This window comes from Pieris brassicae, chromosome 1 (genome assembly GCF_905147105.1).
Source record: "Pieris brassicae chromosome 1, ilPieBrab1.1, whole genome shotgun sequence".
In the NCBI taxonomy this organism is placed as follows: domain Eukaryota; kingdom Metazoa; phylum Arthropoda; class Insecta; order Lepidoptera; family Pieridae; genus Pieris; species Pieris brassicae.
In genome coordinates, this window is record NC_059665.1 from 21,679,131 (window position 1) to 21,823,309 (window position 144,179).

Below are 144,179 nucleotides of genomic sequence, written 5' to 3' on the forward strand. Positions count from 1 at the left end.
AACGTCTCCATACCCTCTTTGTGCAAGGCGATCACAACAATCCTGTTTTCTTTAACACCCTATTTCATATTGTAATTTGATAATTAACACAAAAAAAAATATCTGAAATTAATTCTACTTAAAAGTATATACTAATTAAAAATAAATGAAAAGCTGAAAAAAAAGCATTTTAATTTGTATCAGACCTTATGGTAGGACTAGTTATGGAGAGTCAATAGTTAAGTTTACAAGTTGGGAAAGAGTCAAAAGAGCCTCGGACTTTTTCGTGTAACAAACGGCGCATTGCCAATTCCTAGTTTTTTACTTGCCGCGTATGTAGATAGACGAGTCCAAAAAGTTATTAATAAAATATGTATGTATTTAAAATTAGAACATTACATCATGGAGTAATATGATTAGTTGTATCGTTTTAAAATTAAATTGAGGTTAAATTAAACACTTAATTTTGTTTCCTTATGAAAAATCTTGTCTAGTTTACACAGATGCCGCTGGGTGTACGGCGTTTGCTGAGGATTTTACTGAAACACCTTTGAGATTGCGAAATAAAAAATATCCCAAAAGGCGATGTTTATGTTGAAACTATTAATAATTACGACTATGTTAAAATTGTATATTATTATATAATTATGTAAGCTAGGACTAGATCAATAGATATAATTAAAGGTTCCAAAGGTTCCAAAGACACTGTCCGCCAGCTCTGGGGATACTTTTCAACCTTCACATATAACGTTTCTTATATAACGTAATACTTTTCAAAAAGCAGATGTGAGTAAATTATTGTAAATTTCCATACGGTATTACGATTCTCAAGGTAAATGTCAGTTAAGTGAAACTTCTTTAATATACCATTAGCAAGAATGCGAATCTAAGTAACGAATGAAAATCAAAAAATGATTAATGTAAAATGTTTTTTGTTTTGTTTTATTTTTTTGTAACCGTTACATAAAATTGACAACAACTACGTCATACAGTACGCAAAAGAACTAATAATCAATACAAAATACCTCTCATAATTATTATGATACGTAAGTTTTGTAAGTGTATATGAAGAATTTGTTCCGACAAAAAAATACCAATTACAAAATCATATAAATCTAAAAGCTAAACAACTCCACAATTTACATAAATTAACATTTACTACATCGACTTTAGCCATATTTGGTATTGTTTCCATAATTATTTTTGATGAAATGTGTCATTCAGTCTTTTGAAACGAACCAATATCGCTTTAAAAATTGCGTATTTTGTTTTTAATGTAACAAGGGACAATCGGGCAGAAGGCTAATCTGATGTTAAGCGATACCGCCGCCCATGGACACATTGCCAAAAACCTCACAAGTGCGCTGCCGGTTTAAGAATTGGTACGTTCTTTTATTGAAGGACTTTGAGTGCAATTGCTTCGGAAATACTTCAGTGGGCAGTCGGTTCCATTGTAGTGTCCTTTAGAAACGCTCAGTTGTCGAACGACGGAGATCGAGGGTATTCCAGGTTGATCAGTCACATAGCTAACCAATTATTAAGCACATTAGGTAGTAAAATGGATTTGCAAAAGTACACCAGAATGGGATATGGAGACGGAGAAGCCCAATTTTATGTTACTTTTTTTAATTTTGGAAATACCTAAGTTTTATGTGAATAATTTAATTAATGTATAATAATGAATTTGGGCTTAAACCTGTTTAGGAACTGTATATTTATTTACAACAACGTAATCGCTGTATTTAAGAAGCTATTTACTTTAAGAGCGCAATTGTTTAAATAATTTAAATCAACTTACCGCGGCATATTTTTCCGTTTATTGTAAACTCTATACATGGCATGTCTGTTAGGATGTAGACTGTTAGCTCGACTGACATGCGCAAATAACGCTCGTGAAGACGTTAATTCGTTTTATTTTTATGCCTGTCGTTTTGGTGATTCTTTCAAACTAATAAATCGATATGAACATACTATTATAGATAACAAATCGCCGTTTGCATACAAATATGTTTAATTAAAAAGTATATACTAAAACATATTTAAAAGTTTCAGAAGAGACGATAATGAATATAATAAGGTGTATGTGTCTCTGACACCATGTTTTTTTAAACTAGTAATAATAGGGCCATTATTATTTAGTTACTTTTTTATATAAGTGGGTTATTTTTTCTTGACCGATGTTGCGTGACGTCAACCTCAGTAAAATGAATGAAGGATTACGGTAATTACACGCTTTTCAAGGGTATATACATGCCGAGTTGTTTTGTAACTTTAGAACATGTTGGAAATAATAATCATACTGATTAAATAATTACATAATCAAGAGGACGGTACAAAATTACTATTAAGAGCGGTCTATCACGGCTTTTAGTTCTTATAAAATATTTTGGATATTTATATAATAAAATTATCGGCATTATAATTGTTTTAATTTTTTTACAATATTCAGACTTAAGCTAATTTAAAACGCTACATTTAGCGAATCTTAAAGGTAGTTGAATCGATGTTTGAATTATTTTACAGAACAGGGGCAAACAGGCATGAGGCTTATCTGATATTAAGTGCAACCGTCGCCAATGGAATCTCAATGCCAGAGGGCTCGCGAAAGGGTTGCCGGCCTTTTAAGAATTTTCTTGAAGGGCCCTAAGTCCTACTGGTCCGGAAATACCTTGACGGGCAGTTGGTTTCACATAGCTCAGATGTCGCTGCCATCATGCGCATAGCAATAAATGTTGCTAAGTTGCAGCATGTCATTGATATGTAGAAGAAAAGGGTCGGGAATAGAAGACAGCTTTGTGTCCCACAAGGTCGAAACATTCTCCCTCAAAGGCAACCTTGATGCATCGATCAGCTTGATACAGCTGATTAATTTTTCGGGTACCCTATAGACTGGAAGCATCGAGAGAAGCGCTCTGTGCCGCACCCGATCGAATGCTTTCGCATTATCCGAACTAACTGCCAGCATCTGCCCCTTGGACTCAATTGCCTCTGTCCATCTATGTGTAAGGTATACAAGAAAGACCACGATGAATCACTAATTAGCTGGTGGCCAAGGAGGTTTAGACATTGAGCGATAGATTTCAAGCAGACAACATCTGAACGTGCTCAATAAGTGGATTAGTTTCGGCATTTCCGCTATAGAACCTGCTCCTGCTCCTCCTACCTAAAGGGACCTTGACCAGTCTAATAACTGACTTGCCCGCTCCAATGGCTAAGGTCGAGATGCTGTAAATATCTGTTCATCGGCCGGAAGAACTACATTAGCGCGTTTCAGGGTATGTCATCGCAGTGATGTAGCGACACATGCATCGTGTCATCATCAGTCCACGGGCAGGCAGGAGGATAGATACGTTACCTTTAGAAGTCCCGAGGCGGCGACACAAATATATATATATAGGCCTTCCTCACGCACTCAAAGGAGTGTTCCAATTTGTACCCCAAACAGAAAGTAGTTGGGGATTATTATTATTAATCTAGATACCAGAGTCTTTTTAAGGAATAAAGTCGGGTCCGCATTTTCTAGATTGATGCACCGCGTTGATGTTACAATTGAGCCCCCACACATTGTTAGTCCAAATTGAGAGTGCCTTTAGAAAATAAACTTAATATCGAATCCTATAATTCTTTAAGTTTTTAAGCGCTCCGGGAGTTACAAGAACATAATAATATGAACTATTGCATCACTTCACACTGGTTCTCTGTGAGACAGTAGTATTGTCCCGGTCTTGGCTGGCTGAAGCCAGAGTGGGAAGACTCCCACCAATTTATAATGGTACAGTGAAAAAAATAATTATTCAAACACAATTTTTATTATAAACCACAACATTATTATTCTACATAATATCATCTGATATTTGGTCACTTGGGAGGCACTTAAGGCACTAATTTTATACAAGTAATGCTAGAGTCAACGATCCATTTTAAAATTGTTTTACTTGAAAATAATAAAAGGCGTATCAAAAGATTAAGTCCTAAATTTTAACTAATTAATTCTAGTTTTACTTACTATAAGCAATACAATAGAAGCATTAACCTAGATGTACAAAAATTAACTACTTTTATGTTACTACACAAGGCAAATTCATGTTTGTTTGAAAATATTGAAATAAACAAATCGGTACTTACAAATGCATATAAAGCAATCAAAAACAATCTAATATTGAGGTACAATGTAACTTTATATATCATGAAGTAAACTTTCAACATACTTAACACTCGACTTAACGTCCTCGCTGTCAGCCTCCATGGACTGCAATTTGTCCTGAAGATTGATTAGTACATCAGACGTGAAGACACCCTTCTTTAGGGCCGTCATACAAAAGTTTGACAAAGCCCTAAAGCACTGCTTCCTTTGAACATTGTGTGGCTGATTGTCCCACACCGGGGTGGCCCTGACATAGCTCCACGCTAAAAAGACATATTGAAGAACAGATTCCCAATGCTGGGACTCTATCAACGTTTTCCCCTGGTCGACCAAACACTTTTTGAACGCGGCAAGATGCGTTGCGACCCTAGAAAACGCTGGTGAATCAGTTTTAGAAGTCAGTCTCGATGTTGGGAGACTCTTAAATATGTTTGATTTCAAATAGTTCAGTCTTTCTTCTAACGGCGAGAGATCGGGAAGCGGCATCTCACTCCGAATCTCCTCGTCGAGCTCGGGATGTTTGTGGGCAATTTTTTTGATAATGTTAATCAATTGGGTGGGACTGAGGCCTTTAAGGGGTGTATCAATCGGACCTTTGTAATCGGGATCGAGAAGTTTCTCAAGACGGCAGCGTTTTATTGGTGGAGTAGATTTGACTGGGGAGGTGATTTTGAACTTTTGCGGCGTACTTAGGTCACTGAAGTCTATTTTCTCGGGAGTTATAGGAACGCGTTCTTCGTCCAGTAATAAACGCTTACGAGGGGTTGAACGTAATGTCACACCGAGTTTCGGGGGAGAACTGCGACTGGAGCCCTCTCTTGGAGGCGTACGAACCGCTGAATGAAAAGTGGAGTTGCGCTTTGTGTCAATGTCGGGGGACCAGTTTACTGGAGCACGCTTTCTACCTGAAATTAAAGTTTATAGCGTGTTAAAAATTGCTGTTGGTCATATTGTGAAGTATGAGAAATAACACATTTCTGAATCTCTTATATTGTTAATCAGTGAATCTTTTTGTTTTATTTTTTTACTTTTATTGTATAGAGATGTATCGGTTTTGTTTCCTAAATCAATAAATAAATAAATCTTCATAATAACCATGGTGTGCAGGATTTTGACACTTGTATAATGTAAAAACAAGCCAGATTGCAAATATCTAAAAGTAATTTATTTTAGAATAGATAGTCAAGTAATAAACATTTAGATAAATCAAATAAACATGTCTCTTGTTGCTTTCGATAAGCTAAACTGATTTTGATCAATGGCAATAAAGAAAAACCTAGTCTATTTACCTGAAGCAGACTAAATTCAGGGTCTGAGAAACATAAAATATTTCTTAGAGTCAATATAGTAGGCAAGAAATTGTAGATTTTCTAGTATTCTTTTATTTAAAACATAATAAATGCTTAAGTTTATGTGTAAAAGTAGATAATCTTTCTCATATTTTAAGGAAATAAATAGACACAGGCTTGATTTTTATTAAACATATTAATCAGATTGTTGTGTACTTGTTAATTAATGAAAATACATCGTGTTTAAAATGTTCTACTAGCCAATAAACACCTCTTAACTACAAGAGATGTATTAAATAATATTGAAATTTTTCAGTGCTAAACCAAGAGATTTCTTCAATTTTGACATTTTTAAAAATTCATCTCAACACACTGTACTGTAAAACTACAGAACTACATGATAGCAAATATTTTTGATAAGCTGTGTATTGTTTATTTTCACTTTAATTATTTGAATAATTTCAATATATGATTAAAAACTGCAACCACTTCGTCCGAGTTTAATTTTGAGACAAAATTTTGATAGAGAAGTTGGTTTTTGTCAGCCAAGAAGTAAATGTATTTTAAGCTATAAATGTTTTATTCATACCCAGTTTTTTTTTAAAGAAAAATAATTTCAGAAATCAATTAAGCTGACAATCTTTGACACAACAGTAAATATCTTACCTCTTTGTTGTATGAGTTGTTCATCAGGAGATGGTGCTGGACTCAAGTACCCCGTAGGTAGGCCAGGTGACACCTCCCTGGTGTTTACAGTGATGGCTTGAAGAGGAGTCATCCGAAGACGATCCATGCGAGCAGGGATTTCAGCGAGAGCAGCACGCGTCCGACGAGGAATGTCGGGGGTGGCCCCCTCCATGACTTTACTGTATTAGTCGAAATTTATTTTATTTAAGTATATGAATAATACCACGTTTAGTGAATCTGTTGCGCTTTTATTATAAGTATAAATAATGAGAGTAATGAAAGCTACTTGAACAGATCAACTTCATTACGCGTATTGATGCAAAACATCACACATTACAACTATTGCATTATAGCGTAAAAGGATCCGTAGAATTTGGTAATATAGAATTAATCTAACTATTGTGGTTATTTATAAAGATTCTGTTGTGTTTAAACTGCAATAAAATAGGTCTAACAAAGATGCTCACAAAAGTTCGTCGTAACGGTTTTTAAATACATGATAATGGTAACTTATTGCAAAGGACGAATATAAATATAATAGTCAAAGAACTTACGAAAGTGAGAACTCAAAGTATCGTGGAATAATATTATTTTACGATTTCACAAAACTTAATTTTATGTGTATTCAAAGGTAGATAACTAAAACACAGAATTTAGCGCGAAAAATTGACAGAATAGTAAAAAAACAAAACTCAAAACTGACGTTCTTATACTTATATCTGAACCAATCAGAATCCATGATCATAGATATAAATTATGAAAAAGTTACGTGCTTTCCACAGATTGTAACGTTTTAATTTATTCTGCTTAACCCTTGTAAACCACGATCATAAATTTTATTATAAATAACATTTATAGACTTCTATAAAATAAACGAAACTTTTACTTTGCACTAAGATTTTATAATATCCCGTGATGCAGTCAACTAAATCAACACCAAACATATATTGATTGTATTCAGAAACTGGGCTGATAATTGTTGAGGTATATTTTATTAATTTTGTCATAACATCGAACCTTATTATCTTGCCAAACAACATTTGATATTTCATTACCCGCAAAATCAGTCACGAATTCCATTAAAAAATTATCTCACCTTTTTTACTACAAATCGTCCCAGGACTAAAGATTAACTCTTTAGCATTAAGGCGCATTAGTGGCAAAGTCGTAATGTAGTTAACAAAAAAGAGCTTTCAATTTTGATTCTTGGGTATAATGTGCCATCCTCGGGTTATCCAGTGAGTGACAATATTTCCAGCTCCAGTTTCTACTTCGATTTTATAAGCAAACGCACTGGTTCCACTTATGACATATATTACTTCATGCTTTCGTTGTGTAAAATTTGTCTACGAAAAAAATAACGCTCCTTGGGATTTTTAACTTTACTAAATAATTTATTAAATTCATTAACCATGAGTCGTATTTTGAATAGTCTATAAAAAATTGCCTTATTTTTTTAGATCGAATGTATGAATTATTATTAATTATCCAATGATGACATTTATTTATAATTATTTCAAGTATATTTTTTTAAATGCCGGAATTTAATTTCAATTAGTTACCAATTAATTGAAATTAAATTCCGAATTAGTATCAGGTATAGATAAAAAACGAAATGGCCGATTGTGTATTTTTCTTATTTCATTATTTTTTTAAATATATGCATGAATCAATTTTAATTTCAATTTTTTGGAAAACAAGGCGGTATGGTAATTGTAATTAAGTAAACTACAGATTTGAGGTTGTGTTCTTAGTCTATATAACATAGTTCTTAGTCGTCAGTTGTCAAATCTGAAAATTCTAGTCTAGAATGACTATAAAGTATGACATTAATTATTTTTTAGGAAATAAATTTTAATTGTAAATTTTATTTGTTCCAAAATAATAAAGATTGGTGTCCTTTTCGTGTTTGTAACTTTTGTTAATCGTATTGTATTTCGGATGTCTAATTAATAATTATGTTTCATTACAGTATTAATTTTATTTAATAGTATAACTAGTTTTTATATTGAATATGTTGCAAGACATCGATTTTGATACTGTATATGTTATGGTTAATTTTCTATAATATAAAAGTAAACTGGATGAGCTGATTAAATTATTTTAGAAAATATATAAGTAAGCCGTTTTGTGAAAGGAGACAAGTAGGACAGTAAGCTGTAAACAAACAAGGCCGGGTATCGTATGTTCTAGATGTAGTGAACTATGCGATCATGATATTTTTATGTTGAACCATTGTAACATGGAACGATTATCACATGACTTAAATCTGGCGTTAGAGGAAAGTAACTGCGGTAGGCAAGAACGTAGAAAGCTGGGATTTCGGCGGAGAACCAGATCTGCAGGAAACTTGCGTGAGTTTGTTTATGTTTTTATCACATATCTATGTTGACCTTGGGCTACTAATTAATTTATCACTATAACTAAATTTGTAATTTACATAAATTATGAACCAAAATAGTTTCCGACCTGAAACTATAATGTGAATAATTTTATTTAGATTAGTAGTACATATAAATCTTAATTTACTAAATAGTAAAGTTACAGTGCTAATAAAATTAATGGCTCTTGAGGTAGAATGGGGAGAAGTATTCTTAAAAATCCCCTTATTTTCATTGTGGAACAACTTAATTTTTCTCTAAACACACAATGAACTATAATATACCTCATTATTATCATGCTAATTATAAAAATCTTTTATTATTTATTTTGGATAAATTTTGCTACTAAAGCTTATAATGTACTTCTGTTAAATATTTTTTTTAACACAGCTTACTTCTATTACAGCTGCCGCAGTAACTGTAAGCTTAGTTGATGATGGCAGTTCTAGTAGTCCACCTCAGGCACCTGTTATCACACAACCTCTTTCTGACTCTGATGACGCCCATGTTAATATACATACTTCAATTAAATCCCGTCATTACTGCCAAATTGGCAATTTCGAGTCTGACTCATTTAATGAGAACTTCTCTCCAAGTCGACCAGCAAATACAAGACGGAAGCGTAAACTGAAAAAGATGCCAGTGGACTATGTAGATGGTAAACATTCACCACCCATTGAAATACTGAGCATCTTAGCAGAGGTAAGATGAAGGAAAATGCATTATGTTTTAGTAATTATGAATGTTAAAAGCCTGCATCTGTTAAGGTTTTTTCTTTGTATAGTAAAATAAATTTGATGTAAAAACATAATTAAAATTTAGTCAATTTTTTATTTATTTAATAAAGTGGAATGTTTTCATTTTCAGCCAAGTATATTAGTACCTTCAGCTATAAATCATAAAACAGCAGGGCTTTCACCACTTACCCATGTTTCAAAATATAAACCGGAGAGGTTAGTTCATAATGCAAACAACCATATAAGTTAACAAAACACACTAAAAACACACTTTAATACATACCTATTTTATGTAACTGTCAATGAATTTTTAAAGATATAATAACATTTTTTTTTAACCTTTACTAACATAATAATTGATTTTATATCTTTACAGAAATGCTTTTTGTGGTAAAAGAAAATGGTCTCATAGAGATAAAGGTGATGCTTGTGAAATGCGTGAGAGATCATTCAGTGGGGGATGTTCATCAAAGTCTATTTATTTCAAAAATGATATCAAATCAAAAAAGCATGATTTGGAGAAAAAGAGGAAAGAGTCAGTGCTGCAACCAGGAAAGATAATTCTCAAACCGCAGACATCTAATGATTCAACACCATCTCCCTTTACAAACACATCTTTATCACCTGGCAGTTCAAGTTTTAACTTTGTCTACAAAAATTCATCCAAAAATGGTACACCTACGCTAACAAAAATGACTGGATATACCATAGCAACAGACTTACCTCCTTTCTTTAGTCCGTCATATTCCAACAACAATATGAATGAAAAATATAACAGGAAAATGAAACTGTTAAGCAAATATTCTCCTAATTCTTTTCGTAAGCCCTTGCAATTCGAAGACATTGGTGGAATGGATTGTGGAAATGAAAGTAGCTCTCTAAGCAGCAGTGATTCTGACGGAGCAGGTAATGGAGACAGTGATGGAGAAGGTGATGATGAACTGACAGATTGGCCTGGGATAGAAGAACTCAAAGTTTTTAATAAAAGTCTGACATTTAAATCTTCAAAATCAGTTAATAATAACTGCACAAAATCTATTAGCAACATGCCACCTCCCAAACGTTTAAAAAAAGAAAACTCACAAACGAAAAGCCTATGGACCTCAAAGAACAGATGTAAAAAGAAGAGGGCAAAGGTTGACTCTGGTAATGATGAAGATGCTCTGATGTCAGACACTAAAACAATTGTGGATGTAAATGAAGAGGATGATAAAGATAACGTCGTACTGCAATCATCGTTTGCAACATTTAGTGATATCAAAAATGCTGGTCCTTCGGGACAGAATGCTGATAAGACGTTTTTTCAGTCCTTTCAAACGTATCAGAAAAAAATTGACGGAAAGGAAGAATTTGTTACGACGCCGCGCACAAATTTTACATTACAGAAAACGTCGTCGAGCGATCTTAACTTGAGCGAAAAATCGCCTCAAAGTGATCACTACTGTAGTGAGAATTCCCTAAACTTAGGTATAAATGAAGTGAGGGAAATAAGGGCTGGCTGTAGGCGAATACGCGAAGAAAGGCCTGGCCTCTTGATATTGAGTGCGGCAAATGAGCAGTTATCAAGATTCTTACAAGACTCCTGTCAGGCCGAGTTGAAACTTCCAAATTTGCAAGATCCAGGAGAAAAGGAAAAGCTAGAGTCACTGGCAAAGCTTTATTCGTTGGAGCTGCAAGTGGAGTTGGGGAGACCCGTACTAAGGAAAACCAGGTAAATCAATTATAATAATGGCTTTTATTGCTGTGCAGTAATATGAAGTAATGATGAACATTAATAATTAATCGGCAAGGTTGATTTCTGTTTTACAGCTTATCCTTGGATATAGGTCTTCTGTTAGAGCTTCTACTCTTCTCTGTGTCTTGCTTTACTTAGCCACATAGGGCCAGCTCCTTTTGTATCATCTTTTTATTTGTCTTCCTTTTCTTTTGTCATAGCGAGGAAGCCATTCCATCGCTTTTCGTCCATTTAACTTTGTCTTCTCTCAGAATGAGTCCAGACCATTTCCATTTCAATATTTTACTAGAAGTAACATCATTTCTAAACTTTGCCAAGTTTCTTCTAAGTCAATGCTCTCTTTCAGACCTAGAGCACAGTTTGACATACTCTTAGTTTGTTTTCTTGTTTATCATTTCTAAGGCACGGTAATGTACAGGCAACAAAGAGTTCTTGTAAAACATTTTCAAGTTTCTGTTTTTCATCGCTTCTGAATCAATACTGTAGAAATTTTTAACTCTTGACCTCAAAATAAAGAACAAAAAACAGTTACCAATTTCTGAAAAATATAGTTAAATTTGTATTTATCATACTGTTACGAGCCAGGGGATCGGATAGAAGATAGGTTTATTTCTTGAAAAATCAATGAGGAATTTATTGGCACAAATTAATTGCAGAGATGCACTAATTGCACACAAAAACACAGTCACTTATGCACACTTCACACAGTACTTTATCACTTGTAATCACTTTATTCGCACTTTATCGCTTCGGTGTTTCTCTTTTGTTATCGCATTCAAAACTAAGGGTGACTAGTCGCGTTTCGGCTCGCTTATATATCCCTGGGAATAATTCTAAACAATATTCTTTCTTTTGAAGAGAACTTGAGAATTTTCTAGGTGGGCTTGCTACTGAGTAGCGATTGCACAATTCTAGAACGTCCGCACTCTTTGTCTCTTTCGCACGTTGCTCCGTCCTTGTTGTACGGCGTTCTAGAGTGCTCAGTCTAGTTTCGAGAAAGTTCTGATCTTCTCTCTCTCTCTCTCTCGTATCATTTCGTCCTTGTCTCACACCTAGAAAGTTTGGTCTAGAATATTCCTTCATCAAAGGGGTATACCTAGGCCTGAAAACGGGCCACTGCACCACTCTACTACACATGTTCTGAAACCGACTGAAAAAGGTTTCAGCTTCCTGAAAACTAGGGTAACATTATGGAAATTACAATTTTCTAATATGTGATTGACCCTCTCCTGAAACGGTCAGAAATCATATTACAGCCTGCTGAAAAGTTCTCTAACTAGTGGAAAAATCTAGAAACATTGTAGTCGACCCGTTTTCGTAACAATACTATTAAACTTAAACCTTATCTAATTTATACATTTTTCTTTTCTCACAGTGGCCAGTTGCCCTCCTTTTAATTTATATATATTCAATTTTTATATTGTAATGCAACGTAGTGTTAATATATAGAAAACGACGCTATTATTGACGGCCGACAGTGGAATAATTAAAATAATTTTCAGTAACACAATGCAAGCCGTACGAGTGGAGCATTCCTACCACAACTTCCCTTCGGACCACAAACGCCGTTGCTATGGTGACGACGTGGACTCGAGCGATCACTCCGCCAACTCCAACGATCTCGGAGACACGAAACCTAAAGAAGATACGAGCGAAATAACACAGATAAGTGACGCCTTCAGCGATACCCTGATTGACAAGAATCTGTTGCGTCATCCAGGGGATTTGGATTAATGAGGGGGTTTATAGTTAACACAGGTTGTAAAACTATGTGTTAATTTACTTGCCTGTATTGAAATCGACTGGATAGTGATTGGTCTTGGATATTACCTCAACGTGGAAGAAATAAAACTGGGCAACGATTTAACCACAGTTGATACTAAGGGTTACATAATTTTCAGTTTTTTTTGTATGAACGTAACGTGAGCTGTGAACTTAAGCGTGAACCTTGACTCACTTGTGTCAAAATCTAATATGCGATTGATTGGAAGTCATACTTAACTATGAAATCAGGTGTCAAAAAGATTTGATAAAGTATATATGAAATCTATAGATAAGAAAAATAGTTTAGAACTAAATGGATATGTCAGAACGTCATTATTTCTCAGAGAAGTGTATACAATGCGCAAGAGTCGTGTGAAATTAAGAATTTTATATCGTTATTTAATAAGATCTTCAACTATATTCTTGTAATATATGTTATTTACTAACAATAAAAGTATCCGTAAATTGTGTGAAAGGTATGAAAAATTTTGTCTCGTTTTCGGGTTCTATTATCTATGTTTTTGTATGCAAGGTACTTACTGATGGTAATTCGTATGTCGAAATTTCTAAGAAAAAAATCCTGTTTTATATTGGTTGAAAAACATTGTTATACATTTAAAATTGTTTTAATCTATATTAAATTAGACCCGAGCCATCAGCGAATATCTAATTTATAATTAAAAGGTAACTTTCATATAGAACCCGGAGGCTTGAAAGGAAATCGTGTTTTAATATCCACTACAAGATAATAAAGAATAATTTTAGAGACTGGCAAACAATAAGCGGTTTTAGATTAAGAAGTTAAATAGTAAAAGTATCTTTATATAGTGTTATAATGAAGACATTTTTTTTATAACCCCATTTTATTATGAACAGATATCCATTTGTTATTAATATAAGTTCTACTATTGGCATCATAAAAACGTGATCTCATTAAAAATTGAAGATTATCTCGCTCGGTTTTAGTTCGGGGACCAAGATGATTTAGGATTTTCCTTTTTCATACTTTACAGCTAAAGGAATTAACGAGCCGAAGTAGGTATTGATATTTTAATTGGTTATGTCCCCACACATTAAGGAGTCAAAAATAATCTACATTTATATAGTTGGCGGAGTTTCTTTGCTTGTTTGTAAGTGCTGATATCTGGTTGAAATTAAAACTTAATTTGTTTTGTTGGTTACTCCAATATTGAGGGGTCAATTTTTATGAAACAGTTTCAAAATCAATACTTCATATCTAAATATTCATAAATTAGATTTCTATCTGTATTTAACTTATAGCAGTATAATAAACATATTTTAAGTTTCGAAACCTAAAGTTTATAGTCCATTCTCTTTATTTTTGAGTTATTTATAAACATTTCCTCAAAAAATCGAGATTTTGACAACGAAGTACGCGAAATATTGTTAAAAACGTAAATTATCACATGTCATTAACTTAGAAATGGTCCATCCCTTAGTTCCCTATGTATTTAAAAAATCAATTTACTTTCCAGTGTTTAAAAACGTCCACTTTATATAAGCAAGGTTCATTACGTATGCAATGATATAACGAAGTCATGGATCCATTGATTATGATTGATCAATCGCACGGTCGTCATCGTTTATCGATATTTTAAATCCCGTTAGTCATTGTCTATGACCTTTTTATAAAACATAAAAATCTGTTAAAAGGCCACAAATGTTTAGAAAACTTTGTATAAAATTTATGTTCCTGAATTGTTATGTATCCAAAACTGCCATAATGTTTAGTTTATTCCTCTTGTAAATAGTGTTAAGTACCTGTGGTCAATGAAATACAATCAGATTTTTTTTCTGAGAGTCATTGACATATACTTAATGTTGTTTATATTTCAAAACTAGAAATGTTTAGGATCATTTTTCGTTTATATAGTTTTATATTATGATATTAAATATGTAAAATAATTAAATATAATTTTCTAAATCTAGGGATTTGTTTTATTCATAATCTGGTCGTACGAATTTTCCCAAAAAAAAAAATATGTTCGTGATACTAATTTTATAAATATACGGTGTTTGTTTTTCTAAACACATTAATCTCGAATCGAATTATTTTTGGCATGAGGATTGCTTAAGGCACTATACGATCGCGTTAGCACGGACTAAGAATAGCGCAGTACTCATATAGTGGTATATTAAAATAGTGTAAATTGCCTGGCACATGCCTGAAATCACTACATATGTACTAATATTAAAAATAAGTAAAGTTTGTTGGGGGGTAATCTTTGAATCTACTGAACCGATTTTGGAAATTCTTGTAATAATGGAATCCCACGTAATTTTTGTACAGTTAAGCGAGTCTTATTAGGATATTAACCCGAGGCCTACAAAATAGTGACAACATGTCTATTTTTTATCTTTATATAGGTTTATATAATATGTATTCACTGAACTCCTCTTAAGCAGATGGACCGATTTGAATGATTTTTTTGTCTGCGTATTGGTGGCCCCTGGATGATATATAGATAAATCTTCTGTGCATGTGTTCGTAATTAAACTTAACTAAACAGCTGGACAGATTATTATTTTTTTTCTGTTCCAGTCGAGTCTCGAATGATATTAGATATTTATTTTGTATATAAGAAGTGTGTACAGGACGTCTTTCGGATCCGTTAGTATTATATAATAACAAGTACTCAGTCGTGTGTATCTGTCTGTGTGTTCGCGATTAACTAAAAAACTATTGCTTTACTCTAATAATTGAATATTTGTTAATGTATATTATTTTTCAAGGTTTACCGGTACCGGTTGGTTATGGAACGCCGAGGCGGTTCACTAATATGATTTATATTTAAGGCTAGTTATTAAAATGCCCGCGACTAGCTTTAACTTGCAACAATTCCAACAGTCGCGAAAACTTAACTAATAACTTAGTCCTTATCTGGACTTGTACATCCTCATATTCCGCAGGCTTCCCCAGGGCGGCGTACTGTCTCCACCTCTTAAGGAATTCACTCAACGCCTATATGTGCCAAGCTCTTCTTCTAGAAGGCTCTATCTTCCTTTAAATTATAGATTTATCCCGAACTTACGTACTAACTGATCTGAAATTCTCGTGATTCATGTGCACTATTTATTTTTCATGTGTCTTTTTTTATTCTTGTCATTACCACTGTTTGAATATGTATTAATTGCTTTATTTTGTTATATATCTAATTTAATATTTTTTTCTCACCGTGGTTGCCTGGAAGAGATTGCTCGAAAGCCATAAGGCCGCATGTTGCCTTCCGCGACTAAGTGTTAATAAATTGATATGCATTGCGTCATTTCAATACAATATTCTTTAAATATTTACAGACTAGAGGTAGTAGGTTCACTGTCCATAGACCATATGAGGTCTGTAGAAGTGGTGACATGAAACAATGTGTCAAAATTGATCAGTTTTTTACATAAAAACGCAACTGGAGGTGATGGATGAGCTGTTAATACGTTTCAACAATCTAATTTTAAAAAATTGGGACCGAAAAATATAAATTGTGAATTCTACTAAGGAAATAAAATTTGCTCAAAAACTGTTTTTCTTTGAAATCAACTAAACAATTAAAGTTGCCCAATAAGAACTAGGAAAAGATAGGTAATTTAATATTCCACTATTTAAGTGTATATAATATATATATATTAGGTTCTAACATATGAAATTGACATTGACCTCAAATATCGAATTAGAAATTCCGAAGTATTTATTGTATTATGTATTACTTACAGCTATTTACTCGTGCATTTGTTTTTCGAAAACCATGATTCAGTTAATTTTCCCGTTTTATTTTGTTTTCTTTGCGTCACTGTATGAAATGAAAAACATGAAATATCGCGTTCTATACGAGTATGAGTTCCACCTTGGCACCAGTTCTAGAAATTTCGACCACTAGAACAGGCCTACTTTTTGTCCTGCCATACAAAACGCCCATGTACCTAATATAATAATTCTTTAATAGCTTGTATGTACTACGCGTAATAGTATTATATAGTATAAGAAAAAGAAAAAATAAATAATGCATACATTTATTAATAAAATTGCAAAAAAATAACAATGAGCACCAGTCGAAACCGAATCGTTTTACGATGAAACAGTTATTTTAATTGTCTTTTGTTAAATTCTTGGAATAATTTTGTGCAAGACATAAGTCAATAAGATTATGACAATGATTAATATAAATTAATAAACATTCTTGTAAATTAATTTTATAACAAACACACGCAACGATAACAAACAACTTTTAACTTGTATAAAAAAAAGGTTATCTAAAAAAAATATGAATAAATACATTGTGATGCTACAAAGAAACGTATTTTTTATAAAACATACACTTCAATCACACTTTGAGTACATCAATAGATTAAAAATAAAAAACAAATTGTAAATTGTTAAAATTCGCGCCTAAAATATCTACTACAGTCTATGGCTCCACAGATTCAATACGTAGAGCAATATCCATCTATGAAAATTAACACAGATTTTGCTTATTTGACTTATTTAACAAACGTATTTAAATACGATTAAGTATTCTATCACATCAAAGTTAACATTACTTAGTTAAATTATAATTGAAGATTTCATGACACATCCATATTTTGTACTCTGTTAATTTGCCTACAGTACAAGTAATGTATAGAGAATAGAATTTCGCTGTTTCTTTCCAACAGCTAACGCAAGAAAGAGACGGATTTTATTACAAATTCTTACCTATTTCAATAATAACTCTTTATTTCAAGACCCTTAAGACACCGTTCTTTATTCCTCAATAGTGCAGATAAGATCGTCGCCTTCAAGTTTCTGTCCATTCGTAATGGCAACACTTTTGATGATACCAGCTTGCGGTGCCTGAACAATCATTTCCATTTTCATAGCTGAGAGGACAGCGATCGCTTGACCCTTGTCTACTTTGTCGCCCTCTTTAACTTTAATAGCTGGAAAAAAAATTAAAGTTAGTTTCAGCTTTTCTAAAAGATAATCGATTAAGGGCGATTGGTTTTTAAGTATATTCACATAGTATTGTCTTTCGTTAACATAGCTTTACACATTCAAAGAAAACATTTTTAACCGGATTTAAGCTATGTATTATTACAAACTTATAATTATTTCACATAATTTTAAATTTTTCCGACGTTTCGCGTGCTTTACGGCGTGCGTGGTCACGGTGACTGAAGACAAACGTGTTGAATGTCAAAAAGTATCACAGCTGCAGAGAAAGTTGTAGTAGCACGCGAAACGTCGGAAAAATTTGAAATTATGTAAAATAATTATAAGTTTATAATAACACATAGCTTCAATCCGGTAAAAAAGTGTTTTCTTTCAAGTATATTCACTTTACAAAAACCGCAAACAACAGATTTGTTTAGTCTATAATTGAGACAAATACAGTCGACTTTCTATAATTTCAATTTAAATTTCAATCGAGTTAATTTGAACCCCTATAAATTGAATAAAATCACTGTTAATTGCTCCCCTCGGTAATTTAAAGTTAAAGAAATAGTATCCTAGTTTTTTATTTATTTATTAACACTTCGTTACACTACATTATACAAAAAAATGAACATAAAACAAAAGGAGGCTTATCTATGCAACTGGCGGCCTTATCGCTTTCGAGCGATCTCTTCCAGGCAACCGCTGTGAGTAAAGAAAAAAATAAAATAAAAATGTATTAAGATTACATAAGATAGTAACATAGAACTACAGAACAGAAACGTGCAAAAATACATGTTATACACAGTTAAACTAAACTAAAAAGGTTACATTTAAAAGTAGAAAGTAAAAATATATATAAATCACGATAATTTAAGATAAGTCTCGAGTCAGTTAGTAGTTAGTAAGAAAGTTAGGGATACGATGTGGACATCATGCAATTATCTTGCGATAATTTGCAGTACGAACTTCGCTACTCTTTATATTTTGAAGTGTTTATCATGCAGCGGTTTGTATTGTGTTTAAAATTGTTTGGATAGTTATAGTCTGAACTGGACTAGGTTTACTTCTTTTCGTAATAAATATTTGTGAATAATTTTATTTAAGTTATTTATAGTATAGAAATAATGATGATCGATCAAATTCTTATTTACTTGACTACCGAGGGGATTTATTTGAGTAAGATTGCAAAAATTAATCATTGTATTGACTATTTCCTGTCATTTGAATGAGCGATCGAGCCGCCATCTTGTCGAGGCGCCAAATTGTCTTTACCACTCTCTGCTCCAGGTCATTTCTGATTTATTCCAATTTGTATCGTGGTAGGAAGCAGACATATCACTTCCAAGTTAAACAGTGTATATATTTCTTTATTACGGATACTGTGTGTATAATTTTCGTGCCCTAACAAGAATTACAACAGACTCGTGGTTTTTTAAACACTTGTTATTTTGATGTCTTGGTAATTTATGTCTGGTCCTTTGAGTTTTAAATTATCGACGTCGACCGTATATAGATTATTATATAATGACCATATCACAAAATAACCAATGTAAATAGTTCTATACTGAGAAGACCAGAAAATTCTGCACTACTACTGCACTGCACAAGTTATGAAATAAACCAGCCTTACCTAAATTCGATAAAAAGTATGAAAATGTAAATTAAAAACAAAACAATCTAGATCTTATAACTCACTTAGAACAGTTCCAGGCATGGGAGCTCCGACTTGGCTCTTGTCACCTTTCACGGCTTTTGGATGTATCTTCATTTCCTGTTAATAACAAAACATATGTTAAGAGAACTCTATAGCGCCACTTAAGGGACGCATTTTCTGGAGTTATCTTTGCACGTTAGTATTAAGTGCTAAGCAGTGGTAAGTAGAAAAAAACAGCACAGAAGATCAGACTGTCTTCTCTTTAATAGACTAACAGTCTAAATTCTGGTATAAAAGAAAATGCATTTTTTTAAATGAATCAAAGAAATATTCAAAGAAAACAATTTTTAACCGGATTTAAGCTATTTGTTTTATTATAAATTTATAATTATTTACATAGATTTAAATTTAAATTTTTCCGACGTTTCGCGTGCTTTACAGCGTGCGTGGTCACGGTGACTGAAGACAAAAGGTGTTGAATGTCAAAAAGTATCATAGCTGTAGAGAAAGTTGTGTTATCTGTATTGATTTCCCCGGAGTTGGTATCGACTAAAAGATGACGGATTTTTGTAAAAATGTTTATGCAAATAATTATAAGTTTATAATAATACGAATAGCTTAAATCCGGTTAAAAAATTGTTTTCTTCCAATGTGTAAAAGCTATGTTAACCAAAGACAATACTAATGTTATTAAATACATATTTATTAAAGTCTCAGCAAACATTAATCTGTTTGGTTACGAATCTATGGATTGTTGACGTCTGTGACTACTGTCTGTGAAAATTTAACTATTCGTAATATTGATATAAAATTCGCGAACCCCGAAAGGCTAGTGGCATTGTCTATCTAAGTTTATTGGCTTTATGGTCCTACTTCACCAAACACTGGTACCCTTTTGGACCCTGAATGGCTTCGCATTGCCATCGCCTAGGAGCGCTCATATGTACTCCACATAAGTGTCCCTGTGAATGAGATGTCTTTGATCCCTTGGAGGATGGGACGGGCTTTGGTATGGGATGAAACTTGTGTGGACACCATAGCCTTTTGTCAGACAGACAAAATAAACGGCTCAAATATAGGAGCCTTTCCGCCAACTTCAATTTTGTTCCCTTTGGAGTATAGACTCTTGGGCCGTGGGGTTCAAGGGCACAGGCGCTAATAAAAGAATGAAGTTGGTGCCTGGTAGAGAGGACTGGTGACTCCAGAGCGGGCGCTTTCCTCGATCAACGAATAAGTATCGCAAATGTTGCCAGCGCAAAAGTTACACTGCCACAGGGACAAATTTTTCAAAATTTGGTAAAATTTTATTACTTTGTATAAAAAAAAAAACATCTAAATGTCTAGTAGTATTATTAGTTAATCAGCTCCACATTTACCTGGCTAGCCTTCTCGTCCCGTATGAAAACGGACCGTAGCTGTCCATTGAGTTCGAAGAACACCTCCCTCTCTCCAGCCGCTGTCATCTCATCGGACACAGCCAGTGTCTTGATGTCCAACGTCTTTCCGCGTTCGATCTTCACTTCGATGGTTTCTCCCACCTTTTGAGTGAAAATTAACTTATAGTATATGTGAAGGCTGTCTTCAAATCTTATTTTAATTTTTTATAAAAACAATTAGAAACTAAAAATAATAATTGGTAATGATACAGATATTGTAATTATTATAAAGCATAACACTTAGACAATATACAAAGCCAAAACAAATGAAATATAGACTAAAAACACAATTACATTAATAGACAAAAAAAAATAAAATAAAACTGAACTTTAACATTAAATATACCAAAAGTTAGTCCAGCTTCTTCAAATATTTCCTCACATCCTCTTGGGTGAGGTGATAAACATCATCATACTTAGCAAAAACCCGAAACATTGGCGAATTACGCAAATAATTCGTCATAAGTCTTGTCGATTTTTTTGTTGACTTTACCAGATCGAAAAATGTTATCATTTATAAAAATTGAAGGTACTTTGCGGTTTTCAATAAATGATTAATTCATTATGGTTACCAAAGCAAGATAATATTTGGCCTCTTGGCCTTAAAAGATACTTACATCGGGTCCAACGAGGAACGTCTTAGTATCGAGATGTTTGACAGGTCCGTACTTGTCGCGTATACGGAAGTAGTCGTTGGCGACTTGCGGGTACATGGCGGCGGACATCACGTCCTGATCGCTGACATCCGAGTACGTCTCTTGTATATCCTTCTTCAATTTGCCGAAGTCCAGTGAAGGCAACTCTTGGCCCGGGCGACCTTCGATCCTTGGCATGTCTTTGAGGATTTTAGATCTGTACAAAACGTAAAATTGATAAGCTCCTCCATAAGGTTTTCGTCGGTTAAAATTGAAAAAAGTAGCTACATATTTTCTCCTATATGAGTAATCATAGATAATTTCAAAGGATAAACATATAATAATAAAAATGACGTATGTCATATTTAGAATCTTTGAAAATATAGAAAATTAAAGGATCTTAGTAATCGTTCAATGAACAGTCTTAGGCTTTAAACTAATCAGCGCTGTTTAACTAACGGCCTGAAATTTGTTACAACATTTAATAAACTGAATGTAGAATGACCTTGTGGCAGAAATACGAAAGATGAAACATCTTAAGTAAATTAAATTTAAATTAACAGGCAAGTAATAGAACGTCATCGATGCAAATCGTTAGCCTAGCTGTTTGATCAACTCGCTGAATATCGTTCAGGCCACTAGTTAAACAACGCTGTTTAGTTAAAAGGCTAGGCTGTTAATTATAAGGCTAGGCTGTTAATTATAAGGCTAATTAAGCTAGTTGAGGCTGCGACAAATATATATTAAATTGATATTGTACTCACCTCAAGGGTTCAGGGAATCCACCATATGGTATGCCAATGGCTCCTTGGAAGAACTCCACCACAGACTTGGGGAACGAGAGGTCCTCGGCTCTTGAGAGGATGTCATCGGCCGTCAGTTTATTTTGGACCATGAATTGGGCGAAGTCTCCCACCACTTTGGACGATGGCGTCACTTTTATTATGTCTCCGAGGAGCAGATTTGCCTCTCTGAAAATTAAGAAGTAATTACGCTGCTATGAATTTAAGTAACTCTTTAGTTACGGTCTTCGTTATCGTCTTTACGATACAACCATTCCTCTTCCAGGTAACCTTAGTAAGGGAAAACGCAAAAAAAATGTTTTGTATATATTTTTTAATTGTGCTTAGTACTGTTTTTAACCCATCAGCTAAGAGGATTAAACGCGAGCCTTGCCACCAGACATCGCTATCCAATGACAGAAAAATATTAGTGGAAAAAAAGAGAGGATGCCCACCAGAAACTTGGGAAGATGGGATAAAAGGGATATCGGGGCAGAATTAGAAAATTGTCGCGAGTAATAGAGACAAGTGGAAGTATTTGGAGGCCTTCACTCCTTCGGAGGTCATGTACTAATGTTAAACATAATGACATGGACTTAAGGACTTATTCATTTAGGAAACAAAACAGATACATCTCTAAAAGTAAAAAAAAACATAAAATTAACACAAAAAGTTTCACTGATATAAAATATGATACAAAGCAAAACAATACATGACAGTAGAATGTTATTTAAGTACAATCCAACACAAAATGTATAAATCAGGTGAACGACAAACACACTAGTAGCTTTAATAAAGAAGAACGATACAAGGCTTGGGACATTAATAGTTGTTTTAACCTATTATTAAATAAAGCAGTAGTGGAGTGCAAAAAAATTTTGAATGAGGGCTCCTTTTAATTTTTTAAATTATTTTTATTTAACCAAGAATTCATTACAGTTCTTAAACTGAATCTTTAATATTTAAATACCATGTAAGGCAATATAAAAAAAAGTATTTTTATTATAGTATTGTCTTTGGTTAACATAGCTTTTACACATTGAAAGAAAACAATTTTTTAACCGGATTAAAGCTATTTGTATTATTATAATATATTATAGTCGATACCAACTCCGGGTAAATAAATACAGATAACACAACTTTCTCTACAGCTGTGATACTTTTGACATTTAACACCTTTTGTCTTCAGTCACCGTGACCACGCACGCTGTAAAGCACGCGAAACGTCGGAATTTTTTTTTAATTATGTAAAATAATTATAAGTTTACAATAATACAAATAGCTTAAGTTTACAATAATACAAATAGCTTTAATCCGGTTAAAAAAATTGTTTTCTTTAAATATTTTTTATTATTATTTATTAAAAAAAACAACTTTATGGACGATGGAACACAAATTGGTCACAAACAATTTAATGAAATGAAATCTTTAATTACCTGTAAGCTTTCTTAACTTCTTCAAACTGACTTCCCAATCCGAGAGAAAAGGCTTGGAACTGGAGATTAGTGTACTGTCCTCCGGGGATCTCGTTGAGGTATACGTCAGCGTTCCCTGACTTCATAGTAGCCGTACATTCGAACGGGCCGTACAGCGTACGCGCTTGTTCCCAGTACGCTGAGTATTCAGATACAGTTTGTAGGGGGATACCTAGAATTATGAAGATTAAAGAATGAAAACTTATTTATTATTGTCTGCTTTTACACATTAAGAAAAACACTTTTTGAACGGATTAAAGCTATGTATTATTATTAAAAACTTATAATTATTTACATAATTCTAAATTTTTTTCGACGTTACGCGTGCTTTTCCGCGTGCATGATCACGGTGACAAGCAATAAATTAAATAATTATAAGTTTTTAATAATAATACATAGCTTTAATCCGTTCAAAAAGTGTTTTTCTTAACTTATTTATTTTGATGCCAGCAATTGACAGGAGGACATGGAGCGCTGGAATTTTATCATTTCGGAGGCCAAGACACTTTTTGGGTTGCAGAGCCAGTTGAGTATTTATTTTTAACAGATTCGTGTCTTAATAGGTGACCATAAATCAACAAGAAAGAGGTAGGAGGCTCACCTGATGTTAAGTGATACCGCCGCCCATGGACACTCCCAATGCCAGAGGGCTCACGAGTGCGTTGCCGGCTTTTTAACGTTTAAAGGCCTGCAGCCGGTCTCCCTCGCCTTCCTTCATTTTATATTATTATTATGTTTTACATATTTGTATGTATGACATTTCTGTATGTCTATTATATTCTTGCTCCAGGTCGCACCAGGTATAAGAATCGAACAATAATATACCGATTGGGATTTTTAGGGAGTTTAGTGAAAAGACGAAAAACGTATGGAAATTTCCGAGATTCAGGTATGAAATAAAACGCATTATCTATCCTATTAGGATGGTTTCTGAAACTCACCAGTGTCCAATTTAGTGGATTGCAGGGAAGCCACCAACGCTCCCATGCTGGGCTGGCTCGTGAGTCCAGACATGGAATCGACGGCCACGTCCACCACATCAGCGCCGGCCTCCGCGCAGGCCAACATGGCGGCCACTCCGGCTCCGGCCGTGTCGTGTGTGTGCACGTGGATCGGGACGGACGGGTGACGTTCGCGGATCGCCGATATAAGGAGTCTGGAATTATATTATTGTAATGTTTTTTTAATGTAACTTAAATAAGTGTTAATGTATTATTGGGTGTCAGCAATAAATTAATAATAATAATGTTTCCGAAGTTCATGGCGTTTAGGCCCTTGCAGTTCACCAATAGAATTCTTTCAATGTATACAAAGAATCTTAGTCCAAGTAATCATATATATATTTTATTATTTTAGGCTGTTAGGAGTAAAAAAATCTTGAGTTATATTTTTTATAAGAGAAGGTAAATTTCAATGCTAGTCAAGTAACTCAATACCGAGATACACAGTCAAACATGATAACAATAGAATCAGCTATAACCACTTACTTAGCAGCCTGAGGCTTCAACAATCCAGCCATATCTTTGATTCCCAGGACGTGTGTTCCAGCTTTCACCAGTTCGTCGGCCAAGTTGACGTAGTACTTGAGGTCATATTTGGATTTCTCGGGATTGGATACGTCCCCCGTGTAAGAAATAGCTGCTTCGACCACTCCACCGGCTTTCCCAGCCGCTTCCATACCAAGAATGAGATTCGGAAGGTAATTGAGGGAGTCAAAGACTCGGAAAATGTCCATACCTGTTTTTACCTGAAAACGAAATGTTTATAAATAAAACGTCAAGGGTTTGAATCATAGTTTTCGTTTAAACGGTTATGCTCTGTAACTTCACCATTGTCACTTGGCAATGGGAAACCAGACCTTTACTTTGTCAAAAGTTTTACCATAAACAACAAGTTAGATAGACTTTCGGTTGACCTCAATGTTTTTCATTTAACTTTACATTTCGGTCAAGCAAATGGATTAAAAACACAAACCCTTTCAAAGTAAATTACTTTAATTGAGGACAAATTTTATTCGAATATATTGCCGTCTCAAAAAAATAGATACATTAGATATCTTTACCAAGAGAGACTCTCTTGTCAGAAGTGTGGAAATTGAGTCCAAAAACATACATACATATCTTTGTACTCATACTAATACTTATACTCATACTAAGTCAATACAAAAATTTCGGAAAAAATACAAGAGTTGAATTTGGTGGCGATTGTTGCGTCTGATGAAACGAAACAAATAAATGAAACTATGTTTTAAACTGTTTTGTAGTTGTCAATTGGTTTTAATACTTGCGTTAGTGAACAAACAACTATCCTGGTTCATTTAAGGTTTCTTTAATCTAAGTGACACTTATGTTACCTATAAAGAAAACGAGAACGTTATATAACAATTTATGAGTGTGGAAAAACTAAAGGCCTCATTATGGCTTCATGAGTGCGATAATTGCTAACATTGGGTTTGTGCTTCTAATTATTAACTTAAATATAAATTAACTAATGTAAGGTTACATAACACTGGTCAGAACTAAAAATGCCGATACTATCAGCCCGACATCTGCCTCTAACGGAGGCAGTTTGTATACGTAGGCCTATAGATTTCTACAAAAGCGTGACCGCCGAAAAAATCTGAAACGCATTTTAATTGATGCACATCCTACTGTAAAGGGTGCGTGGTTATGGGGAAGTACCTCGTAATAAAAATAATTAATTCATCAATGGCGCTACAACCTTTTTAGGTCTGGGCCTCAAAGTCTGTATCTATTTCATGATCATTTGTTAATCTAATTGGCAAGTAGGTGATCAGCCTTCTGTGCCACACACGCCGTCGACTTTTTGGGTCTAAGGCAAGCCGGTTTCCTCACGATGTTTTCCTTCACCGTTCGAGCTAATGTTAAATGCGCACTCAGAAAGAAAATCCATTGGGTGCACAGCCGGGGATAGAACCTACGACCTCGGGGATGAGCGTCGCACGCTGAAGCCACTAGGCCAACACTGCTCTATAAAAATAAACCAACCAAAAAACAAACGACGGGAAATTCCCCATTCCGTTTGATAAATCGCACATTGGTTGATTGACCAATCTTATAATTGGATATTTTAAAATTTCAGATATCATTTTGTTTAATATTGTTTTTAGTAGGGACTGCGGGCCCTTTGAATTCACGGGACCCTGGGCTTCAGCTCAAAAAGCCAGAGCCTGAGACCCCAGGGGCGGACTACTAAAGGTTAGGCAACCTAGTATTATTCTTCCTCATCTTGGGTCATTTCTTGTAATCACAATTTTTTTAACATAGGGCCTATAATCTATCAGACAGACCTGAGGACGAGAGGTTGCCTCCCTAAAAAGGGTCTTTATTTACTTAAACTAGGTCTGGTGGGATTGACGTCTCCCGCCGGATCCGGAATCACTTGTCAGGTACGACAACCACTTCGGAAATATTCTCAAGGTATTTATGGGCGAGACGGAGCCCTTTGAGACCCGCGTTATCAATTCGATTACTGTCGAACTATAATGACGTAACAGTGTTGTCAACATTAAAAAAGGTTACCTCAAATCCGCACAGACTATGACTTTTGATAAGAACAGAAGGGAAAGACCAAAGCATAATGACAAATTATAAAATAATAAAGTTTTAAAAATTACTCACAGCCATATCACAGAATTCAAACACCACATTGTCCGGGTAATTGGTGTATCCGACCGCGTTGGCTCCCCTTAATAACATTTGGAAGGGAATGTTGGGTATTTGACGACGCATGTCTTCTAAACGCTCCCAGGGACATTCGTGGAGGAACCTGGATTTAGTATTGTCTTTGGTTAACATAGCTTTTACACATTAAAAGAAAACAATTTTTTTACCAGATTAAAGCTATTTGTATTATTTTACAAACTTATAATTATTTACATAATTTAAAATTTTCTGACGTTTCGCGTGCTTTACAGCGTGCGTGGTCACGGTGACTGAAGACAAAATTGGAACCTGTATTGTTAATTTAATAATAAAATTTTGAGAATCAAAATTTTAAAGTTAAATTTTGGAAAAAACACATTGTGCTGTTTAAATATGATATATAATGTTGATTCAATCGATCAATTATATTAACGTACAAATAGAATTTGTGTAATAATTACACTGTCAACTTTTACAATCTTCCATACATGTATATGTGATACACTTGGTTAAGCATACATTTTTCCGATCCTGCGCATCATTAAAAAGCAATAATCAAAGACAACATAGCCAGTTAAGTAAAACTTGAAATGATTACATATCTTACCTCAAAGCAACGTCGAAAGTGGCTCCACCCCAGTTCTCCAAAGAATACAACCCGCTGAAGTTGTGCGCTACGTACGGAGACACGGCCAGCAAGTCGTGCGAACGTACACGCGTCGCTAGCAACGATTGGTGCGCGTCACGGAACGTCGTATCCATCAACAATAGACCTTTGTGATTGCGTACAGCCTTTGCGAACGCGTCAGGACCGCCCTCTTGGAGAATTTGTTTGAAACCCTTTGGTGGTTTCACAGCTGGAAATTTGACATTAAGTGTTAGAACGGAGCTGTGAACCTTGTACTTAGGCGTGCAAGTCTCAATTGATTATGCTGATTTTTTTCTATGTGTGCCACTAGCGCCTCAGGCTAAGAATACGGCATAAGACTCAAAACTTACTTGTCAGGCACAAAATCTTACCCTAAGTAGTATATATATATAGTATACAAGATACATAGGTCTATAGTTTTGAAGTTCTTCGTTTGTTTATAGCAATTATAAATATTTCAATGATTTTATTAGTTTTACAATGCATTAAACGGTTTTGTTAAATTGTATTAGGGACACGACAACACATATAATAGAATTTCCCATTAAATATAGGCATGCCTTTAGACGTTATAAATGAGAACGGTGATTTATCAAAAAAATACAAAAGATGTCGTTACTACTGCGTACTAACTGTTGCTAGTTAATTAAAATTCTGAAATAACAATGCTTCTGAGGAACCAATCCTATGAAAAAAAACGTGTGCGTGTACACACGAAAGAAGTGAAATTTCTTTATGACCTTATTTTTAGAAAAATGATCTACTATATGCAACTTTACAGAAATTGGTTAAATAAAGTTAAATTAGATAAAGTTTAACAAAAAGCTTTTATTAACATAGACATGAATTCAATTATTTCATTTTACCTTATTACTACTAAGATTATTACAGAATTTCATTAATTGTAATGGAATTATTACTATCATTGTTATGGTTATTATATATTTTTGTTATTAATGGCTTCGAATCTCTTCTAATCAACCGTGGTAGGGACAAGAAAAATATGGCGCGTAACGAAAAAATGTGACGCGTAACCGAAAAATGTGTCGGTAATTTTTTTTTCAAACGCTGATAAAGAAGTTTCTCTTGAAAAATATCTTTAATAATCTTTAATTTTACACGCTTTACCAGGATAATAAACAAATAAATCAGTGGCGCTATAACCTTTTAAGGTCTGGGCCTCAGATTACTGTATCTGTTTCACGATCATGTTTTAATTCTGTGCCTGCCACTGGTTTCCTAACCACGTTTTCCATCACAGTTCGAGCGAATGTTAAATGCGCACATAAAGTCCATTGGTGCACAGTTGGGAATCGAACCTACAACCTCAGGGCCTCAGATATACTGCCACGGAGACCAAACTTTTTAAATAAGTTTTAGGTTAGGAAATATTAAATGCGTACAATTTTTTAATATAAATCTCATGAAAGTTACGTATAGCCTATATTTTTAATAAATCACCGTATAACAATAGAAACATCACTTACCTGTATTTTCGCCAGTCAGTTCCTGATTTCTAATTGCCTCTGGCGAAAGGTCTGAAGTAGGAAAAAAATAAAAAAAAAAACAATAACAGTGCAATGCTCGTGTTGTGCACTTAAAACTTAAACCATGATATTAAGAATTGTTAAAAGATAAATTTAGTGGACAAACACAACCCGAGTTAACAAAAGTTATAGAAATTATGATTTGCCATGACATTTAAACGGAAAATCTATATTAGTTTCTAGAACTTTCAGTTATTAAGAAAAATAATTAACTTTTGGAATATTTTTGAATGATTCTTTCTTATTTTAGGCCATAATAGGCGCTAAGGCTGACTGACGTACGTTAAAAATTTATTGAATTTTTGACATACGGGAGTCATAGTTAGCTAAGTTAGATTCCGAATCTGTGGATGTTTTAAAGAATAAAATTTATATTCTAGATTCAAACGACGCTGTCAGAATACATTAAATTATAAACCACCGTTAGTGTTAACATACTCCTAAAGCAGATAAAAAATAATAAACTAAAAGATTGACGTGTGAATATTGTAAAGCATTAATCTGTGGCAAATGCACAAAATTCAAAAATTAAAAACTATAGAGGCGGTTAAAAATCCTTTAGACATATGACATTTCGTAAGCGTGAGTTCATAGTAAATATAATGTATTAGATTGACATCAAAATCAGAAAATACTTTTTCAGTAGAAGATTACTTATTTTAAACGACGTATATTTTTATAAAACGGGGCAAATTGGCAGGAGGCACAACTGATGTTAATCAATACCGCCCTTGGACCGCAACACCAGAGGGATATCGACCGCGTTGTTGGCCTATTAAGAATTGGAACTCTCTTTTCTTGAGGTCGAATTGGTTCGGAAGTACGTCAGAGGCTAGTTGATTCCACATATTGATGATAAACTAATGTTAACACAGGTATTCTCACAGTGCTAGTGTTTTTGGAAAGACAATTTACTATAATTTACATAACATAGAAGGGTGTCTATATGACCACGGGGCCAAAAGGAATGACACACTAATACTAGTATAATTTATGATAATGTCAGGCCAAACATCGTCTAAGGCTTTATAAAACAGTCATGTCTTTGAATTTTCTTGTCTCTACAGTCATGTCTTTGAATTTTCTTGTCTCTACAGTCTTGTCTTTGATTTTTCTTGTCTCTACAGTCTTGTCTTTGATTTTTTTTGTCTCTACCGTTTTGTCTTTGAATTTTCTTGTCTCTACAGTCTTGTCTTTGAATTGTTTTTTTCTCTACAGTCTTGTCTTTGAATTGTCTTGTCTCTACAGTCTTGTCTTTGAATTTTCTTGTCTCTACAGTCTTGTCTTTGAATTTTCTTGTCTCTACAGTCTTGTCTTTGAATTTTTTTGTCTCTACCGTTTTGTCTTTGAATTGTCTTGTCTCTACAGTCTTGAATTTGAATTTTATTGTCTCTACAGTCTTGAATTTGAATTTTCTTGTCTCTACGGTCTTGTCTTTGAATTTTCTTGTCTCTACAGTCTTGTCTTTGATTTTTTTTGTCTCTACCGTTTTGTCTTTGAATTTTCTTGTCTCTACAGTCTTGTCTTTGAATTGTTTTTTTCTCTACAGTCTTGTCTTTGAATTGTCTTGTCTCTACAGTCTTGTCTTTGAATTTTCTTGTCTCTACAGTCTTGTCTTTGAATTTTTTTGTCTCTACCGTTTTGTCTTTGAATTGTCTTGTCTCTACAGTCTTGAATTTGAATTTTATTGTCTCTACAGTCTTGAATTTGAATTTTCTTGTCTCTACGGTCTTGTCTTTGAATTTTCTTGTCTCTACAGTCTTGTCTTTGAATTTTTTTGTCTCTACCGTTTTGTCTTTGAATTGTCTTGTCTAGACAGTTTCGTTGCTTACAAAACAGGTTGTTTGAAATATAATATTAAACGATGGCAATATGAATGTCATATGTTTATTTCGATAACGCGGATTTTATCTGTGTTAGCGCTTACGAAAAAGCCACTTGTCTAGAATCGTTTAGGAAGCTTTAAGCGACATTAAGAATAATAATTGACCTACCGTGCCCGGTGCCGACTGGAAAGTTAACTTAATCATATTAATATTTGGATAACTATATTAAAAAAAAAACAGTAATTTCAATGTAAATTTTCTATATAGAGCTTTTAAATCTTTCTCACGTAAAAATATTGAATAGTAAAAAAAAATTCAACAACATACCCAACGGAACTGGTGGTATGTAAGGCTTGGCATTGGATGGTGGTATTTGGGTGGCCAGGGGCGTGGCCGGTCCGTTAACCAACACGTAACCGAGGTAGTTAAGTATCTTTTGCGCTCTGTTTTGTGATGCCTTGAACATGAACAATTGCGGATTCTCGTCTATGAAGTATGTGTCTACTGCGCCTGTAAAAAAAATATATAAATATTTTTATATTTAATATCTAAAAACCTAGAGTACCTTTAGTCTCTATCCTTTGGAGTACTCTTGGGCCGTGTGGTTCAAGGGCACAGGCGCTAATAAAAGATTGAAGTTGGCGCCTGGTAGAGAGGACTGGTGACCCCAGAGCTGGAGCTTTCCTAGCTCAACGAATAAGTATCCCAATATAGTGAGGAAATGCTTAGTTACTTTGTTTTAATAGTCTATGTATCAATATTAAATTATTATTATTACTATGTATGTTAGGAATATAGTAATTACTGTATGAGTGTTGGAAATATTTTTTTTAATAGATTTGCTCAAAAAGTGGCGTATTGCAGGGACGTAAAGCGTTCGGCATGTGGGCTATTACACACTCAAGCTTTTTTTACCTTTTCCGCTCTCGTGCGTTCTCTTTCCTAACTGTCAATGTCTATTAAAAAGAAAAAACCAACCACGAAGTTTTTACTAAAAAAAAAATCATGCAAATATTTCTAAAAAGACGCTACTAATTTGTTTCAATAACAGATTTAATGATTTGATTCAACGAGTTTAGTTGTTTGTTGCACAAAATGAGTAATTTCGACGATATTTTATATCAATCAACACCACCCGAACTCAGTATCACAAAATTAATATTTTACCGGAAAAGTAAAAATGTCGCTATATACATACGACGAATGTATTGCGCGGAGAGACGAGAAAAAAGCAAATAGTTTTATTAAATTGCAACATTTCGCAACTGTATTAAAAATAGTTGTTCAGTACACGTGCGGAAACGTCATTGCATCTTATTCCAACTGACATTTGTCGGAACTCTTTGCAATGACAGGCTTTCCACACTCGTCATGAAATATACTACATCGAACTCGTAAAATACATCGCAAATTTTATCTAAATTTTATATTATTAATTTCTAGGGTCTGGCACATTTATTTAATACATATAAAAAAAAATTTAAGCCGTCACGGGACGCCTGGCAGATGTGAAACATAGACATTATTTTGTAAAAGTAATATGCAGAAAAGAACATATTGTGATAGGAACTAAATATGTCATAATGATAAAATAAAATATTACGATTTTTTTCCAGATATCGATGACTATTTATTGAATAAACATTTATTTTCATAAAATACCAAAATTTACGAATTTATTTCAAATCGTGACTACTTAATTCGTTTAATCACTGCAAACTATATATAAATTCCCTTGTTAAATTGTTTTTTTTTTTTTTTTTGGAAATAGTTACAATTAGTTTATTGAACCCCTTTAAGTTAATTTGTTTTTGTTTTCTTAAAGTGTGTGACTATATTTTCTGTTCACTAATATTAGCGATTGAGTGTGAACACAGGATCATTTTTGTACATAAATTAAAAATTTATATACTTAGTAGACTTATACATAAATATTATTGGCTAACACATGAATCACGATAGTGAAGCTCTTGAATTTGCATCGGTCTCTTCGTCGGATTTCGAATCATTCCATAGCGCTGAGATATCTCCCCCTCCCTTGCATAGTATCCTCACAGCTTTATTTAAAGACCAATCGCGACACTTGAATGTCATCCATATTAATGCTCAAAGCGTTCCTGCTCACCATTTGGACTTGTTGACAACATTTGTATCCAACGAAATTCACGCTATCCTTATATCAGAATCTTGGCTGTGTCCAACCCTGTCCTCCCTCAGCTATTCTATCCCCGGCTTCAACCTAATAAGAAATGATCGAGTTGGAATGCGTGGAGGTGGCGTCGCTATTTACCTACGATCGCACATCCCTTACACTATTATCAATATGTGTCCTCAACCACCACCACCTAATGAATGCGAGCATCTTCTGGTCGAGGTCATGCTCAGTAAGACTAAAATTCTCCTTGGAGTGTTTTACTCTCCTTCTCTTTTAGTCGATTATTTCGCAGGCTTTGATAACACTCTTGAAAAATTTTCGCCTCTCTATAAAAACATAATAGTTATGGGTGATTTCAATACCTGCTTAATCAAAGACGACTGCCGATCGAAAAAGTTGCTCTCCATCACCGAATCTTATAATCTTCATAACCTGCCACTTAATGCCACACACAAAGTCCCAGGCTCCACTCCTTCCTTATTGGACCTTATATTTACCTCTTCTCCTGACCTAGTTACCAACCATGGCCAACTTCCTGCTGTTGCTTTTTCTCATCACGACCTCATTTATTTGTCTCTCAATCTTAAACCTCCTAAACTAAAACCCACCGTAGTCCTTAGGCGTAATTTTGCTGCGATCGACACCGAGCGTCTGCTTATAGATGCGGCCAGAATTGACTTTAGCACGATTTACGAGTGTCCCACCCTCAATAGTAAAGTTGATTTACTAAATGCCTCCATCACTAATCTTTATGATATACATGCTCCTTTGAGGCCCGTTAAACTCAAGCATTTACCTGCTCCTTGGCTCAACGATGAAATCAAATCTTTGATTAAACAAAAAAACCGTGCTAAGGCCAAGATGAGAACAGCCAAAACGGATAAGGAACATGTATTTTACAAAACCTTGCGCAACCGTTGCAACACGCGTTGTCGCGATGCGCAGAGACGACACATTCACGACTCAGTGTCTAATGGGGATCCCTCAAAAATATGGAAATTTTTAAAATCTCTGGGTATCGGTAAGCCACCACGTACTGCCATGACTCCCGATATCGACGTAAACAGCCTAAACGCCCATTTTACCTCTCACTCCACTTCAAGTAATATCGATCTGGACTTAACACTTGAGTATATATCATCTCTCCCTCGTCCTAGTTTTCCATCTTTCTCTTTCGATGAATTCTCTAGTCAGAAAGTTGAATCGAGTATTTCTTCTATTCATTCCAACGCTGTTGGTTCTGACCTGATTAGTCGTGCTATGATCATACCTATTCTCTCTCTTATACTTCCTGTAATCACACATATTTTTAATTTTTCCATTTCTATAGGTGAATTTCCTTCTTGCTGGAAGGATGGACTTATCATCCCTATCCCCAAAAAGGCTAATCCTAGTACTTTTTCTGATTTTCGACCCATCTCGATTCTGCCATTTCTATCCAAGGTACTTGAACGCCTCATACATGAGCAATTAAATAATTTCCTAAACAAAAATTCCATACTGAATCCACTTCAGTCTGGGTTTCGACCTGGACATAGCACTACTACTGCTCTGGTCAGAGTAGCCGATGATATTCGCGAAGGCATGGACCACAAACAACTCACAATTCTCACACTGCTAGATTTCAGCAACGCTTTTAATACTATTAATTTTAAAATTCTAATGGGGTTGCTTAGATCTATTAATATTTCTTCTCATGCTGTTAACTGGTTCTCTAACTATCTTAATGGGCGCCGCCAGTGTATTAAGACAAGCGATTGCATATCTCAGTGGAGTTTGATTGAATCTGGCGTTCCGCAAGGTGGCGTACTTTCTCCTCTTCTTTTTGCTATATATATTAACTCCTTAACTTTCCGACTTTCAACTAATTTTCATTTATACGCTGATGATCTTCAAATCTACGTACAATCAAGTCTCGATGATCTCCCGCAAGCCATACAATCTACCAACAATGAGCTGGCAAAGATAGTTGACTGGAGTAAAAAATTTGGTCTTCTAATCAATCCCAAAAAGAGTAAGGTATTAATTATTGGCAACCCCTATTTCACGACGAGAATTGATTGGGCCAGGATATCCCCTATCCATATCGATGGTGTAATTTTAAATTTTAGCCGTACAGTAAAAAATTTGGGGGTTTTATTTGATCAAAATTTATCCTGGGAGCAGCATGTTAAAGAAGTTAGCCGAAAATTATACGGTGCCTCCAGTATCCTTCGACGTCTTAGTAATTTTCTTCCCTTTAGTACCAAAACCTCACTGGCGCAATCTCTCCTCCTGCCTTTACTGGACTACGCCGATTCCTGCTCCTCCGATCTTAACGAGGAATTGCTAAATAGACTGGATCGTCTCCAAAATTTCTGTATCAGATTTATATTCGGTCTAAGAAAGTACGATCATATCTCTGCGTTCCGTAAGCGGCTAGGCTGGTTGCCAATTCGTCAGCGACGCGATGCTCATGTTCTTCATCTCCTATATTCCATCTTGTTCAACCCTAAAACTCCTTCCTATCTCAAAAATGATTTCAATTTTTTGGGAGCCCATAACTATAGCTTACGCTCTTCCGAAAATTATACCCTTGAAATCCCATCTCATAACTCCTCCTTTCTTGGCGATTCCTTTAAGGTCTCCGCCGTTAGGCTATGGAATTCACTTCCCGTCCCAATTCGCTTAGCTCCTTCTTTATCTTCCTTTAAATTTCTTCTGTACAAACATTACCTGTCCACATCGTATCCCGAACTTTCTTACTAACTACTAACTGACGTGAGACTTATCTTAAATTATCGTGATTTATGTGTCTTTTTACTCTTTAATGTATCTTTAATATTTTATTCCTGTTTAGTTTTGTTTAATAACTGTGTATTACATGTATTTTGCACTACTTGCCTATCTTATTTAATACATTTATTTTTTTCTTTACTCACAGTGGTTGCCTGGAAGAGATCGCTCGTAAGCGATAAGGCCGCCAGTTGCCCTCCTTTTCATTTAATTATGTTAATTTTTATTTTTATTTTGTAGTGTAACGAAGTGTAAATAAATAAATAAATAAACTTCGGTAATAGTTATATTCGATGTTGCCTCTGAGGACGGTATTACTGTAATTGGTCGATGGTAACTGATGTATGTTACAAAAGTATTGGACATAACATTATCAAGATATCTAATAAATACAGCATCTATTGTTGCTCCGCGCTCTAGAATGGAATTTAAATCTTTCAAACATTTTGCGTGATTCATATTTCAAGGACAAGACAAGCTTGTGTTTATTGTTTGTCTGTCAACTCGAAACCATTGTTTGTAGAAGGAAGTGAACTCAAAACGTCCAGATGCCATCACTGAGTTACTGAAGCGCTCACACCCTAAATGTGTCTTTTGATCTATATTTTAAATTAGTATGCAAAGTATCTGCTCCAGATGGCCTAGTGGCTTTAGCGTGCAACTCTCATTCCTAAGGTCGAAAGTACGAATCCCCGGCTGTGCACCAATGGACTTTCTCTCGAAGGAAAACATCGCGAGGAAACAAAAGAAGTCTTCGTGTGTCAGACACAGGAGTATCACCTGCTTGTCTATGACATTGACAATTGATCTTAAAACAGATTCAGCAATCTGAGGCCCAGAACTAAATGGGTTGTAGCGTGATTTATTTTGTATTAGTATCAAACACTATAGTATGACTTATATCTTACCATTTAAGAATTTCTGGTTCTCAAGCACGTTTAGTAAAAACGGAATATTCGTCTTCACGCCTCTGATGCGGAACTCGCGCAGGGCGCGGCTCATTTTGGCAGCCGAGGCTGACAGGTTTTGAGCATGGGATATTACCTAAAATACATTTATAATATATAAATCTAAATGTATGTACAGAATAATGTACAACTGATTTTGAATGCCATGAACATGAATCTTTAAATGAATGTGTACGTATGTACGTATACGTACGTGTTTGCGTATGCCTGAGAGAGGTTCCTGTAGGAGGCCTTTGTTTTTTTCAATCATTATATTGTACACAAAGATGCATTCTGATTAGCATCTCAAGTCATAGTCTCGTCTTGAGCGCTGTTAAATATGTGACAAGTTGAAACTAGACAAAAGTTTATTATCGCCCTCAGCCGATACAAGAAGTCAATTTTGATGCGGTTCTTAGATCTTTTGAAGATCAGTTCGTTCGTTCGTTCAGATAGCGTTCCAAGCAAATGTTGGAAGGTCGTGATGTTGTCCACTTATACTTGTCTATGATGCACTGCATTTGAATCTTTGTTCTTTTACTTTTGATGTGCGGTGTTATTATAAATTATATTTTCTCATATACAAGTAAACACAATGTTTTCAAGTATTATTTACGTTGATTAATTGCTATAGCCGCTAGCAAAAACAGCAAAAGCTATAAGTAGGAATTTTCTAGTTTACCTTTACGAGTAACGAGTCGTAGTATGGCGATATAATAGCCCCGGCGTAGGTCGAGGCTGAATCCAGACGAATTCCCATACCCTCGCCAGATCTAGAACATACCAAAGAGTTAATGTATAGAGAAATTATAACCTCAATTTATATAATTATATATAAACGGTTAACGGGAAGGAGGCCTGACGTTAAGCGATACCGCTACCCATCGACATTTACAATTGCCAGAAGGCTCGCAAGTGCGTTGCCGGCCTGTTTAGAATTGGTACGCTCTTTTCTAAGTCCTAAGTCGAATTGGTTCGGAAGTACTTTTTTTTACAAAAATATTGAAAAAAATATTAAAATTCAAGCTTGTGCACATGTCATTTTAAGGGCCGGCAGCGCACCCAATAAAAATGGGTGTCCATGGGCTGCGATAACTGCCTTATGTAAGCATCCCTCAGACTCCTTTCCCCCCTATTATATAATTTTTGAGATATAAAACAATTATTATTTAATGGCAAACGGACATATTTATTAAAATTCAAGCTTGTGCGCATGTCATTTTAAGGGCCGGCAGCGCACCCAATAAAAATGGGTGTCCATGTCCATAAACTTACATGACACTTTCTTTATCCGCAGTTGGCTAAACAGCGTTAATGTTTATTATACACATATATATGGTAGCGCCACAGTTATTTTTTCATAGTAGTGAAAAGTGAAAAAAATAAATGTCTATGGCCTACCAAAACTCATTAGCAAAGGAGCCAGATTAAGAGAAGAAAGGAGAAAGGCAAAGAAATGATGCCTTGGAGATGTATTGCTGGAGGCAAATGTAAAGATTAACGTGAACTTCGAAACGCACCAATCAACTTGACCCAACTTCGCATACGACCTCGCCTGTCTACCATATGCTTACAACGAATAATCTCATATTTCGGCTATACAATGCGCAGGCGATGAGAACCTGGAGGTCGGTAACACAGAAGGCAAAAGATCACATGATCACCAACCAGATGGACCAATCCGAAAGACGTCATCGTCCTCAAAACACTAAACCGTTGGGACAGAAACCGGAGGAAACAGATAGTCTTCTCTGCTGCTTCCTGGTTGATCACGACGCTCAGATAAGTACTACCGACCCAAGATAATAATAGCAAAAAAAACTTACCTAAACACCTCAATCCTGCCCGTACTAGGTTGGAAGTTATTCGCCGGGTCCTCAGTGGTCACTCGGCATTGTATCGCATATCCGTCCGCCCTTATTTTATCCTGTGTGAGACCCATTTCTGGCAACGTCATGCCTTCGGCCACGCGAATTTGAGATTGCACTAGATCGATGCCTGTTACTTCTTCAGTCACTGTGTGTTCGACTTGTAATCTGTAATTAATATAATTATTTGTTTGGTTTAGTAATATTGATGTTATATGAATTAATAGATTCAACAATATGGGTGCGAAATGTTGTCTGATAGAGAAAGACTTGCGAAGTGTCAAGGTCAAGTTACAAATGATATTAAAAGAGATGGGACCAGAAAATCAGGGGTGCTCAAAAACACGATGGCAAGATCAGCCTGACCTTGGGGCCATAGACTGCCAATGATAGAACTTATTAGAGACCTGGGGCATCCTATGCTAAAAGACACACCGTGTACGGTTCCTGGGTATTTAAATAATAGAGGATATTATGATTACTCAATAGAATATTGTTACGAAGACGGGTCGACTGCAATGTTTCTAGATTTTTCCACTAGTTAGAGAACTTTTCAGCAGGCTGTAATATGATTTGTGACCGTTTCAGGAGAGGGTCAATCACATATTAGAAAATTGTAATTTCCATAATGTTACCCTAGTTTTCAGGAAGCTGAAACATTTTTCAGTCGGTTTCAGAACATGTGTAGTAGAGTGGTGCAGTTTTCAGGGGACCCGTTTTCAGGCGTTTTACAGGCCTAGGTATACCCCTTTGATGAAGGAATATTCTAGACCAAACTTTCTAGGTGTGAGACAAGGACGAAATGATACGAGAGAGAGAGAAAGAAAATCAGAACTTTCTCGAAACTAGACTGAGCACTCTAGAACGCCGTACGACAAGGACGGAGCAACGTGCGAAAGAGACAAAGAGTGCGGACGTTCTAGAATTGTGCAATCGCTACTCAGTAGCAAGCCCGCCTAAAAAGTTCTCGAATATTGTTTAGAATTATTCCCAGGGATATATAAGCGAGCCGAAACGCGACTAGTCGCCTTTAGTTTGGAATGCGATAACAAGAGAGAAACACCGAAGCGATAAAGTGATTACAAGTGATAAAGTACTGTGTGAAGTGTGCATAAGTGAAGTAATTAGTGACTGTGTTTTTGTGTTATAAGTGCATCTCTGCGATTAATTTGTGTTCATAAATTCCTCATTGATTTTTCAAGAAATAAACCCTTGAATAAATATACGGCATTTTCTATCCAATCCCCTAGCTCGTAACAATATAAGCGAAATGCTATGAAACGAATGAATGCAATGTTAAAGAGTGCCTACGTCTAACTATACTCTTGGGGCGTAACTATTTAGGTAATGGCCACTTTTATAAAATTAAGAAAGCCTGAGTGAGCAAAATATACAGCCATAGCACGTAAAATATACGTACGTACGTACCAAATTATTTTTGGTCTATGATTTCAAATAGTCTCAGAACATGATTTAACTAATTGTGGCTTATGTTAATAGATAAGCGTTATCGATAAATTTCAAAAATATTGTATGTCTAATCTCCAGACATGTTGTAATTATTAAATAAATAGCAAACATTATTTTATTTGATAAAAATAGTAAGACATTTTGTTTTTATCAAATTTCTTAATTAATTTAATTACTCTGTCAATACTATAACCAATACTGATCTGAAAAATTATCAGAATTCAATTTGATAAAGTACGTTAATATATACGCTGTTTATAGACATATTTAAATTTTTGATGTAAATTTCTTATGCAAATTGTCTATTATGATTATTATATGTCTAACCTATGATTTGGTACGTATCTGTGTCATCAGCTTAATGTAAAACACATCAATCCAGAGTTAGTAATACCATTTATTATGTTCAGTATCATTTTAATATCCAAAAGAGCCCATCAAAAACATGGGAAGACAAAATAAAAGAGATAGCAGAGATTGGGAAATAGTAGCGAAGATGACAGACATATGGATGAATTTGGGAGAGGTCGTGTACAAATATTAAATATAAAAAAAAACATTAACTTAATGTAGGCCTTATAGAACTCGAAAACCGGATTTTTTATTTTCTTTTAATGTAAATATTGCATTAATAGTGTTTACTTATTTGAACTATGACCAAACGGAAAATCTGCTAAATGTATTAAAATAATTTGGGTGTGCCTGACATACGAACACACCCTTTTCACACTCACTCACACATGCGTACATACCCTCACGCACTATCACACACACCCATACACCTTTATATCTACTTACTGCTAAGTTGACTGCTTTGTTTTGTTTTACTTTCCTTATTTAAAACGTTAAGTTTACCTACCCATATATACCACTCAATATGACTTTGCTGTGAATGAAAGCCTGGTTATCCATATCACAGGTTACCTAGTTTGGAAACCAGTCTCCCAATACCTCCTCAACTGTAATCCTATTTATTGTTGCAAATGTTATATTACCTAGCATTAACTTCAATGAAATAAAAGTTCCCTTTATCGTCCAACAAGAACTCAACAGTTCCCGCATTTTCGTATTTGACGTGACGAGCCAAATGGACAGCACAATCCAGCATACGTTGACGAGTCTGAAAACAATATTATTTACTTCAAATCGTAGACGTCGTTAGATGACGTTGACAAGCCGATGAATGACTTCGGCCAGTCCTATCTTCCAAGGGATCTGGTATGGAATGTATGGTCCTTCGGACAAGACAAAAAAGATCAGAGCAGGCGGAAAATTGCTCAAATATGAGAGTCTTTCCTCCAACTTTGTAGATCTTGGAGTAGAGACTTGGGATGTGAGGTTCAAGTGCCCAGACGCTAATTAAAAATTTAAGAGCTAGGCTCGCCCAACGAATAAGTATCGCAATACAGCGAGAAAATGCTGGCGGTGTTAAAGGTATACTGCAATAGGGTCCAAATTTGGTTTCATTTTCTTTTTATTAATTTTTAATTGTCTTTTGTTAACATAGCTTTTACTGAAAGAATTAATGTTAAATAATTATTATGTTATAAGTTTGTAATAATACATAGCTTCAATCCGGTACAAAAGTGTTTTATTTTAATTTTTAAATTTACTATGTTTATTATAAAAATTGTAAATATTGTATATTTGATTGTTATGTTAAGTTGCATGAATAAATTTTACTTTAAATACTATTTTATTGACGATTTTATTTTATTTTATCATCACGCCTTTTTCCCGAGGGGATATAGACAGACCACGTATTCGAACTTGCTACAGTCCTGACATACCGTTTTTTACATGCTCATCATCAGCTCACCAAAAGACAGTTACAGACTTTTTATGAAAAGATGCTTTTTCCGGAAAGACCCCAAAAGAGATTGGTTTGAACTTTTACAGGCAGAATTTTTTTAGCACAATTTCCTAATCAGCAATTTATTTTCTTGCTAATCAGTATGTATGGAGAACGGATGGGGCACTGTTCCTCCAAACTAAAGAAAATATTCTCGAGTAATCACTGGCCAGCTCGAAGGCCCCAGTGGATATATATATATATATATATATATATATATTCTTAAGGGTAGGTATAGATTCGTTAGCACCTTTTTGGGTATGACGTCATCGCTGTGATTTGTAAGCACAGATTGTAGATGTATACGTAGACATAATTTTTGGAAAAATCACAGAATTTTCCGTCATGTTTATAGTTTCAAATTTTAATATTTTATACATATTAAGGTCTTACTTCAGGGTCGAGTCTGGGAGCTGGAGCGATTTCTACAACTTTCTGATGACGCCTCTGTACGGAACAATCACGCTCATATAAATGTACGACATTGCCTGCTTTGTCACCTGAAAAAGAGGAATATATTAAAATTAATTAATAATTGTAAACGAATGAATGAATATTTTTGGAGTTTACTCCTTAAGAAACGGTTTGAGTTATAAGGCCCGGTACGGAAATTTTGTGAGGAGTAAAATCGAGTGTAAGACGAAAAGTTGAGGCGTTACGTAGAAAGAGACAAACATATATATCTGTAGGATTGAACTCATTCTCTCTCTAAAATTGGATTTGTATTAATTGAACACAATTATAATTGTTATTATTATTATTTATATTGTTTTGTAACATACTTTATGTAATACGCTTTATTGAAGTAATATAAATAATCCGAATAATTACAGATATATGTTTGTTTCTCTTATCATTTTAGCAGATGCGTTCATTTACCTTTTTTTTCTATTCGATATATATATCATAATTATCGTTCGTAAGGAGTAAACTCCAATCGTGCGTCGTAGCTGACACACACACACACACATTGTATACAATTGAAAAACACGATACAACGTGTAAAATAGGAATAATATGATTGTGTAATCTGTGGACTTTTTGACAAATGACAGCACTTGTCAAACTGACAACTGTCATTGTTGAAATCACAGACCATAACTTACCTAATAGCTGAACCTCAATATGTCTTGGTCGTTCGATGAATCTCTCAATGAACATGGAGCCATTTCCAAAAGCTCCTAGCGCTTCAGAAGAGGCTCGCTCGAAGGCAGACGTTACTTCACTCATCTCACGGACTACTCTCATACCGCGACCCCCACCACCGTAGGCCGCCTAAAATATAGATAATAAACACTTATATATTCTATGGCTTAACGCGAGTACTACACATTTAAATAATCTTTTTTAATATCATATAAATTATTGGGTGTGTTTAAAAGCAATAGATTTTTGTAAAACTTCAGATATAATAGATAATATGGCAACATTTCAATAGGGAATGTTGTAATAGTAACTTCACTCATTATTATTGATGTCGGGGCAATTGTGTTAGTCAGCAGCTATTGTATTTATAATTTAATAACATCAAAGTAAAATAAGTCAAAACCGTTAAGTGGTTTATTTGATTTGTCAATGTTGCTAGATCTATAAATTAACGACTATTCACTGGTCGATAATAATAATGACTTCGTAGTCATTATTATTATTATTTAAAGTAATTTATCAGAAATTTAAACATTTGAAACTTAATTTTAAAGTAATCTTTGTCAGTCGTTCTTATGACTGCCGTTTGACTCTGTAGTCGATTCGAACCTACGACCTCAGGGACGAGAGTCGCATGCTGAAGCCTAGGCCATCACTGTCAAGAAGCTAAGACGCTCCTATAAGAAGCATATGACGGCGCGGTTTTAAATTTTACCTTGAATATAACAGGTAGTCCATGTTGTTTGCAGAACTCCAGTGCTTCCTCTTTTGTCGTGACCGGTCCATCAGTACCAGGGACGATTGGTACCTCTGAAAATTTGATTTCATGTTATAGATATTCAGATATGGGTTATTGCCCTATTGAGACTGAGCAAGCGGGTGTTGCACGAGTATGCGCCGATGCAGATGCAAATGCAACATATTTTATTTACAAGGAGAATGTATGCTATTATCATTATTTATTGAACATCGTATGTTTCACTTATTGAAAAATTTCTACGAAAACTATATAGATTTAGATATTTACATTTGGTTTAATTTCAGTTAAATAATATTTTCTCTTATTTTAGAGACATGATATAGACGCATTATAAATATGAAATTTAAAAAAAAACTTTCGAAACCGAACCCAACCAAAGCCTCGACCTGCATCCTTCTCCTCGACTCCTCCAGAGTAGCTAAGTGATAGCCAAATCTTAGGTCAAACATTTGTTTAAAAAGCAAAAGTAACAAAAAATGGTTGGCCTAACTAAAACCTCAAAATAATCCAAAAATCTCCATTAAGTCAGTTTTATAAAAATCGTTTAGGAGATCCGATGTGATTACACACACATACATACAAGTCACGTTAAAGTTTATCTTTGCTTGGGTGTAAACACTTTTAATACTTCAGAGTATGCAATATTTCTTACTGGCTTCAATAGCAGCTATCCTGGCAGCAACCTTGTCTCCCATTTGCTGAACCACTTTGGGTGAAGGACCGATGAATCGGATTCCAGCGCTGATGATTGCTTGGGCGAAGTCTGACCTAAATTGTTACAATAATCAGCCTAGAGAGGGTACTTTAAAAAAATACAATAAATAGCGGGTACAAATGAATCGTCTCACTATGCAGTAGGTAAAAAAAATAGCATTGTTAATTGCCTATACCTTAAAGGGAGCATTCAAGTATTACGTCACGCAATTTATGGAAATTCTTAAACCCCCCCATGAAACGTACCGTAACGTTTCCTGTATCCAATAGTAAAACGTTTCCTTAGTAGACACTTAACAGTATAGTAGTAAAATCTAAAACTGGAAGTGTTTTATGTAATTTTATTATTTTGTAACACTAATGTTTCCATAATAGTCATGTACTATATATAACTTGTAACATATACTGTAAATATAGCATTGTGTATGATGTGGTGAACTTGAATAAATATCCCAAAATGAGCAGTGTTGGCCTAGTGGCTTCAGCGAGCAACTTTCATTCGTGGACGATTCCCGACTGTACCATAACAACAACAACATATATATATATGAGCTTTTAACACTCGCACCCGAAGTAAAACATCCTGAGAAAACTAGCATTAGATCCGATGTCGACGGTGTGTGTAAGGCACAGATTTGATCACCTACTTGCCTTTTAGAAATCACGGAACTGATAGAGAAATTTGAGGCCCAGGCCTAAAAGCGTAGCGCCATTGGTATATAAATATATAATTTACCAAAACAACTACGTGACTTTAGTATTGTCCTTTGTTAACATAGCTTTTACACATTAAGAAAACACTTTTTAAACCGATGGAAGCTTTGTTTTATTATTATAAACTTATAATTATTTACATAATTTTATATACATAGCTTCAATCCGTTTAAAAAGTTGTTTTTTTCGTGACATTAGACAAAATTACTATATTATTATTTATTTTCGTGGTGATATGTATTTTGTAGTATCTTACCGTTCAGAAAGAAGTCCATAACCTGGATGAATAGCGTCAACGTTGTTTTCCTTCGCCACTCGAATGATTTCAGGAATACTTAAGTACGCTTCCACTGGTGGAAGGCCTTTTCCAACTAAGTACGATTCGTCGGCTTTTTGTCTAAAAATAAAATCGTCAACGATAACATTTAACTAGAAGATTTGAAATAAATTGAAGTGTTAGTAATACCGTATTTTTTTTATTAACACAACGTTGAGGCAAAGGGCTGTTTTATCGGTAGCAAGCGATCTCTTCAAACTCTAATATGTAATTTTTTTTTTTTTTTATAAAACATGGGGCAAACGGACAGGAGGCTCACCTGATGTTAAGTGATACCGCCGCCCATGGACACTCACAGTGACGGATGGCTTGCGAGTGCTTTGCCAGCATTGTAAGAAATGCAACGCTCTTTTCTTGAAGGATCCTCGAAGTCGAATTGGTTCGGAAATACTTCAGTGGGCAGCTGGTTCCACATAGCGGTGGTGCGCGGCAAACATTGCCTTGAAAAACGCTCAGTCGTGGAACGGCGGACGTCGAGGTGATACGGGTGGAATTTTGTATTCTGCCTCGACGTCCGATGATGAAACTCAGCTGCAGGTATTAATCCGAACAACTCCTCTGAACACTCTCCATGGTAAATGCGGTAGAAGATGCAGAGTGACCCCACATCTCTACGCAACGCCAAAGGATCGAGCCGCTCGGAGAGGGATTGGTCATCGACGATTCGAACCGCTCTTCGTTGGATACGGTCAAGTGGAAGGAGCTGGTACTGGGGAGCCCCCGCCCAGAGGTGAGAACAGTATTCCATGTGGGGCCGTATTTGCGCTTTATAGAGTTGCAAGCGGTGGCCCGGAGTGAAGTACCGTCTCGCCTTACTGAGCACACCAAGCTTTTTGGAGGCTAATTTAGCCTTTCCCTCCAAATGACCGCGAAACTGAACGTCGTTCGATATGGGATAAAAGTACATAGAAAAATTGAAAAATAACACAGGTAACAATGTATACATATAAAATATAAAAAAAGTAAAAGCCTATTCAATAATTTTGTAAGGAAAAGGAACTTATTCGTGAATTTTGTGTATACTCGCGTAATCCAAAGATAGTTTGAATATACAGTTGTCTTGGAGATATCCTTATTACCTATTGATTATAATTACGAAATAATTTAAAGTTATGGTATACAATAAATATAGTATCCAAAATAATGAATGACCACTACCGATTACCACCGTTTACAAGCAAGCCCACTGAAGTATTTCCGTACCAATTCTACGTCAAGGCAATGAGTGTTCATGTGTATCACTTATCATCAGGTGAGCCTGCAGTTCGATTGCCGCATTACCACACAATTCGAACATACCTGTGCATTTGAAGTTTATCCTGCTCACTATAGATGGCGACAGAGCGGATCCCCAACTCCGTACATGCCCTAAACACACGGATGGCAATTTCACCTCTATTAGCTACCAGTACGCTTCTTATTGGCTTGTATTCTACATTTTTCACGTCCTGAAATAAATTTATTATCGTTTATAAACGCTTATAAATCACATTTTTGCTGTTAAGTACATAAAAATGTGAAGGACTGTAAACACTAATTAATCGTTAATTTCTGTTTTACAGCTTGTCCTTTGACATAGAGCTTCCAGCTCTTGTTTTATTTCTTCCGATCAGTTAATTGTCTTCCTCGTTTTCTTTTGTAATAGCGAAGAAGTCATTAAGTGAGTCAGTAAGACCACTTAAATTATATTGAAATGTATCGTTTATAATTGAATAATGTATATTAATATATACAGTCAAAACCGTTTACGTTTTACGACTACATCGTTTAGAACAACATACCGGTTATATTGACCAAAATCAAAGGTCTGAATTCTATTGTATTAGGTACTTAGTAACGTCATTGGCTGTCACGACTGTCGGTTTTAACGACCAAATATGTCAATATGTCCCTTTGATAAAAAAGATTTTGACTGTAATAAAATGAAATTAAAATACTAGTAAGTTTTTGTTTATCGTTCAGTAAAAACAGTGAAACATTGCTATAGATACTTCACGGTAAACAAGAAACATCTTTTATTCATTATCTTTTATCGGCTGTGGAATGCTTGGAGATGCTTATGCAATTGCTTAGAAGAGCATTTTTGGCAGATTAAAACATTCTCAAAACCTGTCAATTAGACACAAATATCTTAATCGCGTAAATAATACATATTAATGCAACATTGGAGTCAATGAACCCAGCCTTGAAATTTTTTAAACAGCGTTTTACAGGCAATCGAGGACTTACCAAAAAGCAGAAATCAATAACGGTACTTCACAAACGTTCATTCAGTCTTTACAATATTAAAGAAAGAAGTCTCAAACGGGTATAATCCAGATTTTTTGTTCTCTCACTCTCTAGGCACATTGCATTGATAAAACAAACTCTAATATAGGAATGAGCAGTGTACTGTGATTCAGTGTGTTCTATATGATCCTAAGTTCTATCTATCTACGTTTAACAATCACTCGAACGGTGAAACGAAACATCGAGAGGAAACCGACTTGCCTTAGTGGGTCTAATAGGTGGTCTAATAAGTCGACGGTAATTAAGTAGGTACAGGTAAAAATCAAATAATCATGAAACAGATACAAAAATGTGAGGCCCAGATCTAAAAAGGTTGTAGCGCCACTCATTTATTTTAATTTAGGCATAAACGCTTGCATAAGACCAATCAACTATTATCAATTAATTAAATGAATCAGAAGCAATTAAAGATATAACCACAGAGTAACCGTCTACTTCAACCACAAGAAGCACTGTTCTCTTTCATCACAGTATAAACACATTTATTATATAACAGGCGGCAAACATGCAGGAGACTGATGATAAGTGATACCCATGTACACTCACATAGCCGCAAGGGGGCCGATAGCTGGCCATGCGTGATACTCGTGAACGGGTGCTACCTGTGGTGACTGTGGTGAATGGTGTGATGATTGCAGCTCCTTACAAACGTTGTATAATACAAAAAAGATATTGGCGATTAAAAAGAGTGGCGGAGAGTTTATTGCCAGTTCTTCTCTTTCGTTCTGCACCCTTGATTTGAGAACTGGCAGTAAAATTAGAAGCATTTAATGTATATTTCTTTTTTCGACGTTCATAAGTGTATATTGTGTTACCTATATGAATAAATGATTTTTGACTTCGTCTCTGCGATGCCGATCTTTAATACTTGGTAAGGTCTTTTCACATAAGGTCTTGCAGACCCTAAGTCGAATAGGTCTCGAAATATTTCAGTGTTTTAATGACTTGACGTCTGATGATGAAACTCAGTTGCAGGTGCAAAAAGCAATTGAGACAAAGTGACCAATACGTATTGTGTAACTTATACTCACTGAAGTTGCAGTCCGATGCTTTGAAGAACTCCACGCTTGGAACTGTGAGGCCGAGGCTCTCAGAGCGAATCTTGCTTTGAGAATCTGCATTTTGCTTAATATAAACTCGGTACAGGCTTAAGTATATATTTCTTATTTAATAATATACTTGAATTATTTCATTTTTAAGAATGTCTAATTGACTAGAATATCGTTTCGTAGTGGCTCGTTCGAATATCTAAAACAAGGAAATTGAAATTAATATATTTTAAATATATTCATGCATATCGTTTTCTGTGCAAACAAAACAATTGTTGTGCAAAACAAATCGCTTTTTAATCCAAGAGTTAAGCGTGGACTTTGAAGCTAAACAATTACAGATAACATCAATCTTGTTCTCTTGTATCGGAAATAGATTCATACCAGCCGCGTAAAATTATTCTGATAAATATTGATTTTTATCGAATTAATTTCGAAATACTTTGTTTTTACGCCTTGTCTTATCATTAACACGGTACCCTCCCTGATGATTGCGTATACCGTAGGACCAAAGTCCAATACTGACGGAGTCGCTTTGTTTTGATAACCAATATACTGATTTGCCTATAAAAATATATAACTAAAAGTGCTTATCTTCCGAACAACAGCATCAAAGTAAATATATTTTTTGTGCTCAATTTTGTCAAGATATTTATGACATATATATATGGCACGGGATGAGAAGTGAAATGAAATACGAAACTATTGTACGTTCCGTTTAATTCTGATTGGTCGAAATTATACGTTCTATTACGACCGTTTGACTCTCACATGGAACTCTCTGGTTACATACATTTGTTTCTTTAAATTAACGAATATGATTGTGTGAATGGGGCATAGAAATGAGACCTTCAATATATTGACAAATTATTGACAATTATACTGACAAATTATTGACAATAATATTGACAAATTATTGACAATTATATTGACATAGTATATATTTAATTCATTGTTAAAAACAATATAACACAACGATCGAAACGCTAAACCGACGTCAAGAAATATCTCTAGAGATCTCAATAAGCTGCAGAGTCAAATCTACGTTTTTTTTCATGAAATATAAATAAATCGTAATATTACAGCTCGATTATACACAGATAAGCATATATTTTGTCCATGAATGATAATGCAAGAAAAATAAAAACAAAGAACAACGCAATTTGCGTCTTATTGAGCTTGTTAGCCACTGAAGAGCTTGAATGCAATACAATTTATTCTTGTCAATTACAATAAATTACAGACACTTACGTAATTTGCTTGTGGCTTTATTGTTTGTCGCTGGATGTTTTCGAGGTATCTCTTTAAATGGTTTAAAACGGTGTTCCCAACGTGGGGTCCATGCCCCGGCAATTTGATTGTTAAGCAAAACCGAAAGTTTATTAAAATTATTTAGAATTTGAATTTCGGTTTTTTCATTATATGTTTTGAACACTTACTGTGTGTCGTTAACAATTTCTTCCTATTTGAGTTTCTTAAGTGAACAATTAATTTTTTTGTATTAAAAGTTATGTGAGGCCTAAAGAATATTGGAAAGTCTATCATGAGGCATGGCACAAATAGGTTAGGACGAAAACATATGAAGATTATTATGTGTAGCAACCATTGTCAAAGTCAAAAATCATTTATTCATATAGGTAACACGATGTACACTTATGAACGTCAAAAAACAAAATATGCATTAAATGCTTCTAATTTTACATTTACTGCCAGAAGAACGAGCAATAAACTCTCCGCCAATCTTTTTAATCGTAATTTTTGTTTTACACAATCTTTGTAAGGAGCTACCATTACAACCAATCAGCTACTAACAATATTGTATTCGATTTGGTTGTTACGGGATAATTATTATATTTATTGCCAGTTCCTCTCTTCCGTTCTACGCACTTGATTTGAGAACTGGCAGTAAATGTAAAATTAAAAGCATTATGTATTTCTTAATTGACGTTCATAATTTTACATTGTGTTACCTATATGAATAATTTTGACTTTTGGTAATGGCTCAAGGCGGATTAAACCGTATTTTAGAATAAAACATATCCTTGACAGTTTTAGCTTTTGCTTGCGAAATAGTTTGATATAGTTCCCACAATAATGAAAATAGTATCTTATATTAAAAGTAATGTTATAGCGTATGTTGTTGTGGTTTTAGCTGACCGGTTGGTTATGCAATGTGGCCATTTGTGTTACTTCACAATGTACCATAAAAACGACGGTTTTTGTGATTATATTGCTGCAGTTATAACCTAAAATACAATTCATATCACTAAAGACCTTTATATTTAAAGTCAGATGCGATTTAGGCAGAATTAACAAAATCATTTAATCAAGGGCAAACGGAGGCTTATCTAATGTTAAGTGATACCGTTTTTAACTTACTGGTGGAATTTCGTATATTGTCTTGACGACAGATGATGACAGTCAGCTTCCATATTTATCATGATAACTACTATTTTTATAACAAAAAAAAGAGGTTATATAAATGTGAAGCATACGCATTTTCGTATAGAGTAACATCGAGTAGCAATAGGAGAGATATATCGGACAATTTCGGGAAAAGGAGTTCCTTAGTACTTAGAAACAGTTAACATAGTATTGTCTTTTATTAACATAACTTTTACACATTTAAAGAAAACACTTTTGTTACCGGATTGAAGCTATGTTATTATAGACTTATAATTAATTTACATAATTTTATAATTAATAATGTGTGGTCACGGTGACCAAAAATAATTATAAGCTTATAATAATACATAGCTTCAATCCGGTAAAGTGTTTTCTTTAAACAGTTAATAAATTGAATAAAAACAAGTTTCTTTACACTTTAAACACTGTCGGTTAAATAATGTATAGTTTCATGTAGTCATTTGGGAAACCTTGGGTTTCTAATCAATTGTTATTTTGATTACTTCATTCAATTTAATTTAATTCATGACAATAAATATCTCCAAACTGGTTCCTTATGGCCATAAAACGTCTCTTCACCTCTTCTTCAATTAACATAGTAAACATCGCGTGTGTCGTCGATCGTAATCTGAAAGTTTGATAAGGCTTCCCACATTTTCTTCAACTCAAGTCGGTAAAAAAAGCTATATTTTTACTGCATGTTGGATTTGTTCCACTATTTTTATATTTCAGTTGCAATACACGGTTATTTTGAGACTTAAAAATTTCTTTATAAACATTTTTCATACGCTACTAATAAATTTCAAAGTTCATCAAATTTTCTGTTTTTTTAGATAGCCCGAATTGGTATAAAGAAGTAAGGTATTAAAAATATGTTACGTTAGATATATAAGTATTTATTCTATTTTTTGTTTTGTATATCTTATAGGTTGTAAAGCTGGTGTAATCTCAGAAATATGTATATGTACAAAATTATATATGAACATATATATACATATCGAGGTCGGTTTTATTTTATTTATTGCATGAACTTTAATGGAAAAAAGACGTATTTGAAAAAAAGTAAACTTAGTTTTACTACATAGCTTTTATTCCGGAAAAGCGAACAGTCTCAATGCATAGCAAAATATTCCATGTAGCTACTAAAAAGGTATAGTAAGTAAAAAAATATATTCACGCGAAACGAAGTTCGCGGTGGTAGATAGTTAAAGATAAAAATACTTCCCCAAAGATGTGATTTAACGAAACAGCTTTTCATTCTTATCATTGCATCATAAAAATTATTACATACATTTATATTGCGTAAAAATCTGAATCATTGTTGTTCGAAATCTGTCAACAATATTTCCTCATGAATTGCCCGAGCGTATAGGTCATTGAACTATTAACAAATTCATTGTCACTTTTAAAAAATTTCTGAAGTGATAATATTCATTGCGCGTTAACTTAGCAGTTGTGTGTGGGATTCCAGACTCAGTACTCAGTTGAACGTTTCAACGTACGGGTTATATGCGCAATTAACATCTGCTCGTCTGATGAAACAAGTGATGAACAATCGTGAAGAAGACCGTGGTATACTTAAAATAAAATGAAACATTTGAGTTAGTCCAAAATTACTGTTACGAGATATCTTGATTTGTTCTGTGATAGTATTAAAATATTTCAGCAAACAAAAAATTACATACTTAATCAAGATATACTTTGTATATCTAACGGCCGGTTATATAAAAATGTCCAACAAATATGTCCCATTCTGGTGACAACTGTATAATTATGTTGGAGGCTTCTTAGGTAACAAACCGAAGCCAATGGGTGTTTTAGGCGGGATGTAAAAGTAGGCGTGTTTACAAAAATACAATCCAATAATATTTTTTGTTTTAGTATTACTATTGTTTTTTTAAATATAGAAAATTTAAGCAAAACAAATTACAAGTGAAAATTTTTAATTGAATTTTATATTCTCCGTAATATGAATTTTACCATGTCCAATCATAATTAGCCAGAAGAAATCACAAACTGGTTTTAAGATAATTTTGTTAATTACTTAGAAGTAAAAATCTTATTTCATTTTGTGGTTCGGTGGACTCAAGTGTAGGTACATTTGTTTGATACACTTTAATTAGGAGAGTAATATAGATTTATATTTTTAATTATATTTGTGTAATATTTAATTGTAAATGTTGGGACTAATACTGGCAACAGTGTCTCTGAAGTTTTCGTTTGAGTTCAGATGAAACAAATTTAGAATCAATGTAAAATTGTCTTTTCTCTACGCAAGTAGACATTCAAAAAGCCTTCCATTGCCGAAAGAGATCGAAAAGTAAATCAATCAAGTAATTGTTTAATATGATGAGAAAATCAAGGTACAAAAAGTAGTGATTTATTTGTGAATTTAACACTTAACTCCTAAACAATTACAACATATCTACTAAATGATTAGATAAATGTAGTATTGACTGATAACATTCTGCTTACTCATAAACAAACTTCAGGAGGCATGCGATACATTATACATTGAGATCCAAAATTAGGCTACATACAATTATTGTAGAAATATAAAACGTATAGTAAACGTACGTAGAAATATAGTTTTTTTAAATACACAAACCAGTGATAATAATATTAGTATACGATTTTTATGTGTACATAAAACGTTGAATCTAGTTTTTTGTAGTTCAATGCAGATATCAACATTTCGGGGGTCAAATGTATGCGACTCGTTTAATTTAACCGTTATGTATGTCACTAATCAGTACAGTGATGGCATCACTTGGGGGGGTTTTCCCCCGAATTTAGGGGGATTCAACATGTCTTGTGGGGTTGTTAGGAGGTACATTGATTATGTGGAATATTTAGAGGGTACTTCATAAAAGATTTTTAAATAATTTATATTGATCCTAGAACTCGGCCAACAAACTAAAACAAATATATACGTGGCTATAACTATAATATTACACCAACATCGAAATTTGATTACTAAAATGTATTTTTGACGCAAATTTGAAATTACTTCTCAACCTAAGTGTAGTTAGTAGTAGTTTAGGGTTATTCATCCATATTCTGTAGGAGTTAGCATCACTGAATCAGTATGCGTAGCACGAAGTAACCTTTAGGAAAAGGTACTCGACATAAAGTCAGCTCGCAGCATCTTGATGCGTGCGCGGAGACAGGATCTGCGATTATTTATCAGTATCAACGCGATAAATATGAACAACTATCGAATGAATTAACTGAAATAAAAGATTGTATTAGAGGTCGCAGGTTTTTGTCCAAAATCGACTTCCACTCAGGCCAAACCTATAGCGTACAGCGGAATAGAATTGGGAAATGATGTCGAGGATGAGAGACAGGATTTGGACATGGACATAATGTAATCCTGATTATGTAGTACTCTAATCAAGGCTATTTTTATTTATACGATAACAATTTTAACGGCTTGGTATCTTCTGTCATTGCGCTATACAACACTATCATAACATAAATAAATAGATCTTAAGAGTTTTTGAACATAATAGATGCCCATTGTATAGGAATAACGTAGCTTAACTTAATAAAACACTAATTAAACCCAGAATTTCAATTCTAAAACAAATTTATTTCACAAGAGGAAGTATTTAAGTCGAAATTGTATAAAAATATCGAAATAAATAAATGAAAGGAAATTAAATTTTTAAATGCAGAAAAAGCATGAGTTTTCTTTTATTAATTACTCAATTAAAGTCATTTAAATAAAGTAATTAAAAGCAGTGACGCCAGTCTCCCATAGTTTAAACGTTAAAATAATTTATTCTATGCAAACATGAACGTATCAAAACATTAAAATGTCTTGAATAGGAGAATTCTACATTTATCCTTCCCTATTTGTTTACGAAGACAATACTATAAAGACGAATTAATTACCGAATTTGAAATTACCCTTTAAAATAGTATAGATATAATAAAGTTAAAACCGCCCGCTCTGTCCCGGCGTATTCCATTTCGTTACCATTAAATAAAATACAGAATTACAAAAAAATTATCAATGTTAATCTTAATTAGTAACAGTTATTTATTTAATTTAAATCTTATCCAAAGTTTGTGACTGTTTATATTTGATATATTTTACCTTATTTTAATTCTCTGAGCATATTTCTATAACAGTATCGGTATCGTATCGGCAAAAAAGCGTATCGATGCATCCCTAGTTAAAACCAAGGTAACTAAAAGGGCGTTAGACATAGAGGTCACACGATATTCTCGTTTTATTTAGCTCAAGATTAACTTAATCAAGGTGCCCTTGATATCAGTCAAATATAATTACGTATTTTACAATAATTGTTTCATATATCATACATTCAATTGTATTTTAGTTCGTAAAATTTTATAAACAGTTCCACTCTCTATACAAGTAAAAAAATAACACATTTTTAGAGCAATAATTATAAATATGTAATATTAATTTAACAATCTGAAGATATCAAATTGTAGCACATTTATATTGTATAAGCTATTATCAAACCCATAACAATATGGTGTTATATATAATTAGCTTATCATAATAAAACTAGATATTGCAGTTGAACTCAGACGCAATAAGAATTATGAGTTTCTATTATATTCACACTACATCCATTTAATGCCCATATTCATTACCTATGAATTAACAGTCTTGATAACAGCAAGATCAGTTTGACTTCTGAACAAAGGTCATAGAAACGTAAATTTACATTATTTACCTTTGAAATCACACACACAACTGCACGCAACCACTACCAACAAGAAACTGACGTAAATTAGTGTACAAAGCATGTCATAATGACCTCTAAGTAAGCTTATCAACAACTTACGCTTGGTTGTTACTTGTTTCACATTACCCAGAATTATCAATGAAAACTTTTCATGATATTTTGTTTATTATATATAAAATTGACAGGCGTCAATGTGAAGGAACAAGTATGAACTATAAAACAAGTAATATCTGGCTAGATTTGGAAGAAATGATTTTTTCTATCTATGTTGTGTGTTAATTATAATCTAAAACTTTCATTTTTTGACTAAAACAACTTTCATAAATAGTAAATAAAGTAAACCATTACACCAAATGCCTGTAACCAATATAGGTAAGTTAGGTTTAGTATAAAGAACCCGTACAGTCAAATATTGACATAAATAAGGTTATCCCAAGGCAGGGTCACTCTTTACATAAATGTATCTATAAATCAGAATCTATTTTATGATTGTTCATTGAACAGATCTAAATTATTTAAAATTAATAAATTGCACTACTATTCAAAATTTTGTTACATTTTGACTATTCTTTAATGGCGGTAAATATTAATTTGAATAAGCTTTGTACATAATTTTACACATCTATAGAACTCAAGTTTTAAGTAATGGAGGAATGGCTCATTATATATCCTGAGATCCTCTTCAAATATTTTAATTGCTGTAAGGTACATTGATAGGTTAGTGTTACTTATTAGATTATTTTCATATGATAGGTAACTTAATCATATAACAACAACAATTATAACACATCACACAATATAATTCCAATGTTTTAAATAAAACAATTTTAATACTTAACTTAAGACAATACATTATATATTAGCATGTAGAAAAGTAGAGGTAAGATTCTGATAAGAATCATAGAGAGCAAAAGTAAAATTACTGTTTAAGAATAAGAAATAAATTAATAAAAGCAAAACCAAATCTCAAGCAATAAAAATTTAATTAATATACAGACATTAAGTACTCTTCGTAGTTACAAATAATAACATTGTAACAAATTCAAGGTGAATAAAATAATATAGCACACTTACGTAATATTTTTATCCTAAATATCAATAATTATGACCTATATTCACTTGTTTTTTTAACAAAATTTAGATAATATAAACGTATTTTAGTTTTATTTTCAGAAATCTTGCAAATAATTATATTTAAAACAACATTATAATATAATAACTTAACCTAAGAATACTTACCAAAATTAATAATTTTGGTTCTAATAAAACTCGATGCAATTTTTGTAACGTAAGTGAAGAAACAAAACAAATACGTTTGAAATTAGGCAAAAAGTTAACTTCAAAGTTCAAGCTGTCTTCAGCAAATCAAGGAAAACTAAAAAATGTTAACCACAGACAATAAATAAAAGACAATACCAAAAAAAATCGCACTGGCAGTGCCATTTTTTAATTAAACTATTTAGATTTTTAATCGCGTATGACAAAATTTTAAATTACAAGTAATTTTGTAATATTAGCATAAAATAGTTTATATACGTATTAATAATTGCATATATATTTGCAGTGGTACATTTAAACGATACCTAGTGATAATAATTATTTTTCTTGTAACTTTTATTGCCTTTTGATTCAGTATTGAGTATTCACCGTCCACATAACCCATACACATAATCAATATATCACAGTTAAAAATAAGTAAAGATTTATCAATGTTTTTTAAGAATTAAAAATACAAATTATAATGAACAAAAGTGTTTCTTCTTAAAACCAAAATTAGACTGAGTAAATTATAAAATAACAGAGACGACATAAATCCTTATTCATTTCTCTTTAATATATTTATTTTCGTAGCAATTATTATATTATCAGATTTTAAATATTATGGCAATAGTTTTGACTTTATGCCAGTTTCAAGTTGTGCTAAGTGTTTTATTATTCACAAAGTGATCCGTAGTTATTCTGTGCAGTGTGTAGTATGTTCAAGCTTCAACAATCAACAATAACAGCAACATATAATCATCAACTTGATATGTAACCAACGATGCAGTGATATATTTTTATCATTAAATAAACTCTATTAGTTAATATCTAATACTCGTTGTTAAAAGTTATTATAAAAGTTTGTCATATAAAAAGTTATTATATAGTTATTATAAAAAACAAACAAGTTTTAAAGTTATAACCTTAAACCCATTTAATTTATATTTTATATAGGTTCTGAATGAATTTAATGAATGTTAACGTTTTCCTCTTGAGGAATTCGGAAGGAATTGTCTTAAATGGAAAACAATTTGGTAACACCAAATAATTACGTTGATTGCTGTCGTACGTGCTTAAAAAGAAATCCTGACAATATGTTGGATATATTTGAAGAACAGGATTTGGTCAATATATTGACCTCATGCACTTCTATACAAGTAAATTACTTTATTGCTTGGTCATTTTATAAAGCAGTTTTTAGTGATAATATTAGTATTTTTGTTTATTAAGTTTAAAATAATTAAGTAAAATATTATTTATTTCCAGGTCCAAAAAGTAGATTTATTACCCAAGAAAATATGTAAATCTTGCTATGAGTGTCTAGTAACTTTTTATAAATTCAAAGAACTTGCCGAAGACATAGATCACCAGTTCAAAAATATGGCTTTTAATAAACACTTAAGTGTACAAGAAAGGCCAGAATCAAATCTTAAACAAGTATTTCCAGATAGTGTTGCTGAAAATATTTGCATACATACAACTCCAGTAAAATGTGATGTTTGTAATAAAGAATATAAGGGCAAATCTAATTTAGAACAACATATAAAGGAGCATTCACCAGCGGCCTGTAATATCAATGAGACAAAATTGTATAATAATCCAATCAGACAAAGGATTGACCAAAATCTACTATGTAGTGTATGTAAAATCTCATTTAAATCTATAAACTCACTATCAGCACATAAACGTAAGCATACAGAGAGAGGGCGTATTTTGTCTTGTTACAAATGTGGTAAAGTTTTTAAAAAAGTAAGTCATTTGAAACGTCATGAACTAATACATAATGACAACCACCCTTATAAGTGTTTTCTATGCTCCAAAACATTTCCCTTAGAAAGTCGCTATATGGAACATATAAATGAACATAATGGAATTAAAACTCACACATGTGTGATATGTGCAAAGGCATTCACACATTTGTCAACATTAAGAACTCATTTAAATAACCATATGAAGAAGACACAGAATCTATGCCCAACATGTGGAAAGACCTTTGTTAGTAGTACTAATTTGAGCCAGCATATGAAACGGCATAATGGGTTGAAGACTTTTGTATGTACCTTGTGTGCTAAGCAGTTTGTTACTAATGGTGTGTATTATAAATGTTTATTTATTTATTTTATTTATTTACACTACAAAATAAAAATTAACATAATTATATCAAAAGGAGGGCAACTGGCGGCCTTATCGCTTACAAGCGATCTCTTCCAGGCAACCACTGTGAGTAAAGAAAAAAAAAATGTATTAAATAAGATAGGCAAGTAGTGCTAAATACATGTAATACACAGTTATTAAAACAAAAACTAAACAGGAATAAAATATTAAAGATACATTAAAGATAGAAAGTAAAAAGACACATAAATCACGATAATTTAAGAGAATGTGTTAGTACATTATATTAAAAAAAAATCTTATTAGATATTACAACAATACAATATTATTAATGTATTTTGAACAAAGCTTTGCTAATCTTATCCTGTCTATTTTGATAATTTTGAAAATATGTAGTTCTATGTGGTTCAAACCAAAATATGCCTAGAGGCTAGCCTTAAAACATTCGAAGCTTTTGTCTTTTTTGTTTATAAAACCATAGATATTAATTCTCTAACTTAATAAAATATGGTGATAAGTAGAATATAATAATATATAAATCCGTCGCGCTAATACCTTTTTAGGTCTGGGCCTCAGATTTCTGTATCTGTTTTATGAACATTTGACAATCTAATAGGCAATTAGGTGGTGATCAGTCTTCTGAGCCTGACACACGCCGTCGACTTTTTGGGTCTAAGGCAAGTCGGTTTCCTCTCGATGTTTTTCTTCACCATTCGCGCGAATGTGAAATACGCACATGAAAAGAAAGTCCATTGGTGCACAGCCGGGAATCGAACCTACGACCTCAGGGAAGGGAAGGTCTCACGCTGCAGTTACTTGGCCAACGATACTTCTCTCTTTCTTCTGTCTCTAATTTACTCTTCATAGATGAGCTTCTGTTTTTCTCCACTCTGGTAGACAGTATTAATAAGTTAGTAAAAAATCATAAACATAATTGTTTCAGGCGAACTAAAATCCCATCTTAAAACACATTCAGGAGAACCCGAGTGTGCTTGCGATCAATGTGGAGTCACATTTACTAAGAGGAGTTCATTAAACAAACATAAACTCCGACATCTTGGTATAAGACCCTATGAGTGTGAAACATGTCCAAAGAAGTGAGTTGAAGTCTATGTTATATTGAGCAAATTGCATGTTAAAGCTCATATTCTAGTTGTGGTTAGACAATTTTTTTTAAAACCTGCAATGTTTTGTTTGTCTCCTAGTCTTCTAGGGTCAAAGTGTCTAACCAAGATATGCCATCTTTAAGCATTATTTACAATCAGCCCTGTCGAACAGGGTTCAACAAGCATTTTAAAACAGAGTGTACTCCTTCAGAAGCCTCCAATGCATCTTACAAAATTGGTGTTCATGGGCTGCGGTTGTCGCTTATGGCTGTCTCATTGGCTTCTTTCCCCTTTGTCTTATTAAAAGATCCCCCAAGGTGCCATGTTCATGATAGCTGAGTATTAATACCACTGGCAACGATATTCCATTAGGAATAGGATAGTGATAGTATTTAGGGCAATATTTGAGCAGTCTTGGTCAAGTGGCCGCAGTGTGTGACTCTCATTTCAGAGATCCTAGGTTTAATCCCCGGTTCTGATCCAAGGGACTTTCTTTCTATGTACTCATTTAACATTCGCTCGAACGATGAATAAAATACCGTGAGGGTACCGGCTTCCCATAGAAATATCGACGGCGTGTGTGCGGTATAGAAGGCTGATCACCCACTTGCCTATTAGAATGACAAATTATTATTACACAGATACCGAATTCTGTGGCCCATACCTAAAAAGGTTTTAGCGTTTATTTTTTTACTAAGAAAGCTACAAGAGCAATTTGTTATGTTAACAACACGTGGGTAACACTGAAAATGTTTAGAACGGGCCAGTTAGAAACATTGCTAATGAAAACTTTTTTTGATTCCAATTGTAGAACTCTTTGTATGTGGGTCCCACTAGAGTTTACAATCTAAAGTGATACCGAAGAACACGCCCTTATAAACAATGCCTAACTACTCATTTTAATTTGAGCAAAACCAAATTTACCTTTTTTGTTGCATTACAGGTTTACAAGTAAAGGAGGTCTTAAGCGACACATCCGAATACATACAGGCGAAAAACCATACAGATGTGAAATTTGTAATAAAGCATATACACAGAGCAATGATCTCGTAAAACATACAAGAGCCCATCTTGGAGAGAAATTGTATAAGTAAGTTTTGGTTTTTTTTGATACATTTTTGTATAGAAAACTAGGGACCGGTTCATGGACGTATTTGGCAATAAACGGAAGTACTTAACATTGTTCGATAGAATACGTAGTACTGACATCGTAAAGAAAGTCACTGTCAAGCTGTCAATTGACGTATGCCGTATACCTTTTAAAACAATTGTCTATGGCTATAAATGTAAACTAAGATATTGTTACGAAGACGGGTCGACTGCAATGTTTCTAGATTTTTCCACTAGTTAGAGGACTTTTCAGCAGGCTGTAATATGATTTCTGACCGTTTCAGGAGAGGGTCAATCACATATTAGAAAATTGTAATTTCCATAATGTTACCCTAGTTTTCAGGAAGCTGAAACCTTTTTTCAGTCGGTTTCAGAACATGTGTAGTAGAGTTGTGCAGTTTTCAGGAGACCCGTTTTCAGGCGTTTTCAGGCCTAGGTATACCCATTTGATGAAGGAATATTCTAGACCGAACTTTCTAGGTGTGGGACAAGGACGAAATGATACGAGAGAGAGAGAGAGAAGATCAGAACTTTCTCGAAACCAGACTGAGCACTCTAGAACGCCGTACGACAAGAAGCAACGGAGCAACGTGCGAAAGAGACAAAGAGTGCGAACGTTCTAGAATTGTGCAATCGCTATTCAGTAGCAAGCCCGCCTAGAAAGTTCTCGAATATTGTTTAGAATTATTCCCAGGGATATATAAGCGAGCCGAAACGCGACTAGTCGCCTTTAGTTTTGAATGCGATAACACGAGAAGAACACCGAAGCGATAAAGTGCGAATAAAATGAATACAAGTGATAAAGTACAGTGTGAAGTGTGCATAAGTGAAGTAATTAGTGATTGTTTTGTGTGTGTAATTAGTGCATCTCTGCAATTAATTTGTGCCCATAAATTCCTCATTTGATTTACCAATAAATAAACCCTTGAAGAAATCCACGGCATTTTCTATCCGATCCCCTAGCTCGTAACAATATCATTAGCCTATGGTGCTGTAGTTTCGTCATGTTGGCCAAACTACAGCAACTGCAGCACTTGAATATATAGAACTGTTTGATTATCGTTTACCTATTTTAACATGGAGAATGTTCAGAGGAGTTATTTGGATTAATACCTGTAGTTGAGTTTCATCATCGGACGTCGAAGCAGTGTACGAAATTCCTGTATCATCTCATCGTCCGTCGTCACACAACTACGTGGAACCAGATATCCACTGATTATATTTTTCGAGGGTCCTTCAAGAAAAGAGCGTACCAATTGTTATTCTTTGGCTTTGAGTAGCGGCGGTATCCCTTAACAGATGAGTCTCCTGCCCTTTTGTGTCCTCTTCTATTAAACAATGATAGATACAATTCCTTTTTTTGCAGATGTTCGCACTGTCCAGAAATTTTTCGCCTACAAACCGAACTACGGCGTCACACATCTCAACATTTAAATCAGATTCAAGCGAACTATTTATACAAAGACATGGAAGAGCGTTTAATCAATGAAATAAATAAAAATGTAGATACAAGTATAGAAAGTTGAAATATTTAACATATATCTAATCATACAAATTACTTTAAATTGTTATGTTTAATAAATTTTATTTGTCAAAATATGCATCATTTCTATAAGTAATATATGAAATCTTTAACACAGATAATACCCAAATTATTTTGTACCTTAACCTATCTAAAACTCTTATGACCCCGAACCCAACATGAATTTTTAGTATTAAAATGTTTGTTCACTTATGAAATTCAAGTAGGTTTTAGGAAGAAATTGTTAACGAAACACAGTAAGTAAATTTTAAAAACATTGAAATACTGCAATTCAATTTCCAAATTATTTTAATAAATTTTCGTTTAGACCAGCCCACCCAGCCCCAATTGAACCCTGTGGGGCGTGGATCCCACGGTAGGAAACACTGTTTAGACGTAAGGACGGAAGGACCAGATGTAGAAAACGGCAGATACACGGCAGAGAATGGCACAGTGCAGGCTGGATTTGGAGGAGGAATTTGCCTAAATTATATGATAGAAATATACATGTATTTAATTGTATAGTATCTGAAATAAAATATTTTATTATTATTATATGACCGCAAGAGAATATTTTATATACTATTAAATTCAATAATATTATGATATTCTATACGTTGTGTAAAAGCTAAGACAAAATCACAGATTTTCTTGCGTAGATAATATATAAATGATGCTGTAAAAGTAACGTGAGTGAGTAAAAACTTACCTTATTAAAATACCTTTCGATAAAGTGTCAAAATCATTTGTACTTATATTTCAATGAGATTCATAGTAAAATATAAGAAATAAGCGTTAGTCCCGAAACACCTTAATTTACCATTTTAAGGCAAGTTTCTTTGTTAAACCAACTCTCCCGGTACAAATGTGCGTACACCACTACAGCACATACTCGTATATCAGTTTAATTGAATTTTGAGTAAACAAGCGTATCCATACTAAGACGGTTATAGGTAAAAATCGTCTTTCGACACTTTGTTACCAACGTATCTTGAGTTGGCCATGTGATCCGTGATCTAGAAAGTTTAGAAGAAACTCTTCTTGACTGGCAGAGTGGAGCGCACCAGACCTGGAGGTCGATCCCCTTCTCGCTGGACCAATCAAGTAAAGGCCCTTACGGGTCTTTGTATCAACCAGTCGCAGAGGCTTGCCGAAATCAGGGAACAGTGGAAAAAGTTGTGCCTTCAGAAATGAAGTGATTTAAGACGATCAGTTAAATAATAGAACTCCCAATACTAAGACAAAAAGGGAATTTACTATATTTGAACCACATTGAATTACAATATTAGACGACAAGAAACTCATATAAAACTTTTTCTAAGGAAAGCGTCTAGATTCGTATTAAATTTAATTTGTCACGACAGTAAAAAGTCCAAATGGACATGCAATCTTTGGTCTTTTTGCTACCAATTTTATGAACCTTTCTAATGTTATGTAACTGCTTTGTATTGTATGAATTGTTTAGGCGCTCAGTAATTTATTCTGAATTTTTAGATAGAAAATTGACCTACAAATTTTAAGCTTCTATTGTCTTTGTGCACTATATTATCTCATCTGTAGTACACTAAACAGTTATTTTTATATGTCTATGGTCTCGTGATAATACAAAATGACAATTCAAATTGATGTTTTAAACTTTTCAAAAATACAAAAAAAAACGTGTCACTAGAGATTAGAGTTATCTGATATAAATCTAAATATTGAAAGCTCCCTCAACAAAAATCTGTCAATTCCTTCTCGTTTGAAAGGAAAATATTTTATACAAAACCAACCATATTTTACCATAAATTGGAGTTTTTAATAAAGTATATATCCAATAAAAAATATTAGATCGTTTTTTTTTACAAAAGTTGTATATAATACAAGTTGTATATATGTTCAGTAGTCATGGATATATAACTAAAAAGGAACATAACTCAGTATGAGATTATAGAACGCAAATAGCTTAATATTTTCAACTAAGAAAAATATTTCTCAGAACGATGTTTAAGTAAATATTGTCCTTCTAACGCTTACGCGGTTCAAGGGAAATCTTTGAACTTACATGGAAACCGACACGACATTTAAAATATGTATATGTATATAAAAAATATTTTTTTGGCAATGCGATGAAATTCTGTTACATTTTATTTTCTTAGATGAATTAGTCGTAAGTGCTGTCCAAGAGGTCAAATGTTGGGCTCAATCAATCTTGTGGCTGGTTCGAAACGTCTGGATTTTTCATTCTATAAGCAGTTCGATCCCTGGTTGTGCACCAATGGTCTTTTGGTCTATGTTCAACACTCGCTCGTACGATGAAGGAAAAAATTGTGAGAAAACCGGCATTCTTTAAACCCATAGCAGTCGATGTCACGTGTAAGGCGCAGAAGGCTGATCATCTACTTCTATTTTAACAAAAATAAATGGTCACGAAACGGATACAGCAATCTGAAGCCATCAAAATTGTACTGCCACGGTTTTTGTATATTATATATTAAATAAATAAGGCGATTTAAACTGTAAGAATGACGTCTCTATTAATGGGTACTTTAAGAGTCAAATCTAGCCAATTATTTATTTAATCTGATTTTATAGAGGATTGCTTAGCAATAGTAGAAATGTGATATGTGTTCTGATACTTTCTTAATGCATAGTAAAATATAGACCAACATACTTGAACATATATATTAACTTCGTGGTTAAACATAATTAACTACGTAGACAGGCTATTTAAGCTCCTAATTGAGGAACGAAAGTCACCTTCACTTTTGTGTCGTTAGTAAAGACATCAATCACTTATTATCACCGTATATGCTCGCGTTCTTTGTCAAAAATAATAGATAAGTAGTAAGGAAGCTCACTATAACGAGTCTTAGAAAGAGTTTAAAGGTTATGTTTTGATATATCTGTATATATTTTTAGCCAACGCCTACGAATCTAAGGGATTTAAAAAAAAACCAATCTATGTAAGACAAGATGGACGCACATGACAATTAATTTCGCGCGTAAAAGTATTTTGTTCCCTAAATGATTTCTATTTCTAACAGCAAATTTACAAAGGAAACATACATTTAAAAGAAAATACGTATCTAATGATCTAATTTTGTGATAAAACTTAATAATTATAATTTTATACCATTTAAGTGTATGACAGTATTTTTTTTTAACTATAGACTATACTATTTTGTGCAATTTGTTATGTTAATTAAAAAATACATCTTGAACTTAGTAGGTTGTTTACGAAATAAAAACAAAATCAAGTTTGTAATAGAAATATGGAGACGAGAAATTACATAATTTTGCGCTTGTATAAGACTTATAAGGTCAAGTCTATGCGTTGTTTCGTATAGACACGATTATTGAACGATGGTAGGGAAGGAAGTGGTAGGGTTGTTAGTTTCGGTAGAGCGCGGTATGCGCACGCGCGGGTCAAATTAAATTCGATTTTTTATTGTGTTTGGATTGATTTATGTGTAAGTTTTATTTATTTTATTCTGCAAAACTTTGTGTTTTAACACTATTAATTGAATCACTATCACATAAGTGACGCTTGCTAGAATTTGATATAACAATAAATAATACATCTAAATATATAAAGAAAATAAAGAATGTGCATAATTAATTATTTAATAACTAAATACAATTGTCTATAAATGTGTATGGGCTTTATTGACTAATTATATTTTAATAATTTCCAAACACTTACAGTTAGGTAAAAGACAATAAAACTGCAGTGATAAAAACTCCGTTGCAATAATAACCTAGATTACTTAAAAAGCTGTTAAAGTTTCGTAAGAGTTTCCGATAAAGTGAATTTACCAACTTAGTGGACGTTAAAAAGTACTCTTAAACTACATTAAAACTTTGTATGTCCATTAAGATTTAAACCATATTTATTTAAAATATTTACATTTACATTAAAAACATAAAGTTATAAGCTCCATTCGATAACTTTAGGTTTCAATAATATTGGAGCTAGATTTTTTAAAGGATATTTTTGGCTAATTCAGACAAATAAACTAACCTTTTTTTGTCTTAATTTTAAGCCTATCTGGTAACGCGTGTGCAGGTAACGTATGTGCTAAGGATCTGTGATCTGTAAGAATTTTGCGTCACCTAGGATGTGAAACATCTCTGATAGATATTTTTGTAGTTCCAGCTGTTTCACCCCCCAGGTAGCTTTCATGCCATACTTCTAACGTCTTTTGCCTTATGTGACGTTTAATATATGACATGCGGAGGATTTCGGCCAGTTATCGAGTATATCGAAGCTATATTAAATCACGTTAAGTCCGGATTACAGAAGTGAAACCCGTAATAATTATATTTATTCATCATCTTTGGTTTGTTAAGGGTTTTGTCACATCAAGTTTTAAATGAGGTAGACGTTTTCTGTGTAATTTTAGAAAAATTACTATGCTTTACTATAAAAAAAAATACATTCCTTTTTATTTACACTCCGCTGAATTCTGCGACCCGAAAAGGGCCTTCGAAAGGAGTAACTATGAAAAAAAATCCTTTTAATTTATTTTTATTCATACAAATTATAGACTACTGGACTATAAGCCATATGCGTCAACCACTAAGCAAGAAAGACACCTTAAATAAAGGGAGCGTAATTTTTCTGTGTAACAAATTAGGTTTGCACATTAGTTAGGGTTGCCAGGAAGCGATTGCTTAATAGCAATTTATAATTCAGTTCTTGTGAATAAATAAATAATATAGAAATTTTGAGCTATAATCATTCGTTCCGATAAAGGCTTAGGAAAGAATTTCCAGAGAAACTCGTGGCGATGAAAAATGAATTTCTTATCCCATTATAATGTAATAAGAAAATTTGCAATCGGCAAACTAAAGGTTAGCTAATAAGCAATGAGCCAATTGAGACCTTTCATAATCTAGACTCGCAAGAAAACTTAGTGTCAATGATTACTTTTGAACGTACCTAATATTTTCTGCATTGTTATTGTGATAAATTGCTAAATCGTAACTGGCTGTTTTCATGTTTAACTATTTAGCTATTTAAATTAACAGATTTTTTCATTGTTATTGTCTGAATTTTTACACTTTCTAGATATGTTTTGCTATGATTAAATTAATAAAAAAATTGTTTTGCAGATGAAACGTTTAGATTGATTTTCATTATACTATTATTTAAAAAAATATGTCTTAGTTAAAAAAGTTGAGTTATTAAAAATAAAATATGTTTATTATGGAACATAAGATACAAGTATCACTTATTCCACGTCATTAAATTTAAATAAGTTGTCATCACTACTCATCGGCAAAGAAGACAGAGAATGTAGGCCGAGAGAAAAAGCCGGCGTAAAAAAATTGTCGGTATTATTTGAAAATCATCAAATAACACTTATTTTAAAACAAATATCGCAAATTAATTAGAAGTAGCCTGTGTTTCATCAGAAATGGTACCAATTATTATTATATTAGACAAAAAAGAGTTTAAGACAAGGTCGCGAACATAAAATTTGACAGAAAATTAAAAATAAATTTTGGATTACGTTCTAAGAAAACACCTTTTAAACGGATTGAAGCTATGTATTATTATTATAAACTTATAATTATTTACATAATTTTAAATTTATTTTTTCCGACGTTTCGCGTGCTTTACAGCGTGCGTGGTCACGGTGACATTGATTCAATCTGCTTAAAAAGTGTTTTCTTGATGATGAATGATATTGCATTTTGCAAGAGAGCAGTGTTGGCAAAGTGGCTTCAGCGTAAGTCTCTCTGCGGTCGTAGGTACGATCCCCGGCCGAGCACCAATGAACTTCCTGTCTATGACCGCATTTATCATTAGCTCGAACGGTGAAGGAAAACATCGTGAGGAACCCAGCTTGCCTTAGATCTTAAAAGTTGGCTTGGGTCAGTTACAGACGGCTGATCACCTTCTTGCCTTTTAGACAAATGATCATGAATCAGTTACAGAAATCTGTACTGCAATTGCACATTAGTATGAATATTGCACATTAGTATGACACCTTCAAACATAGCATAATTCGTCTCTAGAACCTTGAGTAATTGTACTTATTAGTTTCTTCCGATTTAATTTAGCCGTTATATTATGTGGCGTATAGACTGATTGCTAGGTATGTTAAAAGATATTATATTACATTGTACAGGTAACTTATCATATTAGTTATTCCTAAATTCACACTATACTAGTATATATTGTTTTATTAAGACATTTAAATAAATTATTAAGTTAGCCTTCTTGACTTCAAACTATTCCCCTTATATTGAGTAATTTTTATTTACTGGCAATACTATACATGACAGCGACGCTCTTACCGGCCAAGAAAAGTATGTGACACTGTAGTTCACTCAACATCCGTAGCGCTCACGCGACCTTGGGATCGCGCGGAAGTAATTATTGGAATCGGGCTATTGGAAGTTACAGTTAAGGGTCCAGTTTACAGTGACGGATATATATATATTTACAAGGTATACGCTGTGAGGTTAGCCTCTACAATCGAATATGTATATATAATAATTTTTAGGGTTGATTTTTTAGGGGACAAAATTATACACAAACTATTCAGTTTGCAGTCTCCACGATGGAGTGGGACGGAAATACATTATCTGCAAATACGATCTTTTCACTTATACAAAGTGTGAGCGTCGATTACTGGTTGTTGGGCGCACTAGCTGTTTTACTCTACAGTAAGGAAATTTACTACTCCGAATGTACAATATCCAGTGAGACGGGAAATTTCGGCAAAATTTGTTGCAGACAACAGTTCTATCTGTATCAAAAAACCGTCATGCAGAAATCTTTGTGATTTAATTTTTTTTTATATATGCAAACGGGCAGGAGACTCACCTGATGTTAAGAGATACCGCCGCCCATGGACACTCTCAATGCCAGATGGCTCGCGAGTGCGTTGCCGGCCTTTTAAGAAAAATATCTATGAAGTAGCAAGAAAAATTCGGTTCCCAAATGCCGCCCCAAAAATCTGCCGCCCTAGGCTACAGCCTATTCACGCTGCTGGTAAATCCGTCTGAAAAACAAATGCCTAACCTAATAAATATTAAGTTTATCAAAATATATATATATCATATAACGAAAGATTTAAATAACGTATTGCATTTTACTTTAAATTTTATTAATTAACCTGCGATTGGAAACCTGTATGAAATATTAACTGAGTCATATAGTGCATTTCCTGATAGTTAGTCGTAAGTTAAGTATTGTCTTTATAAGACTTCCTCGTTAAAGTAAAAGTTTGTGCATCGTTGCCGCCGTTTTACTATGATAGCGCAAGATAAAATTAATTACTCGAAGGAAGTAACAAATTATAATATGAAAGAAGCTTTCAAATGTTGATTAATAAATAATGTTTAATTTGCAAAATAGCTAGAAAATAAAAAATAATATGTTGTAATGCAATTAATGCTTGCCAAGGCTTCACTCGCGATAATTCATTCAAAGTGTGTGTAGGTCCTTACATATGAAATTGACGCTTTGTACTTTGACCTCAAATATATCCTCTTTGGTTAGGAATTCCAAATTCAATTTTTTACAGCTATTTACTCGTGCATTTGTTTTTCGAAAACCACGATTCATTTCATTTTCCCGTTTTTTTTCTTTGCGTCACTCTATGAAATGAAAAACATGGTAACTCAGCTACCTCGGCTCGAAGGATTAGTGATGTGTGTGGCGGCGGTGTTGCAAACTAAAACACAGTGTGCTTTTGGGTTCAACGTTTTCGTTCTGGAAATTTCGACGTGCAGAACATACCCCGTGGTAAAATCAAATACATTATCAAAGACATATTACAGTCCCGCGCAATTACGCTCGTTTGCCGCGTTGAATAATAATTGGTTCGGTATTTGGCACGTCTTAACTCATTACATAGATTAGGCATCAGCCTATAACAAATTAACTATAAGAAACGGAGAGCTTATTTTCTAATGCGTGGGGCAACTCAATAAAATATTTTCCGCTTTAAATTAGATTCGTGACTTGGGTTTATTTATATTAATGATAGACAATTGCTGAGCGCCTATCACCTGGTCACCTAATCTGCATTGGATAAGGCGAATATTTTTTTTTAAATAGGAAATTACGAATAATATGGTTGAAAGTGAAAATTTTTTGTTCTCCGTAATTGTCATGTAGATTAAGAACTTACACTGTAGAAAATGCATTTATTTTTTAAAGTTCACCACAATGCTATATCTGCAGTATGTTACAAGCTGTTCTTTCTATATATGACAATTTTAGTAAACATACATTAAAAAAAAACTTAACTTGATCATCCCACTACCGACTATATCCAAATCCAGATAAGAACTGTTTAATCCGTTATATTGGCGAAGAATTCGAATGAGAGGTTCCTGAAGGTTGGTTTTTGCAGACGGAATTTTGAATTTGAGAAATTCTGCTGATTTTAAAACTTGGGAATGAATAAGGGTCGACAATGTTAATGTTCTGTTCTGTATTTGACCGTTCAGTAATTTGTATAAGATGTGCATTATATTATGTGGTGTAAAATTAAAGCTTCATAAGCCTAGTGGGTGTAATAAAACAACAAAGTATCGGAACGCGCGCATGATTATCGGCGTCTCTTGATCAATTAAGCGACTCGATTTGTCGTTTTCTAACCGTGCATACTAAGATCACTGATATTGAAGTAATTGTTACGACTAGGAAGGTAAAGGAGACGCGGTATTGCATAATCTCGTTCTAGTACCCTAAGAAAAAGTAGGAAATCGATGTTTGTGCGCAAACTGGTTATATGATTACGTATTATTTACACATAACATAGTATTGGGGTTTCTGTAGAACTATGATAAACTTCAATGATATCATCGAGATATTAAAATGAACGTTTATCGGTCGAATTGGGGATTTCAGTAGAGCGGTGATTTCGCAAGTTGATTTCAAATTAAGAATCTTTTATATTTTTTCTTTTACATTTTATGTGCCAGTGTTTCCTGTTAACATTTTTCCAGTGTGTGTTAATAGTGTTCGTACTAGCTAAAATAGATAACGAAACTTTTTCGTATTTATATTATGAACAAATACAATCGGCAATCTCACGTTAAAAATTAACAAGTCTGGTAAAAAATCCATTTGAAAAAGGATTTTATATGAATTTTATAATGAAGTCTTATATTAATTACCTAAAAAAATTCGCAAGGATGGGACCTGGAGATAAAAACGTTTATGGTAATTTGAGTTGAGTTCAGGGCAGGATTTAGGGCAGGGCGACTAGGGCAGCTCCGGGGTCTCCATAAAAGAGGTCCACATGAAAGAAACTTCTTTTTTTTAATTCCGGCTAATGAACTAGTAAACAACTTTTCTTGTAATATATTGTTCGATTAATACTAACAGAATCTACTTTGTTTCACTATAACCCAAAACCTAAACCCAAAATAAGCCAGGGGCCTCCACTCCTTTGTTGCCCCGAAACCTCCAGACCTCTAAAGCCGGCCCTGGTTGAATTTGTCAGTAAATTGATGTTAAATCTTTCTTATTTTATTTGGATTTAATATTCAATTGGCAAATAAATGTGAAACTTGATTACAATTTTTGTGTAATTTTTCTTACAAGCCACCTGAAATAGCGTTTTATTATTATTTAACTTGTCTATGTATCTATAAATAATTATAACCTGTGGTATTATAACTTCTCTCGACTCAGACTTCTTCTTTCGTGATAAATTTCTTCCTCCACGTAGGTGATCAGCCTTCTGACACATGTCGATTTTACCCGTAAGACCATTACGGTTTCATCCCAATCATTCCATAGTACGAGCGAGTGTTCATTGTATTCATACAAAAAATCATTTTGGTGCTTTGAATTGAACTCAAAACTTAGATACTTTTAGAGGGTTGCCTTAGTAATAAAGTGTTAGTAGCTAAATAAATTACAAATAAATAGCTTCTTACAACAGAACTTTCGTAAAACAAGATTTTAAATATAATTAATTCTATAATTATATATTTACTAACAAGAACGAGATCTAGTCATTATAGATATTTCCAAATTGGTTTACGAAAGATATTAGGATATTTCATAAGCTGCTACATACAGTTTTGGTAAAACTTGGTACACCAGCTTCCCACTGTACTATTTCCGATAAGTCCGTCAAGAAAAGAGCGTAACAATTTTTAAAAGGCCGACAACGCATTCGAGTGCCCTCTGACATTGAGTGTCCATGCAGAAATTTCACTGAACATCCTGCCCGTTTGAACTCTGTTCTATAAAATAAAAATACATTCGTAACGATAAAAAAGTGTTTCATAAATAGTGATGAATTCACTTAAAGTAATTGGATTTGTCTTCAACAAGTTATCTGCACCGATGTTCTAGTAACACTACCAAGTATGAGAGGATTAAACCTCTCTCTGGCGCATAATATTGTCGTTATTATTGGCGCTTTTATGAGAATAGTTGCGTAAATCGTTTGTGCGAATTTTCCTTGAGATTGCAGGAGCAACGCGTGTTTTTGCTCGTTTTGAGATTTAATCTTTGCGCAACTTTACATACATATGTCATATTTATAAAATCAGTGGCGTAATTTTTAGGTATGGGCCTTAGTTTTCTGTATTTGTTTCATTATCATATGTCAATCTAATAGGCAAGTTGGTAATCCTTCTGTGCCGGACACACAACGTCGACTTTTTGGGGCTAAGGAAGGCCGGTTTTCTTGGCGAATGTTGAATGCGCACATAGAAAGAAAGGCTATTGGTGCACAGCCGAGAGTCGAAACTACGACCTTGGGGACGGGAGTCGCACGCTGAAGCCACTAAACCCACACTGCTCATGCAACTTTTCAAATGTATACCCGATAATTTAGTTTTACTGACAATATTTTTCTTATAAAGAACATGAAACCTGTTTATATTGAGGTTGTTTCTTTTTAAATTCTAGAACTTTATTAATATCTACGGTCTATACGTAGTGTGTTATCTATAGACATAGTTATAACTATGTCTATAGATAATAGTAATTTAAAAGATTTTACAGAGAGTAGTAAACAAAGTAACGTGAACTTGAAATCCGAACTTTTTCTTTAAGATATTTATGTTATATGTATCCTGTGGGTAACTTCGCAACGTACTAAAATTACCTCATACATTCACGTGGTGTATGAATATGAATACGTAACAGAAAGGTGTGTCAGTGTGTCGACGTTACGAGTTTGTTTACGATCGCGACCTTTCACAATTTTGACGAGTCATTTACTTAATCTTACCCCAGATTATTAATTACCAGTTATATGATATAGAGCACAGTTAGCGTAGTGGTTAGGCGTTTGCTACTCAAACATATAGTCGAGCTTCGAACTCCGGGGACTAATCATTTTGAGTGCGCAATTAACACATTGTTGTACGGTAATAGAAAACATTCGTGAAAACCGGCTTTAAGGCAGTCGAAGATAGGGCTAAGACACGTCTATGTAGACGTGTCTACGGTTATGTAACCGTATGCAGAAATATTACTTGTCAAACTTCGCGTCTGGATTATATTGTTTTTGGTATTACATAAAACTTTCTTGCTAATCTGTGGAACCAGAAAAAAGGTAATTGCAAAAACTTATTTGAGCATAATAATGTCGTATTATCTTTGGTTAACATAGCTTTTACACATTCAAAGCAATCAATTTTTCAACCGGATTAAAGCTATTTGCATTATTATAAACTAATAATTAATTTACATAATTTTAAATTAAAATTTTCCGACGTTTCTTATAAGATTATAAGTTTATAATAATACAAATAGCTTTAATCCGGTTGAAAAATTGTTTTCTTTCATAATAATGTCATCTGAACTACATGAAACGTCAATTAAACAGTGATGGACTGTTAAAAGAAATTAATTTCTAGTTTAGTTAGACTAAACTATACCTTAAAAAAATAGAAGCCCCAAATTGTAATAAACGACGTAATAATGTCAAACATTAGATAATTCATGATTACCTGTGTTTTATTTATATGTATGTTTGGTGACACCAGATTCGCAGTTTAACCTCATTTTCCATCATGTGCTATACTGGCCAAAAATAAAACAGATACAAAACCCGTCTTAGACCTATTTAAATTAACATTAACGTACCTAGCTACACTGTGTACATTGCTCGCACGCAAAAACAATAATTCATTAAAAGATGCTGCAATATTGTTGAAGTGTCATAATTGTATGACGAAAAAAGTTTATACCAGTTGTTAAGCATTTACACAGTGATCTTTATTAATTCAGTCAAAGATGAAGAAACTGATAAATCTCATGTAGTTTGCTTAATCGATGTTGCAATCCTGATGTATTTCGCAGGTCATAATCCATATCATAGTGTATTGAATATGTAGTGTTAATGTTTTAACTCTTTTATAAAGACGTTCTAGTAGATTCAATGCGCAATATAATGTTTAGGTATAAAAAGTATATGGAAATAAAATATAATTCTTTTGAAAATATTTAAAAAGCCAAAATTAATTGTAACTCCAAACCCACAAACATAGGTACGAATCTTAGAATAGTAGTCGATGAAGACTATGGTTACAGTAATCCAAACCAGTTGTTTTCTAATGTCTAACATATCATGATTTAGATTATATTATACTGTAAACAAAAGTAATATAAAAGTAAATTAATTTGACCGAATTAACTAAAAAACTCGGTAACGAAAACAATGTAAAATAAAATGGACTTATTTATCATGATAAAGGATTTAATATTAGTTTTATAATAGCTTTTTTAAAGTGTTTAAATCGAGTAATGTATTTATTTATAAACCAAAAGTAATTAAAAATGGTTCGTAAAATGTTTAATATTTAACTTTTGTAAATATATAAACAACGGAAAGTTTTGTGCCATGAGAGCTACCACCTCCTTTAATTAATTGTAATAGGTTTTTTAGTAATTATAAAAACCAGGATAAACGGCTTGTTGGTAGATGGAAGGAAATCATGCCTTCGCAACGTTAGGGTGAGGACGGGTAATGCGACTGCGGAAAAGTTTCTGCATCTGGCACAAGACACGCTTCAAGTGATTGACGGCATCTACATTAAAAAATTCATTAGTTCTTCAAAGAAGATCGATTATAGACAAACAAAAATTGTACAGGCACAGACTACATAATTTACATATTTGTTTTTTAGAGTATTGGGACAGTTTTAGACAGATTAAACATCCTGGTCAGTTATAGAATACTGACGGAAAATTACAATAAAAATAAAGAACCACTGCGTAAATACACGTTTTTTTGTATACAATGCAGTAATTGCTTGCATAAGTAGCTCAGGGTTGCTATAAAGGGACTTGTTAATTTAATAAAATTCATTCACGTATGTAAAAAGCCAATAAAAGTTACCTTGTGTATAATTTTAATAAAATGTCATTAAGAATTGTGTTGCCAGACCATGTAAGAGTATATATATACATGAGAATTTGGATTGTTATATCAAAAAATAAAATATGTATAGGCATAACAAAAAAAGGGCGTCTAATTAAAACATTTAAATATAGTATCGGTTATCAAAAATAAACTGTCTGAAAATTTTAAATTTAAAGTAAATCCTAAAATAAATAATCGTAAATTAGTCGGATTTAACTAGAAAGCGTCTGTATTAATTCGTTATTCATGTTGGCGCCAAAACTCTGTCGAAATTTTCAACGATGCAAAACGTCAAACTGTCACTTTCACTATATTATTTTTTTTTGCAGACGTCAGCCGAGGAAGTACAGCGGACAGTGTTATCTGTGTTGTGAATTAAGTGTTTAGTGATTTTAGTGCTTTGTGTTGGATATTAAAAATGGTGAGTTAGTTTTTTACGTTTTATGCGAATATTATTAAGTGCCGTAATTAATAAGTAACGTAATTGAAATTTCGTAAATTAAAAATAAGAACAAAAAAAATATTTAATATAATATTTATATTATTGTTTTATATTTAAATATAATATTAAAACAAGGAAAAGGTTTTACATTACACTAAAATTCATACAGATTAAATTGTGTCTTATATACCAAAGCTAAATTTTAATAATGTATAGTTTTAGTAAATTTAATGATTGATTAAACCATTTACGACGACATTCTTTACAACAACATACCAAATATTGACTAAAATCAAAGGTCCCGGCTGATTTCTGTTGTATTAGGCACTTAATAAAAACGACATCGGCTGTTACAACTATCGGTATATATATATATCATATACTATGAAATAATAATAAATTGAAATAATAGATTGACTGTATACTATGAAATAAGCGGATCTTGTATAACGAGAAAAATACATATAAAATACACCGCAATATGCTCTAAAGACCTTGTGGCTTTTTCGCTTGTGGGCGAAAAATAAGTAATAATAAAAATACAGTAAGTAAATTAAAAAAAAAATTCGACTACTTAGGAAAGCAGAGGATAGAAAATTAATTAAATGCCCACAATTTTCCTGCATTTAACATAACATTTATCTTTTGACAGTTAAGGAAAACGCTTTTATTCGTCAAAATCTTCACGTTTTCCTTAACGAAATATAAAATGACATTCTGTTTAAGTTGTAAAGTACCCATTGTAGTTTACTATGGATTTAATGAGCAATTGAGCAATTAATGTTAAGGAAATCGTTATTTGATATTGTTCTTTGTCAAGGATAGTACTTTGACACCGGTGTTTTTTATTGTTTACCGTCGATATCCTCCTTTGGTATCGCTGTACGAGCAAAACTGTGTATACGCAAGGAAATTTCCATATTTATTTATTAAAATTCATCACAATATATAATGCATTTTCTACAGTATATAATCTATCTATTCTCAAATACATAACAATTAACACACACAAATTTTAAATTTTAGTAGTAATTTCCTATTTCAAAATTCTTATTCTTTGATACAAATTCGCTAGGCCCTTAAGAACAGTTTTTTAACACTATTGAACACGGTCAGTGATAGACAAGAGCAGTCGAGAGCCTAGTGGCCTGAGCGTTCGATTCTCATTTCTGAGGTTCGAATCCCGGCGTTCCACTAATGGACATTTTCATAATATTAACACTCGCTCGTACGGTGAATAAACATTGTGAATTTAACATGCCTGCCATCTGCATGCCTTAGATGTAAAAGTCGATTGCGTCAGGCACAGAAGGCTGATCACCTACTAGCCTATTAGCCCTTAATAAAGACACTTACTGAATGCATTTTTGTATCGAATAGGTTGTGTAATTCCCGATGTAGGTTTAGCTGTATAATTTATTATGAGTTTACATAAATTCACTAAGATATAATGATAATAGTTGAAAAGGTCGTACAAACCGCACGTGGCAACACGTAACAAGGACGCTAGAAAACATCAAACTAAATGTAAAATTATAATAATAATAAATTAAAAATAAATATTCTATTACGTAAGAATGTTTAGTTTTTATTATGTCTAATTTAAATAATGTATAAATAAATAAAATTACATAACACTAGTTTTGATACAGAATGAAAAGATATTCTTGTACCTCACGCAATAATAGCATTTACTGACCTAATAATAAAGTGTTTTTTCCCATGTTTTTTCCAATAAGCGAAAGTGTATCTTGTAATTACTCTCACTATCTAGACTGCTATGCTCGAGATTGGAACAATGTCTTATATTATTGTTCTTACTACACGCATTTATATATATCTTGAGGTTGGTTTTGAAAAAAACACATTATTCACATTTTTATATTACTATGACCCGGTAAACTTGGTATCACCTACATATTGTATTACAAATTCAACATTTAAAAACAGACCAAAGATATTCGACCTCATACTACAGCTATGAAAAACAAATTTTTGAGGGCATCATAAAGCAAAGCTAGTCAATTTTTATTGGAAATTTCATTTGTAGTTTTTAGTATTTTTCGTTACTATTATTATTATTATTCCATTTTTGAAACCTTCCCTGAACTTCCACAAACATATCAAAATCATAATTAGCGTAATCGGTCCAGCTATTCTCGAGTTTTAGCGACTCACGAACAGCATTTCATTTTATATAGTATATACAAGTACTACTAATAAGAGGCTTATTCTCTAGTATTATTCTTTAATGGATGACTTTGAGTATGTCATTTCTCACCGTATATTAAATTATGGGCAAAATATTAACATAACTTAAATAATTTTGTTTAAAATTAAAAATTTCTTTTCGTACATGTGAAGTTTACATAAAAATTGTTTGACTACACAACAGTGATTTTATAAGTCTGTAATTTATAACATTTTTCTCGTATTCTTTGTAGATTTGTTTTATTTTATTGCCGAATCAGAAAATATAATTTTATTTCTATGTACGGTAATCAACTAACTAATATGTTTCATTATCGTTAGTAAGTCAATATTAAATGCAACTTTTAGCATTAAAAAAGGACCAGACGCGCCACAACCTCCTCCTCCAGAGAGTCCTCTAGCTACTGATAATTTTAAGAATTACAGGTTTAAACATTTGGTATTGTAACCATATAGGACTAACCTTGTGTACCATAAAATTATGTAAATGAAAATGACACATTTTAATGCTTTATAATTATATACAGAATATAAAGGTAATTAAATTGTATATTTATTTGTAATAAATACACTGAAATCGTTGACCCAATTTTTATGAAATTTACAATATAGTTTCTTGTTTCGATGATATTTAGCTATGAGATTTTGTCTATGAAAGTAAAGGATGTTATTTCACCCGATTGATAGGAGATCACCATATCAGTGGAGATTCTCTTATTATCTTAACCTACCTAGTAGTAATTTTTCTCTTTAATCGGCAGCTCATGTCCCATCGCCGTGGTCAGCAACAAAACATCTAGATATCTGCTATCATCTACTATCTGTTTCCACCGGTTTCTGACGAGCGTCTCTCTTATGACAGTGTACAGTTTTGTGGACGATGAGTATTTCACTTGATCGGTCCATCTGGTTGGTGAACGGCCATCTTTTGCCTTCTGTGTTACCAACCACAATCAGTTTATCCAAGTTCTCATCGCTTCTGCGCATAGTATATGTTTAGTATTAATACAAACAGCTAAAAATTCACAAAAGTAACATAAAAACAAATTTAAAAAGTTTGGTCCCTGTGTAACTTTAACGCTGGAAGCATTTACTTACTGTATTACGATACTTATACGTTGAGCGAGGAAAGCACAAGCTCTGGGGTTACAGGTACTATGTACCATATATCGCCTATACACTTGAACGCCACGACCCAAGAGTCTTTACTCCAAAGGGAATAAAATCAGAGTTGGAGCAAAGACTCTTATTTGAACCGTTGATTATTTTCCACCTGCTCTGCGGCCACCGCAGATTTCTGATTTAATATCTTTCTTAAACATATATTTAGGTATATCATTATATATTGATTCCTTTGTAGCAAAGACTGTTGCTAAAAATAATATTGTTAAAATATGAATGTAACGTATATACAATTTGGAAAAAAACGATTTCAAAGTCGGTAGGAAGTAGTGATTTCCTGAAATTTAAATGAATTAAATTGAAGGCGTTTGACTTTTTACGATTAAAGTTCAAATGTGAATGACATAAATGTTATTGTAATGTCATAGCAAAAATTCTCATTGTGTGTTAATACAATCTTTAAACTCTAATCGGAAATGTAAATACAACATAAGGTGATAATTAAACAACATATTATATTTTGACATATGGGAGACACGCGTTTCTGAATACCACCTTAGGGCAATTGTCCGATTTCTGGCATCTATGGATGACGCGACCATATCAACGTATACGGATGTATAGAATATGATATAACTGTAAGTAAAATAAACAACTGCTGATTTGTATGTGATATTTCTTACGCAGACTTTAGCACAAAAGTGTACAAGTTATTCTATTTACATTCTTACCTATGAAAGTTTTATCAGTTTTCTCGCTTCACTGAGACATCATGAAACATCGTTATCTAGCCTTTTTTTTTTTTTTTTTTTTTATAAAATAGGGGGCAAACGGGCAGGAGGCTCACCTGATGTTAAGTGATACCGCCGCCCATGGACACTCTCAATGCCAGAGGGCTCGCGAGTGCGTTGCCGGCCTTTTAAGAATTTGTACGCTCTTTTCTTGAAGGACCCTAAGTCGAATTGGTTCGGAAATACTTCAGTGGGCAGCTGGTTCCACATAGCGGTGGTGCGCGGCAAAAATTGCCTTGAGAAACGCTCAGTCGTGGAACGTCGGACGTCGAGGTGATACGGGTGGAATTTTGTATTTTGCCTCGACGTCCGATGCTGAAACTCAGCTGCAGGTATTAATCCGAACAACTCCTCTGAACACTCTCCATGGTAAATGCGGTAGAAGATGCAGAGTGACCCCACATCTCTACGCAACGCCAAAGGATCGAGCCGCTCGGAGAGGGATTGGTCATCGACGATTCGAACCGCTCTTCGTTGGATACGGTCAAGTGGAAGGAGCTGGTACTGGGGAGCCCCCGCCCAGAGGTGAGAACAGTATTCCATGTGGGGCCGTATTTGCGCTTTATAGAGTTGCAAGCGGTGGCCCGGAGTGAAGTACCGTCTCGCCTTGCTGAGCACACCAAGCTTTTTGGAGGCTAATTTAGCCTTTCCCTCCAAATGACCGCGAAACTGAACGTCGTTCGATATGTCAACGCCAAGTATTCCGATGCTGGCTGTGGCTTCAAGAAGAGTGTTTTCGAAAAGAGGAGTAGCGACAAAGGGTATTTTTTTCGCGGAAAACGCGCAAACTTGTGTCTTCTTGGGGTTAAATTGGACTAGGTTTAGTCTACCCCAGTCCGAGACTCCACGTAAAAGAGTTTCGACTTCAGACACAAGTTTGTTCCGGTACTCATCGACAACTGCCCGAGAAATACCTGCCCGGCCAGTGTAAAGAGTATCCCCAGTGCTGTCGTCCGCATAGCCATGAATGTTGCTAAGTTGCAACATGTCATTGATATGCAGAAGAAACAGGATCGGGGACAGAACACAGCCTTGTGGGACCCCAGCATTCACGGGTTTAAGGTCGGAACATGCTCCGTCGACGACGACCTTGATGCTCCGATCGGCTAGAAAGCTGGAGATCCAGTCGCATAATTTCTCAGGAAGCCCGTAGGCTGGTAGCTTCGAGAGCAGTGCTTTGTGCCACACCCGATCGAAGGCTTTCGCTATGTCCAAACTAACCGCTAGTGCCTCCCCCTTGGACTCAATTGCCTCTGCCCATCTATGAGTAAGGTATACTAGAAGGTCACCAGCTGAACGACCACGACGAAAGCCGTACTGATAATCGCTAATCAGCTGGTGGCCCTCTAGATAACTCAAGAGCTGGCCATTAATAATGGATTCCATTATTTTGGAGAACAAGGAGGTTATTGCGATTGGGCGATAGTTGGATGGATCAGTGCGATCGCCTTTTTTAGGGATCGGATGTATCGAAGCGGTCTTCCAGCACTTCGGGACAGTGCCGAGCGAGTACAGGTACCGGAAAAGGCGCATCAGGACCGGAGCCAACTCAGGAGCACATGTACGCAGCACAATTGGAGGGATACCATCCGGCCCGCTCGACTTATGAATGTCCAAGGAAGATAGTGCTCTGCGAACAGCACGTTGCTGGAATGTGATTTCCGGCATTGAGTTATCACACCGCGAAATCGCCGGTGGTGATCTCCCCCGGTCATCCAAAGTCGAGTTGGACGCAAAGAGACAGCCCAAGAGGTCGGCCTTCTCCTTCGCAGTGTGGGCGAGCGAGTCATCCTCTCTGTGCAGCGGTGGTATCGATGGCTGACAAAAATTCCCTTGTACAGCTTTGGCGAGAGACCAGAAGGCTCGGGTCCCAGAAGGGAGTTGGGCCAATCTCTCGCCAATTCTGGCGATGTGCTCTGACTTTTCCTTAGCGATTTCCCGTTTGAAGGACCTGGAGGCTGAGTTATATGCTTTTTTATGTTCGCTGGTATTGGCATCACGAGATATCGCCGCTTCCGCCCATGCATTAAAGCATTCTCGCTTTCGACGCGATGCCGCCTTGCAAGAACGCTTAAACCAGGGCTGTGACCTGCCACCGATCGGCACCGCAGAGAATGGAATAAAAAGTTCCATGCCCTGCAGAACCACTTCGGCGACAGAGGCAGCGACGGAATCTGGAGCTTCCGACGAAAAGCACATAGGCCCCCAAGGGTAGGACGCAAAGAAAGACCGCATCCCATCCCAATCTGCTGACCGATAGTGCCAAATACGACGACAACCCGAAAAACGGGGCCGAGGAGGGCGCGTAGTAGGCACAGTACTCCGGACCACACAATGATCCGATGAACCCAATGGCGGGTCAACAGAGACTTGATAGGTCTCCGGATGTGAGGTCAGCAGAAGGTCCAACAAAGAGGGTTTATGACCATCCACATCTGGTATTCGCGTAATCGCAGGGACCATTTGTGACAGGTCGTAAGCTAAAGCAAAGTCGTGAAAGGATCTTCCCGCGTGATCGGTGGTTTCCGAACCGAGCCAATCGGCATGGTGAGCGTTAAAATCGCCAAGTATCACGATTTCAGCGGTAGGAACCCCTTCGAGCAGGGAATCTGTAGCCATTTGGATGTGCTCAATGAGTCGCTCAGTTTCGGTATTTCCGCTATGGGACCTATACAGGCATGCGTAGAATCGCGGATGGTCATCGCAGTCTACGCGCAGCCAGAGGCTAGATAGGTCCCTTCCTTCAAGCGACCCGAGGCGACGAGAACAGATATCCTCTCTGACGTACACGCAAACTCCCGCCCGCGGCACAAATGAATGTTCCAATTTGTACCCCGGGTAGGAGAGGTAGGAAGTATCAGCCGGGAAGGATATCTGAGTCTCAGTAAGGAAGAATAAGGCCGGCTTCGCAGTTTCGAGGTGAAAGTGAACCGCGTTAAGATTAGAGTTGAGCCCCCTAACATTGGTAAAGTCCACTGAGAGCGTGGAAGGGGATGCCTTCGGTAAATTCTTCCGTTTGCCCCGAGATCGAAACTTATAGTTTTTTGAGCAGTTTTTGCCCACCCCAGAATACGAAGGGCAGCCTGTGTTACTTACCAGCCTAACTTTAGACTAATAAGTAATTTAAGTCTGACCTTACTAAGAAGGATATTTAGCATAAGAAAGTGTTCAATAAAACTATATTCTTTATCAAGGGGAAAACACTGTTCTTGTGTAGTATTTATTTTCACCTACAGTGGTAGGTGAAAATTTAGCACTTAACTAACGTGGACTAACACTAATTCAATCTTCTCGCTAAGCCCATGGTGTCAAGAAGTTGAATAGCTTTGAGAATCGAGAATTCACGTGATGGTTTCCAAAGACAAAGTTATTTCATTTTTTATATCTATGCATCCATATCCATATGATAAAAAATAAAAAAAGTAAAAAATCAATGGCACTACAACCTTTTAGGTCTGGGCCTCTGATTTCTGTTTTTGTTTCATGATCGTTTGTGAATTGTACACTGGCAAGTAGGTGATCAGCCTTCTGTGCCTGGCACACACCGTCGACTTTTTGGGTCTAAGGCAAACCGATTTCCTCACGATATTTTCCTTCACCGTTCGAGCTAATGTTAAATGCGCACATAGAAAGAAAATCCATTGGTGCACAGACGGGTATCGAAGCTACGATCTCAGGGATGAGAGTCGCACGCTGAAGCCACTAGGCTAACACTGCCCTGATCCATATCATAAGGCAGATATAAACACCTTCCAGCCTATACCTCTCCATAAAATTAAGTCATTCTATTTAAAAAAAGTGTAAGAGTCTTTGACATGATAATACCTCTAAGTAAAAAAATAACAATTTGAAAGACTTTATTTGAGCTTATGTACACCAAAAATCATAGTAAATATTAACTACGTACACAAAAATCGGAATTCCCGGCAATGTTGTTCAGCGAGTAACCGGTTGGAGGTTTACGACAGTCAGTGTTTGGACTTATAACCTTAATTTTATCTGTGCGTTTCAAGTGACAGTTGGCAGCGTCAAGTTTATTGTTTGGTGGCTTCTAATTGTCAATAAACCTTAAAATAATACTCAAAATACAATTCGAATATTTAAAATAGGAATGTGATTCAAAATTAAATTTAACTAAATATAATAAAGTCTTTCATAATTGATATTTTATCCTGATATTGGTATATTTACCAAAAAACTTGTACAACTCAAAACACCCAAATAGCGATAAAATATGAAATATTTTACAAATTCATATTGATATATGAAATTTGACCAGATCTGGGAAATGTTTTTCGACCTCTTACATTTAAAAAAGTTATTTCTTGTGAATTTATGTATGCTTAAATGTGTTGGAGAAAAATTCGTAATTTATAGTAAATTTGTAAAGAAATCGCGAAGTCGTGTAACTTGTAACGGTGACGGAAAAGAAAGGTAAACACATCGCTACGCCATATGTTATCTTTTCCTAATAACAATTGCGTTATATAACATAACGTAACACATTATGCTATGCTTTTATAGTTGATTACGAAAACAAAAATGATATACCGCTTCTAGGGTTACCGAAGAAGTTAATTGTTTTAATTATTAAACACGATCTTCGATGTTTTTGACGTAAAAATGTGATAACGTTACTATTACAGTCAAACTCTGTTTTAACGACATCGAAGGGACTACTAATATTTGGTCGTAAAAACCGATAGTCGTAACAGCCGAAGACGTTGTTATTAAGTACCTAACACTTTTACCCGCCGGGAGCTTTGATTTTGGTCAATATCACCGGTATGTTCTAAACGATGTCGTCATAAACGGTTTTGACTGTATTAGTGCAAAATTTTCATTCGTTATAAATGAAAAGTAAAAAACATATTTTTTATTTAACAACGTTTTTTTGTATTTATCGCGCATTTTCACCTGTGGTCCGTTCTTGATGGTTAATGATTCAACGTTCGGCTCATCCGAAACGTCTAATTGACAGTTTTGAAATCAATTTTTCAGGATATTAGTTAAATGTCTAAAGGCCTTGAACTCACGCCACCACAGTGCAGTTAAACATTATTATTTTATCAAACTTACACGAGAGTAGAAAGCACAACATTCAAATACTATTATACAATAACTATAAACATCTAATATACGTATGTTCAAATTAATAAAATTAATGTTCATTTTCTTGGATTACACTAGAAGCAGTGCTAGACTACACGAGGCGTTTGAAAGTGCTTCTTTTAATAGAAATTTGACAATTGATAAAGGTGACCAACAACAATAACGTTTTTTTTTAAGAATATGGGGGCAAACAAGCCTACAGGATGCCCAATAAGGGCAGTTATCGTCTATAGACACCCATTTATAGTTGGTGAGTTGCCGGCCGTTATATAAAACTATAGCTAATATAAAGATATCATATTATAAATATATTCCAACAGTCTGTGAATAGGTTAATTTAATTTCTGGTGTCTGCCATCACAAAAGCATATCTTAGAAATTCCAACCTATTATAATATTCAAATGATATCAAAACAACGATTTAAATCAAAATGCCTAAAATAATAAAGCTATGAAATCAAATCCCGATTTCAGCTGATAAAATATTGTATATAAACGGATTACACAAATGAAATTCTTATTATTAAAGAATTCCCTACGATATTCTGATTAAAGGTTTTGTTATTGTTGACTTACATGTTGGCGTCAGTTTTTATAAATAACCTTGATAATGTGTTTAAAAATAAACGTAGTAGTGTACTGCATCGGTGACTTATTAATATATTTAATTAAATATTTAGTTCTTGATTAATTCCCGGTATTCGTTTTGAGTAGGTAATGACTGGGTAAAGGTTGGTCATGAAATTCTAAATCTTTAAAAGTAGAATAATTGCAGAATTACTTTGCCATAGATTACGCATAAAACATGAGCAAAAATTTGTGTCAGTGTTGTGTTTAAAATAATATACTTTTACAGTCTGAGCGCGTATATACACTTCCAGGCATAATTGCATCCGACTTGAAGGACCAAAATGTTCGGTTGACCCAGGCAATTATGATGGTTGGGATTCTTTAAATAATAGAGGATATAATTTTTACTATTCATTAATTAGTCACTCGTAGTATAAATACATATAATTAAATGCTAATTTCTATGAAACGAATGCTAAATTAATGTAATGTAATGTTGAAGAGAGTGCCTGCGTATATAAGTATAGTCAGCTATACTGTCGGTGCGTAACTCCGATTTAGGAAATCGTCACGCGTATAAAACTAAGAAAACCTGAGAGTCTTGGCTCGTACAATACTAATATTAAAACGTAGAAACAAACGAACGTTACTATTCTCTACTAGACCTTTCAAAGTCAAAATCATTTATTAATATAGGTAACAAAATGTACACTTATGAACGTCAAAAAAGAAAAACATGAATATTTTCTTCTTTATATTTTTACTTTATGTTATTTCCTTGGAGGCCTCCGACTAGCTTTTATTGAGTTAAAAGTCAAGTTACACATCTTCCTGATTGCGTGATTGTGAGTATACCTGTTCTATGAAACAACTTTAACGGACTTCATTGCAATTAATTAGATAATAATTAGTATTTAAAATCAGTACAGTAACATTTACTTAACCATTTGATTTTAACTTGTATATATCTTTACTTTAATACCGCACTCAATACAATGATGTTGAACTCAACTCCGCATACGGACTCGCCTGTCTACACCATGCAGTCAACGAATTATATCATAATCAGGCCATATAATGCGCAAAAAAGATGAGAACTTGGTGACACTGATCGTGGTTGGTAACACAGAAGGCAAAAGATCGCGTAGCTCTTCACCAACCAAATGGACTGATCAAGTTAAACACTCATAGTCCTCAAAACTGTGATAAGAGCGGCGCTGGACAGAAACCTGTGGTAACAGTGTCCGCTCTAGATGTTTCATTGCGGTCACGACGCTCAGACAACAGTGAAGACAGAGGGAGAGACATTAATATAGTTTTTTTCAGTGATTTGACTTAGTGATAACGAATTATACCAATCTGCACTATGTACGAATTTGGAGCTTCATGGATGCCCCTACTTATGGTAAAAATCAAAAATCCCTCTGGAGACTGAGTGAAAAAATTATTTTGTTAATTTTCTTGATATTTGCGCTTTATATTTTTTTGCATATAGATACAGTCAAACAATTTAAAAAATAGTTTTTGTGTTCTTTTACTCTTTGTTTTCTTATCGCTTTCGTTCGTTTTTGATAATTTCATACAGACGCGAATTCTGGTCCTTATTACATGCATTCTTGTAAAAAAATATTCAATTCCTGGACCAATTGGACGCGCAGAGTTTTCCTCAAGATTTTTATTACATATTATTGAGTCTCGTGTTTCATTGTATGGATTTACACGTGACGAATTTAGCGGTGGTCGTCCCAACATGGCGATAATGTCCTCTATTGTATTGTATCACGCGCATCTATTCTTATGCTAATCTGTGTTTACAAACAATAAATAGTTGTATCACAAGTATTTCTATATGTGCAACGCAGAAGTTCCCGTTTGTGTGTAAGAATGTACATATTCTTATATGTATACTTATATTCTTAACAAAATAGCGATCGATATATTGTATGTACAGCATTTTGTTTAATCTATGGATTGCGCTTGGTCACGTGACACTTCTAAAATTATTTGTAGCCTGAAATGTTTTGTCTAGTAACCCTGATAGTAAATATTTATTTTTCTTACTTAGTGATTACGATTAATGTATGGGGGTAGATATTGTCATCTAGAATTAAAGTATATATTCACAGCAAAGTTGTCAAATAGGTTATCGTGTGTATTATCTGTTTTAATTGCGTTTATGAAACTCATTTTCCTACAAGGCCATATAGTGAATGTTATCAAAAATAATTGTACAAAAACAATTTGCGGTTTTGTTGGTTTGTAGATAATACTGGTATTATAAAATGTAAAAGACACTGTTGAAAACAACTGAGTCATATGACAGGAATTAAGGACATTTATTTCTTTACGACAAATATCGACGACATTTCGCAATAAAAAACAATCGAACATATATAATATATAATAACTGACAAATATAATAAATATTAAACAGGAGAAAAATTAAAATAGAAGAAGACAAAGAATGTAAAGAAGCTGTTTCTGGGTTGTATATCATAAAGAATAAAAAACCACAATTTATGAACATCTATTCAAGTGATTCAAGGTGATTTTCAGGACAGTCGTTGTTGGCTTAGTAAAAATCACAACATTATATTATTTTATAAAATACCAGTCTTCAGCCTTTTCGTAAAGACCTTCAACTACACAATGTCTTCGGGGTTGCAATGTTCCCAAAATGTTTCCGTATGTTTCCTTTCTCGGGGTTAACAACTTTCTGAGACCTTGATAGCACTCGGAATTAATTTGGGGTCATTTAACAAGATTGTTAATTTCAAATAACGTACGGTTGTATCATGTATATAAAATATGTATCATTTATTTTATTACTTATAGTACATAATATAAAGCTAACATAACATTACATTTTCATTTTATAACCCCGCTATAATTAAAATTCACGAATAAAATTTTAGATTCATATTAAATCTTTAAAAGCGTGGTATATTTTATGAAAATTTTGTTAGTATTCGTAAAAACATTAAATACAATGACCCTTTCCCACGGCACTGAATAAACTTGACCGTTTGTTGTCATCATACAGATATTTCTTATTTTATTACTAAAAAATATGTGAAATGTGTGTACTAGGTTTTTGTTAGTAAGTACTGCCGTAAATTTGTTATATAACCACAATGATTTACAAAATTTCTTTTAAAATTTTGGAACACACACTATTAGCTGTAAATAATATTTAAAGTTAAAAATCTCGTACAGTGATATCTCTATATATAAAATTATCGTGTCACAATGTTAGTTCCCATACTCCGAAACGGTTCGACCAATTCCTATGAAATTGTTTATGCATATTCAGTAAGTCGTAGTAGTGAGAATCGGCTACTATTTATATTTCAAAACCCTAAGTGATAAGGGGTGTACACACCAAAAATTTGGAGTGGATTTTTTCATGTGGCATTAAAAAATAAATAAATCAATGGCGCTACAACCTTTTTAGGTCTGGGCCTCAGATTTCTGTATCTGTTTCATGATCATTTGTTAATCGAATGGGCAAGTGGGTGATCAGCCTCCTGTGCCAGACGCACGCCGTCAACTTTTTGGGTCGACGGCAAGCCCGATTCCTCGCGATGTTTTCCTTCACCGTTGGAGCTAATGTTAAATGCGCACATAGAAAGAAAGTCCATTGGTGCACAGCCGGGGGTCGAAACTACGACCTCAGGGATGAGAGGCGCACGCTGAAGCCACTAGGCCAACACTGCTCGTTGTTAAAAAATACATACAACCCTAAATTTTCACTCTACTATCACCATTTTTTTTCTACAATAGAAATTCTCTAGAAATTATTTACATGGCAAAAAAAACGTTTGCCGGGTCAGCTTGTATACGTATAATAATTATTCAGATGATTAGAACACTGGCCTTTTATCTACAGCAAATACTGTAATCTTATCTTACCCCCTAGCACAGATAGAATATTTGACGCCTAATTGTCTTAGGTCAAAATATTGGCGGAGTAGAAATCTTTTTAACGCCGGCAGAGGTCACCAATAAAACCCTTAACATAAATCTGAAGATTCATTTGTTGATGAACATTTTTTTAAATGTAATAGGAGCCAAACGGGCAGGAGGCTCACCTAATGTTAAGTGCCCATGGATACTCACATACCTGAAAGCTTGTCTTTTTTTATGAATGGAATCTCGCTGTTGGCCTTAAGAGCCTTTACAGCTCAGCTCGGGCTGTTTTGGCGAGCGTAGCTCGGCCAGAATGGCGTTTTATCCCGCGGCTAGCGCAAGGGCGTCTCCTGTGAGACTCGAACCTCGGCTTGGGCCGTCGCGGGGCGGTCAATCGCCTGAAGGGCAGGACGGAAGCTCACTGGAGTGAGCGAAGTGCGAAGTAAAGGTCCTCGCCTTCCCCGGTGAAGGCGGTTTTTACCCTAATCTGTGATTGGAAAGCTTGTCAGGGCGTTGCCTGCCTTTTAAGTATTGGTACGCTCATTCTTGAAGGACCCTAAGTCGAATTGGTTCGGAAATATTTCAGTGGTGAACGATGGACTCAGCTGCTGGTATTAATCTGAACAACTTTCCAAGTACGATGTGCAGAGTGAGCCCACATGTTACATTTGTTGTGGGTACAAAGTACAATTTCCTTTAGTTAATAAACGTGATTAAGTTTTAAGCAACAACTTCTATTACAGACGCTAGCTTTAACAAATCTACGTGTGTTCTGTTGATTTCCAAACTGTTTTAAAATTGTAAAAACCAAAAAGCTAACCTCCATACATATAATGTCAGTTATGTATTATATTCTTACTTCGTACATTCATCATTTATCGCTAACTTATCGTGATAAATATTGACAATCGACAACTTATTAAGCAACACCACTGCATGAATCGAACTAGAAACATTTCATTTGTGTTTTGTTTATTAAGTAAAGTTACCAAAATTCCGTAATTGCATTTTAGTTACTAGATCCACAAAGAAGTTATAATTTGTAATTAAAAGAAATAAATCTAGTAATATACTTTATTATACATTAGCAATACCCGGGGTTCCACTCGTGTAGATACCGACCTCGTAGTGGAAAGTCTTTTAAGATTCAGTTTTTTTCTGGATAATTTTTTCACACCCTGGGTTATATTATTGCATTTTTGTTTGGGATCCCTTTTTAAATGTATATAACCTATATAAATGTCAGTCAGTGAAGATGCAGCTTTCTAATGCTGAAAGATTTTTTGAAATCTGTCCAGTAGTTTTTGTGTGAAAACTTTACTAACATTTCTACATAATTCATTTTAAACTATTGTTGATTCCAATAGTTCCATTTCAGTATAGGTTTAGAAACTAGATAACTAAGAGAGAAATCTTTAACCAGACCACATTCTGGAATTTTGTTAACATTTCAACACATTTTTTGCTGAATTACCTACGTTTGTCAGAGAGTTGTAACGACAAATATAAGGCGACAATATTTGTTTCAGGGGACGCGATGGCCAATTCTCTGTCTGCCGATTTTACTTGCTGCGTCAGCGTGTGGAAGCGATATATTAATGATCACAATGGGAGGAACAAAGTCACATAAAATACCGTTTTGGGAACTCGCCAGAGGGCTTATTAGAAGGTGATTTATTCTTAAATACCTAACATTCAAGCAATTCAGAACTATGTAACTGAATCCAGGTATATTTCACCCACAGGCATAAGTTTGACGTGTTTGTGGCATCTAACCGTATAGACCGGCGATATTTTGTAAGTCAAGATAGCAAGTTCTGGTATTTCAAGATATTTTGTTAGTTCACACATGATGTGTAACAGCAGTATTAGGAGTAACGTAAAGCATTTGATTTTATGGAATTATCCTTGTTGTAATTCAGATTCTAGCGTTAGATAAAAATAATTCAGTTGAATTAAAAGGTAATCGCACAACCGTGTTTTAAACATCGAAAACTTTCTTGCAAAGATATTGATAAAATAATATATAATTTTCTAATGAAGCAAGAAACATTGTCTATCTACGCAATTACCATAAAATAGAATTTATTACATTAATTAACGCAAGACTTGCTGAGTAAAGCATTCTATACATCGAGATTTTCGAATTTAGTTTACAAATTAGAAAATTTTTTTTCAGAGGTCACAACATAACCTTGATTAGTGCGTTCCAACCAGACTTCCACCTCAAAGGCTTAGAAGAGATAGCCCCCGAAGGTTTGGCTTCCTTTATCAGAAGTTATATGTCTTTGGACCTAGTGGGAGCCAGGTTGAGGGGTGAGGAACCACTGCCGTATAAGGATATTGTGAGATTTGGATATGAGGTAGGTATTTTTATAGATTAACAATTATTAATAAATAAATAAACCAATGACGCTGCAACCTTTTCAGGTCTGGGCCTCCGATTTCTGTATCTGTTTCATGATCATTTGTTAATCAAATAGGCAAGTAGGTGATCAGCCTTCTGTGCCTGATGCACACCGTCGACTTTTTGGGTCCATTGGTGCACAGCCGGGGTTCGAACTTACGACCTCAGGGATGAAAGTCGCACGTTGAAGCCACTAGGCTAACACTGCTCAGTTATTAATAACTACTCCTAAAATCACCAATGTGTCACGTCCATCTGTAGACATATCCATAGACATAAAATTTATTACTAACAAAACAAACACACACACAAAATCACAATAATAAAAAATGGAATTCTTTTAAACAACAAGGTATGTTTTAAGTGTAATGCGTGTGTGCTATGGTTGTTAATTGGCCCTGGCTCAGCATCATGCTGACGAGCAGACTGTTCCACATGTAATGTAATGGACCTTGTATTGTTTGCTTTATTTAGAATTATCCTGCCTAATCGAACAATTCTATTTTTTTTCAGGCATGCGACGCGTTTCTCAATGATTATGAAACCAGATCTTTCCTTCGATCAGGAAGGACATACGATCTAATCATTCTCGATGGCGCTTACCCTGAATGTGCCTTAGGTATTGTGTATCGGCAAAAAGTACCATTCATGTATATCAACACTGTTGGATTCTATTCCGGACCTACCAGTATATCTGGATCTCCAGCTCCATACTCCGTTACTCCAATATTTGCAAAATCGTTTACGGATAATCTGAATTTTATAGACCGTGTCAGGAATACCTTCTGGCACGTTGGTGCTCTCGTAGGACATGCAGTGAGTGTTACAATACTCCAAGGTGTTTTGAGGAGACATTTTGGACAGCAAATCCCTCATGTGTACGATATGGGAAAGAATGTTAGCTTCATACTTCAGAATGGCCATTATTCCGTGTCCTATCCACGGCCGTATCTGCCGAACGTTGCTGAAGTTGCGTGTATACATTGTAAAGAACCGAAGAACTTAAATGCGGTAAGGTAATCTATATCAAATGTGTTCAAAAAAAATCAAATTTCACAATCATTTATGCAACACAATGAAGATTTATGAACTTCAATAAAGAAATACATATTAAATGCTTCTAACATTTACTGCCAGTTCTCAAATCAAGAGAAGAACGGACGGGGAGAACCGTTTTTTTGTTTTACAAAATGTTCGTAAGGAGCTGAAACTATTACACTACGTTCCATATGACATCTTAAGTAATTAGTACTAAAAATAATGAAAAGACAAAGATTTGTCCTCTATCAGCAGTAGGCATGGTGAAATAGGAGCATGCACTTACATTCTCGTGGGAACAACACGCAAGTGTGAACTGCAAATTTCTACTTCTAGTTTCAATTTCACATCTTTCTAGAAAATTCAAATATATAATTTTTTTCAATATGAAACATCTTTGCCTACTTGAGATTTTCATGGCCTTAATTATGAATATAACAATTGAGCGTTACGTTTAACGTTAGTTTATGTAAGACATATCTATGATGCAAATAATTAAGCAACAACTAAGCTCCTCCTACTTGACTTTCATACCTACTTTCAGGATTTAGAAGATTGGATATCTGGTTCCGGTGAAGAAGGTTTTGTCTACGTATCTATGGGATCATCAGTAAGAACAGACAACATGCCACTCACGGTACACAGAATGATGGTTGAGGCTTTGGGAAGACTCCCGCAAAGAGTTCTGTGGAAGCAGGACGCAGAGCAGAACTTGACAGATATACCCTCGAATGTTAAGCTGTATAAATGGTTGCCCCAACAAGATCTATTAGGCAAGTTTAAGTTAATAGCAAAGTCATCCGCTGTATTTATTTTTGTACTTTGAAATTTGGTTCAAAGGACTTAAAAAGAAAAACATATAACAAGAGATTTTAACACGACTAAAACTGAAATCTAAAACATTAACATCTAAAAATCGTTATAAATTTCAGGTCATCCAAAGATCAAGGCATTCATCACGCACGGAGGTCTACTCAGCATGTTCGAAACCGTTTACCACGGAGTACCGATCGTCAGCATTCCCATCTTCTGTGATCACGACTCCAACGCCGCGAAAGCTGAAGTCGACGGCTATGCCAAAAAACTGGACTTACAATATCTAACTGCTGACAAATTGTTCAAAGCCATCGCAGAGGTCATCAATGACCCCAAATACAAGGATCAAGTTAAGAAACGTCAAGTTCTCTTAAGGGATCAGAAAGAGTCGCCTTTGGAACGAGCCATCTATTGGACAGAATATGTGATAAGGCACAAGGGAGCTTATCACTTGCAGTCACCAGCGAAGGATTTGAACTTCATTCAATATTACTCTCTTGATATTCTTTTTATATTCATTGCCTTTGTAATATTCTCTTCTTTAGTTTTATCGTATATTGTGCGAGCTGGTTTTAAGAAGTTAGCTGATTATGTTCAGCGTAAACGTATGAATCAGTTGATGGAGACTTCGGGTTTAAAAAGATCAAAGAAGTTGATCGATCAGTCCAAGAAGAAGTTGTGATTTTTGTGATTACTTACGTTGTTGTAATTTATAGGACGCTGTCGCAAAATTATAAGACTTTATTAAAGATATTGTTCATTATATTTTTCGATAGATTTACTTTGTGATGTTTGTTAAAATTGTGCGAGTACAATTATTGTGTGATATGTTAAACAGATGTAAATATAGCTGTAATAAAATTATAATTAAAATGTTTTATCATTTCACTTAATTCCCATACTTTCGTAAAAAAGAAAGATAACTTGCACAAAATTATTAGAAGAAGCTCCTATTGTATAAATGGGATTAACAATAAATAAGATAAAATATGCATGAGCAATGTTGGTCGAGTGGCTTCAGCGTGCAACTCTCATACCTGAGGTTGTAGGTTAGATCCCTGGCTGTGCATCAATGGTCTTTTTTTCTATGTGCGCATTTAACATTTGCTCGAACGGTGAAGAAAAACAACGTGAGGAAACCGGCCCTTATTCATTTATTTTTTAGTTGAAATTTATTGGTTATATTATTGTTATATTACATACTATACAATGAATACATACTTTGAATAAGTTGAATCACACAATTAAATGCCACTATTATTAGCAGGCGATTTTTTATACTATTAACGCCTCCACAGACTTAAGAGACAGGAAATATTTTAGAAAAATGTATAATTTATCCAATATTTTATTACATTTGCATTGACATACTGGAATTTAAATACAGAAGAGAAAGTATTGATTTGTTTAAAAACCGTTGAACAAAAGCCTAAAGAGGCAATAATTCCCTTTTATTTGTGTCAAATTTCAAATATAATTTTATCTCGTAATATTTTTTCCAAGTTGAAATATTTTTTATGTGTAATGTTTCCTTCATTAAGCCCTCAAATATTTAGATGTGGTTCAATGGGCGCAAAACTATGAGAAAGTTAGGAGAACTTAGGAAAATTCATGTTGGACGATTCTTCCGGAAAATGTACTAAAATTGATTTTTTTATTGATATCACAGGTTTACTTGGTAAAACAATAATAATGTGTTCTTAGCGATTAAAAAGCGAGGCGGAGTTGTTTTGTCAGTTCGCTCCTTTGATTTCAGGAGTGTCATTAAATATTATTAATTTAGAGTTATTTAAGAGACGTTCGTAAGTATACGTTTACGCAGATCAACGCGCCATTAAATTTATAAAGACTTCAAAACATAAGCGCCCAGGCGCGTTGCGTGAGGTCGTGAGCCTGTATCGATAGAGCTTAGAGAATGGTCGTGGAGTGAATTATTTTAGTACAAATCTTCAGATTCACTCATTTTCAACTAATAAGAAAACAAGTCACAAAAAACGTGCAATCGCGATGGAAGCTCAACAGAACAGAACAGACGTTACATATATATTAAAGCGCGCGTTCGCCTGCGTCTAGAGACTTTTTGGGTCCAGTTGTAAGTAAATACTACGATGTCTAGTCATAATTTTGCACTCTGAACTGCTATAGGTACTACTACAGGTATACAATAATAGCGTGAACAGAAACGTAGTATGTAAATATTACTGTAAAATAAAAATCATTTGCAATCTATTTTTAAGTAACATTTACATTTTGTTTAGGAATGTATTACATATTGTTATACAGTAATATTTTATTTATGACAAGAATATTACATTTCAATTTTAGGTGGTGCTTCCTGTCCATTTGAATCCGGTTCTGGATTTACTTTACTTGGTGAATCAGAGGTAACAGCGAACCGCATTATGTTGTCTGAAACATATTACATAAGATATACAATAGGCAGGATTTTATTTGATAAACGATGATATATATTTGATATAAGCATAAAAATCACTAGCGTCTCCCAGAGGTTTTGGTATAACGAAGTCTAAGCTAAGTATAAACTGTCAAAAATATATTGGATTAGAGAAACGGATGTCACAAAATATAAATCTCAAAATCTTAATCTTACCCAAACACATGCCAAGTGGTTAATCGTAAGGCTTAATCTAATTCACTTAATAGAACAACAACTGGAATTTGATAAAATTATACGCACACACTGAAAATAGTTGTTTGATTGAGTTCGTTAAAAGCTTTTATCGTTAACAAACAAGAAAAACCTCTTATGTTATGTTTATTTATGACAAGCGGCCTGTTTTGGCTGACATTTGTTTTAAAATAATTTTATCTATATAAATAAATATGTTTCTAAGGGATATTGTAGGATTCTCATACTTTCATTTGCTTTGTTAAAAAAGATATAAATATAGATATATGTACATATATAAGTTAGTACAGCACGTGTTCGCGCTAAATCGGTGTCAATCAGAGAAGTATGACAATTGTCGATTTGACTTTGACACACGAACCGGAGATGTGTCCCGGTGTATTGGCGCAAGGGAGTTAAATTTTAACCGCTGTCGCGGGCGCACTAAATATATACCGCATACCATAAAGCATTTAATTTTTTTTGATTCATCATTGAAGGATCCAGTGTTTGGAGTGAGATACGCTACCGTTGATGGTAAGTGCTAGTTTTAGTCTTATCGATTATTGGATTCCTTTCTTTATTATACTGACACGCGACAGCCGAACCAGCGCCGAGGGAAGGGAGCATCCTGGATATAGCTTCCGGATACCCAGGCCCACACAGCACGCAATATGTAATATTAATACCTATTACTTAGTATAAGATCTTAAAAGACGTATTTACATGTTCAAAACCTCATCAATTTGAGAGTTTTTAGGGTAGGCTAAACTTTACAACTACAATACAGTTAGTTAAAATTTAAACACCTTGTTGTTGGAAATTAACGCCTGACGTTTTATACTTAGCAGCGACGTGAATACATTTTTTAAGATAATCGGATTTATATTCCAAATTGGTTAAATCTTTCATGGATAATTCGATTTCAGGCCTTGTTGGAAATGCTCTAGGGTTTTCAGATTATCCACAATTGGGAATATGATATGATAATATATGTCAATAGTGAATCTTCTAGACGGATTTTATTAGATATAAATTGAAACCGTTGAACAACTTTTATATTCGCCTTGAAAGAATTAATATCTATCCACTCTCTATTTTTACTCTGGTTACAAACTAAAACAAGGTCCAAGTTTATTTTAGAACTTGATACATTTATTTATTTATAGCCGCAACAAGGTCATAGCAAAAAAAACAGAAAAAAGGAAAGAATTTTTAAGATATATATATATTATCTTATATATATTCTATACGTTTTAACCAATGTGTGGCTTCGATAATAGGTGCGAACGGTGTTCACAAACATATTGCTTATAAATATTCTTACAATTAATAAGTTTACATAAATCAGTGGCGCTACAACCTTTTTAGGTCTCGAACTCTGATTTCTGTATCTGTTTCATTAACATTTGTCAATCTAATAGGCAGGTAGGCAGCCAAATATGCCTGACACACGCTGTTGACTTTTGGGGTCTAAGGTCATCCGGTTTCCTCACGATGTTTTCCTTCACCGTTCGAGCGAATGTTAAATGCGCACATTGAAATAAAGTCCATTGGTGCATGGGTATAGAACCTACGAACTCAGGGATGAGAGTCGCACGCTGACGCCATTAGGCCAACACTGCTATAATTAATAATATATATTAAGAAGTTTACAAAGATAACTATTACAAAAAAGACCATAAATTGTATCTGAAAAGTTTGAAGTTCTTCTCGGTATCTCTAGTTATTTAGCCGATAAAAGTTACAAGAAAAACATATTATTTTTTTAAGCATTCGTTTTTATATTTTTAAGTCCAGACTCCATATGTCATCTTAACATAAGACGTAATCGTTTCTGTCAAAATCCCTCATTTATGTACCTATATAACTTCTAAGAATTTCTCATCAGTAACTTATTTAACTTACCACGAGTTATGTAACTTAACGTTAGTTGTGTTACATATATATATATATTTTAGTTAATAATTAGAAGGGCATAATTAGAAATCGCTTGTTAGTAAGGCCGCCCGTTGCCTAATAACTTATGTAACCTGCTTTTTTATAAGTATTTTTTGTATAAGGTAACGAAGTGTAAATAGGGCAAACCAAATGTTACCAATAATCTTACACTTAGCAAATAAATTGTAAAACGTCAGTTATGGTAGCAATAAATGAGCCCTCTTGACTCAAAAATTGTATAACATTCTCATTTTCGAGAATGTTCAATAGGTCGACTACACTTATATTCTATATAGGTAACAGCAGTGGCGTAGCTAGGTGCCCAAGGGCCCTGGGGCAAATTAAAAAATGGGGTGCCACTGCTATGTAAACTGATTAGGTTTTATTAAATAAAAATATGATAAATATACATATAATTAAAGTATATGTAATGCTAAGTAGAATACTTAGGAATTTTAACCAATGTAATTGTAGATATGGTCTTGACGTGTATTATGACTCACTTCCTAGTTTTAAGAAAAAAAATCAGTCATCTCAGCCATAAGTCATGTAATATTTTCCACGTTTCAATTTATTTATGTTTAAAGATACAAATACTTAAGTAACTTTGTCCGCTATCATTTATTAGAGTCAATGTTGTGTACACCTATTATTAGATTGCATGCTAGAATAAAACCCAATATTGTTAATTAGAAAATGTATACATGTAATCTGTTGGTGTTCCTTAATAAATAAATAAATAATGAGCAGCCATGGCACGTACATGCACATAACACATAAAAATATTAGATTGTGCTCGAGTAGGTAGCGAAAGTTGCAAACGTTCAGTTCGATCGAGATTTCTGGTATGGATTCTAGGGCCCTCTGAGCTTGAGGGCCCCGGGGCACTGCCCCGCCTAGCCCCCAGGTAGCTACGCCACTGGGTAACAGATGTATCACCTAGTTTTAAGAACCCATAATAAGGTAAATTAGTTTTTTGTTAGCCTAGCATCGCAACCTCACTACCCCATATTTTATATTACTTTTAAGCATTTGTTTTAAACAATTAAAGACAGTTGACACTTAGCTTCGACCATGTGGTTTTATTTATTTAAAAAAAACTTTGTTACTAACTACTAACTCACGTGAGACTTATCTTAAATTATCGTGATTTATGTATCTATTTACCTTCTATTTTGAATGTATCATCTTCTTAGTTTAGTTTGTTTTTTTTTGTTCCTGTTTAGTTTTTTCTTAATAACTGTGTATAACATGTATTTTTGTACTACTTGCCTATCTTATGTAATTTAATAATTTTTTTTTCCTTTACTCACAGTGGTTGCCTGGAAGAGATCGCTCGAAAGCGATAAGGCCGTCAGTTGCCAGTTTGATTTAATTATGTTCAATTTTTTTTACATTTTTATTTGAACATCCCTCCAACAACCTCCACCTAACTTAACTCACGACTCATTACATCTATAAAGTACGTTCCACATTAAACTCACCTTTGAAGTGGAACACCAGACATCCCAAAGTACCCAGCAGACCCGCAGCTACCAGAAACCAGCGAACTACTCCGACTATACGCTTCGGAATGAATAACTGGTTTTTCAACATCTTCACAAACGTCTTGTTCAATGCAAGACCCTAAAATGATTAACATTACTGTACATGTAATATAATTGCTTGCAGTAAGATGTTCTGGTTTATTATCATTCATCTTTTTCACTTCCATTACCTGGACTTTCGTATGATTCCGTTCGAGTGTATATTTCTTTTTGAGGTCATGAAATGTATTTATATCGTAATCCTAAATAAATATATCCAACAAAAATTAATTATACTAAAGATATATCTAAAGATGGAATACATACTACATATATATAAAGAGGTTCAAACATTTACGAAAAGAAAAAATCTCTAACTGTGTTGTGTGATGGTGTGAAAGTGAGTGTATGTACGTGAAAGTATGTACGTTTAGGATGGATGGAGTTTGCGCTATGGATATTTTTAATTTCTTTTAAGCATATTTCGAGATTAGTAAGCCGCTTATTCAAGCATTTTTTTAAATTACCTTAAGAAAAAAAATTGCCTAAATTTAATTAAAATGGGTACAATTCAAATTTAAGTTAAACTTTTGCAACAGTACATACGTGCACCTAACTATTTTTTACAACGCATAACAATACGAAACAGACAATTTACCGTCTATTTTATTTGCCTTTAAGGGCAAATAGAAGAGCGCTGCAGATTTTACTCCAATTATAGTTTTGTAGTACATCGCTACACGAGGTACCCGAAAATAAATTTATGAATAAAACTAATGTAAGAACTGCATGAATCTGATATGAAACTGACAATTTACCGTCTATTTTATTTGCCTTTAAGGGCAAATAGAAGAACGCTGCAGATTTTACTCCAATTATAGTTTCGTTGTACATCGCTACACGAGGTACCCGAAAATAAATTTATGAATAAAACTAATGTAAGAACTGCATGAATCTGATATGAAACTGACAATTTACCGTCTATTTTATTTGCCTTTAAGGGCAAATAGAAGAGCGCTGCAGATTTTACTCCAATTATAGTTTTGTAGTACATCGCTACACGAGGTACCCGAAAATAAATTTATGAATAAAACTAATGTACAAACTGCATGAATCTGATATGAAACTGGTGTTAGAAGGCCGGCAATGCACAGACGGCTTCTCCGATAGCACTTGTCCATGAGCACTTAACATCAGAAAAAAATATGTGTTCATAAAGTTTAAAATAAGAGTTTTCGTGCTCACGCTCACTAAAAATACTTCCGCGATAATGTCATAACTAAGTCTATAATTTACAGTAACGACCATGAAGCATATATGTATTATAAAGATTCATATGGCAAAATTCACAGATAATTTTCCTCGCAATTTCCTTACCTTGTAATTTAAGTTCAGATTTATAACATGACGTCATACGTAAATGCGAACATAGACAATTGGTACATATTTATGTGGTTTTTTTTCTACAAATCTATGCATTTATAATTAGCTTAAGTTTCAGTGGAACTAATATTTTTTAATGTAATACAGAAGGCAAACGGTCAGGAGGAAGACACTCACAATGCCAGAAAGCTCGCAAATGCGATGCTGGAATCTTCACAATTTTACGGGCACCTTTCTCTTTGATTACAATACTTTATTGTACCTCGATAGAACGAGTTAACATACAATCTAGTCTATACAATATTTATGGCTAATGATATTATGTTGGCTTATTTTTACAATACTAGTAAACTTAAACTAAGGTAATGTTTATAATATTAGTGTTCAATAATGTTTTGACACTATGTTCGTGTGCGCGCGATACAGCACTTGCAGTTTATTACACTAGTTCTAGTAACTCAAAATGTTCTGTTGTCTTTAGGCATCTTGTTCCTATTGTATCAAGAAGTTTGATAGCTTCAGCATTCATATGATTATGTAGCCTGTTGAATTGAGTTAAGGCAAACCGTTTCACTGTATTTAGGATTGAATCCATATTAAGTTATAAATGTTAATAGCAAATAGAAAATAACAATTTCTGACTGACTTTACAAATCGCTAAGCTGCTGCTGCTTTTAATGTTTAATTATATATTTTTAAATTCAATGTAATTATAATTTAAAATATCTTACTTCTTCAATCCAGAATATCGGTGCTAGAGTATTAGGTAGCTCTCTGAACAGTTCCATTTTGTCGGTTTGAATTAATTTTAAGCTGAATTGAACTCGTTGCCTAGCAACCATTGGAGTCCCCGTTATCTAAAAAAATGGTAATCTGTAATGTCGGCTCGCGGACGATAGTATACGTGACAACGCTATAACAAAACATTGATCAAATCATTGCAAGTGATTCTCCTGTGTCTGACACACACTGTCGACTAAAAGGGTCTAAGGGCAACCCTCACCATGTTTTCCTTCACCGTTCGAGCGAATGTTAAATGCGCACATAGGAAGACAGTCCATTGTTGCCTGGGATCGAACCTACGACCTCAGGGATGAGAGTCACTTGAAGCCACTAGGCTGACACTGCTCTGATAAATCATATGTAGTTAAAGTAATATTTACGTATAAGGTTTAGAAATTTTGCGAGTAACATTTCCTCACAAAAGCGGTAGTGTCTTCTCAAAGATGCCACAACTCTTCTGCCAGTTAAAGAGCGTATATAGAAATATAATCTTACCGGTTCAAAATCAATGACAATTTCATGCTCACTAACATCCGGTCTAAGACCTTTTACATTTTTAAGCAACTCCGGGTCACAGTCGTAGTAATGCGGCAGTGATACGAAGAGTGGAGCACCCATACACTTTGTCATGTCCATTAGACCCTTGGGCGGACATTTCTCGGGACTTTCGCAATAGCACTGCAGGTCAGGATCGTTAGCCAAGTCTCCAATGTTAGCGATATAACGATTCGTCTTGATTCCTTGGTAGGACGTTTTCTTTTGGTACCAGGGCTTGAAAGATCTGGATACAATCAAATAAGGATTAAGGCAAGCATATTTCGTCTGTAAATTGTAGAATTTGTTTAGGTTTCTGGCTTGAGATTTATACGTTGCAGTCAGGTAAGAATTGACATGAGCTGCCAACCCTAGTAAATATAATACTTATATATAATAATTGGTGTGTTTATGTTTATACCCTCTGTCTTCTTTGAAGGAACTTTTTTTTATTGAAAATAAATCAGTCTGGTCACAAATTCTATCTATGGGAGAGTTACGAGAAATTTTATTTTTAATTGTATTACAGAGAACAGAGAAGTCTTGTTTAAACTAAGTTATGTTTATGTTTAGTCATTAGTGTTACTTTGTGTTTATTTTTTATGTTATAGTTTTGATTTTGTGTTTATATTATTAAACGTAATTAATGACCTCGTTTATCATGTAAATGTCAATATCAAAATTGTTATTTTAGTACTTATGTTTTTTTAGAAGAAAATTAAAATACCTGCATAAATCACCAGCAAAAGATTCAAGTCTGTCGAATTCGGTCAAAAATGGCGGGAAAACGGTCCCGTCAGTGCCTTCAAGCTTATTGCAGGAGTCCCGCCACACATCTTGTTCTGTTTTATCATCAATGGCAATCACTTTACCGACATCCATCACATTTTTGATTCCTCGCAAAACAGTTACCACGTGTTTGTCAACTGTTCCGTTTCGCTAAAATATTTTTTATTTCTCTAAAATTATAAAAGTTCAGGAGAAACACCTTACGCAAAAGGAGCCATACTGTAGAACAGTAGACTAGGAGGTAGTACTGTAGAGTAGGACAATAACATAGCAAAATATATTATACTCCTTTTGATATGTTATTATTAAAAATATGGAATTACAGTGGCTTTATTATTATTGATATTAGTGTGAAAAATCATATAGCATCAAGAATAATTACAAGAATGATTAACTTTGTAAAATCCTTAATCAAGTACAGAGAGAACTTTTTTCGTAAGCAAACTTATTGTACCATAATCGCAAGTCGAACTTACCGCCTGTGTAACTGTCGACAAAATAGTTTTGGATAACCAAAGAGTGAAGTTGATTAATGGACCCTAAAGATATCAAATAAACGTGTTGGACATATCCTAGATAAATATTTGTATATGTGAAAACTCTGTTCAAAGTGGACGCCGAGCGAACTCACAATCGACCAAATATACTGTGTTAACCGAAATTATGTCAAAACTCCATCCAAATTGCTTCCACTTTCACCGTATTCTCCAGATTTTGCCCCCAGCGACTTTTCCCTGTTCTCAGTCAGCAACAGAATGCTTGCAGTAGTAGTTGATAGTAATTTTGCGCTGATGAAGAGGTAATCGCCGTAACTGAAGCTTATTTTGAGGAAGACAAAACGCAATATAAAAATGGTATCGAACATTTTTATGACCGCTTTCACCGTTGTATCGCTCTCAAAGGCTATTAATAATCAAATCAAATTCTATAAAAAAAGGATTTTTTTCTAAGCCTACAAACTTTTCAGCCCACTATATATATCAATATGCTTTATACTCACCATACCAAAAATAGAAAACTTGTATTGATTATTTGGTTCGAAAATGAGACGATCGGCAGCTTCCTTCTTTATTGCTGTACAGACAGCTTTAGGAGCAAATTCTGTTTTAGCGCAGTCTATGTTAAGCCCACGGAAAAGTAAGTCCAGAGGTTTGACTTTCATGAAAATAGTTTCGGGTTTGTCAAAAATACCATTAAAAGCTTTTCCCAACATATTTAACATTGCTGGTTTGTCTCGGGAAACTATTGTAGCCAAGGTCTGTAATTATTTTGAGAAATCTATATTATTCCTTAATCTTATTTCTGTATATTAATTGGGTAAGGCAATTAAATTATATCAATAACGATCATATCATAGATTGGAAGATGGAGAAAGAAGACAATATAGAGAAAAGTTAAAAGTTCGGCAACGCGCGGGACAATGTGAGTGTTCATGGGCAGTGGTATCACTTATCATCAGAAGAGAGAGTTTGATATTCTTACAAGCATAAATATATGAGGCAGAATAATTTCCTCTTCTCCTGTCAGACCCGGTCCAGACAATTGTTTCTTGAAGTAGAAAGTATCTCGCTTTTTGTAGCTGACTGTATCGGTCGCTTCATCATCGTTTAGCTCGATTTTCTCCTTCCATTCTCTGTAAAAGATATATTTAGTATCTGAACTAGTAAATAGTAGTTTTATATACTATGGTATTTGTATTAGGCCGAATGTATTTTGGGAATTATATACAAATAAGAACGTAAATTAAAAAAAAGGATAACTCTCAAAACTTTACAGGTAATAAATATTGTGACGGGATCAAAAATGAATATAATTATTTTCTCAGTAGTAGTATACTTGTTTAAGAACTGAAAACATTAAACAATTTCGATAACATTAAATTCAAATGTTTTCAAACGTGATTAACGCGTTCTATTTACTATATGTACTATTCCTTATATAAGCATATTACAACTGGACATGTAGGAAATATTTTGTTTACGCTCATATTAAATTATACATGTTCAATTAGATAAGCCTAATGACTTGAAATAACAAAATGGAGTAGATTCACTACTGAAATGCATATGCAGATGACGCAATAGAACTAGAGGGGAAAAACTGGAAGAATGTTGCTCAAAACAAAGAGAAATGGAAAAATATGGAGGAGGCTTTTACACTAAATGGCGTCATACAAAAAAACTTACCACTAAAATTCCAAATAAAATTCAAAATAATTTATTCATATAGGTAACACAATATACACTTATGAACGTCAAAAAAGAAATGTATATAAAATACTTCTAATTTTACATTTACTGCCAGTTGGAAGTGAAGGTTCAGGAACTGGCAATAAACTGGCTAAAAATAAAACAAAAATCGAACTTAAAATTTTTAGAATAATACTAATACGAACTACTCATACTAAGAAATGTAAACTTACAAATTTTGTTTGGATTCATTAATAAAGCTAAAATAAAAATTTGATAAACCACTTATTGCTCCAGCAATTTTGGTGTCTAGAAACATCGCTAGAGACGAAAGAAAGCAAGGCAATGTCCTTGTTCTTAGATAATAGGACGAGCTTTGGTATATGATGCTGCTTGTGTGGGACACGTTAGCCCCGTCTATTGTCTCACAAGTATAAAAACGGCCAACGACAGAACGAAAAAGAATAAACATCTCAAATCAAGAGTCTTTAGTACAAATTTGATTTTGTTCCCTTTGGAGTAGAGACTAATTAAAAATTTAAGATAGTACATGTGACTCTGCTGCTTTCTACAAATAAGTTTCGCAATATTCCAAGGAAATACTGCCAGAATTAAAAGTGCACTGCCACAACGAAAACCTTCTAAATTTATTTTAATTTTATATTTATTTATTGGATATGTACGCTGAGAATGTTGTAAATGCTGTATATTGGTGATTTTTTTATAGAACAAGAGCCAAATGGACAGGAGGCTCAACAGATGTTGAGTGATACACTCATAATAGTCCGTTGCCGGCCCCGTCCGTTCATCCCCTAAGTCGAATTGTCCCGCTCCTAAACAAGACTGCTATGGTTACATTAATACAAACCACAGCGGTTTCCTAATGCAACATATTCTGATTATATTATATTATTTTGTATACTAAAGAGAAAAAAAATGTTTCGGAATTAGATCAGTGGTAGCTGGTAACAAATAGTCTTGGAAATTAATATAAATTTTGCTTAATTACATAAATGTAACTAAATGTTATGTAAGGATAAAGTTCGTGTGTATTTCCACGGAAAACCCTTGTTTCAATCTAGTTGTAGTAATTACGTACACCTGTGTCGACCCTTGTAATCGTTACTAAAACATTGCTCTTATAAGTCAAAAGTTTTACAACGGTGAACATTCTAATGTATTTACACGCGTGGGTTGAATAGGCTTAATATTACATGTTAACTTGGGTATTAGATAATATTATATACCCATTTTCTCATGTTAAAATAGCCTTGATATATTTGAATTTAAACAGGCAGATGTATTGATTTACGATAGTTTTCTTCTAATAGACACATTAATCTATTTGTTAATTGTACTTACTAATACTCCGTAGGTGTTATATAAATATGTATGATATTATAGATGAGTGGTCTCAATAAAAATACATAACTTACGGCAAAAGAACATTTGAAACTAATCAAATATTTTTCTCTAGATTATTCTGTAATTCAATTTAACACTTTATATTAGAGAAAGTCATTTACTTAGATCGCGAATGTTTTAGACAGAGACAATATTTATATATTATTAATTAGTACATATGTTTTTGATTTTAACAGAGTACATAGTATTAAAATACTCATTGTATAATGCAAAGCCTAATAATTGTATTATAATATAGCTGCAATATGTATCAATACCAAATTACAACTAATGATATATACATTTAATATATTTCAGATCGCCTTTGTTTAAAATATTTATGTAACTAAAAAAAAATTGTTAACCGTCTTTTTATCGGATGGAGGGAAAACGAGACGCCTAAAAAGGACCGTGCAGCCTATGAACAACCATTTTAGTAGATGTGTTGCTGGCCTTCGAGGGAGGAGTATCTCCCACAGAATACCTCAACTGGGAGTCGATTCCATTCGATCCGTTTCAGCTCGTTATTTCGCAAAAGAAACTGTCTTGTAAATCAGACCGTAGAAGACTTCCAGCCATCAAGGTGTTTATTTGCAATCAAAATGATAATAAACGAATATATATGGTTTTCAGAAGCCTATTTATTAGTTCCTTCAGATATAGCAAACAAAGTTTCTTTTATTACATAAGTATTCAAAAGATGATAGTTTGATAAGAAAAGTGAGAAATTAAAACTTGGTTTTCCGCCGTCAGAATGTCGATATCGCTATCAGATTCACATTTCGTCCAGAAATTTTACTTCTGCTTTCAATATGAAAATCATATTGATTTAAAATCGTCACTTAAAAATTGGGTTCAAGTGCACAGGCGGCTGCTGGTAGAGAGGACTGGTGACCACAGAGCTGGTGCTTTCCTCGCTCAACGAATACGAATACAGGTATGCTATACGGACCAAACATTTTAAATTTGTTTTAATTTTTTATTTAAATATATAATACTAAACCATTCCCATTGTTAAGGTTAAAATCCATCAAGTCAGTTGTGACAAAATTATTAATTATTTTAACCGACATAAAAGATAATTCTAATATTTAACCAGGTAATCTAGTGTGTGAGATCCAATAAAAAACAGATCTTAAGGAACAAAATCAGTGAAAAGGTAACAAAAAGATCAGTAAAGTAAGACTGAGGATTGATCTGCAGAGAACTTAGGTATGTATACACAAGGGGAACGAACAATTTTTATTTTAAATACATTAATCTTATAGTAAATCCTAGCAAGTATTATTTTTGTATGTTTTGTATCTTTTTTAAATAGGCAATGGTGATCGGGCTTTTCACTTTGTACGAACGCTCAAGCCAGTAAGCCAACTCTGCTTAGGTGTTCTGTTACTCACTCGAAATAATATGGTCCAACTTCTTTGACGATCGGGATCGCACCCTTTTGAACTTCTTCGTGGTTTGTGTAATTAAACAAGTACACTTTGAAGTCCAAAGCGAAGGGAATTGTCTCCCACATTTTGCGGACATCCGTTTTCTTCGAAAGAGCCATTTCCTATATAAAGTTAATTAAAACTGTGTTATTATATGTAATCGTACTGGGGCTCAGTATTATAATTATATGAATAAGTCAATTCCTGGTAAAAAATTACAGGTTGGTAGGCAGAGTTCGTTTACTTAAAAATGATTAGTGAAAAAAAGATTACAGGAATTCTGTAGTGAGTTGTATAGTTTTAGAATGAAAATCATCATCGCAACATTTGATTTAATACAAGAAACATGAACTTCCTAAAATTAAGAAGATAAAAGAGAAGAAGATATTTAATCATGAACTTAATCTCATTTGCAAAAAAAGCGGGTACTATTGAGGGTAGAACAAAATTGCGAGATTCACTCCACGCTAATTAATTATTAAAATTTCATTTACTTAATTAAAATCGACCTTAGAACGAAAATTTTCTTAGGTGCCCGTTTTGTTGACAGTTTTGTTTACAAATTCGCAATGTACCTTTTTCAGTTGTCCCTTGAGAATAGTAGGAAACAGAACCCAACCAAAGAGAATGCCGAAAATGGTTGCCCCCATACATCCTGCTGCTATTTTCATATGCTTCGGTAGATTCATTGCTGCACTGAAATAAAAATCAAGAAAATAAAGGTCTTATCGGTCTATCGCGAGCTTTTGGTCAAATCTTCTATGGAATCTAGAACAGGTTTTAAATTTAAAATATCGGCTTCTTGACTTGTAGTAATATTGAAAGTTATCGTCAGTTGTACACGACGAATGAAGGCCATTAGTTTGATTTCGAGTGATAAAGTAGATGTTAAATAACTCGTTAACAGGTATGAAGATGCACGCTCCCATAGGCCATCAGAACTTTGGACATACATATTATGAAGACAGTAAATAAATAGATAAAGATAAAATTAACTAGCGGATCCCGATCATACAAAACAAATCGAATAATGTAAATCATTCTCGACTCCAGTTGAACACAAAAAATTATCAAAAACTGAGCCGTTTAGGAGTTTAATTAAGAACAAATGCATTGAAGATTTATATTACATATATATATATATATATATAATTTATATAGCAGCTGTTTATTTACTGTATATATATAACCTAGATACTGACTGCAGTGCTATCTGCCGGACAGAATTGTGAATCTAAACCATCCAGGGCGCCAACCAATCCAATACAAAAAAATAATTTAAATAGGTCCAGCCGTTGTAGAGGAGTTCAGTGACACAGTACACACGCACAGTAGAATTATATGTGTAAATATAAGAATTGAGCTAAAATTTTCATAAAAAACTGTTGCGTACGAAAATATATTTTCAGTATTTTAATAAATAAGCTTATTTGATATTCTTGGAAAAATAGATAAAAAGCTTCTCGACTTATGTTTAGAGGTCTTTTCAGAGGTCAAATAAAGTTAATAAGTTCTCGCAGGATACAAACAATATGATTATAAATGACAAGGACTGTTTTGACTTGACTGTGTCTAATCCTGGCCTATTATCTTCCACCAGAGACAGTAATGACGTCGTGTTTGTATGAATTTTTGTTGTAGTTAAGAAATATCACTATTGATCTCGATTCTGAATTATCTTGTTTACCGTTTTTTGCTACATCCATTTTATTAGCCACTACAAGAAGCGATGGTAATAAAAACTTTAATTTGTAATGAATATAGTTATAAATCTTATTATAGTATTGATTTCAATTTAGAACCGAAGCTTTTATATAATTCGTAATCGATGTTACCTTCAATGACAAGGAAAATCGATTTAATAGAAATTACAATGCAAAACGTAATTTTTTTTTTAATGTATAAATCCGATGTTACATTCTCACGGTGAGAAATGCGCTAACTGGAAATAATTATAAAGCTATTATATTTTTCTTTATTTTACTTACGGCTTACGACAATTGACATTAACTAACATTAATCAGGTTATCACAAATTGGACCATACCCTTAAACCAATCTGTTTCATTCAATAATAAGTAGTTAATTGGCTGATATGTACACTATCTTTCTCTTCCCTATCAAAATACACCACTTTCGCATATACCAATACGTTATATTATCTATTGACATCAGTTTACACAACATTCATTGCTAAAAGTATATTATATATTTATTATACAGTAATTTATATAAATACAATTTAATACTAGTGAATAAACAAAATTTATTGTATTAAAAAGAATAAACACAAACGTTTTTGTTAAAACAGTAAAAGCTTTCAATATAAGCCGCGTTATACAAAGACTTTACAGGAATCGTAGACAATATAACCGTACCTGAAGTCACAGATATTTGTAATTTCTATAGGATTTCCTTCACCGAACGAGCAGGCATTAATGGCGGAGATAAATTGATCCTAAAAATACTTTAGTATTTTATAAAATCTTAATTATTTTATACTTACCGGTATAGAGATTTAGAACATATTTTTCAAGGAATAGTAAAATATTTTAACAATACAACGACAAAGAATTTTTGTACATATCTAAAAATAATAACTATTGGAATACTTTGTAAGATTTTAAAATATATTTTATAGTACAAATTAGATCTCTCGTTAATCCGGCATAATTGTTTTACAGGAATCGTAGAATATGTAATATATTCTAAATATATATATGTTCTAAATCTCTATACCGGTAAGTATAAAATAATTAAGATTTTATAACATACTAAAGTATTTTTAGGATCAATTCGACTTAGGGTCCTTCAAGAAAAGAGCGTACAAATTCTTAAAAGGCCGGCAACGCACTCGCGACTTGTCCATGGGCGGCGGTATCACTTAACATCAGGTGAGCCTCCTGCCCGTTTGCCCCCTATTTTATAATAAAAAAAAAAACACTTAACAAAGGTCGACTATATGATCACGAACAGAGATTTTATTCAAAAGTCTTTATCCTATCATAATCACCTTTCAATATTTATGCCTATTTGGATGTAACTTCGTACTATTAGAGGTACATATAAACCACTTTTTATTAATAACGGATCTGCAGTTTTTGGTATTACTCCGCTTGTTATACCTAAAGCCTCAATAAATCCAGCACAAAAATATTTTTTCAACTTAAAGACTAGTAATCCTGTGGAAGTCGTGGTAGCGCAGTCAACCATAGGAACGTTCTCAAAAGGAGAACATTTACAACCGTTACTGCAAAATTTTCTTTGATACTCCGGATCTATTTATCCTAGCATGATTTTACATATGTTACGACATATAACATATTATTCACTGCCAATGTTTCTGGTAATTAAGACGTTTTAACCTGATGTTGAATGGCAAAAAATCAACAAAATAATCACATGCCATCAAGAGATTACATACATGCTTATTAGAAAAAATATAGAAAACCGACTCCAGCACTAAAGGATTGTAACATCGCTGTTAGTTATGTATTCACTAGTTTAGAGTTTAATACAAAACAAAAGACAGTGTACAGATAAGCGTATCATGATGTGGTTTGGAAAATCTAAGGTCAGAAAACGACTTTATTTAATATGTTGTAAATCGATATTTATTATTAGATACTCTATAATTTTATACTAAAATCTTTGTTTTTAAAATACGTACGTGACCAGTCACTTCAGTGTGGCAGCTGTTAGGGCACTTGGAAAGTATTGCAAACCCGCCCGGCTTAGGCGGGTTAACTACAGCGTACAGTCGACTACAGACGTGTTTTAGAAAATTACACTTTTTACAAATCAATTTGAAGATACAGGCATTTTGTATTGAATACACATACCACTTGTGTATTCTAAATAGATAATTCGGAAAATTTATAGTAATAACAAAACTTAAATTATATAAAACTATACATGTTTTACAATAATTGAAAATAGAAACACTATACGTTATTACCTAAGTAAGACTGAAAATGTTTAGAAAATGAAAAACGGCTAAATATAGAAAGTTGCCAATACTTTTATTGTTTTTCGAAGTAATCTCCGTTCCTCTCTACAGATCGCCGCATTCGATGGAACCACTGAGAAAAGCAGTGGGCCCATTCTTTCTTAGGGGTCTCTTCTTAGGCATTATCGTATGCTTTCACCGTATCTTCAGGGCTCATAAAGTGAATACCTCGAATTTTATCTTTAGTTTTTGGAAATAAATGAAAGTCGCTGGGCGTCAGGTCAGGACTGTATAGCGGATGACTCATTATCTCGACACCTGCCATAGTCAAATATTCAACATTACAATGTAGTATATAAAACAAAGATATATATTTGTATTCTTTTGAGCGGTATAAAGCAAGGGTTAACTTAAGGCGAATTTTCAAATTTATTTTTTATGAAGCAATGAAGTGTTTTCTGCTCGATTGTACCAGTAACGCCCACTTATTGAATACAAGAAAGGCGTCTATTTCCCTAATTGAAAATAAAATTTCATGCAGTTTAGCACCTGGCTTAATTACTCTTTTAATCTATTTAGAAATAATGAGTATGAATAATGAACTATGAATGAAAGTGGAAATCATAAAATTATTTTGTTTTAGTAATTATAATGTAACCTTTTAGGTATTTCCGTGATACGATTATTAAGTTTTGGATGCCGCAAAAACATCCACGTATGCGCATGTTTTTGTAATGAATATGCCATAAAAACAAAAATTGAAAAAACCAAGTCTCACAACGCAGTTCTTCTACCGTAAAAAGTTGTGAGATCCTGTAATACTAAGCCGGTTAATATTCAGTCCCCACTTAGGAACCATCTGCCTTTAATTATTACGTAATTACGTAACCTAACAACATCTTATAGACGATTTTGTGTTATCAATGTTTTTATAAATACATGAATTTTGCCCATCACATGGAAACAATGTATCTTACATTAGTAGATGTTATATTAAACTAGATTGCTTAATGCGATTGCCAAATAGATCAATCGCTATTCAATACTACAAAAGTAAACGTTAGCTAGTGTGTAGCTCATTCGAATGGATCCTGGAATTCTAAATTATCTTTGAGCGTGTGATAGTCTTCCTAGTTCTGATGCTTTTGATTTTGCAATTCCTTTATGTTGGCAATGCGAACTTAGTACAAGGTGCGTATACTAAGCTGTCTTTGTTCAAATGTACATACATGGCCTAGTTGGCCGAAAGTCTAATAGCGACAAAACTGTTTTGAATTTCGATTGAGCGAAAGAACAGCTATTACAAACAATGAAACAGTAATTGCTGTAGGAGTATTTCGTACCTACGAAACTAGACATTAAGAGCAAAATAATAATAAATCACTAATCACTCTGTAGTATTTAATAGTATAAATAAGGCAATTATCATATCTAAAAACATTAGTCTAGCCTTACCCTTATCATAATAAACGCCAATCAAAAAGCAAGTGTCAATAAAAGAGGTGTGTCATGCATTTTAAAATAAGAATGTTTTCAAATGGAGTTCTACCTTCCCTGTAATTTACCGTAATTGTAAAATTATATGTTTTAAATACATCAGGTATTATTAAAGAAGAAAAATCGTAACAAAGAAATTCGATTTGGCTTGTATTTTCTCGTGGTTAAGCGTGTATGGGGACGGGATCGGTTTCCAGTTGTAGCGAAGATTTTTATTCACTCGTAGAATCTTGACTCATGAGTCTTGACGTTTGACGTTTCGTTGCCCACTTTTCAGTATTCTATAGATTGTCGGAGAATGCTCATCTTGCCGATGCATGGTGGAGTTTCACCCCTTCCTTGCCGACATCTCCAGGTGCAGCACTGCACAATTTGTAACGTCAGTACGCTCAGCCCCTGGCTTGAGGGTCATCGATCACGTAGATCGGTATCGGGTACGGAGACATTTCTGAAGCAATTGTGTTGCCGTCGACACTGTTCCGTTAAAGAAGAAGAATATTACAGAATAAAGAGAAGAATTCCGCTAGAGATTGAAAGATTAGAATGTTTTAGAGTGAATCTTTATGTAATTTATGTGTATGTATATTTGCAAGGAGTTATACCGCCCAAGGACACTGCACGCCATAGGACTCGCGTCACCATGTCCGGCCTCTTAGAATAATACTCAGTTGAATTGGTTCGGAAATACTTCAGTGGGTAGTTCAGTGGTTCGGTGAACCATAGTCAGTGGTTCCACATAGTGGTGGTGGTATTAATACAAACTATCTGGACTAATAGGACTCTTTAAAAATTACTATATATTTTAGAAACATCTCAACTAGCACGAACTTATTAAAAGTCTATATATTCCAAAGCTTGAACGAAAGCTCTAATTAAATGGTATATATAATTTTAATGACAACGTTCCTGTCTGTCAGTTGCTGAAAGCACTTTGTTATAGTTTCAAGCGCTTAATTATATAATTTATAAACTAGTTCAAATTAATTTATAAAGCAGATATAATAAAATCAATAGTGAATGGAACATTAGTCGGTAATATGACTGATATTGTAAAATTTGTCAGTGAAGGTCACAAGTAAATTATAGTAACATAATTTACTTTCTTTGCCTCAATGACAAATAGAGATAGTCTTGCCCATAAACATAATAATATTAAGAATATTGAACTGTAGGTATTGAATATCTTTGTGAGAGGCTGGTTCCTATAATACGACTGTAGAAGACCTGTAGTAATAGGGCACTAACTAGCCTTCCATAGCGGACTGAAAATAAACATTGAGATGACTACGTATATGTAAGCTAAGCTAAGAAACAAAACGAAATTAAGATGACAGCAACACAAAACAAAACAAGACAGAGCTCCGAAAAGTAAAACCGCTATTGCGAATTCTTTTGGCCAAGAATAATAGGAGATTTCTTTCAGCTTGATTTTGTTCTCTTGGGATTGGGACAACAGAACCCTACGATAAGTGAGTTTAGCTGGTGCCTGGTAGATGGTAATGGTGATACCAGCTGGCTGGCTCGCTCAAGAAATAAGTATCGCATCACGCCAGATGCTGCCAGCATTCTTCTTTTTCAAGGACTTTTCTAATTTATTTTAGTTTTATATTAATTGAATAATTATTGTATGTATCCACAGCTTATGTTAAGATCATATTCTTCGTGACTTTTGTGTGTGTGAATTATGTGCGTTATTTAGACATTATTTTATTATAATGTTCCTAAATAATAATTACAATAATGAAGCCATTTTGATTCCATACTAAAAACTACAAATAAGATGGGTATTATTTTACTATACTCTTACACTTTTATTATAGTCAACGTTACTTTTATTTCCCAAAAAAAAGTTCCTGAATCTATATAGCTGAATATTTTAAATACATTCGTATTACCATAACGTCAAATTAATAAGAAAATAGGTACTTCAAAGATTGAAAATATATTCATAACATCAGATTTGAAGCTGGCGTGGGCAATTTTTGCAACAATCTTTTAAACTTATTTTATTGTATGCATTACAGAAAAAGCTCTATTTTATATCTTAGAATTCTATATTTAAAATATCTTTTATAACGTGGATTAGTTGTGCGTGTTAAGCTTTCCGTTCGTTCTGTCGACGTAAGATCCGTCTTCAAGACCGGCTAGAGTTTGATCTGATCGACAAAATAAGATTACGATTTCTTATTTTTGTTGAACTATTGACCAAACTATGTAATTTCCAAATATGATAGCTGTGGTTACTGCATTATATTATTAATATACGTATCCCGAACTTGCGATTGTACACTACAAAAACGTAATAATGAAGTTGGAATTACTATTGAGATTTGCAGAGTATCGCTGGTGTTGTGAAGGAAGCTCCTTTCTTTCTAGAAACTTCACGGAGCCCAATGAATAGAAATCCTTAGAGAACCACTCTATCTTGTCATGAATACTAGGATTATGTGGGTGACTGGTTACTGAAACGGCCTCTGTACAACGTATAGTCCGTCGCGCCTTGGACAAATTTCGATTTTTATTTCGGAGATAGTGGCCCCTATCATTATTTTGAGGTTAGTTCTGTTCCGGCTTGAAGTCGCTTTGTCAATAGTTCCTTGAATCTTTGGCAAATCCAAGTTGGCACCTCGTCGGCAGCTGTTTTCAAGGTAAAAAATACTTATAAATAGTATGGTACAATACAACACAGGTACGGTATGGTACAATACAGTACAATAAGGTTTTATATAAAAGTAGAATAAATATCAATACAATTACGTATGAAAGGAACCAGTGAAAGTTGTTAGTTAAGCGAAAGTTCTAAAACTAAACTAGGTAGAAACACTAAAATTTGTGTTATAGAAGAACATATCATTAAAACTGAACGAGTTGGGTTTAACTTAGTTTAAGCATAATTAATTAGACTTACCAGTTTTAGATAGATTAAAAAAAAATGAATTAATGTAATCTTTCGTTCGATAGCCAGTTGCGATTTGAATAAAATGTGGTACGATTTTTCCTTCTCCATTATTTCACATGAGAAAAAACAGCACCTTGTCCTAGTGGTTTTTAGAGACATGGAGCAAAGAGTTCACATGGTGCACTCCTTATTAATACTTAGAATGGTGATGTTTGGTAGCCTACATCCATAAATATTATAATACTGTTTTAATTCCTAACATGAAACATATTTCATGAAACATAAACCCTTGGAAATTGTTGATACACAGGAATAAATAGAAACATAATAACGTTTATTCCACAAAAACACAAGAACGATTCACGAGGTAAGAAAGAAGGATTTTAAACCACAATTCTCTTCACTCAATATATGGCCATAAATGACAAAATTCAAAACAAATTTTCTCCCCAATCAGAATTAACAAAGCCAAGACATAAGACCCTGCTAATAACATCAAAGGAGTATATATGCAGGACAACCCCGCCTGCTCTTGATTTACTATATCATTGCATGATATAGTCAAGCGATCGCATTGTAAGAACCTTGTGAGGAGACCGGCTTCTTTAAGGCGCAGAGTTCTAAAAAATAAAATATACATTAATTCGGCGTGATTATCTCCATTTGAATATTTTATATATGTATGAGCAGTGCTGGCCTTTAGCTTGCGACTCTCATAGGGGGTTCGAACGCCGGCTATGCAACAATGAACATTATGTCTAGGATCGCACTTATAACTTCTTGAGCATTAATAATTAAGAAAAACACTTTTTGAACGCATTAAAGCTATGTATTATTATTAAAACTTATAGTTATTTACATAATTCTAAATTTTAAAACAATTTCGACGTTTCGCGTGCTCTTCCGCGTGCGTGGTCACGTTGACGTCAACGTTACTCCGTTCAAAAAGTGTTTTTCTTAATGTGTAAAAGCTATTTTAACAAAAGACAATACATTAATAATTTATTAATAAGGGAGTGGGGAATTTGAGCATCGTACACAGCAACGTCAACTGACTGACTGATACCAATCACGTGATCGACACACCGCTCTCCCGGCGCTGCGCACCACTAAACTTATTTTGAATTTCAATTCCAGTTTTTTTTTACTAGACGGCTAGACCTTAAAAGGTTGAAACAATATGGGACTTTTTTATATGTACAATGTTGTTGGATGTTTTTATACCTACAAATAGACATATAGACAATTGGAACATTCATTCCTGTGCTAAAACGAAAAGTATCCTTATTATGCAAAAGTAGTTTAATTATATAATATAGAAATTATTATGTAGAATATCGTTAACATGTCAAATAGAAGAGACTAGCTGCCCATCACACGACGAGAAAAGAAAGTTCACTAGCTCCTTTTTTAACGTCAGGAAATCCTTTTATGTGGAAATCCGATTATGTGGGACTCAGACTCAATACAGTTCACAAGCCCCTAAACTAGGATTGCCTAGGGGCTTGTGCACTTTCTTTTAACTAAACATCCTTTTTTTACATTCTAATAATGTATAAGACACAACTTACACGACTTTGAATTGCTCTGTTAACGGGAATGTTTTTGACGTAAACATATATTTCTTCACTTTCGAATACAGGTTGACTTCTATTAGTTCGCATTGTGCTTGATTATCGAATACTGTTCAACAAAATTATTTAAAATATTACAGATAACAAATATATTAAAAGGAGTTGTACATAATTTCTTACACCAATTTGACGTACAATAAATTTGTTTTAAAATCAGATAAAGTTTTAAATGTATATAATGTTACAATAAAGATAATGTTACATAAAAATATATGAGAAAAACAGTATACATTTCTTATAATAACGATAAATGTGGACGGTAACAATAGGACTGTTCATAATCTGACGAGGGTCTGATGATGTAGGTGTTATGTGTGTAAGAGTCAGGTGATATTAAACACTATTTTCGTATTAATTCAGTGCCAGACATAAGTCAAAGCCCAAATAATATTATAGATCCAGCTTATGTAACTCCGTCACTTCATTGTTTGTGTGAAACGTCAAACTATTCGCTAAACGCACAACGTAATTACAACGATTGCAATTTAAATATTACCTTATTAGGTAGTACCAATTCCAATCGATTACCAAGTTCTGGTAAATATTAAGACACGTTACGTGGTAATCAGGAAACTGAAACTCTTATATTAATGACCAAAAGCTGTCTAGCTTTTGATATTGTTTCTCGAGAGTTTAATATTTCCTTATAGAAACGTTAGGTTTGGATTGTTGTGATAATATAAACAATCTTTTAAACTGTTTATTTTTTTAAATAAATCTAAAATAGCTTAACTATATTACTTTAAAATATTTATGTTGATATATATTGATGTATGTTGATATAGTCAAAGTTTTCAGTTCAATCTTATTCTTAATAGTATCTGTGTATTAAGAATAAATAATCCACAACCACAACTTTATATTTGCTTTTGATTGCAAAAAATCCTTATATGATTTTTTAAGACAACCCGGTAAAGTCTATTATGTTAGGGGCATGTATATGTTACCATGTGTCTGGTATAGTTTACGCGGTAACGGTAGTTATACTCAACGTTAAACATATCCAATAAGTAATAAGTATTTACATCTCTTAATGACGGGATAAAGTGTAACATAATCTGTGAGTACGGCAGTTTTTGTGTCCCTCACTGCTTCAAGGGCGGAGTAGACATCCATTACTTTAGATTTATATATTTTTTCCTCCACAATTCTGAGATATTTGTCTCGGGACACTTTTTGAATCTGGAAAATTAATTTATTTGTAGAGTAACTATGACTTTCTGCACTGTAAAAAATTATTATTATGAACGGGATTTCATACTAAACGTATGAAACTGGTACTTGTGGACATAAATCGTATATTCCAGTAATTTATGGTAAAGACAATTAAAACTTAATTAATATAAAAAAAAATATCAATTGGATATTGTTTATTTACAATTTAATGGATTACTTTAATAAATTGGTGTTTAAATCTGTCAATACTTAAATACTGGCTGATTCAGCGGCCATTGTTATTATTGCCAAATTATTTAAAAATGTTGGGGTGGTCTATCCTTATTAAAATGTATAAAAAATACCTTATGAATTGTATATACATGTACAGACAAACTGAAAAAAAATGAACAATAGCCTATTTCAGAGAACTGTACACAAACTGTCGCAAGAACTTTGTATATATGGACTGTCTGGAATATAATTCCATCAATCTACTTACATGTTTTTCGGTTATCAGATTCATATCCTTAATAATCACAAACTCATAATCGGTATTTGCTAAGTCCTCTAAATTCAATCCTTTGTCCTTATCGTTCACTAAATGAGAGAGCAGGGTCGATGTATAAAAACAATGTATGACGTATGCACTCAAAATGAAAATTACATACGCTATGCGACGCGACGAAAGATTTGCCTGTAGAGGCAGAACTGAAAAGAAAATTTCGTCCAAATTTATCCAATAGCTTTTAAAATACAATGTACGTTCTACAAGTGTGTTTAACTAAGCGATAATTTGATATTCACTATTGTGTAATTTTAAATGTGGTAACACGAGTTGATTCATAGAACGCGTCAATCGTCGTCTATCGAACTGAACGGGGAATTCCCCGTCGCTTGGTTTTGGTCGGTGTATTTTTTCGCGTGTGCGTCTATTACAGGGGACTTTTCCCAATAGCCCAGAGCCCGACAAATTCACTTTCCGCCCATGCTTATAGGTAATCAAAACAATTGTTACTGGAAACCAATCCTGATATGGATCAACGCAAATAATTTACCAACTTAGCCACGGAGGTTTCATAAGGACTAAATTAAATTCATTCAATTAAAATAGGTACTAATGTTAAATTTTTATAAATATATTCAAAGTTAAGATACCTAAAAGTATATTTTTACTTACTTTGTTGACAATAAGCAGAAAACGCCAAAAGAAATTCACGTTGAAGACAACGTTCTCCACCAAGAAGCCGTTTCTCCCAATAGCTTAGCAAGTAAAAAACTGATGCGCTCAGAAATAGGGTCCAAATTAGACAAGTCCAAACTAGAGTTGAAAAGGGTAACGTGAAGAATGTCTTGAGCTCAGTTCTCTTGTAGCGAAGCAGAAAGCCGAACCTGTAATTCAAGAGATCGCCCATACAATAACAAAACATACCAAGGATGTATTCGTTGGACGTTACAACCTAGCCCAAGTTATTAAAGTATAGCCTATACTAAATAGTTAAAATTACTCTGTCTTACACAGAGAATTGGCCGTACAAATTAGAATATTTTTTCTAAGTTCTGGAATAAATAAAAATGAATCGCAAAATATGTTGTTAAGCGCAACCTGTAGATGGCAGGACCAATTGATGTCGTTTTTGTAGTGAAACTTCTTTATTAGCGTTGAAAATTTTTTTACGGTCACAATTTTCGGTTACGCGTCACATTTTTCCGTTACGCGCCATCTATGATCAACCACGGTTGATTCTCCAGCGGAGTAGGGATAACATGTCGTTTAACAACGATAGTAATAATTCTATTACAATTAATGAAATTCTGTAATAATCTTAGTAGTAATAAGGTAAAATTAAATAATTGTATTATGTGTATGTCTATGATAATAAAAGCCTTTTGTTAAACTTTATCTAATTTAACTTTATATAAACAATTTCTGTAAAAATAAGATCATAAAGAAGTTTCACTTCTTTTTTTTATTTACTTCTTTTACAACGAGGAACAGTTTCAACGAGAGAAAGATTACTAACTCGTTTTTTTTCAACATTAATATTATCTTCAATATTATCAAATATATTATGAAAAAGATACAGGTGTACATTTTTTCGAATTTTATTAAGAAAGTTGTCAAATGACAACTTTCCACGAAGTCCAAAAAGTCGTTTGATCCACGACTTTTTGGCCACACTGTATAATGACACTGCGTTAACGCTTATACGAGCTCCAAAATGCAAAATAGTTCGTTTAGTGTGAAATTTTCTCTGTGAGATTTGTTCTAACATCATTATTTTTGTATATCTATGTTACGAGCTAGGGGATCGGATAGAAAATGCCGTAGATTTATTCAAGGGTTTATTTCTTGGTAATCAATGAGGAATTTATGGGCACAAATTAATCGCAGAAATGTACTTATAACACACACAAAAACAGTCACTAATTACTTCACTTATGCACACTTTACACAGTACTTTATCACTTTATCGCTTCGGTGTTTCTCTCTTGTTATCGCATTCAAAACTTAAAGTGACTAGTCGCGTTTCGGCTCGCTTATATATCCCTGGGAATAATTCTAAACAATATTCGAGAACTCTCTAGGTGGGAGAGCTACTGAGTAGCGATTGCACAATTCTAGAACGTCCGCACTCTTTGTCTCTTTCGCACGTTGCTCTGTCCTTGTCGTACGGCGTTCTAGAGTGCTCAGTCTAGTTTCGAGAAAGTTCTGATCTTTTCTCTCTCTCTCTCTCTCGTATCATTTCGTCCTTGTCTCATACCTAGAAAGTTTGGTCTAGAATATTCCTTTATCAAAGGGGTATACCTAGGCCTGAAAACGCCTGAAAACGGGTCTCCTGAAAACTGCACCACTCTACTACACATGTTCTGAAACCGACTGAAAAAAGGTTTCAGCTTCCTGAAAACTAGGGTAACATTATGGAAATTACAATTTTATAATATGTGATTGACCCTCTCCTGAAACGGTCAGAAATCATATTACAGCCTGCTGAAAAGTTCTCTAACTAGTGGAAAAATCTAGAAACATTGCAGTCGAGCAGCCCGTCTTCGTAACATCTATATAAAATATTGAGCTGTTCTACTATCAGATGTCGCGTTACTTATACCAATTTTTAATTATGAACCAACCATTGAAGTATTTTGCGTGAGTAACAAGGGTAGACAAATATTTTTGGGTTATGTTTATTAGAATATTTAAAAAAAAAATATGTTTTGTAAAGTCATGAATTTCAGTTATATTAAAATAAACTTTAAAAGGTTCTAATTGTCGTTTAATTTTTATTAAACGTTCTTAATCATTTAACCAATATTTACTTTCTATAATTCACGCTTTGCACTACGTTCCATACGAACTAAATTTCATTGGGGCTCGTATTACTTAATTCATTTAACAGATAAAGTTCGTACACCGTCTGTACACCAATGGGCTTCATTTCTATCTCGACTGATTTGAAATTTCAATAGTACTGTCATAGGAGATTGTTAGGTCATATCAGAGATAAATGTAATTGTACATAGAAATTGCCTTGTCATAACCACAAAATACCCTTTGAGAGTGGACTATTGTAATCTACAAGTTATTGTAAAGGTTAATTAAGTGTTTGGATTAATAACTTTGACATACAAGTAATACTTATTCATACCTCCACTGGAAAATGAAATTAATCGGATAAGCATCAGCTAAATATTCCCTTTTGAACATCATAGGACGAACGTAAATGTCTATTGAGTTGCTCGCCGATGGAACTTCGTAGTCATCAGTATAAGGTGGAAGTCTAGGTGCATATGTAACGCTGAAAAAATAATTTGTCATACGTCGAACACGAAATTCCACCGTCACGAGCGTCGTTCCACAACTGAGCGTTTTCTAAGGCAGTTTTTGCCGCGCACCATCACTATATCGAAGTAGCTGCCAACTGAAGTATTTACGAACCAATTCGATTTAGAGTCCTTTAAGAAAAAAGCGTACCAATTCTTAAAAAACCAACGCACTCGCGAGCTGTCTGTCATTGAGTGTGTCCATGAGCAGCGGTATCACTTAACATCAGGTGAGCCTCCTGTCTGTTTGACTCCTGTTCTATTATATATAATATAAAAGAAACCTGGTACATGAAAGGTTTGACTGCAGCAACGTGAAACTTTCTGCCAAGAACTAGTGTACTGGATTCTTTTAGTTATATTTTACTTACATTAAATGCAAGTAAAGCCACAGATTGGAGCTGGTAATTCACAGTGATATAGTTAAAAAAAACTTTCTAACTCTCAATATCTTTATAGTGTTGGCCGACTGGCTTCAGCATGCGACTTTCTTTCTTGAGTCCGTAGGTTCGATCCGTGGCTGTGCACTAACGGAATTTGATTCTATGTGCGCATTTAACATTCGCTACACGGTGAAGGAAAACATCGTGAAGAAACCGGCTTGCCTTAGACCCAAAAAGTCGACGGCGTGTCTCACAGGAGGCTGATCACCTACTTGCCTATTAGATTGACAAATGATCATAAAATAGATCTGAGGCCTAGACCTGAAAAGGTCCTAAAGCGACACTGATTATTTATGTTATTTGAGTATTTGTTTCGTAGCGCCACAAATCGCAAAATAAAGGCTTAACGCTAAGGGAATTAAGTGGTTAAGCTAGCCTACCAGTAAGTAGGAGGCTTACCAGATGTTAAGGTATACCGATGCCTACGGAAACTTAAATTTCCAGAGAGCTCGCAAGTACCTGGCTTTCTAAGAATTGGTACGCTGTTTTCTTGCAGATACACAAGTCGAATTAGTTCAAAAATTTAAAAAAAAATTCACCCTCAGTTGTGGAACGAGGTAATACGTTTTGAATTATTTTATTATTACAACAAAAAAATACTTACTTAAATTGAAGCATATCTTTCAAAATGTCCAAAACATAGCAACCCAAAGCTGTTTGCCTCCAGATTGGATCGTGTTCGTGTTTGTACATCAGTGTTTGAAGGTTATCACATTTAAATAATGAGCCAACCGTGTATGTTGTGTTCATTGTTGCTAAAAAAGCGGGTAGGCTTAAATAATAATAAGTGAAACTACCGTCACCCTAATTTAAAATATAAACTTGGAAATACAACTGTGTACTACTAAATTAGAAGTTGTAAAAGTATTTTGTTGCCATAATTTGCCGTATTGTAATCAAGACTTGTTTATGGTATCGCATTTATATAGAAAATAAATAATGTTAATAAAAAATTACCTGCCAGTTGCTACAACGCGTCTTATCAAGTAGGATACGTTCAATAATATGAACAGTGTACGCGGACAAATTAAGGCTTTACAGGTAATATTATGTAAACAATTTCTTCCTAATGAGTAAACAATAAACATGTCTTCAAAATTATATTTTGATTGAGAATAATGAGTTGTTTTTATAATTTTTGTTCTGGATGATATGGATAAATTCCAAGTACGATGAAATAAGACATTGCAAGGAAAGTAGAAAGTATCCTTTATCAAAACAATCACTCCTCTGCAAGTTCTATTAGCGAAAGCTGAATGGATTCCAACGTTTTTGCAAGCAATTTCGTTATCCGTACCGCTGATGTGTGCTTTAGATTGGACTGCATTGTGTGTGCTTGAGGTTAACATAAAATCAACATTGAAGTCCGGACTTCAATGGACCAGATGTATTATATATCTGTGGTCCAGATCGCTATTGAGAGTTATAAACTAATGGGCTGACAAAAGTTGTTGCTACACATGTAAAAATTTACCCAAAATCAAGTTTAATATTTGTACGTCGATTCGATTCGTACATCGAAACAATACTTTCCGTTAAGACTTTAAAAACTTATTTGTAAAATGTTGAGTATCCTGTACACAATACTTTTCAATAGTAAAGTAATAAGGAACCAGACAATTTGCAATTTAGGCACACTTACCCCCCTATAAGAGGTTATTATAGTATTGAGGATACATATAATTTTTTTTAAATTTAATTATAAGGGAAACAAAGACCTCGAATGTAAAATCGTAATGTAAAATCTTGTATTTCAGTTGTATTATGTGTATACATTCTTGTTATTATACTCGCTGCAAGAGGCAGCTGTTTAATTGAAATCCTTTGCTGTATAGAATAGAAAAACAACAGATGTGATTTCCTTGAAAAAAAAAAACGTTAATATAAATAAAGCTGCAACTTTATACAAACAGGACTAGTCAGCGGAACGTTGGATGGCCTCCCACTACACGGTGGACACGGTGGACTCCTGGTGTGGGTGGAGCCCTTGGATGCAGAGCGCGGGAACCGATTGTATTGAAAATATAGAGGAGTCTCTCCAGGTCGTCGAATTTTCTAAATTCAAATATTTGAATTTTGAACGTTAAAATATTGGCGCGTAATTAGCTTACTTCTTACTATGGTAATAAATGGTAAACTAATACATGGTTTTATTTTATTTAATGGTAACATTCTAATAAAACCATGCAATATCCTAGACATATTACGGATTGTAAATTGTCAATTTGTCAGTAGTACGATGAATCGATCGTTGACGGTTGACTTCAGTTGCTCTCATAGCCGCACTGAGCCGGATATGCGTACTAACTTTTTAATTATATCCAAATGTCAGACGACGCTAGTGATAAATATTAATAACCTCGACTCTTCAAACTTTCGTCCATAACAAGCCAAGCTAAACTTAATGGAATATCTAGTGGAATCGAATATACGATTAATAATTATTTTCTATCACTGCTGCAAGCTTGCGAAAGAATTTTAATTAGGTAGTTGTTGCTGTCAAATCTCCATAGTGTATCTCAAATTACTACTTATGTAGCGACGCCGGCGTAAATTCACAGATCACCATTCCCTTATCTATCGTTTCCAAAAAAAATACTTAGAAAACTTAGATTGTCCATTGTTGCTAAAAAAAGCGGGTAGGCTTAAATAATAATAAGTGAAACTACTGGAATGTGGGAAGGAAAACAGTGCAACTAGGCCTCAGGGTGCCGGAGGTATGTTAGGAGGTGGGACCGACACAGCTTAAACTAACCTCTCGTTAAAGGCACACATGACACGATAAATGGAAATAATTTATTAACTGCATAGACGTTTTTAATTGTCCGTTGAGTGACATGACAGTTCCCTGTACTGTAAGAAATAGTTGGACATATTATAAATATTCTAATCTATTACTGTTTGATATAGTGTTGTGTTTTTCTACGTGTATGTATTGTTTTGTGTGTAATATAAATGCTAATAGTTGCCGCATTGGAGTAATATGTAATGTTATATTATTTTGTGAAAATAAATAAATAAAGATTTGCCTTATATACAAATTAAACTTTGGGTTTATAATTTTGTACCAAAACCTATCTGTTGTATTATTCTGTGAAACTATTGTGGTGTATTGGGCTTTATCTTTGCAGAAAACTATTGAAATTTAATACAAAAGTTAACTACTCCGTTCCTCATAGCCTTAGAAATGGGAAATCTAATGAAACTATGAATATTTGAATGAAAATTTTTCTTATTTGTGAGACAAATATTTTTTTTATTTTTATGCACTCTCCCGAGGCACCCATTTCGTCTTACGGGGAATATTTATTTTGAAATACTTCTTAACTCATTTAACATTTCATAAAAATCTGTGAAATGAGAACATTTAAACCACAGGCTTGCTTACAATCGGTCTCTTCTAGACAACGAAGGAAAAATTAAAACATAAAAATATATAATAACATAAAATTTAAATAATAATTTGATGATGGATTGATCATTAGATTATACATACCCGAACTTGTATTTGTATTAATAAATCTTTTAATTACAATTTTCAATACTTTCTAATTAATGTTATTATTTTCATAACAGTTAAATTTCTGAGAAATGTTTACTAATGAAAAACAGTTTTCTTCCGAAGCGTAAAAGTCGGAAAGTCTAAACAAAATACATAAGAAAATCTTTTGTTCTATTGTTAGGTGAACATTGCTTCATTATCTTAGTTTCCGAAACATTATTGGTTAATAATTTACATATTTTTATTGAATCCTTTGTTTCTTATAGTAATTATGTTAAATAATTTAAAAAAAACATAAATTAATAATTGGACATGTGCCGGTAGTAAGAAGACGGCTTCGTTACCATGTTTATCTTAAAGTTACATATAACGTTATAGAGAATATAATTAATTATTATGAGACATATTGGGAGCTACCAACCATTTACTAAGTCTGGCCTTAGATACTGTAACAATTGAAAATTAACAAAATAATACATTTGAATTTCGAATCTGTCATTTTTATATGAGTGTTCATACTTTTATAATGAAAAAAGCATCAAAACATCGGCACAAGTGTATCGAGATACCATTCTTGAGAAGATAGTGAAGCCCCTTAACAACACCATGTTCAATAACCAAGAATGGTTCTTCTAGCAAAACTCAGGGCCGGGTCATAAAGCTCGGTCTACGCAACCTTTATTAAACCTATTAAAACAAAAATGGAGCGTGTTTATGCAAGCAGTGTTACCCACAGATGTCGTTAATTTTTGGTGTTGTTTGTAGGAACTCATATTCGAAAATTTCATGAATTTTAAATTTTCAGGCGCCAAAAACAACCACAATTTCACAAAAAACTATCTAAAAAATTACTGAATTTAAAATGAATTTCACACAACCTTCGAATAAAATAATTGAATTTAGTATTGTACATCAATCTATAGATAATAAATTAAAGACTAGAAAAAGAAAAAGAATTATTCAAGTTCAATTATCAAATTCAAACAATACTAATCTTCAGCTCTTCCACGCCCGGTGACGCCCTTGAGTGTAGTTTGTGTAAAATTCGTTCAAGTTAATTTACAGAATGCCTACAATACACCGCTTAAAGCTATGCCTTCATTTGTATCACTTCGTTGTCAGTTCAATCGTGCCAACGAAATAACAAAGCCAAGCTTTAACAGGCTTTATTTTAAACGCTTTACAATGTCAATTGCAGCTTTAATCAAACGTCAATTTACAATGAACACGTGGCAGGGATAGCTTTGATAAAGGATTTCTGTGTATTTTTGCATGAATTTCAAATGCTTTAGGATCGGATAATTTTTCAATTCAATGCCTTAATGCCTATTTGTACTGTTTGTGGAAGACTCTGAGTACCGTATATAGTCCGTATATTAAAGTTTTGGTTGTTTTGAATAACTATAAAATAACGACGTCGAAAAACAAACAAAAAACCAGTGACGCTAACCATTAGTATTCTGGATATTTTTTTTCAATTAGAAAGTAGGTGTGCTGTCTTCTATACAAGTAAGCAATATAACGAGTATTGTTTTTATTAAATTTTTTATTTCGGTATGAATTTAAAAATAAAGACGCTTAAGCAATCTAACAAAGAACGCTACAAGAAAAAATAAAATATTAAAATCGAAACGTTACAGAAGCATTTTGTAAGCATTAGACGAACAAAGAAAAATTGTATTTAGAATACAATTTTTGAACTACTTATTCATTGATTCAATACGTCTTATTTTCAAGTTATCAATTCTTTCATTGGTCACAGAAATGTGGACCCGCCATGGAGTCTTGCAATGTTGGTTTCTCAGCAGAAACATAAATGCTGTAGCTGAAGTTTGTCAACCGTTTAATGTACGTATAGTTGTTGCCTGAAATATATGTTGTAAAAATCATGCATGAATGTTCAACTTCTTTCCTTATTTCAGCAAATCTCATAAGTAAAAAAAAGGGCATCTCCTTCAAACTTTGTGATTGCTAGCTTGGAAGATGCTAGAAACGCTTTATTAATTGCAGGTTCAGGTCAAAATTTTCCATCCATTTTCCTCTAAATTCACAGAGGAGCTGGGTTGACATATATTGCAAATTGACTTATGACAATCTTTTGAGCAATACAGGTTCGGCGCGTGCTAGAGTTTTGGCTGTGGGTACGCATGACGCCAGCTACTGGCTTCACGCTTACCCTTCGTCAAATACAGTAAGATCTCTTGAGCCTGACACGTTCCGAATCGCAATCTGTCTATGGCTTGCGGTTCTGGTCTGCGCTCCTCATAATCTGTGGGTGGCAGTGATGTCCCAAAAAAGTGCAGGCTGAGCGTCTCGAGACATGCCGCACTTCACGATAGCATAATCGTCAACGTGCTAAGTTTACTTGAGCCGGCTAGAATTGAAAGAGACGATGTTAAGAGACCGGATGGTATGAGTTTGATGGGCCGGGTGCTGGTATGAGATGCAACCTGTTCGTACTCACTGGTCCCTTCCCATCTTAATGGAACCAACAACAACTGGTGCAGCTTGTGATGCGGAATAAGCTCAATTATGCAAATACTCCGAATATGATTTTGTCTCATTCGGTGTCGAGACCCTTGGTCCGTGGGGTCCTAGCGCTATAAGGTTTTTTAAGGAAATAGCAAAAGGGTTAGTCGACATCACAGGAGACCGAAGAATTGGCAGCTTTCTCGTACAAAGAATTAGTCTAGCTATTCAAAGGAACGCTGCCAGTATCTTTGGAACCTTGCCTAAAGAGACTTCTATTAAAAACATATTTTAAGGTTAGTTATTGTGTTTTTATTATATTACTTTATTATCAGTATCATGTTAATGTTAATGTTAATGTTAGTGACCCCAATGGTTAGAAGAGTAAGCTAAAGTGTAAATTGGTACGCGGCCAAACAGAATAAATCCAGAATAATCCAATTAAACCAGCATCCAACGTTCATACTACTTTTATTTTAGTTAAAATTTTACTAAAAGGTTTTAATGACGCATTTTAATTAACCGTAAGTTGGGAATCGGAATTGTTTTGAACGGATTGATTATTCCAGCGGGTTGAAGTTCGATAAATCATTTAAAGGATAAACTAGCTTTACTGTTTTTTTTAATAGAATCTCACTGTTGGCGTTAAGGGCCTTTAGAGCTCAGCTCGGGTTGTTTTGGAGAGCGTAGCTTGGCCTGAATGGGATCATTTCTGTCTTTTTTATCCATACCTTTAATGTATGTGGAACACACTTGACATCCAAGGGCGTTCTCGGTCGGCTATAACAATTCTGGTTTCGGTTGGAATCCTAATCTGGTATAACTTCGCTAAAAATAAACAATTTAAAATATTGCTATATTTCAATACTGCTTTGGCTCCTAAAACAAACTGTAATAATACTTTACTGACTGCCCCCGCGAACTTTGTTTCTCGTTAATGAGATTTTATTTAGCCTACCTTTTAAGTCCATACCAACATAAAACATTTTGCGATGCTACCCCAGAGACTGTTCGGTTTTCCAGAATTATCTCCATATAAACCTCTGAGTCATAATAACGAGTCATAAGTTTTTAATTTACAAATAAAAAATAGGAGTTGATCGTAGACTGGTGATCATTAAGGGTTGTGTGTATTTTTGTATGCTGTATCATAAAAAAATAAAATAAAAAATTAGGGGTGGACTACCCTCAACATTTAGGGGAATGAAAAATATAGTGTCCGATTCGCAGACCAAACCGATATGCACACAAAATTTCACGAAAATCGGTGGAGCAATTTCGGTCAGCTCAGCTCAGTTTAATTACAAAACACCGTGACACGAGTATATTATATATTAGATTTAATATTCTTGTATAACAGTGTTAGTGATCGACTTCAATGATGGTTTTGTGTATAGGTCTCGTAGGATGTAAACTATTTATTATGCAACTAACTGTCAATAATAATAATATTATTGATGTTACATTAATACATAGAACTCTCATTTTTACTCTTCTAGACTGACCCATTTTCTAATCGTCGTCTACTAATATAATGTACCTACAAGTCTGAACTTGCTCGTAAAATCTACATTAAGAAGTAAATGTATAGTATTCATTCGTTTATACAAAATGGGTATCCTAAATTTTGAAGCTTTTTTGCTTTAAATAATCTTCTCATGTAGCCGGGTGTAGGCTTAATGTCTTATTACAAAGAAGGCGTTCACGTTACCCTTTTACTTAATTGTACGGCCTTAAGCAAGGTGTAACTTTATTTCTTTGGACATAAAAGTGGATCACAAACTTTTGATTAGCTGATGCCTTCGGGGATGTCTATTGAACTAGTGAAGACTGATGAAATAAAAACATTCCTTCAAATTAAAAATTAATTGAATTTTATATGATGTTAGAGCTAGTCTTTTAAAGTTTTATCTAACCACAGCATTTGTTCGGGCTGTTTTGTCGTATTTGAATTCGTGTATGCGGTGATGTTAGTTATTTCGACAATGTATTTGCGTGCTGTTCCCACGAGAATGTAAGTGCGTGCTCCTATTTCACCATGCCTCCTGATGATAGAGGATCTTTGACAATCTTAGACAAATCTTTATTTTTAATTTATTCTATTATTATTTATTACTTAAGATGTCATGTGGAACATGGTGTAATGGTTCCAGCTCCTTACAAACCTTGTGTAAAAAAAACTTGGCGATTAAAAAGAGAGGCAGAGAGTTTATTGCCAGTTCTTCTCTTTCGTTCTGCACCCTTGATTTGAGAACTGGCTGTAAATGAAAAAATAGAAGCATTTAATGTATATTTCTTTTTTTCACGTTCATGTACACTACATTGTGTTACATTGTGTAAATGAATAAATGATTATTGACTTTAAAGTATGGGAAATCCTAAATGTTCGTGTAATATTTTTTGACTCATACCAATGCCTAGGATTGCCCGTATCTGCTGATAGGTCACTCTCTTATCTTCGTCTATCATGCGTCGCACAGCACTGATGCTACCTTCAGTAGTCGCTGTTAAAGAACGTCCCTCTAGCGGATCAATATTGAGATTGCTACGTCCACGCTTAAACTCGTTAAACCAATTGTAAACATTGGCACGAGATGGGGCTTCATTAAGAAATGCTAATCGCAGCCTATCATAGCTTTGTTGTTGAGTAAGCCCACAGCGAGTTATAATTCACAAAAACAAATGACAAATAAATGCAATATAATACATTAGGTTACCAAAGAGTTCCAAAATTGAAATTTAAAAAAGTTTTCATTAGAAATGTTTCTAACTGGCTAGTTCTAAACATTTTCAGTGTTAACCACGTAAGTTGAATTGGTTCAGCAATAATTCAGCGGGCAGTGGTTCCCCATAGGGGCGGTGCGTGGCAGAAACTGCCTTAAAAACACTCAGCTGTAGAACGGAAGTCGAAGTGATACGCGTGGAATTTCCTGGACGTCCGGTGATGATATATATATATATACTTAATTTTGTAGTTAGAAAGCACACATTGAAAATTTATAGAACAAAAAAGGACAGTTTCATTTTTCTGTTCAAACGACTAAGAGAAACTGTTAACCATGATACAGTATTGGCTGCTTATGTATATGTTTCATCTATTATTAGATATGGGATTATAGTTTGGGGAAATTCAGACGAAGTTAATAGAGTATTTAAGGCTGAAAAGATATGTATTAGATCAATTTGTGGAGCAAACTTTATTGATAGTTGCGTACCTTTATTTAAAAAGCTCAAAATTGTATCTCTTCCCTGTATGTATAGTTTAGAAATGTCCTTATTCGTACACAGACACATCCATATTTTTAAGTCGAATGTAGAAGTCGAAGTAAGAAATAGACATGGGTAGAAATTGGCTGTGCATAAATCTAACTTGAGTTGTTTAGAAAAACCACCTTTTGTATGGCTATTAAGGTTTACAATAATTTACCAAAAGAATTAAAAAATCTTCCAACTGTACTTTAAAAATCGACTTGTCTTACGTATGAAAAACATGTATTACTCAATAAATGATTATTTGCGTGAAACACTGTAGTTATATAAGTTTAATAACATTTGCTATGATATGTACGATACAAATAATATAAGAATTTACCAATTTTAATATGACTAATAATGTAAAATGTGAAACACCTTCAAAGACAAATTTGCGCGACATTGTATGGCAGAATATGCGAAATTACTATTGTACCACCTTTTTGTACAAACCTTCATGCAATAAATTATTATTATTAAAAATAATATTAGTTACAATTCTAAAATCACGTTTTCACATTTATATTTTCTGTCTGACTGTCAAAAAACCTATTTTAAAATTAATTTACACACCCATTCAAAATGTAATTGCTCATTAGCCGCATACAAATGAGGTTTATAATTCCTATGTAACTAAAACTGCTGACTAATATTCTGAATACAATTTAGAATAGAATTCAAAATACCATCCGTATCACCTCGACGTCCGTCGTTCCACAACTGAGCGTTTGTATTTCCGAACCAATTCGACTTAGTGTCCTTCAAGAAAATAGCGTACCAATTCTTAAAGGATCGGCAACGTATTGAGAGCCTTCTGGCAATGTGAGTGTCCAGGGGTGTCACTTAACATTAACGAAACCTCCTGGCCCCGTTGCATAGATGATAAAAAAAGTGTGCGCCTACTAGTGTACGCACGTGCGAATTGAAACTTGTTTATGACCTTATTTTTCGAAAAATGATCTACTATATGCAACTTTACAGAAATTAGTTAAATAAAGTTAAATTAGATAAAGTTTAACCAAAGGCTTTTATTATCATAGACATGAATATAAATAATACAATTATTTCATTTTACCTTAAAACTCAGGTTAATACACAATTTCATTAATTGTAATAGAATTATTACTATCATTGTTAATGTTATTATATATTTTTGTTATTAATGGCTTCGAATCTCTTCGAATCAACAGTGGTAGGGACAAGAAAAAGATCGCGTAACCGAAAAGTGTGACGGTAATTTTTTCCAACGCCTATAAAGAAGTTTCATTTTAATAACTTGCAAAAAAATGGTTACGCATAGGTGCGCATATTATTCAAGGGTTCAGCTTATTTTGCCTGTAATTATAGATAATTAATAAATATAGTTATATCGTAATCCTAGAGCTAACAAATATTATATATAATTACAAACAACTACACTAAAAATATAGTCAGGAGATGGAATACATAATATGTACCTACATAAAGGTTCAAACATCTACATAAGTAAAAAAAAACAATTAAAAATATATGATACATTTAACTAAGTAATACCTAATTTGGCTATGTTGTGTGATAGTGTATGTACGTGAAGGTATGTATTTGGGGTGTGCTCTTGATGCAGGTGATTCAGCGCTATGGATATTGTTAATTCTCCGCGATTAACCATATTCGTAGATATCTTAAACAAGTCAAGACTTAAATATTGGCCGTTGTATATCTGGGTAGCGCTATACAATACTGAGTATTATAATACTTAGTGTTGTTGTGAGGAACACGAAGGTTATGTGATTAACAACTTCTTGAAATGTTTGTATACGTAAGACTTGTCGCGATATCATTGAATCAGCAATTTTCCGTGATCTTTACAGTAATTTCATGTAAATTTAATTTTTCGCTCAGCTCAGCTGGAACATTTTGGATGTTTAATTCTTTTGGCGCGTTAGGGGAAAATTATGAGAGTAATTTTTTTCTATTGTTAGTGTTGTTTTTCTACAAACGTAGAATAAGGCAAAAAAAAATTTTTTTTAAAGATTTCTATCTTGTTACGCCAAAATAGTATGAATTCTAACGCGTTTCTTTTGTATTAAATTATTGTATTATGATTCAACGCAAATCGATCAAATCTATGTTCTCAAAAAATGTATAGAATAGTTGTCTAAAAATTTTGACAGATCTTTTGTGTCACGTTTATGATTTATAGATTCTATGCAAAAGCTGTATTATCAATGTCAAATCATACACAAATATTTTGCTAAAAAATAACTGTAAAAAATGCCTGCTTTAGACGATTTACCAAATGTGTCCAGCTTCTTTGGGATCGATTTGAAAACAGGATCAATGATTATAGCAGCCTTGGGTATCGTACGTGTGATTTGATAAAATTGCTTTTTTAACCTTTTAGACTCAATATTAAAACCTAATAGTATTTAAAGACTGATAAAATATTGAGTAAAAATGTTCTATTAACTGAGTGCTCCAGGTGTGGCTCTCTTTACAGCAGTTTTCTTTACAGCAGAACATTATTAATTTTTAAGGTACACCCAATGGCTTACGGCTGTTCATTCTTCGTTCCTCTGAGCTATCTTCTAGTGACAGTTTGGATATTAGTAGCTCTATACTTTGCAGCAAGTATAGTTTTGTTTTGGGGATTAACAAACGTTAGTTTTTCTTCTTAATTTATTTATTTTACAGTATTATTATTAAGCCTTTATTGCTAACATCCAGTCTAAAATGTCGGCGCTAACTGGCTTAATTAGCCGTTCAATTAACGGCCTAGCCTTTTAACGAAACAGTGCCGTTTAACTAGCGGCCTGTAAGATATTCAGCCGTAGCGTTTGTTACATTTAATAAACTGGCTAATGCTTAGGCTATTCGTAAATATGAAACATCTGACATTAAAAGAGCTACTGTCAGTTGCTACACTTCAATTCATATTATAATAATTGTCACTACACCTTCCATTATACTTGTTGTTTTTTATTAACCTCTGGAAATCACCATCAAAGTTGAGGTTTTCCGACGTCACATTGACAGTGAAAAGTTTTGATGCTAACCTAGCTACCTCGAAAGTAATAGTCAACAAGCTAGGCATGTAATAAAACGTCATCGATCCGATCGATTACAGAATAATACAATCTAATTCATGAATTACGTATATTATATATAATATACTATGGTATATTACATTTGAACCTCACTATTGATGCATTAATATATCAATAGCGGTGATGTAAGGAGCGCGACAAATGCATATAAAAATAATTCTTCAACTTAATTTTTATTTTAATAACTGATCAGGTAGTCCGTTTATTAGCCACGTCAGTAAATACTTCAACGTCCTCTCGCCCTAGACTTTATTTGCTCTCGAAGGACGGAGTCAAAGTATAAAGCAAATACCGACTTCATAAATAATTTAAAAATATTTTGTTTCAGATTTATTGTAATCTAATCTAGATTGTATATGTTGCAGGATGACACATACCTATGTGGAATATGGATATGGTATGCGCTAATATTTGTGGTGGTGATGTTGATGATGATGATGTTGTTGGCTCTGGTCTTCACCTCCAGGAAACAGAGGAACCGAGTTGTCGTCGTTTTATTTGGCATTTTATGGTACATATGTGAGTATAGATTTCGGTAATGTTTTTCTAAAATATGAAATCAACATACAAGTGTAAGTTTATTTAAAATAAGTTATTTTGCATCTATAGTACTGTTACCATATGTAGTTACATTCTACGTGCTTCAGTTGAAGCAGCAGGGTCTAAGTTTTTTTTTATTTTTGCTCTCATACGTATGACAATCAGCTACTAGTGAGAATATGTTATAGAAAGGATATACATGTATGAAAAACATGAGAGCTTAAGAAGGCGTAACTCTAACTAGTTCTATGCAAATTCCTTACGATCGAGTAGCCCGCTGTATATCACACAACTCACCAGGGGACTCTTTATTCTAAGAAGTCGCATGGGCGTGCCAAGCATGCGCAAATATACACTGTAAATAATTTATTTGTCATGAGAATTTTAGACTCAACAGAGGTACAAAATCGAGTTTGGCTCGAGTGGTCCTTCGAGCCGGAATTGAACTAGCGGTTTATAGACCCAATTGCATTTTTATCGCATTAAGAAATTACGTCTGCTAAGAAATATTAAACATACGATCATGTTTGCATTTCACGGTTATTTATATTTTCTTTAAGATGTAATCAAAATGTATTTTACACTTTACAGTAACCATTTACTTCATAATCGTCGTGAATAGCTATCGAAAACAGCTGCTGGGTGCGACAACGTTCACTGATTCGATTTTAGACAAGGATACTTGAATTCAATATAATTTATTTGCTATGAGAAGTTTTATTGTATACTAGAACTTATTTCGTTCATTTTTAACTCCGTTATATTTAATTTATATTCCTATTGATATTTAAGGTCTCACAGATGGACTGAACAAAGGCAGTAAAAATTGTATATAAATAATCTAAATAAATTTTCGCCCAGGTTCTTATGGAGTCTTTATCCATATCAATGTCTATAAAAAACTTCATTTTTTGTTTAAAACCAATGAATTATCTTCTAGTAGGTAAGGCAAGGGATTTATGATTGATATTTAGAATTAAAAAATCATTTGCATTGCTTTTGTTTTTTAAGCATATTGATGATGGTTTAAGATTAATAAAAACGGTATTTTTAAGTGTGAACATCATCTGTATTTGCATCCAATTGTTTTTGTTTGAGCTCCAACCAAAGTCCACACCCGATCAGTACGATATATAATAAAATCACTGAAAAGAAAAAGCTGAATTTAAACCTTACATATTTGAAATAATAACAATTTCCTAATAAAAATAATTAGAGAGTTATATGAGAGTTGATGCTCGATATTGAAGGGCCTTTTCAAAAAAGTCTGAACTACATTATTAAATATCCATTTAAGAAATTCGAGTTTGAGTTATCTCATATTTGTTTCACTATTATTATGTATATTTAAAGCAACTAAATATGAAGTACTATTGTATCCCAATTATTCTTAGGAAAATCATTTTATAGCTTTTTCATGAAATCCTGTTCGAAATTCTTTTCCACCTTACATGATAAATATCAAGATAATATGCCTTACGTAGAACGATTTTGTTTCTAAAATCTACAACCCTACAACCTTTTAGGTCTAGGCCTCATACTTCTGTATTTGTTTCATGATAAATTGGCATTCTAAAAGGCAAGTAGATGATCAACCTCCGGTACCTGACACACGCAGTCGACTTTTTGTGTTTACGACGGCAAGCCGGTTTCCTCGCGATATGCCTTCACCGTTTGGACGAATGTTAAATGCACCATTGGTGCATAGTCGGTTATCGAACTTACGCCCTCCGGGATGCGAGTCGCAATATGAAACCTCTAGGCCAACACAGTTCTAATTCTCTATTTTGTTTCTATCTATATTTAATATCTTTCAGTAAACAGTTGTGCGTCGATAAAGACCTTGTCTAAATTTTTCCAATCTTTGCGTTCTCTAGCGGTGCGAATCCACTTTGGAATTCACATTACCTTATTATATAAAGATCCGTATTTTTCATTTTGACTCATAAACTCAAAAACAACTAGTACATTTTTTTACATTAGTGTTACTGATGTGGCATTATAATAGCGTATGTTTATTTCTAAAATATTAATAAATTACTCCCTGCTGTGCCAGGCCGGAACAGGACAATAGAATCAGCTTAAACTTACGTGTAGCAAATATACCGAAGATGAAGGAGAGCAGCCAGGATATAAATTTGACTTGAGAGCTATACATGCAGATTAGTACAATGAGAAGAACAAAGGTTTGAGCCAACCACATAGCTGTAACTACGACCCAACATATGATAACTGTCGTTTTCTCCTGGAAAATATTTAATTACATATATTAACAAAATGTTTTACCAACATACTAAAATAATTAAGATTTATTCGCAGACTTAAAAAAGCAATTAAAATCTTTAAAACTATTGCATATACGGCCTCTTGTGAAGGCTTTTCAATCTCAGTGGCTGATATTTATCAGTAGTATCCTTAAAATATTTTATTCAAACCGCGATCCTGAAACTGGTTCAACTTGGTCGGTGCAAAGTAACATATATTATTTACCTCACGTATTCCCCACATATACCAGACATGGATACATAACATAAAGATACAGTAAATAATTCCGGTGACGCTGAAACTGTACGAATTCCTCCAAACATATCGAGAACAAACGTCGCAATCTTTTATCGTCATCACTTGCACAAATAAGGCAAAACCGGCCATTGCTGTCACACACTGAAAACATACCGTATACAATGCCTGCGTGTCTGAATATTCCACAATTTTTTACGCTTACACTCGTCTTCGTGCCATGATTTTCCATAGATTTTGATCAGTAAATAGATTGAAAATTTTCAGTATCCATTGAGAAGATTCAGAAAATCAAGCAGATAAAAAGTTTATTCAATTTTATTAAGTATGTATAATGTATTTATAACAAACGAGCCTGAGGAGTCGTAGAAAAGTGCTAGCCAATTTTTTCGTGTTTATTCTCTGTTGAAGTTAAAACCAATTAAGTTAAACACTGAGCTTGAGTCTGATATAACAGTCCAATATATATATATATATAGCTATCTACATGAATGAGCAATTAGCAAATAAAATTACTAAAAAAACTAATAAGATAACATGAAAAACACACACAATATGTATTAATTTATAAACAAAAAATAATCACTACTTTAATAATAGTAATTATAACGTCTATATCAGGTGCGAGCAATAACACCGCGCCCAGAGTCGCTTGATATCATGGTGTTGCGTAGAGATGTGGAATCTCTCTGCATCTTCTACTATAGGAGTTGTTCGGACTAATACCTGCGGCTGAGTTTCATTATCGGACGTCAAGGCAGAAAACAAAATACCATCCGTATCACCTTGACGTCCGTCGTTCCACAACTGAGCGATTCTTAAGGCAGTTTTTTGCTCGCATCAACAGTATGTGGAACCTGAAGTATGTCCGAACCAATTCGACTTAGGGTCTATCAAGAAATGGCGACCAATTCTTGAAAGGCCGGCATGACACATCACCCTCTGGCAATGTGAGTTTCCATTGGTAGCGGAGCGGTATCACTTAACATCAGGTGAGCCTCGTGTCCGTTTGCCTCCCTTAGTTCTATCTCTTATTCCTTCGCATCACTTGAGATTTTTCAGCTTATATACGTATATACTTGTATTCTTAAATAATTTATACTTACTATTAGTGTAATACCACCGCAAGTAGCCCCATTGCGGAGAGGGTATCTCCAAAGGAATTTCTTTGGAGCCAGTAATCTTAGCATTATTATTTTGGTACGTCAACTGAGCCATCTAGATTTTGCGATACATAGACATTACCATATACATTTATTAAGTAATTAAATTTATTTTAGTCACTTAAGAATAAATGCTTGTAAGGGATTTATTTAAGTGTATGATCAGAAGCTAAAAAAGTTGTTAAATAATTATTACCGGTTAATTATTATGAGTTGTTGTTTCCATTTCGGTTAGAAACGTCGCGTATTAATTATTGCGACCGAATAAGTGCAACGCGCTGACGCAGCGCCGCGATCGGGTTACGATGAATCGTTGACCTAATATTTGTTATTGTGTAATAAATAAAGGCGAGGTTTTGTCTTTATAATTTTAATTATTATATTAAATTTATGATGTCATCTCCAAGTGTTTTTGAAATTATAACCCAAAACGAGCAATTTCTAGTGGCTGAACTGAAAAAGGAAAGAGCCCGATGCTTGGACCTGGAAACTATTGTCTATCAACTGAAGGAACGAATAGCTCAGCTCGAGAAAACAATAGAGCAGCCCTTAACACAAAGGGACGAGGCAGCAGCTGAATCAATTCAGTATGAGACGGACGAAGAAGAACTGGCTAAAGAAACGGAATGGGTGCGACAAAAAACCAGAAAGAAAAGGAAACTAAACACCTCCCCTTCCCCCATGAAAGAAGTTACTTGTAATAAAGTAACCAAAGAAAAGCCTAAAAAGGAACCCCTTCCACCCCCGATTATTGTCGAACATGTAATTGAATACCAATCATTCTACGATTCCTTACTTAAAAAAATAATTGAATAAAGACTCGTTCACAGTAAAAATACTTAGAAATGGATCGGTGAAGATTAACACCAATAGTGAAGCTACCTACAAAGTGATCACAAAACATCTTAAAGAAGAAGATGCCTCGTGGTTCTCTTACGAAAACAAGCAGAGCAGGCCAATAAGAGTAATGGCAAAAAATCTCCATGCTTCTTGCAAGCCTGAAAGGATAGTTGAAGACCTTACTCGCCAAGGATTTAAAATTTTAGACGCAGCCGTCAAATATAGCTGGAAAACCAAAGAACCGCTTAACATGTTTATTCTGTCTTTCCACCATCAGGAAAACATAAAAAATATCTACGAAATAAAATCCATACTTGGCTGCAAAATTGATGTACAGCCACTGAAATCACCGAAATTGATTCCCCAATGCAAGAGGTGTCAGGCTTATGGGCATACACAGAAATACTGCTCTAAGGAGCCGAGGTGTGTGAAATGCACTGCAAAGCATCTCACAGTCGATTGTAACAAGCCACAAGACGCGAAACCGAAGTGTGTTCACTGTGGTGAGTCACATCCAGCTAATTACAGAGGCTGTGTAGTAGCGAAAGAATTACAGAAAATGAGAAATGTCTTAAAATCAAAATCAATGATAGAAACGGACAAATCGGTAAAACCAGCAAAATTAGTTTCCAAAACTGTTTCCTTTGCCCAGGTAACTAAAGGTCCTAAGACTCCATCCCCAACACAACAAAATGAGATAGTTAGCACAGGCATGGATGAAAAGATTAACACCATACTTTCATTATTGACATCCTTTGATGAAAGACTTAAAAAACTAGAAAGCGGCACCAAAATAGCTGCTCCCAAACGTCTTAAGCAATAATGGCTTTAAAAATAATGGCATGGAATGCTAATGGGCTTTTAAAACACCAAAGAGAACTTCAGATAATTCTTAAACATGAAAACATTGACATCTGCTTGGTATCGGAAACACATTTTACCAGGGAGTCATACATTCAATTTAAAGGATATAATGCCTACCATGCCCTTCACCCAAATCCAAACCCAAATCCAGTGGGGGAAGTACAGTTATAATAAAGGATAGCTTAAAACACCATGAGGTCTTTAAATATGAAAAAGAGCATATACAGGCTGTGGCTGTGAGCCTATCAATGAAGCGGTATCCATTAACAATATCATCTATTTACTGCCCACCAAGACATGCACTTAAGTACGACCAGTACAAAACCCTGCTAGAAAGTCTTGGAAATAGATTTGTGTTGGGAGGCGACTTCAATGCAAAACATACCTACTGGGGATCAAGATTAATATCGACCAAAGGAAAAGAACTGTTCAATGCTATGAAAAATTTGAGATGTGATGCAATTTCCACAGGAAGGCCCACATACTGGCCAACAGACAAGAATAAAATACCAGATCTTATAGATTTCTTCATATTTAGAGAA

The 144,179-nt window shown here is 34.0% G+C and overlaps 8 protein-coding genes and 1 long non-coding RNA gene across 15 annotated transcripts in view; 4 read left to right on the top strand and 5 right to left on the bottom strand.

Annotated features, from left to right (window-relative positions):
- The window catches only part of LOC123711913 (probable aldehyde oxidase gad-3), a 20,078-nt gene extending 18,240 nt beyond the window's left edge, over positions 1-1,838 (bottom strand). The window contains exon 1 of the mRNA XM_045664774.1: positions 1,778-1,838. Within this exon, the coding sequence (XP_045520730.1) occupies positions 1,778-1,820 (43 nt within the window). The 5' untranslated portion in view covers positions 1,821-1,838. The remainder of the gene's footprint in view (positions 1-1,777) is intronic.
- Positions 1,839-3,769: 1,931 nt separating this feature from the next.
- Positions 3,770-6,757, bottom strand: LOC123707591. Its single transcript, XM_045657768.1, has 3 exons — positions 6,654-6,757; positions 6,079-6,278; positions 3,770-5,028 (listed from the first exon to the last, which is right to left on the bottom strand). The coding sequence occupies exons 2-3, from the start codon at positions 6,269-6,271 to the stop codon at positions 4,157-4,159; spliced, it is 1,065 nt and encodes a 354-aa protein (XP_045513724.1). The 5' UTR covers positions 6,272-6,278; positions 6,654-6,757; the 3' UTR covers positions 3,770-4,156.
- A 1,206-nt stretch (positions 6,758-7,963) lies between these two features.
- On the top strand, positions 7,964-13,232 carry LOC123707584. The gene is made up of 5 exons (XM_045657754.1): positions 7,964-8,453; positions 8,887-9,182; positions 9,348-9,433; positions 9,594-10,928; positions 12,455-13,232. The coding sequence occupies exons 1-5, from the start codon at positions 8,324-8,326 to the stop codon at positions 12,684-12,686; spliced, it is 2,079 nt and encodes a 692-aa protein (XP_045513710.1). The 5' UTR covers positions 7,964-8,323; the 3' UTR covers positions 12,687-13,232.
- Positions 13,233-16,723: 3,491 nt separating this feature from the next.
- LOC123715160 (pyruvate carboxylase, mitochondrial) lies at positions 16,724-57,905 on the bottom strand. Of its 5 annotated transcripts, none has more exons than XM_045670032.1 (24): positions 57,761-57,905; positions 49,371-49,587; positions 47,350-47,498; positions 45,970-46,110; positions 44,938-45,053; positions 44,241-44,335; positions 43,486-43,654; positions 42,773-42,879; positions 41,523-41,647; positions 39,016-39,225; positions 37,872-37,962; positions 37,151-37,286; positions 31,640-31,822; positions 29,427-29,477; positions 27,898-28,147; positions 27,267-27,414; positions 25,113-25,372; positions 24,567-24,781; positions 23,587-23,797; positions 22,133-22,339; positions 21,351-21,585; positions 20,674-20,835; positions 19,339-19,414; positions 16,724-17,645 (listed from the first exon to the last, which is right to left on the bottom strand). In XM_045670032.1, exons 2-24 carry the CDS (start codon positions 49,458-49,460, stop codon positions 17,470-17,472), a joined length of 3,603 nt encoding a protein of 1,200 aa, XP_045525988.1. In that variant the 5' UTR covers positions 49,461-49,587; positions 57,761-57,905; the 3' UTR covers positions 16,724-17,469. The 5 variants fall into 5 exon arrangements, with proteins under 5 accessions (XP_045525988.1, XP_045526015.1, XP_045525995.1 ...); XM_045670059.1 differs by lacking the exon at positions 29,427-29,477 and adding an exon at positions 31,481-31,495; XM_045670039.1 differs by lacking the exon at positions 57,761-57,905 and adding an exon at positions 56,510-56,580.
- Positions 57,906-58,436: 531 nt separating this feature from the next.
- Positions 58,437-63,636, top strand: LOC123715031 (zinc finger protein OZF-like). 2 transcript variants are annotated; one of them, XM_045669820.1, is made up of 6 exons: positions 58,437-58,640; positions 58,736-58,938; positions 59,048-59,870; positions 60,837-60,990; positions 61,943-62,089; positions 63,476-63,636. In XM_045669820.1, exons 2-6 carry the CDS (start codon positions 58,801-58,803, stop codon positions 63,633-63,635), a joined length of 1,422 nt encoding a protein of 473 aa, XP_045525776.1. In that variant the 5' UTR covers positions 58,437-58,640; positions 58,736-58,800; the 3' UTR covers position 63,636. The 2 variants fall into 2 exon arrangements, with proteins under 2 accessions (XP_045525776.1, XP_045525781.1); XM_045669825.1 differs by having other exon boundaries at positions 58,437-58,552.
- A 3,370-nt stretch (positions 63,637-67,006) lies between these two features.
- Positions 67,007-96,207, top strand: LOC123711588 (UDP-glucosyltransferase 2). 2 transcript variants are annotated; one of them, XM_045664201.1, is made up of 7 exons: positions 67,007-67,083; positions 77,304-77,395; positions 92,661-92,800; positions 93,311-93,494; positions 94,052-94,549; positions 95,121-95,349; positions 95,509-96,207. In XM_045664201.1, the coding sequence occupies exons 2-7, from the start codon at positions 77,393-77,395 to the stop codon at positions 96,072-96,074; spliced, it is 1,620 nt and encodes a 539-aa protein (XP_045520157.1). In that variant the 5' UTR covers positions 67,007-67,083; positions 77,304-77,392; the 3' UTR covers positions 96,075-96,207. The 2 variants fall into 2 exon arrangements, with proteins under 2 accessions (XP_045520157.1, XP_045520165.1); XM_045664209.1 differs by lacking the exons at positions 67,007-67,083; positions 77,304-77,395 and adding an exon at positions 81,220-81,387.
- A 7,142-nt stretch (positions 96,208-103,349) lies between these two features.
- Positions 103,350-113,689, bottom strand: LOC123711602 (sensory neuron membrane protein 1-like). Its single transcript, XM_045664222.1, has 9 exons — positions 113,673-113,689; positions 110,579-110,699; positions 109,968-110,125; positions 106,460-106,610; positions 105,978-106,235; positions 104,916-105,127; positions 104,150-104,435; positions 103,603-103,728; positions 103,350-103,413 (listed from the first exon to the last, which is right to left on the bottom strand). The coding sequence occupies exons 2-9, from the start codon at positions 110,690-110,692 to the stop codon at positions 103,405-103,407; spliced, it is 1,314 nt and encodes a 437-aa protein (XP_045520178.1). The 5' UTR covers positions 110,693-110,699; positions 113,673-113,689; the 3' UTR covers positions 103,350-103,404.
- A 3,903-nt stretch (positions 113,690-117,592) lies between these two features.
- On the bottom strand, positions 117,593-126,094 carry LOC123706747. Its single transcript, XM_045656136.1, has 7 exons — positions 126,006-126,094; positions 122,356-122,528; positions 121,639-121,904; positions 121,007-121,163; positions 119,919-120,030; positions 118,889-118,967; positions 117,593-117,604 (listed from the first exon to the last, which is right to left on the bottom strand). The coding sequence occupies exons 1-7, from the start codon at positions 126,092-126,094 to the stop codon at positions 117,593-117,595; spliced, it is 888 nt and encodes a 295-aa protein (XP_045512092.1).
- Positions 126,095-136,829: 10,735 nt separating this feature from the next.
- Positions 136,830-138,932, top strand: LOC123711476. The gene is made up of 4 exons (XR_006753960.1): positions 136,830-136,967; positions 137,141-137,263; positions 138,076-138,229; positions 138,842-138,932. It is a non-coding gene; the product is annotated as an uncharacterized LOC123711476 (long non-coding RNA).
- Positions 138,933-144,179: the final 5,247 nt, after the last annotated feature.

Excerpts from the sequence above, each read along its gene's own strand:
- LOC123707591 (XM_045657768.1), bottom strand. The coding sequence starts at position 6,271 with ATGGAGGGGGCCACCCCCGACATTCCTCGTCGGACGCGTGCTGCTCTC. Across the intron at positions 5,029-6,078 it reads ACAACTCATACAACAAAGAG|GTAGAAAGCGTGCTCCAGTA; the intron begins GTAAGATATTTA and ends CTTTAATTTCAG.
- LOC123707584 (XM_045657754.1), top strand. The coding sequence starts at position 8,324 with ATGTTGAACCATTGTAACATGGAACGATTATCACATGACTTAAATCTG. Across the intron at positions 9,183-9,347 it reads TACTGAGCATCTTAGCAGAG|CCAAGTATATTAGTACCTTC; the intron begins GTAAGATGAAGG and ends TTTCATTTTCAG. Across the intron at positions 10,929-12,454 it reads CCCGTACTAAGGAAAACCAG|TAACACAATGCAAGCCGTAC; the intron begins GTAAATCAATTA and ends AATAATTTTCAG.
- LOC123715160 (XM_045670032.1), bottom strand. The coding sequence starts at position 49,460 with ATGCAGATTCTCAAAGCAAGATTCGCTCTGAGAGCCTCGGCCTCACAG. Across the intron at positions 39,226-41,522 it reads TTCATTGAAGTTAATGCTAG|ATTACAAGTCGAACACACAG; the intron begins GTAATATAACAT and ends TATTAATTACAG. Across the intron at positions 22,340-23,586 it reads GAAGTTAAGAAAGCTTACAG|AGAGGCAAATCTGCTCCTCG; the intron begins GTAATTAAAGAT and ends CTTAATTTTCAG.
- LOC123715031 (XM_045669820.1), top strand. The coding sequence starts at position 58,801 with ATGGAAAACAATTTGGTAACACCAAATAATTACGTTGATTGCTGTCGT. Across the intron at positions 60,991-61,942 it reads TGTGAAACATGTCCAAAGAA|GTTTACAAGTAAAGGAGGTC; the intron begins GTGAGTTGAAGT and ends GTTGCATTACAG. Across the intron at positions 62,090-63,475 it reads CTTGGAGAGAAATTGTATAA|ATGTTCGCACTGTCCAGAAA; the intron begins GTAAGTTTTGGT and ends CTTTTTTTGCAG.
- LOC123711588 (XM_045664201.1), top strand. Across the intron at positions 92,801-93,310 it reads GCCAGAGGGCTTATTAGAAG|AGGTCACAACATAACCTTGA; the intron begins GTGATTTATTCT and ends ATTTTTTTTCAG. Across the intron at positions 93,495-94,051 it reads TTGTGAGATTTGGATATGAG|GCATGCGACGCGTTTCTCAA; the intron begins GTAGGTATTTTT and ends ATTTTTTTTCAG.
- LOC123711602 (XM_045664222.1), bottom strand. The coding sequence starts at position 110,692 with ATGAATCTACCGAAGCATATGAAAATAGCAGCAGGATGTATGGGGGCA. Across the intron at positions 110,126-110,578 it reads TCAAGGGACAACTGAAAAAG|GAAATGGCTCTTTCGAAGAA; the intron begins GTACATTGCGAA and ends AACTTTATATAG. Across the intron at positions 106,236-106,459 it reads TGCCTCATATATTTATGCTT|ACCTTGGCTACAATAGTTTC; the intron begins GTAAGAATATCA and ends AAATAATTACAG.
- LOC123706747 (XM_045656136.1), bottom strand. The coding sequence starts at position 126,094 with ATGTACAAACACGAACACGATCCAATCTGGAGGCAAACAGCTTTGGGT. Across the intron at positions 122,529-126,005 it reads AAAGATATGCTTCAATTTAA|GTTCGGCTTTCTGCTTCGCT; the intron begins GTAAGTATTTTT and ends CTTGAATTACAG. Across the intron at positions 118,968-119,918 it reads ACAGAGCAATTCAAAGTCGT|AACTCTGCGCCTTAAAGAAG; the intron begins GTAAGTTGTGTC and ends TTTATTTTTTAG.